Source organism: Sinohyriopsis cumingii, chromosome 15 (genome assembly GCF_028554795.1).
Source record: "Sinohyriopsis cumingii isolate HCF-2022 chromosome 15, ASM2855479v2, whole genome shotgun sequence".
NCBI classification, from domain to species: Eukaryota; Metazoa; Mollusca; class Bivalvia; order Unionida; family Unionidae; genus Sinohyriopsis; species Sinohyriopsis cumingii.
The window spans coordinates 79,964,430-80,108,608 of NC_142975.1; the positions used below are offsets into that span (position 1 = coordinate 79,964,430).

At 35.3% G+C, this 144,179-nt stretch overlaps 2 protein-coding genes and 1 long non-coding RNA gene across 16 annotated transcripts in view; 1 reads left to right on the forward strand and 2 right to left on the reverse strand.

Annotated features, from left to right (window-relative positions):
* Positions 1 to 6,780: 6,780 nt before the first annotated feature.
* On the forward strand, positions 6,781 to 25,938 carry LOC149782148 (uncharacterized). Of its 6 annotated transcripts, none has more exons than XR_016414268.1 (7): positions 6,781 to 7,061; positions 11,184 to 11,258; positions 14,499 to 14,554; positions 21,130 to 21,218; positions 22,599 to 22,778; positions 23,308 to 23,384; positions 24,616 to 25,938. It is a non-coding gene; the product is annotated as an uncharacterized LOC149782148 (long non-coding RNA). The 6 variants fall into 6 exon arrangements; XR_016414265.1 differs by having other exon boundaries at positions 6,784 to 7,061; positions 22,123 to 22,778; positions 23,229 to 23,384; XR_016414266.1 differs by having other exon boundaries at positions 6,784 to 7,061; positions 23,229 to 23,384.
* A 147-nt stretch (positions 25,939 to 26,085) lies between these two features.
* On the reverse strand, positions 26,086 to 87,779 carry LOC149782149 (uncharacterized). 9 transcript variants are annotated; one of them, XR_016414262.1, is made up of 7 exons: positions 87,591 to 87,779; positions 57,545 to 57,579; positions 56,120 to 56,197; positions 39,861 to 40,025; positions 38,759 to 38,947; positions 34,065 to 34,225; positions 26,086 to 26,298 (listed from the first exon to the last, which is right to left on the reverse strand). XR_016414262.1 is itself a non-coding variant. In XM_089933589.1 (5 exons), exons 3-5 carry the CDS (start codon positions 56,163 to 56,165, stop codon positions 31,154 to 31,156), a joined length of 243 nt encoding a protein of 80 aa, XP_089789715.1. In that variant the 5' UTR covers positions 56,166 to 56,197; positions 57,545 to 57,579; positions 87,591 to 87,779; the 3' UTR covers positions 30,442 to 31,153. The 9 variants fall into 9 exon arrangements, 3 of the variants coding, with proteins under 3 accessions (XP_089789714.1, XP_089789715.1, XP_089789713.1); XR_016414260.1 differs by lacking the exon at positions 39,861 to 40,025; XR_016414263.1 differs by having other exon boundaries at positions 34,065 to 34,205; positions 38,759 to 40,025.
* Positions 87,780 to 114,383: 26,604 nt separating this feature from the next.
* LOC149782150 (NACHT and WD repeat domain-containing protein 2-like) overlaps positions 114,384 to 144,179 on the reverse strand; it is a 43,722-nt gene continuing 13,926 nt past the window's right edge. Inside the window, exons 6-10 of the mRNA XM_089933590.1 lie at positions 140,354 to 140,486; positions 136,348 to 136,582; positions 133,923 to 134,082; positions 129,422 to 129,592; positions 114,384 to 128,965 (exon numbers count right to left, since the gene is read on the reverse strand). Coding sequence (XP_089789716.1) covers positions 125,117 to 128,965; positions 129,422 to 129,592; positions 133,923 to 134,082; positions 136,348 to 136,582; positions 140,354 to 140,486 — 4,548 coding nt within the window. The 3' untranslated portion in view covers positions 114,384 to 125,116. The remainder of the gene's footprint in view (positions 128,966 to 129,421; positions 129,593 to 133,922; positions 134,083 to 136,347; positions 136,583 to 140,353; positions 140,487 to 144,179) is intronic.

Sequence of the window (144,179 nt, forward strand, 5' to 3'; positions counted from 1 at the left end):
GCTATATTTGTGGGGAAGTGACATTTGCCAACCAGAAGAAAAGTATCAATTCTCAAGTGAAGAAGGCATATCATCTTTACTTCGGATGCAAGGTTGGTGACCAAGACAAGCCTTGGGCTCCGCATATATGCTGTGCTACATGTACAACACAGCTTTCACAGTGGTTGAATTGCAAAAGGTCATCAATGCCGTTTGCAGTCCCAATGGTGTGGAGAGAGCCAAGCAACCACCTAAATGACTGTTACTTCTGCTTGGTTCCTCCTCTTTCCGGCGGAATAACGAAGCGAAAGAAGTCGAGAATAGTCTACCCAAACATTCCGTCTGCATTGAGACCAGTTCCACATGGTGAGGGACTTCCTATTCCAGAACCTCCAGCAGAATATTCTCTTGATTCATCTGACGAAGACAAAGGTGAGTCGACCTGTTCTTCTCCTGGTCCATCAGCATGCAGTGATCCAGATTTTCACTGTGGTGCATCATCAACCCCACACAGAATAACACAGGAAGAACTAAATGACCTGATTCGTGATTTGGACTTATCAAAGAACAAGGCAGAATTGCTAGGATCAAGACTCCAACAATGGAATCTTCTAGAAGAAGATGTCACAATTACTGCATATCGAAAGCGCCACCAGCAATTGGAGCCTTTCTTCAGAAAGGAAAGTAATCTGATATTCTGTTCCGATATTGAGGGCCTCATGAATGCTTTAAAAATCACTCATGACCCACAAGAATGGAGACTATTTGTGGACTCTTCGAAACTGAGTCTCAAGGCTGTGCTTTTGCACAATGGAAACATTCTTCCATCTATTCCAGTAGCGTATGCTGTCCACATGAAAGAGACATACGATAACTTAAGGCAGCTACTGAATTCCATTGAGTATAACAAGTACAGCTGGCACCTCTGTGGTGATTTGAAGGTAGTTGCCCTTTTAATGGGACTGCAGCAAGGATATACAAAATACATGTGTTTCTTATGCGAGTGGGATAGCCGAGCAAGGGAAATGCACTACATGAGGAAGGAATGGACTCACAGGCAGAATGTAGCCATTGGAGAGAAGAATATCCAACACCCAGCTCTGGTTGAGGCTCAGAAAATCTTGCTACCACCCCTTCACATCAAACTAGGTTTGATGAAGAACTTTGTGAAAGCCATTGACCGGACTTTGCCAGCATTCCGATACCTGCATGAAAAATTCCCTCGACTCAGCGAAGCAAAGATTAAAGAGGGAGTTTTTGTGGGTCCTCAGATTCGAGAGCTTTTCAAAGATGACCAGTTCAACAACTTGCTGGAAGGTGACGCGAAACAAGCATGGAATGCTTTTCGCCTAGTTTCTACAAACTTCCTCGGAAATGTTAGGGCAGAAAACTATAAGGAACTAGTAGAAGACATGTTGATGAAGTATAAGAAACTTGGCTGCAATATGTCTCTAAAGATTCACTTCCTTCATTCCCATTTGGATTTCTTTCCTAGCAACTGTGGTATTGTTAGTGATGAACACGGCGAACGTTTTCATCAAGATATCGCAACAATGGAACAAAGATACCAGGGAAAATGGTCCACTACAATGCTGGCTGACTACTGCTGGACACTCCTCAGAGATGCTCCCGAACAGCTGTACAAGAGACAGGCGAAGAAATCTAAGATGTAGTCAATGACTTGATTTTTTATAGGTAGGCTATTACAGTTGACCTTTTACTATTGGAATGCATTTCGTTATGTAAACATTAATTTCTTGCAGATTACAAAAAATCTAGAGCCAATTTTGCAATTTGACTGTCATATTCGTGTTCAGCACATAAAAATTGATAAGAATTGACTAATTTTATTTCAGTAACATAACTTTTGTAAAAATTTGTTGTCCAGTGTAATTTGTCACAATTCGGCTTTGACCCGATGATCTTTGGATTGATCAGCTTGAAACATCAACGGTAATGTTCCTTTTCGTCTCTTTCTGTTAAATACTAGCGATGTACGAAGTAATATAAAATAGTTACCTGCATTACAATCCACGTATTCCTTCAAATTAAACTTTACATTAATTATATCAGCGCTTAGCGACAAAATGTTGTCAATATCATAACTTTCACCAAGTTCATTTCTGTGAAGAAAAAAAAAATTGGCCAACAATTTTCTTTGAGCCGTTTGTACGGTAAAACTATAAATTGAAATATTTACATTAATCTGATTAATAGGATAAGTAAACAAGAAATATATGCTATGCAGACACACCTGCAAATTCCCACCTAAATCAAGTTTAATTTAGGCCACTTTATCTGTTCTCAGTCTTATCGGCGCTTTTATTTTATAACGAGCAGTAAATTGTCATAGTAACAAAGTCGCGTAAACATGATGTTGTCAATATTATAACTTCTACGCGTGCATTGCTTTGATCTTCGCGGAAAACCTAATTATCATAACATGCCGCGTTCGCAAACCTTCGTTGTTAAACGGAGAGAAAAACATCAGCACAGAAACGTTTTTAATTTAACTACCGTATATACTCGCCTTTAGGTGGACGTTTTTTTTTCACTGAAAATTCAATTTATCACGCAGAGTATTGGTCATGTCATAAACGCGACATACTAACGATTTGATTAATCTAGGATCATTACTGGAAATTCTAGTACGTAGACAAAAAACCTGCAAATTAGACAATGGATACGTTGTCATGCCACTGTTCACAGCCAGAAATGCTTCTACGGTATGTACTATGTTTATCTGTTTTATTGCGTTAATCATCAAGCAATAATTGTATCTGCTATATAAGGATTTTAATAATTTGAAAATATTCTATTAAATATTACTCACCACAAAGTGTAGTGTCCATCAATTTTGTTTGTACTTGGGTGTTTATTAATAAGTATATTTGCTTCCGTTTTCGTGCAAATTCGAATAACCCGTATTTGCGTTATATTTTGTATTTTGTTATATAAACACCCGCTGTCTGTGATGCAATAAAAGCTTAGATTTGAATTTGTTTTTTTGATAGGCCAGATCTATCTATCTATCTATCTATCTATCTATCTAATTTGGCTTGTTCATATACAGACGGATTTTATTTCCAAATTACACCTCTTAGATTACGGTGCTGAGTTATTCAAAATTAAATTATTTAAAGAGGTTTCAATATCGAAGGAAATTTCAAAGGCCAAGATGTTGTTCAATTATTCAAGGTGTCCTTTCTACAATGATCAAACAAAAGCAATCTTAAACCAGCCATGCCCATCCACTACATAAGGAGAAGTAGCATTTACTGATGTACGGAACTTTCAACGTATAAAAAGCAAGCAAATCTCCGAACCTTAGCGCATTGTGGCTTCTTTTAATCTGTACGTTTTGATTTGGAGACGTTTTGACTTGTGGACATTTTGACGAGAGTACCCTTTGACTTGCGAAAGTTTCGACTTTTTAACGTTTTGGCTTGAGTACGTTTTGACTTGGGTACGTTTAAGTTTGGATACTTTTTGACTAGTCTGATAAATCAACCCCCCAAATCTGTGTTGAAACTGATGTACGGTTTGCGGGTCTGATGGCATCTGTTCATTAAAATGTACAATTTTGCTCCATGCAATTCATTCTGGAACAAGTCTGCATACACTTTAGACACATACCAATAATTGGTAAGTTAAATCGAGCGCGAAATTCAAAATGGCCACAGGACAGATTGTTGTGCTCTTCCACGTGGATTAACAAGTCACGAAACATAGGATCTGCTTCGGAAATACAGTCTTCATGTTACCAAAAGAACCCTTCATCTTACGGTAGCTCAACAGCCACAAGAAGTACCGGTAAGTGTATAAAATGTACACCGATGTGTGCAGATACACTTGTCTGGTGATAAGTCCAGCTTTTAATGAATAGGTGACATCAGTCCCTACCCGAAAATCAATATCAACACGTGTGAGGGGCTGATTTATCGGTCTTCTTTTTGACCTGTTTCCGTATTCGCACACTCCTCCGTTTGTTTGTACACTTACAGATTTTAAAAATGAAAACATCGAGGATATAAACAAATGCGTAAACCTTAATCATTTAATTCCATTTCTAACCTAATGGTCGCCAGTGGGTCCCTAACACTGTCAAATGGTCAACTTATTCGCCTTTTAAAATCAAATGGAAGCTCTCGATGTGAACAATAAGACAGACTGCTCACTGATCTTTTCAGAAACGTCCACTTCAGGAAATACTGTCTCGTCTGTGTCCAATATTTGCGATGTCTGATTTTAATATTTCTAAAACAAATTGAACAAATTAAGAGGAGGAAATATTGTATATATGTGTTCAAAGAGATCAAATGCCAAAATTTAAGGAATTCTTGAGATTATCAAAGACGGTGAACTACATCACATTTATTACTTGAAAACAGAGACTCGCCCATGCAAATATAGCGACCGTGTTACTAAGGTAGCGTTCTACAGTTTCGTATTTTGCATAGGGATAGATTTTTAAAGTAAAAGAATTTCCCTGGTTTTCCTCATTGGTTAAACTGTGTCATGTTTACCCCGACCCAGAGTAGCCCAGTTTGAAACATGTATAATCAAGGCAATTCTGACGGGTCATTGTTTGATGTCGAACATTGCTGAAGGCTAGCACTAATCCGTTACGTAAGATTGTTGTGGATAGAATCGACGGACCGGACATTGGAGTTGCGAAGTCACAGACAGCCAATTATCACCTAGGTGTCGAAATGTTTCCAAGATCAAAAGAAATTGCCTGAAGAAGTGGGAGTGTCCTAACTTCTTTCCCCTGCAAACAGACAGACAGGTTGAACTGGCCGCTAAGACGATTGGACAGGGGCACAGCGCCACCCAATCAGAATCGAGATAGGGGGGAGACCTTGATTTGGGTAGAATGATATCCCTGCGTTTTCCGGCAAAAGTTAGTTCGCTGAGAGAAATTACCCAGAGAAGAGGTTAGCGTAACTCCGAATAGCCATTCGTTATTGGCGGGAAAATCTTAGAGCGGGAAGGTCTAAGTACAGAAAGCTTCAAAAGGTCAGTAGATATTTGTTCGGTCTTTGTGGAATGCGACTGCATTTTAATTGTAGGTCGTATGTATACTTTATTATTACTAGAATCGTAGTACGAAGAATTACTTTGTTTTGTTAATATGTTTGCATATTTTGAAGAAATGAGTTGATATTTGTAAAGAATTATATAGCTTGCCAGCCGTCGTAAGAGTTAATATTGTAATTTACTATGTGGGTATTTTATAGTAGACTAACACATGTTCATATGATTATAGATTTTGCCATTGTTGAATATTTGTAATGTACAGACATGCGTCTGATTTTGTCAGATTGTAGTACGATGAGATTACATATATATGTGTATATACTGACGTGACGCAATGTATTGATGTCTGTATAACAATTCGCTGATACTGTGCTATTACGCCATTGTTTACCCTGCAAGAAGTGTGTGGGAATTTCGATGTGTATGCATACGTGGCCGAAACAGTGACAGCTATCTGATGGTTAATTGTCGTTATAGTGTGAGGTGAGGTTCGATAAAACATTTGTTAACGCCTTGTGGTTTTTCACAGGAAGCTTTGAGGGACAGACCAGTTAAAGTTTGGTCCCGTTGTCTCGGATAGAGAGACGGAGGAAAGGAGGGAAGAAGAGGGAGAAGTTGAAGTCTGGGAGCGGAATTGGAGGAGGAGATAATAGAGAGGGAAAGGAGAAGAAAGGAGAAGTTGAAGTTTGGAGCGAAGCTGGAGGAGGAGATAGTAGAGAGGGAAACAGAGACAAAGGAGGAGTTAGAGGAACGGAAAGAAGGAAGAATCAGCGGGAATAGATTAGTAGATGCAAGGACAGGGGGAAAATCGAACTCACACTGTAATCACGGGATGAATTAGGCTGTCACTTGGTCGAGGGAAAGATGAGTGATTGGAAGTTATTGTTTTTAAATTATCACATTTATTAAATTGTTATTGATTGAATTTCATCTTCGTGTTCTCTATAATTTAACCGTCGGCATTGCTGACTGGGGGCTCAGAGCTGTAAATCTACATCATCACTAATTTAACTTTCTAACCTAACGAGCCAGGGTGGAACTTTCAATTTAATTTAATTAAATTATATTGGGAGAACCCCACCCCAATACGACAGAACGTCACAAACTGGTTGTCTAAAAAGATATATATATTGTTACAAGCCAGGGGTCTTTGCTTGACCAAGCGGTGTCAAACCCTGGCGCGATTCCCGCTAGAAGTCATAAGTTTACCCCAAATTTCCAAAGACTTCCATATAACTTCAGTTGTAAATTAGAAAGCCCGATGTATATGTATACACAAATTTTACTCTAATCAATGCAAGACAACAGATCTCACAACCTGCCAAATATCTATCAACCGCACATCTGCATGGTTTCTCTTCGCTGGTTTATATATTAGGTATTGTCAAAAGAACTTGTATTTCCTTTAATTTTAGTGTAAGATTGATGGTTGTAATTTGGATTAAAGAATGTACAGTTTGGCCTTACTTCAGATTCGCTCCTATCAAAACTCCGCTTCGTCATTCTGGAGAGAGACAGAGAGAGAATAATGTTTTTTTTTATACATTATATATATTTGGTAATTTATTCATTGCACTTTCAGAAAATAGTACTGTCTGGTTTAGCAAAATTCGTTTTCCTACTTTCAATAACTGCTTAGGATAGTTCATTTCATACTAATTCAGGCCGGTTTTTGTGAGCACAAGGGAGCAGTCGTTTTAGTCGTATACTGTGATCATGTGAAATTTCCATAAGTAAAAAATGTAATGATATTTCAGCGGCAGTGTAGGAAAGCCCAATAGATACATGCCAACATCCTCTCTATTGTGCATGTTGCAGATGCTAACTTCACCTAAAATCTGTCACTCTCTCCGAAGTTCATAATATCTTCAGAGCTCCCCTGCAGAAACTCTTGCCTGGTTCCCGTGGCATATGTACCTACTTCCCTTATGAGTACGACAGGGGACCAGTCTAGCGAACGCCAAGAACAAGTTGATTGTAGTTTGGATCAGGGGATCAGGGTGACAATCAAGATGAAAATTATAAACTGATGAATGAAATAAGTAAGTTGTATGCACTTTTTTGGGGTATTTTTGATGCCATTTTCATATTGGTACGAGGGTACAAACAAACAGGAAGGTGTGCCAATACTATCATATTACCGTTTTCAGGCTCAGTATCGCAAACCTTTTGGGAAACAAAAAAAAAAAAAAAAAAAACGGAGCACATACGGCGTGCCTCGAAACGGACATGTTAATGACTAGAAATGAACGTAACAGCCCATTTTACATTTTGGTGCGTTTATATTTTATTCCTTTATCAGGATATTAACTCGTACGTAACATAACGTATTATTGCTGTTCACAAAGGGTTAGACTGCATATTGGAACAAGCGGAACAAACGACAATACCGGAACTAAAAAATGATAATATCGGAACAAAGATTAAAAAACAAATTCTACATACTTCTGTAACAAGTTATACCTTTATTTCCATTCATTTCAGTTAATTGTATACTGAGGTTGGTTAGTTTACTCTTTAAAAAAAATATTTTGATATAATTGTGGAACAAGCGAAAATACCGGAACGAAAATAGTTAATACCGGAAAAAATATACATGGACGAGGACTACCTACTAGAACAACAAGTAGATCTCCACTTATTTTTCCTTTTCAGACATTACTGTTAGCAGACTAGTAATGTCAGAAAAAGAAGAAAAAAAGTGGTGATGACCTTGTTGGTATAGACTACCTTCATTCCTCATGCTCTTTGCGCTCCACAATGTTACCAGGTTTGCAGTTATATTCCGAGGGAGGGAGGGAGGGTAACTGACACGTTATAGGACTCTGTTTATCTTTTGACCTTATATGTAGGTGGATATTCTGTGATAGTTGACACGTTATTATAATAGTCCTACCTGTAAGACCTGCCGCTGCATCAGGGTCTTACAGCCTAACTAATGGCGCTGTGTAGTGTGTTTTGATGTCGACTAACATCGTTACGAAAGTAAAATTTTCAGGAATATTTCACACAACTGACAGCTAAAATAATGACGCTTTTCTACAAAGTAAAGTTATAATGTTTTAGTCAGACTTTACTTACTATGATGCCTTTTCTCTAATAAATTCAAATTCTCACAAAAGAAATGGACCCGTTTTCAAGTTTCTTTGACCTACTTTTCAGTTGGCTGGAAAGCGATGAAAGCCGAAAATGCCAAAATCGGATAAAGTTGAAACATTATTTTTTAACGAAACGAATAAAAAATATATTATGCCTATTGGAATTGTAAGCAATGGTTCGTTTCGTTCAAGAAACTTATCCCAAACATCTACCTACACGAACTTACTTCGGCATACCTCGACTACCGTCGCATTGCAGCAAATTCAAATGTATGTCAACAGAACGTGAAAATGCATCCATTTCCTAGTGTCATATTTTCATTCCACCAGGATAAAGACAGCACAGTAGGTATATTAATTGCACATAAATTAGTGGAAAAATGTTGATATAGGCTGCCAAATGTGTGAGATGTTCCTGAAACTTTGATTACTCGTTCCGATGTCAACGACATCTGAACACACTATACAAGGCCGTTATTTGGATAGTAAGACATAGCACCTCAACAAAATCAAAATGTGCTATGTCTTACATGTAGGACTAGTTATTATAATAACAAATCATAGAATATCCACTTACGGTATAGCAATCTTTATTTGGAAAATGAATTACAACAAGAAGCTCCCATTGTGTCATGGTGGATAAAAAAGATAATTGTTTAAACACAAGATTATATTTTATCCGAATCTGAATGTATACAGTGTAGGGCCTTCATAAAATTGCGCTAGAAAGTTGCAGAAATGTTCTGGAGCTATCTTGAAGCTTTCCACTCTTGATGGGTGCACAATACTGTCATTAAGATTATTCCAGTCCACAGTTGTTTTTATGAGGAAAGAATTTGTAAATTATTCTGTACTACAGTGCTCAACCAAGAAACATTATTTTGTCATTTGTTAATTGTTTTTCTACAGTATTTCTAGTTACGAAGTTACTAAAATATTTGGCTTTGATTTGGCGTATGTCTTGTTGGTTTTAGAAATACTTCAGGTGCGAGATCCAGCACTAACCCCTCAGTCACTTTGTAGAGGAATCTCATTTGGATCATTCTTCACCTGTCTTGGAAGGTTGGTGAACCCAGGTCATTTAACACTTAGGTGACGCATCTTGCTTCACTGGTTTTGTAGTCACCAGATAAAAATCTTGAATCCTGGCATTGAACCTTTCTTGACTCTTGTCACTATCCTTTGTGTAATAGAGATCCCAGATGACAACCATACTCCAGCATGGCTCTGACTATACTGCTAGATAGGAAGTTTGTCTGCATGTCTGTGGACAGTGATTGAAGTTTCTTTTTTGAAATGCCAAATTAATGTAAAATATGTCTTATTGGTCGCTTTTGATGTGAGATTCCCACTTGAAGTCTTAAGATAATGTTAGTCCAAGATATGGGTTTTTACTGACTTGTTGTAGATTGTGATCATTAAAGGTGTACAGGTGAGATGATTTTGTTGTTTTACTGGTCATACTCGTAAGGTAGCATTTAGTGGCATTAGAAGTCATACCCGAGAAAATGGTAGGACATAGTTCATACACCACTTGTCCTAAAATGTTAAGACCAAGTCCAACAATGTAAGATATCTACCTTGATATTTATGCTGTCACACCCAGTCTGTTATTAATATATGGCGTATAATCTGATACAGTATCTATTGCACAAAACAAAATACAGTAAAACTTTCATTTTCCATACCCATCAGATTTTGTGCAGATAATTGGTCATCTGGATGCTCTAATTTTGTTGAAAAAGTTGACAGTAACTGAAAAGTGTGTTGGCTAAATGGGTCCATTAATCACAAGTTTGACTGTATGCATGTACATATGTATCAGGAATAATGCAAATATTTCCATTTTGTAGAGATTTGACATGTTTAAGGTAAGGAAAAGTAGAAACACATAAAAATATATAAATATACTTTAATTAAATACTAATCTTAATCATAAGCTTTTACATTGGCATTTTAAACTTATTGGAGATCTGCTTTGACATTCCGTTTTAAAATGATAGCACTGGTGTGTTGGATGATCATTTTATGTGTGTTTTTGTGAACATTTTTTTGTAATAGAGCTTTTATTCAATGCTGACATGAATTACCTAACAACACCTGTGCTGGTAGGTACTTTACTTCGATCACCTATTAAATCACTGTTGATCATTGATTGAGATCCAGTTATGTATGCTTAGTGACATTGGGTGTAACAACAAACTTTCCCTCTTTGTATCTCCATATCTGCCTTGCTTTATCTTAATTACATTTATACTTAATTTACTTAATTTAAAATGGTAATTTGTTATTCATAATGCTATTGCAATTATAATTTGATAATTGTATGCGATTATATTTGATTGTGTTTGTTTCTGAATTCATGTTACTCTCTTCTAATTTGGTGTTGTGATTGGCAGATTTGTTTAATTTATAGAATTTAATTTATGGAAACATGTATAAGTGACAATTTTGGGGAACTTATTGGTAATTTATATGAATGAATAATTTGGATAATTAACATTTTACTGTACAAATGGATAATATTGTAATTTTAGTTCAGATTTGAAGATATTTTGATAGTATTCATTGCAGTCTAAACTAAATTCCTTTCAGTTAGTAATTGTTTTAAATTTTTGTTTACTGGATATGACATTTAATATGCTGAGTTATAGTGTAATTGGAACTAACCATTGCCCCAGTAAAGAAAAGAGTAATGTTTTGATAAGAAAGATTTAGTAGCATATGTTTGTGTTTTACAGTGTTTACAAAATACAAAAAATGTTAGTTCCAAACCAGGGACTAAAATATCCAATTTATTACAGTTGTGTTTAAAGCTCTGGACACAAATATTATCAGTAACACATTTGCAGGTAGATAATATTATTCCAACAAGATTTATTTTAATGTGATGGTACAGGCTGCTTTTCATGACATAATATTTAGTGTAACCGTATAATGCCATACAATAAAAATGACCATTATTTATTGTGTTTCACCATTCTTCGTATCTATTGGGTCCCAGTGATTGATAAGAAGACATGTCATCAATATTTTGTAGTTTTCATATATCATTTTTCATTATAGATGGTAGTTGAAGGCAACATTGATTGTGGCAAGTCAACATTCCTGAAACATTTCAAGAAAACGCACAATGTTGAGGTTTGAATCTTGTACTGAAAAGTCATTGTTAGCACTAAGTTTATGATAATCACACACAGCAGAGCTTAAAGAAAACATTTTTTTAGACACAGGCCCAGGGCTGGTGGCTTAAAAATATCACAAGCTCTGACTTCACAAGCCTGACTCCAATTTCCATATGCCCAAAAGGAAAATCAAAATCAGATCAAAATTGACTTGCATGATTATTTGGATCAAAAAAACTTTCATACAATGTTTTTCTCTAGGTCCTGAGCTCAGCCATTGTCTAATTGATCTAACGATGTCCTTCTTACTCAAGAGATCAACAGCGTTTGTGATCAATAACATCTGAAGCATGTCTTGACTTATTCAGTTTCTGTTTACACTTTTAACATTGTTCATAGGTGCCACTTAATTTGTTTAACCAGTATTTCCTTGCACTAGAGTAAGAATTAGTACAGGACAGCTGAATTATTATTCATTCAACTTTAACTTCAGACACTTAGAACAACACAATAGCAATTGAACAAGAGCATTTAGAAAAATTAAAATAATGCAACTCTGCCAAAGGTCAGCTGATTTTTATAATAAAAGACAAAAGAGCCAATACGACCACATTTGGTCCCTTTCTTTCTTATGATACCTAAAAAAGAATCATCCTCCATTTGGCCTAAACTCTCCAGATTACAACAATAAAGTAACCAATTGACAGCTTGTCATGTATACACACTAGCCTTAAATCCCATTATGTGGCCACACATCATTGCACCAGTTGCAAGAATTGATGGGACAGTTCTGGTACACACTATACTGAGAGTAACAGATTTGTGGTACATACATATCCAAAATGGTATTTTAGACTCACATGTACATGTATGTTGAATCCATACGAGCATTAGCTATTAGTAACCCAGGCAATGTATTACCAATTCATAGGTCAGAGGCTTGGCTTTGTTCACAAAGTTTAGACCTTTTGATAGAAGTATGATAAGTAGAGATCTTTATAATTGTATGGGGCATGCGTGGGGACAAATATTAATAATTTACTAGTCTTCAATTTTCTTGAAAATAAATTTCCACATTTTATCAATGCAATCGAAGATTATGCAGGCAAATTTTAGTTTTTTAATTTGACAAACCTGATGTGCACCTCATTTAGAATACAGGAGGGGCCTGATCTGAAATTTGAAGGGTTCCAGGCGTCAGGCTATTGAATTTTTGAAGCACTGCACAGGCATGGGGCTGATTATTATTGCAATTGTACTCAATTACATTTATGATCTGTAATTGTAATCATCCTTCATTGGCAGTGTAATTGCATAGTGTAATCATGATTACAACTATATAAAATAATCACAAATTATATTCTTAATCGTGTGCTGAAAAATAGCGTTAAACCCTAAAACAACAACAACAACAATACAAGAAATCACAAATTATATTGTTAATAATTGCGAGAATAACAAGTTTCCATAAACAAAAGAACATGAATGTTGACTATTACAATAAGGAATAGGTAAGATTATGTAGACAATATACAAGCTAATTTTTCTTAAAATATACTGTCTTATAATTTTTAAAAATTGTTTGTTTTTCAGTTATACTGTGTATTATATCTGTCCAGAACAAGAGATAACAAGCAGATACAAAGCAATCATAATTGTAATCTTCCGCCTGTAATTGTAATCATAATCGTAATAACGATTTCCAAATAAAGTGTAATTGTAATCAGTGCCAAACAACCTGTAATCTTAATCAAGTACCTGTAATCAACCCCATGCATGGTCACACTGAAGGCCTCGGGCTGGGGGGGGGGGGAATTGCAGTGAATTTTGTTTTGAATAAAATATGCTGAGGATACAGTTCCTTGTGGAATCCAAAGAAACAGTTGACCAAAAACTAAGGACCAAATCTTCAAAAGTGACAGTTCAGAACCAGAAACTAGAGATAATGGAAGTAGCATTCTGTAGCACCATGTGGCACATGTGCCGTATGTTGCCAACCTCTGCTATAGTACAAAGTGCTCACAACATAACATTACATGTAAGATGGCAACTCACCAAAACTCATGAAAAGAAAGTACAATTGGAACAGAGTACTGTTACCTTTTTTAAGATTAGACAAGGTATAACTAAAGTAAATTCACTGATGAAAACAGGAGACAAAAATGACATCAATTTCAATATGGAAGGAGATGAGACTGAAATGCTAATAAAGGAAATGTGTTGCTTGTAATGGTTGCATCAGAATACATCAAATTATTTTCAACAGTCACTTGCCAGATAACCTGTAAACAGTCACTTGCAAAAAAGTTTGAACAATGAAACAAAATAACAAATTTTATATTATTAACATAAAGTTAAGCACCAATATCACATTGATAACTCAGCCAGTCTTCATATGCATGACAGTCTCTGATTTATTGGCTCGGTGTTTTACTAATTCATATGAATATGAAGGAAAATTTTCTTCGAGAAAGAAGAATTAAATAACTTAACACAAAACACACCCCCCCCAAAAAAAAGTGGATATGAAAGCATTTGCCATGTAAATCATCTGTGTGTGTTTGATTTGAATTTTTAATGTAGCTTTAACAATTTTTCAGTCATATCGCTATGATGTCTGCAGTGTGACAGTGAATAGTGATGTCTAGCACTGGGGCATCATGCCACAGACATGTAGCATCAGGACCTAATACTAACCTCTTATTGTTGAGTGCCAAGCAAGGCAGCTGCTAGTACCATTGTTATAAGTCTTTGGTATCACACTGCCAGGGTTTGAATCTGTGACTGCTTGAATCCGATGTGGACACTGGAGCAGTGCCATGTTAATCATAATGCTTAGTCCAAAATATCTTGGGAGTAGGAAAATGTAATTATTCACATTCTTTTTCTGCTGAATGCTTGAAATAATTTAATAACTCACATCATTATATCTTTTTTGCAACCTCATATTACAGTTGGAAAGGCATCAACATTGTCAGAAAATTCTAATGTGTAACTTGAATGATGACATTTATTCAAACATGCAGAAACTTGACCTTTCCATGCCTACGCAGTAGGCCTGCTTGAAGAGCTGATAGCTGCTCCATTGCTTGGTTTGTGATTGTTTAATTGTGTGTTTGTACTGTGTATTTTGTTTAATTTCGTGTGTGTTGTACTGCTTATTTTGACATGATTCATTTTGTAAGACATGCCTTTGTTAATTTAAATTTTCAGTTCTGGAATATACCCTATACATGCATACATATTTCTTTAACAGGTTGTTCCTAGAACCAGTTAATAGATGGAAAGATGTTCATGAAATTCATCAATCTGGTAAGTAAAAAAACAAACAATGTCCTGTCATAGTTAGCATGGGAGAATAGCTGCTTCTCCATTAAGTACATTACCTGATCACATTAATATTAGTGAAAATACTCTTTTCTTATGCTGAATCCAGCTCTCCCTGAAAGATGAGATAAAGTATTTTCATATATATCAAAGACTGGGGGAAGTTTCTTCTAAGTGGCCACCTGTATCATGTATGTTTAATACTTTAGAAGTTTGCTTGCATCTGTGAACAGTTGCTCTGAACAATCCTATGTAATTTATAATCAACTCTGACCATACAGCATTTATTTTCAGTGTATTGTCAGTCAGACATTGACAAAAGGATTTGGCTGCAGCTATAATCATTTTTATCCCAATTTGGCAGCCCTCTGGGCATATGAATGTTGAAGTCAGACACATGGGACTACTTTGCCTGCCTGACTGGCTTACAAGTTGTATATCATTTGCTGTATGCTACCCTAGCTGCAACCAACTGGTCCAGCCATGTGGACAATTAATGTACAGTTTCGGCAGTCTTGAATCTGTCATCTCTGACTGGCAGATAGCATGTTGCTCTACATTTCATACAGCAATGTTGTCTGGTGTCAAGCAGACTTCCTTGGTTGTCCAACCAGCCAACTGGACCAACCATATCCACAATACCTGCACATGGCATCACAATTGGATCAGGCCTGATCCAACTAACAGCCCCGGACTGGATGTACTAGCATATTCGACATAACTATTTTCACATATGGTGATGATTGCAATTTTTCATCTAGCCAAGAAGGTTAAAAGTTACCATGCCTGGATGTGGTAAGCCATATTGCCACTGTGGTCATTAGAGTTGCTCTCCACACAATGATGCATACTTTATGGCTTCTTGTAAACTTGATTTTACTCTGGCGCTGTTCTTTTTTACCTTACAATTTAGTAACCCTGCTTTCACTCCCATTCATTTTACCTCAAACTTGTGCAGGTCAAATCGAGGATGTGAGATAGCAGGTGGCACAGGAATTGACTCTTCAACTCTCCAAGCCCCTAACTTCTCCAGACAGGCTAAGAGAAAACAAGATTTATCTTTCTCAAGCCTCCAACTATCAATAATGTTCCATCCCTCCTGCTTACATGCAACCATCCTGTTTTTGCCAGACTCCATCTTTTCCAATAGACTTTGATCAACTTATTTCCTTTAAACAAATGGGCCATCTATGTCATTTTCCAAGGGGTACTGGATATTGTTCATCCAGCCCCTTCAAATTTTGTCATTACCCTTCATATTAGAGATCCCAGGTGATCCTGCAAAGGAAGACATTTTATGGAAGGAGATAGGGATTTTCTCATAAAGTGGGACATCCCAGGTTTCTATTCAAGACTTTTTCTGATTATGAAATCCGATGGTAAATTGAGTTCTTTCATAGATTTGATCAAACTCAGTTTATTAAAGTTAAAGGTGGAGATGGCAAGGCATGTCTAAGTGCAAACTGACAAATATTTAATCAGTATTGACCTGTGTGAGGGTACACTGAGTGGCCGAATGGTCTAAAGTGATCTCCATTACGGATCACTTCCATCTCACCTCTGCCTGTGTGTGTTTGAGTCTTGGATTCAGCCACTGTGGGTATGTGAGAAAGCTTGCCAGTATCTTCTCGTAGGTCGATGTTTCTTTCCGGGGTTTTCCTGGGTTCTTCTTCCACCAATTATACTGGCCGCCATGTATAGCCTATCATGTGCTGAAAAATGGCGTTAAAACCTACAACAACAACCTGTGTGACTCCAATTTTCGTACATCTATTTATATAGCAAATGCTTTCACTATGGCCACTATTGGTTTGTTTACCCATTTGACACCCATCCATTTGGCCTCAATCTCCACCCCATGGGCCTTCACTCAGATGTTGGATGGCATTAAATCCAGGACATTAAGCTCCACAGCTACAGTGGTGTACCATGACAATATATTGCATAAACAGTCACTACATTTGCTTTTAATATGAACATCATTCATTTCCTTGTTTGTAGTTTGGGTATATAATCAGTGTAGAAAGTCAGATCTTCTCCTTTCTCAGCATTTTGTTAATCTAACTCAGATCAGCCTGGTTCATCTTCCTCCCAAATGTATTGACAGTATTGTTCATGCATTGGAGATGGCATCTGCCAGAACTTTCATTATGGCAATGGAGTACGTTCAACTCTTCAGTTTGCTCACTGCCATGGCAGACCTGTTATACCTCAGTCATTTATATATGTGCCCTGCATAGAAGTCAGTTTAGCATAGTGATGCCCAATCTCTGGCCACTTCAATCACCAAATTACAATCTGGACCTTAATCAAACATTTTCTGCTTCCATGGCAAAACATGGATTAAGTGGCAATTTGGAATACATTTGCAATCCCACAACCATTAATTAAGTCTGTTCAGACTCCAGTTTGTCAGGTTGGGAGTACTCTTGTTGTCAGACTTTAAGATGGTGAGGGCAAGTGGACACTGTAAGAGACAGTTCTTCACATCAGTCTAATGGAAATTAAGGTTGTACAAATGATGTGACCTGTTTTCCTTTCTTTCAAGAAACAGATTATTGTTGATAGGAAACTAACAAATTACTGTCTGCTCTCTCATCTGTTGACCTGTCAAGAGAAGTGAGGAAGCTGGAGAAAACATGTGCCTCATACGCTACCTGAGTCACACGGAGAATGCCAACAATGGATGTCAGAGGCTCTTTTTTCTTGATAAGGCAGGGCAGCAGGACATAACACCATAAGTGCTGGCTGCTTGGCTAAAGGGGTTATTACATCTGCTTGCTCTAATCTCTCACATGTTCCAGTAAGGTTAATGAATAATTCAGTTCATGAAATTTGAGTGATTTTCACAAGACTAGCCTTTGAACTTAATGTCTCAATTCAAGACAATGGAGTCATTTTGGCTGGCACACACCCTGTGTGCTTCTCCAGTTTATATTTACATGACAGCTTTGCAAAGGAAAGAGCTGAATCTTTTGGGCCACTATTAGCTGCCCAGACTCTTACTATGCTCCGTTTATATCAGTACAACCTTAGGCACAGGAATAATCTTGCAACTTTTGAATGATGCAGCAAAAGTGCAGGGTCCAAAGCAATCATCATCACTAATGTATGAATAATCTTCAGTTGTACTGACTTATCATTTGGAGAAGTTCATCCTTTCAGTACAGAAGTCATCATGCTTCTACCGATGATATGGGTACAAGTTGGATGTTCAAACATTTCTCACATTATTACATTTCTTATACTAATCAGTCATGATTGTGTGCCTTTTCTGCATGATATCCAGTGTATTAAAGTATTGAAAAAGAATTGAACCCAAAGGACAGTTTGTTTTGCATTTCAAATACCCAGGAATGTCTATGGAAAAGTCTGATCTCACATTCAGTTTACTCAGAACTTTGAGTGTTTTGTCAAATCTCATACAGATAAAGGGAATATTGGTGTAAATCGCTCATAAATAAACTTGGAAATATAATTTGGAAATGTGTCAGATACCTTTTGATAAACATTATGCCTTGTTTCATTGGATCATTACGTTCTTACTCCCAATACATATTGCCACACCGTGTATGACATTTCTAAGATTTGCTGTTGGTGAGCTCAATGTGTGCTTAGAAAATCAGTCTCCAGTTTTGAAGTGGTGATGGCTGAAAATAAATAGGCAATATTTGATCGCATGTTCTATTTTTTAGGTAATGTTGCTCATTTTCAGACCAATACATGAGACAATCAGCATGGCTTTTCACTGAAAGAATTCTAGTTGGCTCTAAATGAAAATGGTTCCAGCCTAACATCCAATATGGCCGGTATGGTGTCCATCTTAAAAATCTTGTTATCAGTATTCATCCTGAATGGTTTATTATATCTACATGAAAAATTTTCACTAAAAGATTTTTAAATTCTACTTGGTATTGAAAGAGAATTGGGCTGATCAGACCTCCAACATGGCCACCAAATGTTTTTAGACACACTTAAATTGATGGCCATAGCTACATGGAGTTTTCACCAAAAGATTTCCCATTATGTTTTGTTGGTACTTAATGAAAATGATTCTTGTATGATGTTTAACATGGCCAATATGATGGCCATCTTGAAAGTCTTGTTATGACTACTTCTTGTGATATTTGATTGGTCCCAGATAAAAATGGTGCTGAACAGACCTCCATGAAGTTAGTCATGTTAGACATATTGAAAAAATGTTATATCTTCTGGGACAGAATGTTTTACAGGATTTGCATTTTTGATAACAGACTTGTATTGGGAAGGTCCTAAATATAAACTGGTGCAGATCAGACTTCCAAGATGTTGGCCATTGTGGCCATCTTGAAAATCTTGTTATTACCAGTTCTATTTAAGTGATGGTGATATTGTCATTAGGTTGACACTAAATTTCTCCTTGCTGTATTTAGCCAGTTCTAAAGAGAAAGGGTAAATGATATCAGTGTGATCTGCCAACATGGGAGATATTTTGGAAGATCTGCTTCTTCAGAAAGAATGCCTTCCCGACATATAATTAAGAAAAGCTACTTCTTTCTTGTGATATATAGATGTTCATGTATTAAAATGATGTTGATGTGACCTCCAAAATGTCTGTCTTGACATCCATCCTTGAAAATCTTTTTATAGCTACTTCTGGTGAATTCATAACCAACAATGGTTTTTTACTAAAACACTATTCTAAATATGTAGTTTGTTCCATTGAAAATGTCCATCACTGCACAAATACCATTTTAAAAGTCTTATTGCTGCTCCATTTGCATGAATGATGATACTGGTATGGGGTTTTCATTAACATTTCTTGCAGTATAAACCAGGTTTTGAATGAAAATGAAAATGGTACATATCAGATCACCAACTCTGGTGAAAGGGGTTTGAAGAACAGACCTAACTGAGCTTGGGACATGTCAGAGGTCATTGCTTGGAGTTTTGTACCTCATGGAACTTATGAACACAGTAACTCGTCCATATACAAGTTAATTTTTGAGCACGGTTTTGTATTCAATTTGTGCAGCGAAGTGTCAAGTAGAAACAAGATGGTTCAATGTGCAGCTCTAAACTGCATGAATAATAGCAGTTCTGTAACAATCCTAAATTATTTTACTCTTTTTTTTTCTTCTCCATCTTTGAAAAGTAAGAAATTATCTACCAAATGAAATAACATTAAAGAAATGTTTACACTTTTTCATTCAATTTTTCCAACATCAATTTATTATGCACGTTTGATTTTGTATGTAACTGCATCAGATGAATATGAATTTTATCTTCCACACTTACATTCAAGACTGTTTTCCACTCATAAAATAGACCCCTCCTTCCCATTCTACATTCATCTTGTTTGTGTAATGTCGATAATGGAAAAATAAATCACTTATAATTGAAAAATCTGTGTGTTCATATAAACTCGTTAGATTTCTTATAACTACACACACCGGAACACCACGATATAATGTTTTAAACAATTTTTTAAACAAATGTTATGGTTAACTTTCTTGATTGATAAATCTATTATAGTAACATTATTCATTAAGGTGGTAATTACTCTCAAACTCGGACCCGGCTGATTCGGTACAAATCGCTGACTGATTTGGCCCATATATCTGGCTGATTCTCCAAACTTCTAAGCTGATTTGGACCATGTGAAATGTTATTCAGTTTAGTCCAGGATTTAAATGTGACAATTAAATTTGCTTTTAAAGATGATCTTCTCATTATGTCCCAAGTATTTTGAGCAGTTCAAATATGCATTTAAAGTAACAAAATCCCGTTAGTACGCGTGGTCATGGTATTGTTATATAAAATAAAATAACGTAATCATGTCTATTGTGCATCAGCAATTTAGTAGTGAAATATTTTTTAAACTTCTCGTTCAGTTTGAAATAGTTTCTTTTATTGAGAAATAATAAAGTTACGAACACTGACAAAAAAGAAGAAATAAACTAAAAGATGGGTGTAGTACATGATAGCTTTTAGAAACCGTTCCAATTCTGTGCATTAGCCATTATGTTGAACTCAATAGCAACTGGATTTCTTGAGTAGGCATCAATGATGGTTTTTGTTGAGTTCAAGTATCATTCGTCAATGGTTAGCAAATCTCAATAAAAAATTAGATTAAATTGTTCAGTTAGAGAGATGGTACTATTACCCTTTGGATTATTGATGGCACGAATTCAGTCGATTTCGGGTTATAGAGGTCCATGCCATAAAGTCGTCTCAGGATAACTTTAGTTATTAGGTTGGAGCCCTTTCATGTATAAAACTGCAGATGTCACATCATGCTTACACCTGCTCTAATTTTTCCAACTGAAATGCATTTGATGATTTGAAGAACAGTGCAAAAGGGATAGATGCCACTTCTTTTTTCCTTAAGTACAGAAGCGGAGTTGATCAAATGGAAAAGGTGAAAAGCTGTAAATTTTATAGATTTAATAAGTTATTTAGTTGAAGAAAATCAACAATAAATAAAGCCTTAACAACCAGGGCGAGTTCTCCATAATTCATGATCAACAATGCCAGTGTGTACAGTGTCTCAAATGACGTCACACCCACTATTTTTACAGGGGGAGAGAAGCGCATTGTTCTATTCAAGGTGGCCTGGGAGAGATGATCGGTTTTTCATAAATTTCTTCGTAACAAGTAAGAATAAAAGGTAAAAATTTTCAGAAAATGAACCTTATACATATAGCAAAGTATATATGAAGTTGGCACGAATTTCAGTTCTGCATGTTGGTCCCCTTTAATCAGTAGTGGCTTTTAGCATGATAACACACAAGTATGAATTATTTTATATAACTCAGTTTGCAGATGTATCTGAATAATACTTTGAATGATATCACTTCAGTAACTATGCTTCGCTTTTGATTATGTTCCCCAACCACATTATATTAAGAATATTGGCCTGCAACCTTGCGAATCCAGCCCTACTAAAATATAAAAATCTTATTATCCTATTTCAAATAGACAAAGGGCAGTAACTCTAGAACATTACCTCCTCAGCCTGGTGTTGCTAAGTTTTAGCCTCGCCTTTGTACTGAGCAAATGTCATGCAGATCATCCTCTGACAATCCAGCCATTTTTGTGTTCCTGTAGGCCCATCCAACGTTCCTTTTGGATCCTTTGCAACAATATATCAATCTACAGCTGGCTGTATTCATTATTTTACGGTTTCTGCCAGAGCTGAGTGATTTTGTCACTTTTTGGGACTTTGTCTTTTAAGACTTCTGTCCCATCATGCTATCATTGACTGTATACAGGTTCATTAAGAGTTAGCACAGCTTTGACTTTTTTTTTGCTTACTCTGTTCATTAAGGAAGTCTTAAGAGAAAAAATTCTGAAGTGCTGCATGATAACTTATTCTTGGTTTATTTCATGCTGTTTTAATACAATTTTGGTTTATATATTAACTAAACATTGTGCAGAAGTTCATAACATTGCCATATGATTCTGATATGACACTTTTGCTTCTCTGTTAGTTATGACAGTGATTTAGCGACTTTGTAATTTCAATTACATTACTAGTTTCCGCTTTAATTTTAAGTTTTGTGTTCTTTCAGTGGGATATCGTCTTGCCGTCCCAGCATGTGGACATTATCATTGAAATGGTCTAGCCAAATAGTTATACAGGGATTTTACTGATAGATCCATCAATCTAGCAAAGCCATCAGCATCTTACCACCACTGTACCAGAGATTTCAATGAGAAATCTGTCCGTTCAGTCAGGCATTTGGAGCGACCGGTACTGATGATAGCCATACTGTCTTATATATCAGCAGCATCTGGGCCGACCACATTGCCATTCACACCAGCCAGCAGTAAGGCTTTCATTTACTCACTGCCTACCCTCATGGGAGAGCCAGTGATATTGCCTAATACGAACAGCTGGAGTCGTTGATGCCACCCAGCAAGTCTTATGCAGAGCTACAGACGGACCTGGAAGATGACCCAGCACACAGCGAGTGCTATAACATGCTGCCAAATCATTCTTGTTCAGATCCGACTAAGGAAATCTATCAGGTGTTTGTCATTTCAGAATGCCCAGCATGCCCTACTGCTACCCAGTATTACAAAGTCAAGGTGTTGGTTGATTTTGGGAGGAGGAAGATACGCCCTCTACAACAATGGCATCGTACCTAGATGACATCATCCAAAAACACATAAATTCTATCCTACTCCAGGGTAGGAATGACCTCTTCTCTCTGCATCCTATGAGGTAAATACTCCATGTTTATGCCATATATATGTTCATTCAATGTTCATCTTGCCTATAAAATGAACATTCATATAATTTCCTGTTACTTTTCCTCTTTAAACTTGTGTACCGGTTTTTCTTTGAACCAAAATCACGATTTCCTCAATGCGGTGCATCAACAATTCTTTTGTGTAAGTTCTCAAAAGAGTGGATCATTATTTCTGCATGACATCCTGATTTCCCTAGCCAAAATCAGAGTTAGTCTGCCTTTATTAACTGAAGGTAAAGGTTTGTGCATCATCTTTCATGGACATTTGCTAGAGGAAAACCATTTTTACATTTATGTGATCAAAATATTTTAATTCATAAAGTTTGCTGCAGTTAATAGTACAGTTTTTCCTCTAAAAGTTTCATGTTGCCACAGAATATTAAAGGTGTATCAGTATCACTTATTTCTTTTCAATTTTGCAGGTCTCAATTTGCTTGGTAAAATATTAGGATTAATTGGGTCAGTCATACTGATAGAAGCACTACCTTTAATCTAATACAGATACTCCACCTGATCAAAGCACACAAGAGACTGACTTTGATGGACAGATTTAGTTTCTACAAGAGTTGTGTTTTGTGGTATGTATTTGTTGAAAGCCAAGCAGTTGAAATGCTTCCTGTCTAGAACTACATTTTCCACAGTCAGTATTTGTTCTATACCTAAATATTTTACTATCATTTTGTAAACTCCAAAAATCATTAAAGTCATTTGTAGGTGAATGGAAGTTTGAGAGGAAATCTCTTGAGTTACATTGTGTAGAGTATTCTTATGTATGATCAGTTTCAGTAGCCATATACAATTGCATTTATTTGATATGTCACTTTGTAAGCTGTACATGGTCCCACAGCAGGATGTGTTCTAAAATGGCCTAGTGTTTGTTGATTTAACTTTGATTTCTCCAGTTAGAGATTCTTGTGATTACCCCTATCCCCCAACAAACACTACATTTCTACTATTAGTAGCACCACCAGGACAATAATGAAAGGTCATGAACTATATTTTTTATATCAGACTAAAATTACTTCTAAAGCACATTATTTTATTGTGTGGTTTCTTTCTGTTAGCTAGAACAGTTTAGACAATCTTTTCAGTTTTGTCATTGAGAACATAATTTTATATCATTCATTCATGCAATGTGTTACTCCAAAATCTCTTATTGATATTCAAGCAGTATTGTAAAGGAATTTTGAGTCTGTCCTGATGCTGTAAACACATAAAAGAAATGTCTGAGGTTGTATATAATTTTAATTCTTTGCACAAATACAGGCAATCAATACCAAAAATATGAATCTTTTTGATCTCACTTATGTATTTTATATATTTTTAAATATAATATTAAGCAGGTGGATACAGCTATAAATTTGTGCATAAAAACTATTAGTCTCTTTTTATCTTCATCATGTACAAAAAGGGAAGAAACTCTTACCCATTATCTCCCTTACTACTCTGTGGCTACCTTTCAACCAGATGTTTACCAGTGTAAGCTCTTACCCAGTATGATAAACAGTGGCCTGTATTGCCACTTGAAACAGGAGAAATCTTTTCATTTCCACACATCCATCTTGAAAGCTAGCATATTATTACATGTTGGTATCATATTTTATTTTTGGTTAATATAGAAGTGATTTTATTAAAGTTTGTGGACTTCATTTTGCCTCACCTTATACCACATGGTATCACTAGTGCATGTTTTGGGTCAGTTTTTTGTGCACACTGCATATGCATCTATTTATTGTGTAGTGGGTCTTCTTATGATTAAATACTTTCTGGTTGTTATTTCCATTAATTTTTGCCTTTTGGTCATTTCAGTTACACAAATGATGACTAAATGTGCCAAATGCAAGAAATTCAGAGTAGTGAGGATCATGCACCACCTGCACAAAGTATTTGTTGATTCTGTGTGCAGTATATGTGCAGAGTCATTAGAGAGGTTATGGCACATGGTTATGCACCAATAGCTTCAAGAGTAAGGAGAGACAAGTAAAGTCTGGATCAACAGAAATCGACATCATGAGCCTTCACCTTGATATATTGATAGCAAGTGTAAGGGTGGGTGGGTTAGCATGCATCTGTTACACCTAGCCAGCTTCAGTTAGACGAGTATCATGCTTTATATATATATATATATATATATATATAGTTATGTATATTTGTATCATTTGAATGTTTTTTCTCCGTGATTATATGTTATTTATAATCGTATTAAAGTATTTGTCCAAAAACAAGTTCATTTTTATTTTTTTGATCAACATAATACATAGTTAACATTTCTCTTTGAATGTGGATTAAATATTCAGATAATTATCAATAGAGGAAAATATGTTTATTTTGTCTGGGTCTAGTGCATTGGAATTCCATCAAAAGACCTGGTCTGCCTGATGTTTACCACATTCTCTGTTATAATTTTAATGGATTTTATTTGGTTGACAACTTAGAAATTTCTGGAAATGAACTTGTGACCTGCATCCTTGTTTTACTTTTGTGTTTTAGCTTTTTATATAATGTTGTTTACTTGAGAAATTACTTATTTTTATATAAACATTATTGTTGTGTTCAGTATTTTATTTGGTTGGAATTATTTGTTCATATTATTATTTACTTGAATTACAGAGTGGATTATATTATTGTGATTCATCAAAAGACTGTTGACACATCTCCACATCATGGGCCAATACAGGCACATCAACACATTCAGAGTTAAAGGGGGCCCCGAGAGGCCGTGTGGTCTAAAGCGCTCTCCGTTACGGATCATTGCCATCTCACCTCTGTCTGTGTGGGTTCGAGTCTCGGATTCAGCCAATGTGGGTATGTGAGAAAGCTTGCCAGTAGCTTCTCGAGGGTCGGTGGTTCTTTCTGGGGATTTCCCAGGTTCTTCCTCCACCGTTAATACTGGCCGCCATGTATAGCCTATCGTGTGCTGAAAAATGGCGTTAAACAACAACAACAACAACATCAGAGTTAAAGCTTTTTCTTGGGAACACCACTGGAATTTAATTACAACTTCATTCATTAGGACTTGTGATAGAGCATTTTGGACTATTTGGGATTTAATTTACAATACTATAAATTCTATTTTAAATTTGTGCTTTGTATTCATGAGAAATAAATTATTTGTTGAAGTTTAGAAAACTAGTTCGTTATCGCTCTTTTCTGTTGCTAGTTTAAGACCATAGAGTGAACAGTATGAAAGCTTCGGTCTTCCCAGATGATGCTTGAGTTGCAAATGCTAGCCATCCATGCTGTATGTTGCCGCTCCAGCTGTTGACCTGCCAGTCCAGCTGCCTGCACTTTTGTCTAGTGATTGACAGTCTGTCACATCAGCAAGCTGCACTGCATGTCGGCCAGTCATTCCATTTATCCAATCTTTGAATGATCCATCCAACTGGTCTATCTATCTTACATCCAGTGCCATTTGGCTGTCCATTGAGCCAACCATCCTGCTACCAGACATTTCTGTACTCCAACACACCTTCTGACTGCCCTACCAGCCTGCTGTAAAATATCATCCTGAAATATTTGGCCAACATTTTGTATTGATAATTGATTTTAATGCTTATATATAGAGAGTAATTGATTATTGGATTAATTATCCCAGCCCAAATGAATACATAAACCAATGATGATGATAATATGGTGTCATGTTTACACCGACCCAGAGTAGCCCCTGTTTGAAACACGTATAATCAAAGTAATTCTGACAAGCCATTGTTTGATGTTAAACATTGCCGCAGGCTACCACTAATCCATTACATAAGATTGCTGTGGCTAGAAGTGGAGAGCCGGACCTAGGAGTTGCGAAGACGCCAGATAGCCAATTATCACCTAGTTGTGGAAAGTTGCCTGAAGAAGTGGGAGTGTCTTAACTTCTTTTCCCTGCAGACAGACAGACAGGTTGAACTGGCCGCTAAGACGATTGGACAGGGCCACAGCGCCACCCAATCAGAATCGGGATGGGGAGAGACCCTGATTTGGGGTAGAATGATGTCTCCGCGTCTTCCGGCAAGAATTAGTTCGCTAAGAGGAATTACCCAGAGGAGGTTAGCATAACTCCGAATAGCCATTCGTTATTGGTGGGAAAATCGTAGAACAGGAAATTCTAAGTACAGAGAGCTTCAGATAAGGTCAGTGAGCTATTTGTCCGGTCTTTGCGGAATGCAACTGCATTTTAATTGTAGGTCGTATGTATACTTTATTATCACTAGAATTGTAGTGCGAAGAATTACTTTATTTTGTTAATATGTTTGCATGAGTTGATATTTGTAAAGAATTATATAGCTTGCTCATGTGATTATAGATTTTGCCATTGTTGAATATTTGTGTAATGTACAGACATGCATCTGATTGTTGTCAGATTGTAGTACAATAAGATTAAATATATATGTGTATATACTGACGTGACGCAATGTATTGATGTCTGTATGACAATTCGCTGATACCATGTTATTACGCCATTGTTTACCCTGCAAGAAGTGTGTGGGAATTTCGATGTGTACGCATGCATGACAGAAACCGTGATAACCTTATCTGATGATTAATTGTTGATCTAGTGTGAGGGGAGATTCGATAAAGCAGATGTTAACGCCTTGTGGTTTTTCACAGGAAGCTTTGAGGGATAGACCAGTTACAGTTTGATCCCGTAGTCTCAGATAGAGAGACAGAGGAAAGGAGAAGAAAGGAGAGAAGTCAGGAGAAGTTGAAGTCTGGGAACGAAATTGGAGGAGGAGATAGTAGAGAGGGAAATGGAGTCGAAGGAGGTGTTAGAGGAACGGAAAGAAGGAAGGAATTAGCGATAAAGAAATAGATGAGTAGATGCAAGGACATGGGGGAAATCGAACTCACACTGTAAATCACGGGATGAATTAGGCTGTCACTTGGTCGAGGGAAAGACGGGTGATTGAAAGTTATCGGTTTTTTTAAATTATCGAATTTATTAAATTGTTATTGATTGAATTTCATCTTCGTTTTCTCTATAATTTTGCTGTCGGCATTGCTGACTGGGGGCTCAGAGCTGTAAATCTACCTCATCACTAATTTAACTTTCTAACCTCACGAGCCAGGGTGGAACTTTCATCATAATTTAATTAAAATATATTGGAAGAACCCCACCCCAGTGCGTGCAAACGTCACATATACATTTGTAGGCTGGTGTTTGGTTTGCTAAAACCAGTGCTGCATTTTCAATGAGTATTGTACAGTGATCGGTGACTTTATTTATTGGAGTGGTTATAGTGATGTTGCAGTAATTTGACTCTCTGCAGCTACAAAGAACATAAAATAAAATGTACATGTCTCAATTATTGCTCTGAGAAAAAAAATGCAGATTCTCTAGAATTATCCAGTTATATACTACTTTGTTTACATTACAGACATATAGACTGAACCAGTGATTATCTCGTGCCCCTACACAAGTGTATATTGTACAAATTTTGTATTTGAAAAAATACCAAGCCCCACCCAGGTGTTGACATTCGTCTACCCAAGTGCATGTACTTCTGTTTATAGTCAATGCAAAATAACAGCTTCATATGCACAACAGAGCTAATGCTTCAGAAATTCAGTGGTAGGAAAGAAAACCCCAGACAGCATACCAGTGTTAACTGGGTTTGCCTTAGTCAACTTGAACAAAAGTACAGGTACAATTAGTTTTATAATTTGTTCAAAAAGTTAAGTTAGTAGGATGGTCCAATTTTGAATCTTTAGAATTTTTGTTTTGCAAAATATGGAAAAACAGTGCTGTATAGTCTTGCATGATGTAGGATATTGAATTTGCTCGTCATTTTGCTTATTTATTCAAGAAAAAAACTTTTAACATTTCATATTAAGAATGTAGCAATTATGGTAATTGATAGGTGAAAAGTACTCTTGGTTCCTCTGTAATGATGTGTATCAGATAAAGCTTTGGTTCTACACCTTTAATTATTTTCTAGATTGTGAAAGTGATGCTAACATAAGTAGACCATGACATGCATATAGTATTTTCCTTTATTTTATTTTCCAATCGCATTATTATGAATTCCAATTCATCATAACCATTTTAACTTTTCATCATGTATTGCATCAGTTATAAGTAGCTGATGTTTCCTTCCATTTCATCTGTATTTTGGTACAAGCTATTTGTCATTCAAAATTTTTGAATTCATTGTCAGTTGTAAGCTTCTCAGTTGAAATTATTTTCTTCTGCTTTTACTAGACTTTCTACAATGACACTTTTAAAATTTCAATATGTTGTATATTTTCTTGTAGTGTTTCTTGTGGCTTGTTTTTAATATTGTTGGAATCAACAAGTTGCACTGTTTGTGCTTTTCTGTCATTGCTAGTAGAGTCTTTGCAGCTCATAAAACATTAATTTCTCTTAGTCTTTAAGGGTGCTTGCCTTTAACATGTATTGTGAAATTCCATTTTTCTCGGTGTTTGAGATCAATATGGACTCTGTTCAGTCATTAGTATTTATTTTATAATAAAATAGTGAGTGATAAAATAATGAACCCAAACAGTAACTTGTGGTAACTTTATAATCTAGAATAATGTTGGAAAATACATTTTATAGGACAAAAATACTGAATAATACCGACAGGATTTATTTTATTTGTTATCTTGTCAAAGACATTCTCTTTTATGTCGTGATAGATCTACAATATAGAAAGAATTTAATGTCCAAATCACGGTCCCTCCCTTCATTTATATGACTAAACAGTACAGTCTTGTCCATTTTAAGGAAGATCAAATCCTATCCATCCTTGGTGTGTTGCTTCATGCCGTTTGATAGATCACTCGTGTCAGTGAAAGGTTCGCCTATTACAGCTAACAAATCATCTGATCAGTGCCATCACTGGCTAGATGTTGTGACAGCTATACAATGACAGCAATGATGACAGCTTGTCAGCTGGCTTGTCAGAACAGTTATATAATGACAGAAAGGTTCACAGGTTGTCAGTTGCCCTTTGGGAACAGTTATGAAATGACAGCAAGGCTGACAGCTTGTCATCTAGCTTGTCAGCACAGTTATATAATGACAGCAAGGTTGATAGCTTGTCAGTCGCCTTCTGGGAACAGTTATGAAATGACAGCAAGGCTGACAGTTTGTCATCTTGCTTGTCTTTATAGCTGTCATCTCTGTGATTGCAAGTATATAACATACAAACTGCTATTATCATAACTTTACAATTTCTCATTCATTCTTCTGTCAAATTTACAGTCAATACTAAAATTTCAATGAACTTTTAATTGCAGTTTTGCCATTATAAAGACTTGATCTCCACCTAAATTGATATGCAAATAAAAATGAAGAGGTATCTCTAATCTGGCAATCCACTGATTGCTTTTGTGTGGCATCAAATTTTTTGGGTTGATGAGCTGTTAAATGCATACAACTAAAATGACCAATGAACTTAACAATGAGGTTGTATAGGCCAAATGTTGTATAAATCGGTTAACAAGTCAGTCAGCTGATATTGAAAACCCCCTTAAAATTTGAAAACATTTTAGGAGGCAGTTTTCCCCAGAGTAAGTACACTTCAATTTTAATCATATGGACAGTTTTCCCGAGTAATATGTAATGTGTTTGTCACCAATTACAAATTTTTATTTAAGGAACCTTGGAAATGTATAATTATGAGAAGAATTGCAAGCCATCAATAAGAAACAATTTGTTTACTTTATTTAAATATTATATAAGAAAATACGATTTTCATGAAAATCAATACAGTTTGATATATGAAGAGGTTTTATTTATTGTAATTTATTTATTGTAAATATTCTTTGATCACAGCTTTATATTATAAATATTGCATCCATTTTATGTAAGTCTCATTCAAGTTAGAGCTATAACTGATTCAAACTATCAAAGGAACTGAGAAGCAGTAAGGACAATAAACTATCCAAAAAGAAATAAAGAAGAGGCGGTGGAGAATCAAGAAATGTCATGAATAACAAATCAACTTTAAATGGAATGTCACCGTAGGACTGCTTTGATGCAGAGAAGTAGACATTTAACACAAAATGCTATACATTGTAATACAAAAATAAATTTGTATACACTAACATAAATAAAACTCCAACAAAAGTTCTTAAATAATATGAGAAATAGTTTCTATATGTCATTGCTCAATCAATATATGTTAACTCTTCTGACTCTAAAGCTCTAAAAGCAGTGTCAACATTTAGTAATGATACATATTTGCTTCCAACTTTTTCACATTACCATCAGCTAAAACAGGTGGTTTGACAGACACATTTTGTAAACACGAAAAGCAAATGTGAAACTGTACATCCATGTATACATCTCGCAGCAACTGAGATCAGCAGAAGTGATATCAACCTTTCTGGCCGAACTCATCTGCACCATATATTAACATTCTGCAACTCCAAAACTTGAATCTTCTCTCCACCTGGTATGAGAAGTGGCTGAAATAATAAATAGAAACAAACAGATAATAGCTGACAGGAGCATGTAGATTAAAACTTGAAACGATTCTTAGTCAGTGGTTATGTGAGAAAGTGTCTCTCTTGGAACTGGCACAAACCAGTTGGAACCTTCAATGTGACAAGGCTACAACTTACATTCTACACTGGGTTACCTCCCCTGCTCTTGTTGTTTTGGGTTTAACGCCATTTCTGAGCGAAAGATAGGCTAAACATGTTGGCCAATATCAAAGGTTAAGGAAGAGCCCGGGTATACTACAAGAAGAGCTATTGATCCATGGGAAGCTACTGGCAAGCAGTCTCATATACCCACACTGGCTGAGCCTGAGAATGAAACCAGAGTGGAGAAAGACTAGTTGGCAGCAATCTGTAATACAATTAAATACATTTGGGGCAAACAAAACGCCCAAACCCACCTAAATTCATCCAAATCCACCACAAAGTCAACCCAAATCCATGATAACAGTAAAGTAAGTGAATATTATGTTACTCATCAATAAGTCTTTACAAAATTTATTTACTTTATTTAAATATTATATATAAGAAAATACGATTTTCATGAAAATCGATGCAAGTCTCAGGTCAGTTCATATACAGTTTGATTTTTGAAAAGGTTTTATTTATTGTAATTTATTATAGACCTATTGCAGAAAAAAGAGAACAATTTTACATTAAAGATACAAATAAAAGCTTACTATCGATTTTTGTATACAGTATCCTCATGAGACTTTCCCTGAGGTATTCAGATTAATTCCTTGTACAACTGGTGGCTCTAATATTGACTGCCACATCACCAACCCCTCTTTTTACATTTTTTTTTGACAGAAAGGTGCTATTTTGAATAATTTCCTGTGACAAGGTGGCTAAAAGAATCATTATATGTGTGCTGTATCCATGATAGAAGTTCACTAGTACTGTAACACATTAGGATACATTTTATCACCCCTCAACCATCTTGATTTTTATAAATTTACCTCTGCAGCAGACATATGTGAATACGTAAGACAAATCGGCTTGTTATGCACTTGATCTCCAGTGCTAGTCTGATAGTGACAAGCATTTACCAAACAAGCCAACACATTTTCAAGCCTATCTCAATGAAAAAGTAAACCACATTACAGATTTAACTTCTGTGTGAATTTATAAATGCTGGGTTTGTGATAATTAGGTTCATGCCTTCTACCTTAAAGATTAGAATTGATATACAAGTCTGATTAAAGGAAAAGCTTCTCAATATCAAAACCTTGGGCAACTTTAAATAAAACGCAACCTCAACATGTGTAAAATTTACAATCATTTGTTTCCTATGATGTGCTGCAGAGACATGCTAGAGCAACAACTATCGGACACCCTAATACTTCATTTTTGTATTCTTTCCCATTTGAAACCTATTATTTTCTTATAACATGCCAGTTTCATCATTTTTCATAGCTAATATACTCTGTAGTATTAGTGCATGATGATATCAATGGTATCTCAGCAACAATATTACAACTGTTCATCAAATCTCAAAATGTAGATGATAAAATGATGTTAAAGAAGCCAAGCTGATTGTTCTGTAAGACAATTGCAAAATATGCATGCTGACTACTTGACACATTATGAACTATTCACAGCATATACTAACTGACCAGCACTCTCATGCTGATTTTATGAAGAAAGTCATGGTACAAGAGAGAAATCAGATTTACGTTATAAGGGAGGCAACTCCTCAGGTAACCCCAAATATATGGATCAATGTTTTAAATTTAACCACGTCATCTGGGAAACTTAAACAATGAAATTCTATAACCAAACTACCTGCTTATAAAAGTATGTATGGAATATGTATTATTAGAAAACTAAGTAGATCACCTTTGCATTTTCACATTGGCCGTCTCATGCTGTTGCTAAAGTAGCTACGATGTCGTAGCCGCAACTTGATTTTGTTGTGGTTGAGACTACGAACTGATCCCATATCAGGTAATGGAGCAAAAAATATCATCACTAAAGTCAGAAAAACAAACAGCATAGAAATCAACTACATAAGTATAATCATGCCGTGAAAGAAGTTTGGCTTATTTTGAATTTATTAAGCCCTTATACGATAAAATAAATTGGCATGGTTACTCTAACCTTGTACTGTACGCCATGACAGATAACGCGAGACTCTCGCCGTGACCCCTTTTCTACGTAAGGCTTGCCATACCATATTTTGGATATTCTACGCTATATTATTATCAATCAAGTGCGAATAATCGCTTCTTGGTGAATTTCAAAGTTGCCGATAAACCGTATTTACTTTTAATGCGCAGAATTTCTGACCCAAACGGCGCCAAATTTTTACTACGATTTGTTTACATTTCCAAATAAGGCGTCAATGTCCTTATATGGCACACAAACAAACGAGGCTGAGAAAGAAGTAATCATTATTTGAAATAATATGGAGGACGATCTAAACAAAAATATCGGCTAAAAAAGGTAAACGCGATTTTTCAACTATTTCTACAATGATTTTCGATATTTCCGGTATTAAATAAGAGGACTACCCAATTTATTGGATTATATGCAAGGAATATGTTTAAAGTGTTATTATTAGACTAAGAGAGCGCCGGGTGTGAATCACACCCGGCTTGCTCCATTAACACGTATATGCTCATGTTAGTACCCTGTCCACGAGGTACGAGTAAGGGTACTAATATTAGTACTATTGCTAAAGCTGCTACTATTTTGAAAAAATTATGTTGCTAGAGACTGTAGCCTGACTACAATCAAATCAAAAGGAGCTTGAATGGCATACGAAAAATCAGGGAAGGAGAAAAAGTTTATATAAGGTACACCCATTTCACACAACTCACCAAAACTCCAATGAAGCAGATGGAGATCCATATATTCATGTGAAAGCTCCACAGCAACTAATGTGGCTGATTCCAGGGAAATATGTGATGTTCTTGCTGGCAATATCAGTGCGGCAGGTATGCTACCATACAGATTGAGGGCTACAGCAAACAAGAAAACTCTGAAATTGTGTTATATGTCATTATAGCTTAAATTTATGTAAATAAGATGAAATCTATGCATTGGAACATTGCATCATGAGGAGATAAGAAGGTAAAAGCATTAAATTAAAGCTATATCTCTTAAATATGTAAAATATACAAAATAAATACTTCAAAGAAATCACCTTGTATAAAAGTATGTCCTTTTAGTTCAATAGATGAATTGATCAGAAACAATACCTGTTAACTATGACAGTGCTGAATTAAATGCCTTCCTCTACCATGATTAAGTATTATAAAATCATAGGAAGTGTGCATTTGGAATACCTTACTATGACAGATTCAAAACATGTAAACAATAAGGAAATGATCTATGGCACAGCCAATCACATTCGACAAGTCTGAGTTCGGTAAAGGCTTCTCAATTTAAAGACTTGAGGCAATTCTAAATAAAACGCAACCTCTACATATGTCAAATTCACAATCATTTGTTTCTGATCATGTCATGCATTTCTCAATGAACCAGAGCCATGATAGAGCAACAGCTATCAGCCACCTTATTTCACCATTTTTTACCCATCTGAAACCTATAAATTTCCTACATAAAATGTCAGTGTCATTATTTTTCATAGCTAATATGCCCTGTTGTGTTTGAGCATGGTGATATCAATGATATATCAAAGCAACAGTAGTACAACTGTTCATCAAATCTCAAAATGTAGAGAATACAAATATGTCAACGTTAGCCAAGCTCAATCCCTTGTAAAATAACTGGAGAATGTGCATGGTGAGTAGTTAACAAGATATGAACAATGCACAGCATATACTAACTGACCAGAAATCTCTCACTGATTTTTTTGAAGAAAGTCATATATATGGTATAACAAAGAAATCGGAGGTAAATTAAAAGGAATACAACTGCTCAGGCAACCCCAAATATATGAATGAATGATTGCACACTGAACCTCATCATTTCGAAACTTAAACAACGAAGTTATATAACCAAACTCACCCCGTCAGCTCGGAAAAAGTATGTATGGAAAATGTATTATAAAAATACTAAGTAGGTCACCTTTGTATCATCTTTACATTGACCAGTTCGTAGTGATGATGTAGCTGCTGCTCTTTAGAAGAAAATTGGTTTGCTAGTGATTGTTGCCTACCTACCAAAACATCCAGAGGAAACATAATCATGCAAAAGAAAACTAATTGGCAAGGTGAAAATCACAATTTTAGAAGGGATATCAATTTCGCACAACTCATCAAAATTCAGATGAACCAGATGGAGATACAGTTATTCCTGTGAAAGATCCTAAGCAAATAGTGTGGCGGATATCTTCCATACAAACTAAGGCCTTCAGCACGAAAAAATACCCTGAACTTGTTAAGTATTGGTCATGGTAAGTTAAACTTCAGTAAAGAAGATAAAATATATGCAATAGAACATTACTCCATGAGTAGATAAGAAAGCAAGAGCGTAAAGATTAAAACCATCATCATTAAATTAGGAAATTATACAAAGTGTGTACTGTTGATATCAATAAACAGACTATGTAAGTTAAATAATTAAATCAAACTAACTTGTATAAAACTTATAAGGTATTTTATGTATATTACAAGAATGGATCAGAAGCAATACCTGTCAGTTTTGACAATGCCGAGTTTAATCCCTTCTTCTACCATGAATAAGTAATATGCACTCTACATAACGTGTGTCTTTGGAATATGGTAATATGCCAGAATCAAGACATGGTTTATGGCATTGCCAATTAAATTTGACAATATTGAAAAAAATAGCATCGGTTCTTAAGAATTTATATACTAGTCTGAGTACAGGAAAAGCTTGTCAATATCAAACCTTTGAGCAGTTCTAAATAAATCGAGATGAGTAAAATTCACAATCCTTTGTTTCCTATGAAGTACTATATTTGTCAATGAACGAAAGCCATGATTGAGCAACAGATATGAAACACCATCTTACTTCATTTTTTTCTCTCCCCACTGAAACCTATAATTTCCTCATAACATGTCAGTTTCATCATTTGTCATAGCTACTGTACCCTGTAGTGTTAGTGCATGTTGATATCAGTGATATCTCACAGCAGAAAGGTTACAACTGTTCATCGAATCTCAAAATGTACAGAATAAAAAGATGTAAAGGAAGCCAAGCTGATTCTCTTGTAACAAAACTGGTAATTTTGCATGATACGTACTTAAAAGTAGAAAGTAAAATCTGTGGTACAACAGAGAAATCGGAGGTACATTATAAGGAAGACAACTCCTCAGGTAAACCCAAATATACGGACCAACAATAGTAAACTGAGCCTTCTCATTTGGGACACGTAAACACATGAAATTCTACAACTATACATCCCCATCAGCTCATATACAGTATGGAAGACTAAAGTACGTCACCGTTGCATCATTTTTACATTGGTCAGTTCATATTATTGCTGAAGCTGCTACTGTTTAGAGAAATGTGATTTGCTAGTGAACGTAGTCTCCCTACCATCAAGTCAAGAGGAAAGAGATAATCATGCCAACAAAAAACAAAACTGGGCAAGGAGGAAATCACAATTTGAGAAAGAACATCCAAAATCCAATGAAGCTGATGGATGTACACCTTTTCCTGTGAAAGCGCCACAGAAAGTAGTGTGGCTGATACCAGGGAAATCTATGATGTCGTTCTGGCTGGCAATATCACTGAGTAACTTGTTCTACCGTACAAACTAAGGCCTAGAACCCCCCCCCCCCCAAAAAAAAAAAAAACCAAAAAAAAAAAAAAAAAACCTGAACTTGTTATATATTGCTTATAATTGCTTAAACCTATGTAAATAAGATGGAATATATGCATTGGAACATTACACCATGAGCAGATAAGAACGAAACGTATTAAAATGAAGTCATTATTAAATTAGGAAATTATACAAAGTATTTACAGTACATGTCAATAAACAGATTATGTAAGTTAAATACTTCAATCAAACCAACTTGTATAAAACTTGTAAGGTATTTTTTGTTCATTACAAGAATGGATCAGAAGCAATACCTGTCAGCTTTGACAGTGCCGAGTTTAATCCCTTCTTCTACCATGAAAACGTGCTATGCACTCTACATAAAATATGTCTTTGGAATATCGTAATATGCCAGAATCAAGAAATGGAGGCAATAAGGAAATGATTTATGGCACAGTCAATTACATTTCCCTTGACTGAAAAACTTACATCAGTTCTTAATTATTTATATACTAGTCTGAGGAAAGGAAAAGCTTCTCAATTTCAAAACTTTGGGCTATTCTTAATAAAATACAACCTCAGCTTGTATACAATTCACAACCAGTTGTTTCCTTTCATGTTCTGTATTTGTCAATGAGCCAGCGCCATGATAGACCAACAGCTATCAGACACCTTTTCATACTTCGTTTTTCGTTTTTCATACTGTAACCTATACTTTCCTTAGAACCTGTCAGTTTCATCATTTGTCATAGCTATTATACCCTGTAATGTTTGTGCATGACATCAGTGATATCTCACAGGAAAGTTATTACAACTGTTCATCAAATCTCAAAATGAAAAGAATAAAAAGATGTAAAAGAAGCCAAGCTGATTCTTTTGCAAAACAACTGAAAAATGTGCATGCTAAGTAATTACCACAATATGAACATTGCACAGCATATACAAACTGACCAACACTCTCTTACTGCTTTTTTGAAGAAGGTCAAATCTATGGTACAACAGAAATCTGAGGCACATTATATGAGAGGCAACTACTCAGGTAACCCCAAATATATGAACCATTGTTTGTAAACTGAATCAAATCAATTGGTAAATTTGAAAAATGAACTTTTATACCCACACTCACCCCATCCGCTCATAAAAAATGCATATTTGTTTTTGCGGAGTTTGATAGCATTTTTAACATATTAATTCCGATATTGTGCCACGCAAACAGAAGAAAGTAATGTATTTCCTAAGGAGACGTCGAGGCAAATGAGCAGGCATGGATGGGTATCGTACCTGTGACACGTGACTTAAGAGCCTTATGGTCATTCATTATCTACAAAGGTAGTGTTCGTGATGAAAACGGATGAATGGTATATCTGACACTTATCGGTGCGAGTATATATATACATCAAGTAGAGTTGTTGGAGATGTATTATCAAGTATGTGAGCAGAATAGGAACTATTCTATTTCCTTCTAATATTGAATCTGACCATACATATGTAATAAGAAAAATGAACATGACCAAGACCACTTTCTTTTACGTACCATGAAACCTACATCGTATTTGTCCAGACATTGTCGCCTAAAATAACTAGGCAGCATCCGTTTATGGTGACAATGCTTTAACACGATGATCTTCCATAATAGAAATATAACAAGTATGGTTTATCTAACTTATGACACCAAGAGTTTGTTAAAATGTTTGGTTTTTCATACACCCGTTAAGCAAAAACTTTCTAACATGACACTGAAATGACACAATATGACTATTTCGATCCACGGTCAAATGTTCAAATATACCTTTCCATAGTCATGATGTAAAATGTTACCTTCATTAATGTCCTATCTTTTAAATATATTGTTGCTTCTAAACCACCATTTGTTTGAAAGTTAATATTTCCATTTTTAAATTTTCTTCATCGCCTTTGGCAGTAGGTCATTTCTTCACTTTCAAAAAGTCCCATGTGGAGTTTACTAATATTCCATTACACCAGACCATTTTGTTGTGGAAAGGTGTTCTACAAAAGAATATAAATTCATAAAGTTTGTTTCATTTCAGTTGCGACTGGCAAATACATCATAATTTAACTCAGTTATATTTCGAAATAATCTTAGTTTAATAACATAATTTTGTTTCAATAAAGAAAGCTTGCAAACATTTATGTCCAACATTTATAGGTCTGCGATTTGTATATGATATAAACATTGGTGGGTACAAGCTTGGAATTGTCGTCAGCTGAAGAATTTATCAAACGTTCACATCACAACGTTGGTAGTAATCTGATTTTGTCATACCCTTGGCACAGAATAATCTCTATTTTATTATTTGTCTTGAGTAAAAATTGAGCCATGATTTAACTGAGGCATGAATGTTTAGGTCCGAACTGTATAACTTTGTATGGAAATCTTAAATCGGCTGATATCTCATGGTGTAGCTATCGATTTTGCCTGCTTATGAATATAAATAGCGAAACGGATATTAAATTATTTCTGGAGTTTCTACAATGTTTAAGGCATAAGTATCATTTGTCATTTTGATCAACATCATTATATTCTTCGAGAGAAGAAATTCTTTGATAGTGGCTGCAGTGAACACGGCTCCAGTAAACATGAGCTGAACATAACTATTATTGATGGTTTAATTTGAGATAAAAACAATAGGTTCCCATCAATCTTTAGGAACGAAAACGTACACTAATTCATACTTTCTTTAGTCCAAATTTGTATAAATTTTTTCATGCAATATTGAAATCGTGTGTTAGTTCCAACTGACTGGTCACACCAACAATAACACATTTCAAATTCCCCATAGAAATTGAATCAGCCACCTGACTTACAGGAACAATAGAGAGTATTTCAATGTAAAAACAAACCATAAAAGTCATCCTGTAATGGATAGATACAGCTGCAAATAGGTTTTGTTTTACTCACCATTGGTGTTGGTCTCTCTCGTGAGAACCCGAGTCATGTCTTTGAGGTAAATTAACGAAGTAGTATACAGTAACCCTGGTCACCTTTGCATAATGCATTGGAATGTCATACTAATGATATCACCACCAGTTTGCTGGAGAACATTCAGGGTATTCCACCTTGTTCCTAGTACCAGTCCAGACAAAGAAAGTTGAGTGGCAATGTACTAAGTTAAAATAAGTAAGTAATCTTATTCATGATGGATTACAATTTAGGAATATTTCAAGATATCAATGCAGTCACTGTTAGATCATGAACGAAATGAGAGATTGGGACACGAAACATTCTAAATAAAGCTAGATATTTGGACATGTGAGGCATACAACCATGATCATTTTGGACAATGGTAACTCAGATGATCTGTTTGTGCATTTCTGGTAAATTATTAAGAGGGTCAGTTAGAAATTACTAGGTAGAATGATTGTATAGAAAGTGACATCAGCCTATGCTACAATTTCTCAAAGTGCTGCATAAATAGATATTACCTGTAGGTGAGCTAATTCATGATAGAAGTAAAAATCTGGGTCCTTTCCAGTGTACAAGGCCAATTAGGTTTCTGACAGATCGACCATAGATTGAATTAGTGAATTAAAATGGGCTATCAGCTGACAATGCTTTGCCATACTCTTTGAATATATGTCTCAAACATAAAATGCAATAAAATGAAATGCTTGTTGTTTTATTCTAAGGTCATTTTGATCTAATTTCGTACAATCAAATTAATAATACTTGAGCAAGGTACATTTGGTTATTTTATTGACCTATATTATTTTTTTACATTATTCATTATCTGACTGTTCATTGGTCAAACTGAGTGGAATGTACTATACACCCCCGTGTCTGTCATCCATTAATTGCCACGTGATTGTAAACAATGATGATAGATTGTATAAGCAGCTATGGCTTACTCGTATAGTCCACTACAATAAGCAAATATATTAACTAATTGAAACCATCAATAACTGTAGGAACGACCTACAGGTATATAATCAATTACAATACTGTTTTCGTATGCTATAATAAATGCCATAATTTTAAGAAGTAAGTTTTAAATGATACCCATGGAAACCACAAATCTTTATGCTTTAAACATATTGTGTCAAGCTGAAGGAATATGCACAAGTGTATATAATTACAAATAGCAAGTCACAAATGCGTGAATATATACATTATCATTAATATGTATCTGCTGCAAGTAAATGTTAGACTAATACGCTAACAACAATGCTTTAACCTTGATATAGCCGCCACTATTAAGTCGTCCTTTATTGTGTATTGGAGGGTGATAATTTCCAGGACGATTGGCTTATGATAACGTTTATAGGCCTGTGTAAGATAAAAAAAATATATTGGTATGTTTGCAAAACATTTCCTAAATTCCAGATTTTGCAAGATTCTAGCGTAGTTCACACACCAAAACAACCTTTATATTCAAGAGCAAAATACATAGGAGGGTCAAAGCTATTTGATCAACTTTTCTATGGTGGAATCCTTCAACTCTTTAGGTAGATGTATGCAATATCTTAAAACGTGTTTATTTGTTTAAGGATGTGTACGCATTATCTGTAAATTGTCTGATTCTATGCAGAAAAAGCGTCCGTGTATTACAGATTATGTTGATCCACTTTCTTTCTATATGCAGCACATTTTGCAACGTATACATATTGGCTCAAGATTAATGCTTTAAAATCACGTTTATTTAATCTTCAAGTTTTAAAATTTTATATATCTTTAAGAATGTTGCAGCTGAAACCGAGTGCAAATGGGGACAATGCATTTTGTGATTGGCCTGTTGCATTGTTTATTTTAACTGTTTCACTACGCAAGACTTGCTTAATTTTAAATAACCTTAAGTGAAAACGATAAAATGTGTAGCACCAAAAATTGAATTAGTTACATGAAATATATATCTCACAAGTGAGAGAAGATAAGGTCATGCAATATCATTCCGAAACAAAACTCATTCTAATTTTCCCATACAAATATAGTAACCTGTAATTACCTACTAATGTTGGAACTTGTGTTCATATTTTCTGCACTGGTATGGCAACTATTTTGACATTCATTTTTTTTTTTTAAAATTAGTTTGTTTAGCAAAACCTCCTTTGTTGCCGACTGAGATCCTCGTACCATAGTGAGACAAGAGAATGGCAGAAAATGAGCAGTTAATGATGATTCTATGTTACGATCGGTAGAAACTAGCTCCGTCTTTATCAATGCATAAATATTACATGCAAGATAGGTACTTCACAAACTGGATCAAATATTATATCCCTAAAAGATACGGTATTTTTCAAACGAAATATTTCAATAACAGGTTAATATGACTGGATACTGATATTCTTAATAACCCTATATTTTACGTTAATATTTAGAATGAGGTAGTATGCAGAGGTGGGGTATGAAGAGTATGTCGTTTTGAATGTGTATGTGTTGTGATCACTCATTTCAATACGGCGGTGAAAGAGAAAGTCTCCTATTATGCATGGCTTAGAGGTACTGAAGCATTCGCTTTCACCATTTCAGTAGATCTCATTTCTCTTGAAACATTGGCTATTTTATCAAAGCAAGCATATCAAATGAAAATTAATATATTCCTTATTGTCTTTTTGGCATGTTTTCATTCAGATGATCCGTTGTCAAATTATGTATTGTTTGAGGCACTTCACAGTTGTCTACTTCTAAATGTGATACTATTTATACATCTGCTACAGTACAGGTTGTTTTTAAAGCAACACTTATAGCATATATAAAACCAATGTGTATAGGAACATTTTGTAAAATCTTAACGCTTTACTTAAATGTGTAAACGTTTTGTTGTGGGAATGATTGCGTCAATAGCTAAAAGAATACATTTGATGGTAATATAAAAAATAGTTTTGATTTAGTTTTTACTTAGTTTGCTTGTTGTAAGTTATCTTGATTGGTGCTAATAATTGGAAAACAAAAAGCAATTTAAGTTACAGGAGAAGGTCTTATATTCAATTTTAATCATTCTTATCATTGCTTGCAAGTAACGATAAGTCAAATAAGTCAAACTTCAAGACTGTCCTAACTGGTGGTCACATTCACCACACAGTTAAGCAAACCTATGCTATAGAAGTAATTTGAGTCTTAAATAACAACAACAGCATATAACATTTCTTTATTGTTCTGCTAGTTCTAAAACAAAGCAGAAAAAGTCAGCGAGTCAGGAAGTTAGTCACCAATATCTAGTTAAATATAAGATAAACGTTTTGTCAAACAAACATTACTCCATGTTGGAACATTAACATATTAATGTATGGGACCGTACTAAACTTAGGGTATGACACATCAAATAAATCCAGAAATAAATTGCCACTTAAATGGATCATACATATTTAAATATTATTGAATCTTTCTTCTATAACTGGCATCACTTACAACGGACATTAATGATTAATGGAGTTTACAAAGTGGTGTTAAATACAAGACAAATATTAACATTGGACAATTTATTTGACGAGAGGATGCTTGACTTCTGATATGTACATGACACAAAACACAACCCTTTCTGAAGTCTGTCAGTCAGTGTCAGTCTGTTGTATACATAGATCAGGATGCGTATCCGCGTGGTTCAAGTAGGTGCTCTCTCAGCATGACAGGTCAATGAATACTAATATTTTACCATGAACAACGAGATATTCGAAACGAAACAAAAATGAAGCAAGTTATATTGATGAACCAATTTCTCTATAGCTAATACCATCAACATTTCTGAATCAAGTAGAATATTTCAGTTTCATGAATGTGAACATATTTTCCTTGTTATTAAAGTCCATTATAGATAAAGCAAGTCCATTTCCCTTCAGTTTGCTAAAGGGAGAGTAACTCTGATTTGGCTTGGTCAATAGGGATGTCGATAGGACAGACTGTCCTGTTATTTCGACAACTTTCAGTCAAAGTAAGTGTTAATGAACTCTGTCAAGGAAATCAGTTATGGGTTAAAATAACCACTGGTATACAAGTTCATAAAACATAGTAACGTGAAATCACATGCAAATTTGCTTCATTTTACATGAATGATAAACCCTGAAAAAGCAAAATTCATACATTTGATATAAACACAACAAAATATTTACCTCATAGGATAAATTTAGTCCACCATCACGTGCAAATCATTCTCCGCTTATTTTACAACTTTTCCCGCTTTTCTAATAATTGACCCAAGAATTTTAAGAAAGGTGCATAACATTGATATGATTGTTATTATGGAATAGATTTAATATATAAATCTTTGATGTAAGCATTACAATGTGGTTATTCAGATGAAAAATAAATCGATGTGCTTAAACCTGTATTGCTCCCCCATCCCCGAAAAATAACACCCTGAACATGCCATATGTAACATTATATGCAAGACTACCCACTTGGTGGCATTCACTTTTCAGTAGGCATATATATGATTTCTCTAAAGTGTATATGCTCCTGTGGTGTTAAATAGCTTGAGGATACGTTATTCAATACGTTTAATTAGTAAATAGTAATATTTATCAAAATAAAGAATATATATTATTATCATAATAATATTCCCATATCTTAAGGTAAATCTCAAAGCATGTTCCTTTGGTTGGGTAGTCCGGGCTTTCCCTGTGCAGATAGGTCAATTACGCCAAAGCATTGTTGATTTTTCTTTGTCATGATACTATGTTGATCGTTACATGTTTAATAATAGTGGTATAATACAATTGTTGTATCGAACAATTATGTCTTCTTAGTGTATGCGATGTCGCATGAAAACTCGTACTGCAAATTCAACGCGGACTCAAACATGTAATGGTCGATATACGATCTAGGGAAGTTGAGTTCAATGTGGAACAAACACGTTCATGTTTGTCGGACTTTTCTGCTCCATCGGCCAAATACTTGCGCCAGAAAAGGTATCTCTTGCATCGTTTGATTTAAGAACACCTAATGAATTTCATCGAGTTGATCTTGTGAATTCCTGCACCTGATCAGGTACAAGGACGACAAAATGATGTATGCACATACAAGTGCGGATTAAATATTATGGATGTAGCAAGCAGATACAACTTATGCATTTGTAACTCTGCTTTCGAGTTCTTACAACTCTGCGATCGAGTACATATTTTGGACTCAGTCCCACATATTGTTCTAATGGATTGCCACTACATTTGTTTTTAAACAGTGTTGTTGGTGTTTCTAACCAGCGAATTATCTTTTAGATAATCACTTGTGTCAAATTCGTTTACGAGTATGTCCGATGCAATATCCTCATATATATCGTCAGTGGTGGTATGAATTAAATGTGAATTGATATTTGTTTAAAACATATTGACATGATCCTGGTTAAATGGTTTGGTCTAGAACTAATACACGGGCAGCTTTGACAAATTCAACACTAATGCTCCAACAAAGATGTTCCATGCCAACTTTAGCGTGACATATTTGCTTGGTACAGCTACGAGTCCGCCATGAAATAACCAGGGAGACTGAAATGTTTGGTCCGCTATCAGCCTTCAAAGCTTCTTGTTCATTTTCGCGGTTTAGGTCGATACGCATACGTTTGGGGGGTGGGGGGCGTTATTGCATTTCCGAACACAACATTGTTGATGTGTTTAAAGAATTTTTTTAAGTGGTTTCTCAGAAGTACCGCATAGTTTCTATTAGTTCTCAGATTCGCAAACAGTTAGATGAAATGGGGCAACATAACTTCTCAATCATTTAGCATTGATACCGAGACATCCATGACTCCGGTACAGTCATTTTTTTCTGGTGATATTTGGTTGTAGTTGTGATGGAGGTGGATGTTTTTTCCGGATACTCCAGATCAAATTCATACAATGTCAGATTTTGCTGTTATTATCGTACACACACAGATGTCTGATTTCATTTTTTATAGTATCAAATTGCTCAAGCCGAAGAACATGCATGGGCTGCGTCATTGCCTTTGTTTAAAGATTGTTGGTGTAGAGATACGTGATCTAACATGGCTGTGTCAAAAAACATCTAAAAGAATCTGTTAACGCAACATATCGGTGAGCCGATGCAAATAATGATCATCTCCAAGGCTAATGACAGCCAAACGGGGACCATATAGAGTTTGCAGATTCATAGCAGTTGGCGGAAATACCTTCGCGTTACAGTGATGAATGGAATGACTCAATCGGTGGTAACTGAGTTTCAGAAAATATGTTCTAATCGGTCATGTAATCGTAGGGATATATTCCTGTACGGGTGAGAAAACCAAATACTCCATCGTTGGGACCACTGCATGGACTAGTAATTTTGAATCGAAGATTTCTTACGAGTTTATCCAGACTGGAATTGGGAAACTACAGCAACTCAATAAATATAAGTGGCCCAATCAAATCTACATTTCTTTTTCAGTCGTCTTTGGAATTACGCTTTTACTTACATTATTGGTTGGCCATCATATTTTATGACGCTCTGTTACAATTTGTGTTTTATTTGGAGAAATGTGCAGTCTTAGATTGCATGGGTTGTGTGCAGCTCTTTTGTACGCGCCATTGACTTGGCACTGAACAGGGACTCTAATATCAGTGAAACTGAAAAGGCCATTTCAGATCCAACAATGAGTAACCTCAGTAAACCCACGAATGTTATAATTGGTCATTATCATATCTGCGAACCAAAAGAGCTCTTGTTGGTTACATTTCGCAGTACCTTCACGACATTTAAGAAAGACTTCAACTGAGTTCAGGCCAAGGTTCAACAATTGTAGCTCAGTTGCTCCATCAGCAACATGTGGTGTCCTTGAATGACGGTCGCTTGTGGTGTCAAAAAGCGGAACATTCAAACATTCAAATTCCGAGTAGATAGCATAAGGTACGTTCTTTTTACGATTCACCACTATGAATTTTAAAACACTCTTACCAAGTTCTGGCATGATTGTACGATGTGATGTTTAACTGATTGCTCGACAGCTATAGTAACGGTCGTTCAGCAACTGTTGCGTGGTAAATATATGCAGTCAACTTCTGCATTAAAATATTGTCCCTTCATATTTGCTGTGTCGGTGAAGCAACCGGAACAGGTTCTTTAACCAGCTGTATTGACATCGCGACTCATATCACTCGGCAACAACAGATCAATCTGGGTCAGCCCATGCGAATTTTTATTTTGTAAAAATCCATGTTCCAAGTGAACACATTAACGGTGATACTGGGGTTAAGTTCTTAAATATCTTTGAGCTTTACTTTAGTAAGGAGCACAGGAAAATCTGTGTCACCAAGACTGTGTTTATCCAAAGGTATTTCCGCGGCTGCTATATGTTATCACTCTCAGTATGTAGCGCGGACGCGATCACCCATTTTAAACATTCATTGTCATTTTCTCCACGTATATCACCGATCGAAGCGGAAGATACTTTGGTGATTGTATGTAACCTCATTCTCGGAATGGAATGTTTGGAAACTTGCACTTGAAATTCTATGTACCTGTCAAGAGTCCATCCTGAACCTGCATTGGTACATTTTGTTAATGTCTCAAGAATATTTTAATGTCATTGCCGGTTTCATCTCTGATAGCATTGTTGATTTTACGGTTTACGATGCAAAGTGGACCACCATAAATACACGGTGTTGTAATTTACGATTAAAATGCATATTCAAACGTCTCCCACGAAAAACATCTGGTTTAACTCATGATGTACCATAGCGTTGTAACACTGATATAATTTCAGGAATAATTTTTGATACACGTTTTCTATCGTCTTTGCTTTACGTGTACGCATTTGGAATAATCGCATGACAAATTTCGAATTCACAATGACGCTTCTGTAACAAACTCAGACCCTTGATTTCGTTGATGACCTTACTTGACAACCTCAGCAGCGATAGCGGCTCAGATACGTAGGCAGTTTTGTTCCCCTAGACTATGCCTGTAATTATCGCCCGCTCGGCTCGTGGAATAATGTTTAAGCGTGCTCTCTCACGGCCATACAATTTGCAACTCTCAGACCTAATACCGCAAGCATCGTCAATGTGCTTGCAGTTGTTGGTATTCATAGATCACGCTCACGCGCGAATTGTTTTAGTAGCTGAGCTGTTAATTTTGCTGTCAAAACCACATGTATTTCAGCAGGGAATGTGGTCGAGGTTCAGCTACTGGTCTTAAAATATTCTGTATCTTTTCTTTTCGAATATCACTTGGCATTTGTATCCCATGACGTCGTAAAATGAACCTCACCTGATTGTTGGATTATTGTTATATAGGTGAAATGATTGTCTCATTGAACATCCAATCAACAACTGTTTTAAGGTACCGCATACACTGAGTGTGTATATCAATTGTTATGTTATAATGCTAAAACCATCACTGTAACTCAATTTATCATTGATGATCTCCATTGATAATACACGTACTAGATTCGCTAATTACATCATCATCAGATTATTCCCTTGCTTCATCTTCCATAGTGAATGGGATCATCAAATTAAGCGCATTCGGCGCTCTCATTCGTTTTCTGCACAATGTCATATGATGACATTTTATGTTTTTCACATAAGATTCACTCCTCAATAGGTCTTGCCCTTCCAAGATAATTCATAAATCGATTAATACATAAGGATGACACGGATGCGTATTTTAAACAATCATGCAAAATTTTTAGGGCCTCTCTGACAAAGATGAGTAATGCATTTAAACGAAACAGTGATCAAATCTTTTTCTGAAATGTTAGAAACGTTCCGTTTTTTTTAAATATAATCTCATAACTGGAGACGTTCATAAACAATCTCTGCCACCGTCAAAAAACAGAAAATAAAATATAGCAACGTAAGTATTTCCAGTCAAATATTTTATGCTTATTAAAATAGTGATCAATAATCATGTTCCTCGAGTAAATGCAAATAAAAGAAATCTTATCATATGTAGTTTAGTCACATCAATTATATATTGCAACGCCAATGCGCACATTCAAGAAATCATTAAAGTAAACACATACTTAAATACAAGCAGGCTATGGAGTTTTTACTACGAAACAAATGATTAATGTAAACTTTGTTTACAGCCTATACTTGAGTACACCAGTAAACTATGGATTGTATTCGTAACAAATCATTAAATTAAACAGATGCGGCTCACCTACGACTCACCTTAACAAATCAATATCCATCCAAATATCCACCACAGCAACTGACTGTTACTCGCTGCATTACAAGTGGCAACGTGTTAATGTGGCTGTGCTGGTTTATTGCTGACGTGATTGTCTTAGAATTGCCTTATAATGCATTCAATGACTTTTGACGATCAGGCTAATAGTAGTAAAAAATGGGATATAAACGAAATTGGCATATCTCAGCTGTCAAAACGTATATGCCCTATTAAGATTATTATTTGTAATTGAATATCAGTCACGTTCAGTTAGGATGGGGTTTAATTAGTAAAGGTCAGAGCGATACCTTAAGGATGTAGGGGAAGTTATTTCAAAAAACGAAATAGCTAAACTAGACATATATGCTTTCTTCTTAGTCAATTGCTTTTTATCATCTTTTTGGTATATCAATTGAAGCTGCAATATATATGGCACAATTATTTAACAACTAATTTAAATAGCATTCTTTTGGAAACTGTATGTATGTATGTATGTATGTATGTATGCATGTATGTATGTGTATGTATGTATGTATGTATGTATGGATGGATGGATGGATAGATGGGTGTGTGGGTCGAATGATGGATGGATGGATGGATGGAGGGATGCATTCATGCATGCATGCATGTATGAATGAATGCATTTATAAATGTATGAATGTATTTTGAGATTATTGCTATGTACAAATATTGGACTTTTGTTTAAGGAATATGGACTTCATAACACGTTGTGACACAATATCTTAAGGATTTTAGCTTTTAATCCTTATGTTATAATTTATCTCCTTTTTAAACAATGTTAAGAACGTTTCCATGTGTGTTGGTTCTTGTAGGAGACAATGTTTATGTTTGTTCAAAATGGTTTTTCATCTCACAGTTTGAAAGATTTTACCAAAATGAACTTTTATATTTCAGAACTGAATTTTGTTTCAATTGACACTATGTAATCATGATTGTACTAACTTGCCATTAAACATTGTCTATAGATACATGCACAGCTGAATTGCTTTTTTATTTTGCAGATGGTTGTTTCCATGAACTTGGACTGCTGAAATGGTGGGTGGGGGTAAAGAAACCGTCGAGGAAGGGGACTTATTCAATTTTGCCAACTCTCTAGGAAGAAGAAGCCGATTCAACCAATGACTGGCCACGTGGATATGAGTCCGAAGGAACAAAACTGATTACTGAGGTAACCGACTCGGATATCATGCTGGAAAATACTCAGTCCCTATATCAACTTCCGGAATTCTAAACTGATCAGATGAGGGAACTCGACATGTTTTGGCCTTTGGATACACCAATCATGTGCAATTACTAAACTGAATAACACAATATTCACGTAAAAATCGTTAAACCTCAACTTGCGATGTACAAGAATGTACATGCATGTGCAGATGATAATACAATATGCTAATTATTTTCTACCGTAATGATGGCTCTACGCAAGGTTGCGTATTCAGACATATTCTGTTATTTTGTATAATAACTCCGAGAAAAACACCTTAATATCATTTTGTTTACACGGAAATGTAATATTACTGTTCTATTTTATGATGCAAATGTTGCTAATTGTGCTGCTTATAAATTTGACTTATTATCGAAGACATTCTGTGAATATAGTGGAATGTGTTATAATTATAAAAAAGCTAAATTATTTTTTTTCTCACAAAAATAGGTGTAAGAGGTTGCATTATAAAAGCAAACAGGTTCAAACAGTATATGAATATAAATCCATTAGAGAACAATTCACTCCAAAGTTCATTTGGAAAAAACAACAAATGAAGAACTTGTAATTCAAACAACAAAACCTCCATACACATTGACAAGTGTTGAAACTAAATCGTGCAACTTTTACCACAACAAAATGTGAAAGATATCGAGTCAGGCGTTAGCAAATTTAATTGATACACTTTCGATACAGATGAAGTTATTATTGTTTTTCAAAAAATGAATGCTATGAAATGTACTTTTCCTCAACTTCAAGCAATGATATTTTTAGATAATACTGGCGTGCCTTTAATATATTCTAAAATATCCTTTGTCTGATTTCACAATAATTCCAAATTAATGTTTTAGTCCAAGAAAATTATTGAGGAGTTTGGAATTCCACTGAATAATAATTTGAATAAATAAATACATATAAATCAAACTTTTAACACAGCAAAAAGACAGATTGTAGGTGAGATGTCAATCATACTAATGGGTATTTTTTCCAGCAGTAGAAAAAGCTAAGACTCAATATCAGGGCCAGTATGTAGGTCAGTTTCTATCAAAAACATTTAAAGTTGCCAACATAGTTAGGAATTTCCAAATGAAAAGCCAATATCATAGCTCCGGCTTAGGATACACTTGTTTACCTCCATCGATAATGATTCTCATGCATGTTAGGTGACAGAAAGAAGATATAAGATGAATATAATTTCATTTAAGAATGCTACTTTATTCCGATCTTAGAACCATAATCATATCAAGAAGTTAATTTAGCAAATATATGCCATGTGCGAAAGTCTTGTTTTCTTTCATAGAGTTTAAAAAACCAGTTGTAATATCTTAACTTGTACAATATGCCTTATCAGCATTTCATCAATATGTTTAGCATTTCACAAAAACCAAGTGTAAATACAACTATACACTAAGCATGTATATTAACATAAGTAAGCAAATTCATGACGGAAATAACATTTTTGCATATTAGTTTTTCAGTTGGTTAGAGGCCGCTATGTGACTGACATCAAATATAGATACAATTAGATGCTATATCCTCCAATGAATACGAAATTCTCATCACCCCAAACCTATACTGTTTGTTGAAGATTTATGGTATATTTGTAAGCGTGTCAATTTACAATTATTATTATTATTATCAGTAGTAGTATTAGTAGTAGTATGTGTTAGTGTTGTTGATGTTGATGCTATTGTAGTATTTAATATTACTTAAAACAGAGAGGTTTATTTGCATTTGACATCAGCTTATGCTATTTTGCTGCACTCGGTCAATCAATATCTCAACCCAAATTAATGACAAAAGAAGAATGCATATTGTGTTACTTTTATTTCATTTTGCGATTTTCCTACATTCAAGTAAACAAGACCTGGGAGGATAAATTGCGTCTCTTGGATTATATTTATTATGCACATTTGTCATTCTCTGACAGATGAAAATGACTTGATAGACAGATTGGGATGCATGTTACAGGCTTCATATCCATCCTGTGATTTAGCATCTCGTAACTATTCTTATAAGCTGAATGTGCAGGTATGACTTACTGTTAAGCATGAATATTAACTTCTTGGAGAAATAATAAATGATTTGATTGACTTTCTCGCACAATATCGATTAAAAATGTCCCATTTTTCTTACTTCGAAGATTCACATTGATTTTCAAAGATATTTTTCTGAATGAATCTAAAACCTTTTACCATTTATAATTATATATTTCGTAGTTATAAAAGCAGAACGATAATAACACCAACCCCACAGAGACCGTAATGTGAATAATTTAGCAAATATTTAACAATGCAAATTTGCAAACAAACTTTTTAACTTAAATTTTAAACAAATTAAAATTTCTACTTTTTCATATTATAATTCATTGTTTAAAGTCAGTATATATAAAATATCAAACTTTTGCAACTCTATCTGAATTAATATATATATATATATATATATATATATATATATATATATATATATATATATATATATAACATTCCAATTTAAAGTGTTTGTTAGTTAAGACGCTGATAGGACTGAAGAGACATTTTATCCTTACTTAGCCTATACATTTGCTTGGAGGTACTAAACGTTCCAGTGTCAAAATCCTAAAACTGTAGACCAATTGTCGTGGTTTTCTTTGTTGCCCCGAACCTCGAATTTAATTTCCCAACGAAACATGGTACACGTATGATGACCCACCTCCACCCACGGCTTCGTTTTCTTATAGTGTTTCACTCCTAGATATTAACACAGCTACTAGTATTTGATAAATCACGGTTAATACTAAAATCTGGCACTTAAATGTTAGCTTTTACGTGTGTTTGTTTTATTGTTATTTAAACCTTTTGAAACAAGAATTAGGAATCATTATACATTGTTTCAATGAACTCGTTCGATAAGGTATCCGATAGCTGTAATTTTACACTCACTGCCTTCAATCGATATCTGAGGTAAGTAAGGATATAGAGAAAACAGGGAAAAAGTATAAGGTATTTAAACAATAGTAATACTGAAAAATGAAAGAAAACAATGCAAAATAACAGCTGATGAAACATAAATGTAATACTTATTTCAAATCGATCCATCATTCGAATACAGCTTTGGTTGAAACATTTAAATCCATCTAAAATCACATTTCATTTTAGTCATGCATTTTTAATCCAAAAGAACAACAATCCTGTAAAATACTATAACTATTTTAGTAAACACTATTATTGATGAAACACTATGTATATACACTAATTACAGCAGAGTATTAAATCTCACACTTCACAGATGTTTGGACAAGGCCACTGTATCAATATCATGTCAATCAAATCTCATGGTACTCATAAATGCTGCTCAGGTAAATAGTCCCCAAATTGCTGAACTAAACAAGTCCAGCTTTCTCAAAACCAATAAAACATTAGGTCCGATCTTTCACTCATTTTCGCATGAATTTACTTGATTAATGAAGTTGCAAGATTTACAAATAATGTGCACTGATCGTCACCAGTAATATCTTTTTCCGTCCATGGCCTGTTTACCATACCACTCGTGGAAGTGTGACCAGAATTCTTCTTTAATAACCGATTGGCCTATTTGTGTGGACTGCATCGGCTTCCTTTGACGTTGAGCATTCAAACGAAAATATGGCGAAAGTGATTAATCTTGACGGGTGTTTTATTTGTGCTCGTAAAGATGAAATTATTGATTTAATGTTGTTGGCTGCGTCGCAAACACGGTGTAAGTACTGAACTTTCCAGGTCTTTAAATTGTGAATCTACAGGTGGTAGTACTGCTTTGTTTTATTCTTTTGTATTCTTTAGTTTGGGTAATTGTAGAGGTTAAACCATGAAATTAAGTACCTACTAATATGCAAATTTTGAGAGGCGAAACCACAAATTTAAGTACCCAAGAAAATGCCTTATTTTACAAAACCACGAAAATTGAGCCCAATGAAAATAAATGATACTACAGTAAGTCATATGTTAATCGAACGTATATGTCGCACGATACTTTTCAATAGGCCAGTCTAATGATCTGCGTATGATAAAGTAACAACTCCGCACATGCATATGCTATCATAATAACCTTTAATGCGCTGAAAAGTATGTACAAATTAACATTATCAGCACTTCATACAATACAAGGACTATACCAATTAAGAACATATAACTCAAAGTAGATGTTACTGGTACGAATCAGTCTCTCAAAAGAACAAAGCAGTGAGAGTTCTATGTTCACAAAAGAACACCTTGTTCTAAACAAAGAATAATAACTGTCCACACAGGCCGGAATTATAATAATCGTCCGCATATTACATTGAAGTACACCAATGCAACATAACAAAATGCTTATATACACAGGGCTAAATGTTGTTTGCCCACAGAGGATAGACTCATTCATTCACACAGGGAATACTACACATTCACAAGACTCTTTCTCTAGCTCCACCTAGAAGAAAGGTTTGTTTCTTAATGTGGGTTTCATATCTTACTTTCATGTCTGGTTCATTCTGATGATATGGTACCATTAAGACTGTCAGGATGAAGACAGGTGAAATCCTAATACACTGACGACTAAGGTAGAAAGCCACAATTAGCGCCTTATTCATCCCCACATGGCCCAATTATTAATTAAATGAAGTTTGTACGGCTTTAACATCTTGTAACGTTGATGAACAATGCACATTTATGCAAGAAAAACATTATTTGCACATTTCTTGCTAACCCTCTCTCAAAGAATTCGTGCATTAAAGCACACCATGTACTGTATACCCACTACAACATAAAAGGCTTGTAAAACTAGTTGCTTAACACTGAATTGTTATTTATATTTATATTTTTGTAACTTCTCGTAAATGATTTTATTTAATTTTCGTACATTTTATTCATGGTTGTAAACTGTATAGAATAGCTATGGTTATAAATGTGTGTACGTGATCTGGCTCTGTATGAGCGAGAATTGCATAGGATCTAAAAATATATATTTTTGTATGTGTTGATAATTATTAATAATAATCTTAATAATAAGACGTGAAATTAAAATACGAAATGAAATGGAGGTAAGAACACTTGAGTTTCATTTGCAAAAAGAAGAAATAGAGAAACAAATACAAATGTAATTGCAGAAGGAAGAATGAACGACAAATTCAAAAAAGAATAAAAAAGAAATAGGAATGGACATGAAATTACAAATATAAAATGACTAAAAAGAAATCGAAGTGTAAAACAAAAATGCAAATTCGTTGAAAGTCCCACATACTAAAATGTCCTTGGCGAAATAGAGAACTTTTTTACTTCACCGTTCTTGTCAGGACATCTGTGTTTCGGGCAGCAATTGTTCCACATCTGGATTCTTCAAACATGAATGGTTGTGAAACTAAATTTGATTATAACAACGTGCCCAGGAATAAAAATTATGGCATAGTTTGAAAGGTTCATAAAGAAAGTTTACAAATGCGTGTTTAAGATCCGGGCTTCCTTGAAAACCCAAAACGTCTGATCCCCGCGGGTTCATTACAATTGTTTTTGGCAAATACTTGTTGATGCCAATAATTTGTAAAGTTATGAGGTATATCATATAATTGGAGCAAGGAAAGTGTGTGTGTGTGTGTGTGTGCACAATGTTTTTAAAATGCCACCATATAGAGGCTGAAGCTTTATCTAAAAAGTTTCAATAAAATAGCAATACCTAATAATACAATTGCTGCTCAATATCAATAATTATTAACCATTATTTTGCAGTTGCATTAATCCCCAAAGCACACTAATTAGCACATATCTAACTAAATATAATTACAGTAATAACATGGACAAGTAACAATGGCACCAAAAGCAAATGGATGCAAAAATGTATTTGAAAAGAAATTGTATCAAACAAATTGTCATGGATTAATTAAAATGTTCAGTTTTCTACATACCTTCTTCTCTAACCAGACAGCTTGTAAGGAGACAGAGATCATCCATTGTATATGTTTCCCGTTCAGTAGAGTGAAACACTAATGGAAATGAAAACAAAACAATTATAATTCCAACAAATATATAATGCGTGTGTTCGGTGGTACAAAAATCCTTCAATTGCTATAAATTTCAAGGTCTTATGCAGACTTCTTTCTATATCAGTGTGATAATAATTTAAGATCATTTCACCTAACATTCAGTAAACAGTAATATGATATTTTTCTTAATACCTGTATTTCAAAATGCAGTTGGCAGTGTAAGAACTTTAAAAGATTTCAATACTGTACACTAAATGTAAAATCATCTTTAATGAAATGAGACCAATTATAGAGACTATGGGAACATAATGTTAACAAATGGATTACTCTTCAATCAAAATGTAGATAGCAGAATTATTACTACATAGGTTTTCATATTTGAATAAAATTTCGAAGATAATCTGATAAATTCCATATGGATCAGTCATTCTGAGAACTTAAATGGTATCTGAAGACATTTTCGATTATACAGTAGTCCGCCTCTTACATGGACACTCATTCTGCGTCAGAAAAGTGGCTGTATAAGAGACGTGGTCCTTACATACAAGGGACTTTAATGCATTTAATATCTTCATTTCGAAGTAAACTTAAGTATCAAAATGGTCTAGCTGTCTTAAGAATATACTTATTTCAACAAAACATGCATTAATAGCTGTTAATTCTTAAGCATGATATGCAAGTGGAATAATGTTTGCATGTACATTTCAAAACCATTCCAAACCACCATATAGATCTTGGTGTAAACATCAATTACATTTAGAAACATTCTCTTTTCCTTTACTCCATTTTATCACTACTGCTTAATAATCATACCTGGTACAGTATTGTTTATTTTAGTGTTTCCTACATCAAAATGTTTCATGATTACTGTTTATATGATGAAATGTTCAAATTTATTCCTATGTTGCTAATTGTACCGTACCAAAACTGAATCATACAGATGCAACATTTGTAGAGTAGATCATATTACTTTCTTATAAAGGAAGTGATAAATGCAGTGTCACATGATTTTTTGGTCTTTATATGGAACCCCGTTTTGTTCAAGGTAAATTTCACTTCTTGTATGAATCAATAAAATCTATACATAGTCTAAGCTAACGATGTTATGATCTGACAATTTATGTCCAGCTGTATTCATCAAAGAGAAAATCTCAATGGCTGTGAAAAACCATACATTCTATCAAAACATTCATGTAAACGGCTGCGTTACTAGATAATATATGATAAACTTATTTAATAATAACCGTTACCGGAACATGTTATAATGTAGTTTAGTCAACACTTCTTTCATTAATGAGAATTTGACATTGGTAAAAAGACATCAGTAGCTATAATAGGTTTACTTACCTTACTTTATGAATTAAGTATTGGTTCTGGACACACTGAAACAAAATTTGACTGCATGTGAGGTATACATTGTGCCTAAAATGCCGATTACATGCTACATAAGATGGGTACATTTGTATACAAAATATGCAATGCTGAGAAAACTGGCCCTGTCGAGGAGGTGGCCGATGGTGATGGTGAGTAACGTATATGGGGGTGGGAACCACTGTATTTCTCATTTCACGTATGATCATAATAATAATTATTAATTTATGAGCATAATAATTTATACGTCTAGCACATAATCTAGAGTTACAAAAGTATTTATTTAAAGCACAATACCGTTAAGCTTTTTAGTTGCTTCAACTTCAATAGGCTTTTCACAGGCCTCCACCAATTTACTTTGCATCAATCTAACTTCTATAAGAGTGGTGCACAACCCCCTGCCCGCAGGTCAGATCCGGCCTGCGAAGGTTTTCTGTCCAGCCATCATGGCATAGTAAAAGAACACAGAAATCTGGCCCGTGAACAGTAATTATATTAAAGAAATTAGTGTTTACTTTAAATGACCATCCTTGGCCAGGTTAGTTCTAGTAGTTCTAGTGTTATATTACATATAGCTCAAGACGAAATGTAGGCTTCAAGACAACAAACACTTGGTGTTAATATCAATTAAGCCAACGGACAAACTCTTATACATTCACACGCATGTGTTTTGATCAATGATTGACCATTATCGACTATTACTGCACGATTTACACACGTTACCCTTTAATGATCAAAACATATAAACATGTGTTTCAAAACTTAAACTTATGTAAATAGCAATCTGAATTTTAAGAATAGACTCGGTAACATAAATGTTTTAACTGCCACATGTACATAATGTTCTTGTTAAAAATCAGTTTGGAGCTGTAAGTGAACCTGTCTTTGGGAAATAAGCTAACATCGCTGTTCTGGGAAGTGCAATTTATTAGACTGTCTCTCTTTGTAAACCATGGAGCAAATACAATTCATAGACATATTACGTTAGTAAAGATTTAGCTTTAAAATGCTATCATGCAGGTCGCAAATATACGTGACACTGCTATTTTCTGAATGCTATAAGTTCAAAGTTGCATGAATAGAAAAACAACAAAGCAAATACGTTTTAACCGATGTAAAAAGTTTCATCAAGTACAAAGACAAATACTAAAACCTTATATTTGTAATCCTATAAATGGGCTGTCGTAACGAAGCTATAAAGTGAGTGGTTACATTACGAAAAAACTTATTTCTAAATATAGAAGCACTTTGCATGTCAGCTACGTCAATTCAGTTGAAATAAGGGTTTAGTTCATTCATATACTGACTTTAATTCTTCAGTGCTCTGTCTATGAACAGTGACAGTAAAGTTTTATCGGCAGCAAAGAAATTAGGACGAATAGTATGATATGAAAGACGAGTCCATTTTCTCTAATGTAAATGGTACATGGATTGTTTCAAACAAGTTTATAAATATGTTCAAATGCCATGAACATTCACACAGTAAAATGAACACAATTCTTGGTTAAGAGTAGTTGATTAGCATTTGTACTAATTTGCAATTACAATACTGTAATCTAGTATAGATTGTCCTGGTCTCTTGTTAAGTCATATTGCCAAATTACACTGAATATGATAATTATGATAGTTTTTAAACAGGCACCAAATTTGTTTATAATACATGTATAGATAAAACTTAGAAAATGTTCTACTTGAAAATAAAGTATTGCTTAAGACCAATGTTAACTGCAAATATGCGTACTGGGAAATAGATGGCATAATTCAAAAACGAGAATGAAACACACACACACACACACAAACACACACACAAACACACACACATAAAAATATCGCATGTCTCGCTTTGCTCCCACTTCTTCCTGTTTAGCTCTTCTATCCAAAAGGAAAAGTCACTTCTCCCTACAAGTCTAGCTTGTCCTCTGTGAAACATGATTGATTAACAATCTATGTTAAATATTGTCTTTCGTTTTTTGTTCTTTTCTTTTTTTTAGATTCTGTTTTAAATTTTCTTTTTCCTTCTAATATTTGTATTAATGGGATTGATGTTGTTTTTTTTGCAAGCGTCCATGCATCATATTTTGTTGATATCGTATCCAAATACTAGCTAAAATTCATCAGAGTATTAGTGAGGAGTGTCGGTGCCAGGTGGGTCTATATTGACTGCAATTTGGAGTTTGCATTTCGCACTTGATATAGCGAAATCACATGACACAATTTTGCAAAACGTAAAGTTTTCTGATTTATTAGATGGTTTTACAAATTTAAACAAGCTGGCACAATTGTTCTTTCAATTCTGTTTGCTTTTCTCTCTTAGAGAATTTTTTTATCTTCTATTTCCCTTTATGACATGATTATAGTTGATGTGATGTGATGTGATGTGATTTTGATTTTTAACGTAGCTTTAACAATTTTTCAGTCATATCGCTACGATGTCTGCAATGTGGCAGTTTATAGTGATGTCTAGCACTGGGGCATCATGCCGCAGACATGTAGCATGATGTCCCACCCAGTCACATTATCCTGACACCAGGCCGACCAGTCCTAAAACTAGCCTCTTAATGCTGAACGCCAAGCGAAGCAGCTGTTAGTACCATTTTTTAAGTCTCTGGTATGACTCGGCCGGGGATCGAACCCACGACCTCCCCCATCCGAGGCGGACGCTCTAACCACTAGGCCACCGGAGCGGTTGATTAATGGTTGAATGTTATCAAATGTGATCACAGAATTCTGACGCTCTATTCTACTTTTCTCAGGCGTTTGTTATCGCTTCAGAATCGCAAGAGCACTGAAAAACTACACATATCTATTCAGAAGACAGTAACGTACCAATGCATAACTCTCGAACGACCATCGCATGTTTTATAGTACCGATAAGGTGATTTTATGTTGTCAGATATTTAATTATTTTTTTTTAAATCTTGATTGGGTAATAATCCATTGTATTCTTTTTTTTACATATGGTCTTTGTTCTAAAATGTGGCGTAGGAAATACCTAGATGCCGATTTTTTAAAACTTATTTCTTCGAAAAAAATTGATCACCCATAGGAATGGTATTTGACGTTAAATGTTAAATAGTCATGATATGTTTAAGTATATTGCTATCCAACATCATGAACAGATTATTAAACGTGATGTATATATCTTCAATAAAGTAAAGATCAGCCTCGCAAATAACTTTCTTTTTTGTTATTTTGGAATTCATATTTAATAATCATCATAGATTGTACATGGTTCGATACAAGATTCCTTTAAATCCACTAATTAGTTATGAGATATATAAATCTTACCTGGACTGTCTTAATGGAGTTTCCTTTCTTCTTCATTATGTCTGAGGGCATCCATTTTTAATCAAGCAGATAATATTTGTGATATAAGTCCAGGCCGTTTTCCCATGCCTTGCTTTGGTATTATTTTAATTAATTATATATCTATAATGAGAGTCATATTTATTTTAAAATTACATGCAAACGTTATAGTTTCATTATGCAAATTAGTAATGTTCCTTGCTTTCTCTTCATGAAGATTTGATGTATCTTTTCGAGGGCCGTATTTATTAATTAAAGCCATATTGAATAATAATAGGTAATATCAGTTTATTATCCCAATTATCACGATTACTTCTACGCACATTGAATTCAGAATTATCTTTTAATAAAATAACAGCATCTCTAGCGTTTTTATTGAATTTTAACTAAAACAAATTCATATCCAGTGTGGATCTGGTTTTTCTTTCTCAAATTCCCAACAAAAGTGCTTATCTTGAAGAAAATAGACAGACAATTGCTTGCTTTGAAATAAATGAGAAGATATTATTTTGCTTGGGTCCCCTGGTTCCTGACAATTTATTATACACTTGGTGATACCTGCCAGTTTTCTACTTCAAGAGGTATTCATTGTGATGAAAGCTCAAATGCCAGGTCTAAAATGTGCATAGACTCAGTCAGACAAAGTAAGAGAAAGCTGTATATTAGTAATAGATAATAACAGCTTCCATTTACATTGTGCTCTTTCCATATCGTCATATTTAGTAAATGTTAGTAAATATTTCATATCACAGTCATAGAAAATAATATCACAGAAACCCTCTTAACAATTCAGTTACGAAATCATACACAGATAAAATATTATCACCCAATCCTTCCTTAACATAATTCTGCTAACAGGTAGATCCAGTGAAAATGTCATACAGATCCTCCTTAACAGAATTCTGTTAACAAGCATACCCAGATAAAATAGTAACACACTATTGTAACCTAAATAAATTCAATTATTAGACACACCCAGATAAAGGATTATCACATTATCACTTCTTTACATATTTTCGCAGTACAGAACTAAAGTAATGATAGTATATATATCTTATCGACGACCCTTTACCATTATATATGAAACTAAATCTGCGGGAGTAACGCTGGCCTTCAATAATTACTGTTACTAGATATACCAAGATAAAGGGTTATCAGTGTATCCTTTTCCTTGAATACTATTGTTTTTTGCGGGTGGGTGTCATTTTACAGCAGAGCAATACACGAAGGTTATTTAGTCCTGAGTCAATGGAAGCGACGTGCCTTGCTCGAGGACACACCACACTAGCTGACCTATGCTAGTTTGATGGTAGGATTCAAACCAACGGCCTTTACTTCAAGAATTCGACATGTTCACCACCGTGCCATCGAGCCTCCACTATACAATACAGAACTAAAGTAAGTAACGGTTTATTTCTCAGATAAATACATATTACAGGCAGACCAGATCGCTCCGATGGCTTACGTAGTTAGAGCGTCCGCCTCAGATGCGGGAGGTCACGGGTTCGAACCCAGTCCGAGTCATACCAAAAGCATAATAATGGTATTAGCTGCTGCGTCGCTTGGTGCTCAGCATTAAGAGGTTAGTTTTGGAACTGATCAGATTAGCTTTTGGATAATGTGACTGGGTGGGACATGATATCATATGTCTGCGGCCCGATTCCTTATTGCTAAACATCACTATGAACTGCCACTATATACATCATAGCGACATGACTAAAAGTGTTAAAAGCACGTTAAAAATCCTAATCAATGACACACATACACAAACAGGTTGACTCAGAGAAAATAATATCTTACAATCCATCTTACAAAACTTTCCTATAATGTATTCTATTAGTCAGATGGAGAGATTGATATAGGTGTTGCAAATATCCCAGGTTTTTATCGGGGGGATGGATGGAAAGGGGGGGGGGTTAAAAGACCTGGAACAACAAAATTCAGCACTAAAGTACACTAGTGTTAACTAGAATTTAATCACGTCTTATTAAATCATAACATATTTCTTAGTCTTCTTTTTCACTTATATTTAAATTGATCATGCAGATTAATGGTTCAATCCATTAAGAAAACAGGATAAATCCAAGCCCTGCACCGATATATTCAAAATCATAAAGTTTGCTCTTGTTTCTGGGGATTTTTGTGTCTACTCACATCTTGAACACTTACATACTACCAACTTTTGAATAGTATGCCCTGCAGCAAAGTGGAGTATGCACACTTACAATCCTTATAACCAAAAGAGTATATTTCCCTTTTATCCCTAGATGTGCTCGCAAACTCGTCGCTTCCACCACATCAATAATAATTAAAGCTAGAAACGTTAAAATGATATATTTATTTATGCTTGCAAATCATGATTTTAAGAACATTGTTTTATTCAATTTTGTAATAAATACCCCCTAGTAACCTTAAAATCAGTAACATAGATCACATAAATCTCTGACAAACTCACTTTTGATAGTGATGTGTGAGAACTTTATTTTCATCCACATAATTTGAAACCAAATAGTACATATGTATCGTTCTACTATAATTACCAAGTTAACAAAGATGATAAGCACTGCTTTCGGGAGCTCAATAATCATTATGTCGATTGATCTAAAAATGAAACTCCATCTGACTGATCATTAGTGATGAGTGCCTTTTGTATACAAGTGCACCTGCCCAAAGAAATCCCTAAAGTTATTATTATGATTTGAGTGCCCCTCTTGGTCATTATGCCTTTATTTTGGCCATATGATTTTACATGAACACAGCAGAAACTACAAATTGTAATCATTTATAACTCTTGTTAGAATTACCAAGAATGCCTTATTGTAATAATAATTAGCAGTAAATATTTCAACACAGTTGCAAGGTTATGTCCTCTAGTAACAAACTTACAGTTTCTCATCACAATTTTCCTTCCTTTTTTAATTTGTTCTTTATCATCATCTTTCATCTATTTTAAATTACAAATATAACTTCAGCAGACTACTTTAATAAATCTTGGTAATAAGAAATAATTTGTTTGATCAATTTCTTAATGTATTGTAATAGTCTTAATATTTGTTTCTCCAGTACGTTTAAGCCACGTTTTTAAGAAATGTATATGTTGAACCCTTTAAAGTTGCCACTTCATAAAGTTCAATTTGCTAATCTCAAAATGTAAGTGGCATTAATATCTATCGGTATGTTATGTAAATACATGCATATGATTATTTCAGTGGTACTTTTATACGTTAAAAGTATATTATTGAAATATTGAAAATTTCATAAAATGTTTTAATCGATTTAAAAATAGTCAACTAAGCTTAACCAAATGGTTCCAATTTTCAATTGGAGTCTCTTTAATGTAAAGAGATCATAAAGGGAATATAACTTTGAAAGAATAAATAATATTGAAATACGAAAGCATAGTTTTGAAATCAAAGTAATCCGTTGATAGTTGATCTAGTGTTCCTTGTTATTACAGTGCTAAATACTGACTTGATTTCATGATCAGAGAGCTAATGCCAAATAGCCATTAGCTAAATCAGTCACTCATTTGGAGTCCAATTATAATGCATTCAAACTCTCCAACAATCTACAGAACATCAAGCCCTCCGCTATTTCACCCTTCTGGTGCATAAGTTTCAATAACAACACTTATAACGGAGAGCTAAATACTTACAGCCATATTCCTCAGATAATCATAAATTATTTGACCAGTTTAGAAATAAATACTGATCGGTTCTTATTAGTTATAAATATTATCATCACACGAATTGAATGTGATCCATATAACATGTTTATCACTGCGACTAGAAATATTTTATTTGCCCCATTATTTACATGGGAATTCAGCACTGCAAACATGTTTGTTTTTTTAAAGAATAAAGCCACCAACATTGATTTTAAAACAAAAGGTTTGCTAAATAATCAGTAGAGTATTATAATAAATCCGACAGGTCATTCAAAAATGGATTAAAGAAGACAACTAGTGTTTCTCATTGTTTAGAAATAATAAATATTGCTGTTCCCATCCTTATTTCGTGATCTGAAACAAGAACTACATGACATGGAAATTGCAAACACTAACTTGAGTAAAACATGAGTTTTCCCAATAACGCGTATGTCTGACAAACATATATTTACCAATTAAATCAGTTTAGCATTATGATTTGCAGTCACGTAGCCAATGCAATGTTACCTATAATAGTAACATTCCCTGTGAAGTATACCATCTCTAGTTGACTAACACGTTAACTGAATATTTGATCAATTGATAACTATATGGTAACATGATATTGATAGAAATGAGAATTAACAATGATGGGATGAACATATTTGTTCAGTGAAGAAGAGAAGGATGATGCTAATGTTCATGTTACGACTCTATTGTCATAAATTCAGTAACAGAAGAAGGCGAAAACTAACACGTTTGTAATACTCAGCAAATACTTTATTTACCTAGAATAGAACGTGACAATGCTTTGATATGTTAATAGTCACAACAATATAATAAAAAATGACCTTTTCTAAATCTACTATATATAAAAATTATTTCAATTGATCGTGTTAGGGCTATGTATTGACCACGGCGGAACATTAACATGGTGGTAAGGGTGATATAAACGTTGATGTAATTTTGACATTTTGGCCCGTTTGGGGATGAAAGAACAAATTTATTTTCTGTGGACTTTAATGTTCATGTTTAAGAAATTAAACCTGTTTTATTCACTACATGGCCTGATACACAACACACGCACTTCACCAGTGAAGCAAGTTCATACTTTCTTAAAAGTAAAACAAAATTGGGCTTCTGGCAAAGCTCTAATGCAAATGTCCGTAAAGCAGGGTATTAATTAAATCTACATGAACAGTCTGTTTCGGATTTGATAGGCACATGATAATTTATGATGCAGGAAAAAACTAAGTCGTGTATGATAGCAGACAGGATACAAGTAGAAGTTGCGAAAACAATTCTATAAAGGTTCAAAAGGATTATTTTACAGGAAATGGTCTGATCACAATATATTAAATACGGTAGTTCCATCCATTAATTTAAGGTTGGTACATTGCACAAATATTAATTAGTGTTCTGATCCATACAGCAATTTATTGACATTTTAATAGGAGTGGATAAATAAAAAGATGGCGAAATTGACAAATTCGGTCCTTATTACAGCTCAGTGATGGTCGTAAATAGGTAATGATCACTAACATACATTGTTAAAATCAAACATACCCGCATACAACCAAAATGAACTAGAGATAGTGGAGTTAGATGACACACATAAAAGTGCCCTTTCCTTTTTACATCTAGCCCTTCAAACATAATGAAGGAGTAAAAGGGGAGTTAACTAATAGTAACTAGCATGTATATTTACCATCATCAACCATAAACATACAAACTGGTGTAATGCCATTTTAGAATCACTAGATATTTAATATATAATACTCACACACTTAGGGGGCGCCATCTTACAAATGGCAAGATAGAAACGTGGTTGAGACCTTTCTCAATTAAAAAATAGGTGTAAATATTGAACTATGGCGGGCTAGAATTGGCAGGTGTGTACAGCCAAGAAAGGTGGGTGAAAAAGAGAATGCATGTGTTTAGGATAGGAACATCATGTATTTATGTTACTTTAAAGTTTTCGCTTATCAGGGTAGGGAACCCTACATTTGCCCAGCAATCAACTTTATCAAAGGATATTAACGAAGTTCTGACAAGCATTCGAGCAGAAATGAAAACCATGAACAAAAGTTACACTGAACTCCACCAGAAAGTTAATGATCTTTTCCATGATTTAATGCACGAAAATAAGGAACTTTGAGAAGAAAAAAATTAAATCAGGGAAATAGATGGACACAGCTCAGGCACAATCTAAACGAAATAATCAAATTGTCCATGGTTTGTCTGGTACAGCTAACGATAGATGGGATGAATGTGAGAAGAAACTCTAAACCGTTTTACAGGACATCTTCATATCGACGACGCGAGAGTTATTCCATTCGTGAGGGCACATGGATGTGGTCCAAATACCAAGGCTCTTAGAGTTATTCACTGATTATAACCAAGTTTACTATATGTAAGGACAGAGACCGTATACTACAAACGGTACAAAAAGCAATCAACAAACAGCAGATACCGTGTGACAGACGATTACTCAGCGTACTGGAGACGAAGAGGAAATTTCTCTGAGTTTACTACGAAATAAAAGAAAAGGGACCGATTTGCAACAATCAAATATAATAAACGGATTATCGAAGGGCATTTGTACATTTATGACTTTGAGAAAGAGGACGTTTGTTCAGTTGGCACGGAGCGAACATTACAGCAGAGAAACTAACCAGCACTATGCGTAGGGTGAATCAACCCGAATGATGAGATATTCGTGTAGCAAATGTAACCAGTGAGGAATAGGATTAGGGAGCAGGTCAAGGCCACAATAATGTAAACAATGACAATACTTTATGCAGAATACGCATTTCTTTTTCGAAGGACTTAAAAAACACAAATATTGCTTTGAATTTGTTTCTTATTTTAAGCAATTCGTCATAACAGCTTTCTCGAGACGTGTTGCGATGCACGAAAGGTTTCATACTTTTTGAGGAAAAAAGCTTTTAGTTCTGTGCATAAAAAAAAATATCATTGGTTGGAACTCGGGTGTAAATGTATTTCTAAGACGAATCTAGTAGACGGTATAGTGTCAAGAATATGCAGTGATATACAATAATATTTATAAAATAGTTTCAGTCAAGTAGCATTGAACCATAATATTAGATAATTTCTACCAGGAAATACGTTTAAAATATCACAAATTGAGAAAATAAATTTCGATATGAATTTTAATAAAAAATATATTTTCAAAGTAGATTTATGTGTAATATTGAATTCTCATGGAAATGATACTAAGAAGCGTAGTAGCTTGTGTCTTGAAATATGCATTGTTTTGTCCAAGTGTTGTGAAGCAGGATACCTCACAGTGAGTTTTGAGTTGAATGGTAATATGCCTGTTCAAATGTATCTACATGAATAATCTGAAGAAATAATGACAAAAAAACATGTTCAAGCTTTACTGTCTCAAGGAGGTCGCATTCATTACATAGATCCAGGACGATTTATCAAGACATAGGATTACTTATATTAAAACGATTATATATATATATATATATATATATATATATATATATATATATATATATATATATATATATATATATATATATCAGTGAAAGTCATTTTATTTTCAAATTATCTGATACTATTACTTTTGATGTATGCTAATTAGTATTGTTATTTTCAGTCTCTTCACAGACTTTTTTGCTGCATCTTTGCTTAGGCCCCATTTTATGATCCTGAATACTAATAGTTAACACCGCTCCGGTAGCTTAGTGGTTAGAGCGTCCGCCTTGGATGCGGGAGGTCTTGGGTTCAGTCCCCGGCTGAGTCATACCGAAGACTTACAAAAATGGTACTAACAGCTGCCTCGTTTGGCTTTCAGCATTAAGAGGCTAGTGTTAGGACTGGTCTGCCTGGTGTCAGGATAATGTGACTGGGTGGGAAATCATGCTACATGTCTGCGGGATGATGCCCCAGTGCTAGACATCACTATAAACTGTCACAATGCAGACATCGTAGCGATATGACTGAGAAAAAAAACCGTTAAAGTTACGTTAAAAATCTAAATCACAACCACAAACAACTAATAGTTAAAATAGCCTTATTACCAGATTATCACTTTTAGTTTTAATAAAGTAACAACATCTCTAGCGTTTGATCCTTTATCGTGCTTATCATACTCTTTTTTTCTTTCAAAGTCGAAACAATACTGCTTATCTTGAAGAAACTGTACATACTATTGCTTTCTTTTCTTAGAGTCCCCTGGTCCCTAACAATTTATTGTACAAGTGTTGATGCTTTCGAGTTTGCTACTTCAAAATGATCGTTAATGCGATTAAAGCTCATGGCAAATGCTGGATCTAATATGTGCAGAGATTCTATTACACAAGATAAAAGCTGTAGATCAATTAATAGATAATTATGTAGTTTCAATAGTGACCTTGTATGTAAGTTTATATACAAACTTCAGATAAGTACGAAATGAATATAAAACAAGAAACAGGCATACCTAACTATTAAAGTCACATATTGCAAATACTGGCAACGTCGTTTGCTTACAACATGATCATTATTGAAATTAATGGCTTAATCATATTGGCATATTGAAAATGTATATTATTTCTTAATGCCAGAAAAGTCAAGGTACAGCAAAGTTGAACCAGTTTGATTTCAATAAGGTAAATAACTATATATCATGCATGTATACAAATGTTTACACGTATTAAAACCTCAAATTGCTACTTTAATTAATTCACGCGTGAGAAAGGATATTATATCCTACAATCTCCTTATGTATATTTTAGTAAATTCCATCTAGTGAGTCTAACATGTAGGAGTATATAATTTGTGAGCTTTTGTTTTTTCTTTGTATTTTGTGTCATGCATTTGTAAGCTATTTATCTTTGGCTCAACATTTTGGGGTAACAAACTGAATTTGTGCCTTACACACACACACACACACACACACACACACACACACACACACACACATATATATATATATATATATATATATATATATATATATATATATATATATATATATATATATATATATATATATATATATATGGGGGGTGTCGGTATGTAGATAGATGTGAAATGAAAAGAAGAGATTGTTGTACAACTACGAGAACTGAAGAAGATGAACCATTTGGACATAAATTATAAAATAGCTGAATTATTTGATGGATGCATGAATAGAAATATGAACATATAAGTAGACAGAAACATAACGTGTCAGACAGATAAATAGCTAGATACCTGTTCTTGGAAAGAGAAGGAATTTAAATCTTATGAACCTGTAGTTGATGTGGTAAGGCACAAAATGAAAGAAAGAGTGAATGTTCTAAAGAATGAAAATGAAAGATGAAGAACAAAGTGTGACGGAATTAATTATGTTACGGAGGAAAAATAGAAACAGAATGAAAGTTGGCTAGTAATTTAAAGAGCAATATGTAAAATAAACAACGGTATCTAAAGAATGAGACTTTGAGAAACTTTTGATACGTTAAAGCCTATTGGTAATGCACAACTCAGAAGACGTTGGTGGTGATTCTACCCTGTGAATAAATCGCTAAACATTATGATATTAGTGATGTCCAATTTCTTTCGGTTAAATATATAGTAACATTTAACAGTGAATGTGTGAAAGAATAGCTTATAATTAATAAAATTTCATAATTATTGTGTTCACAAACGTCGCTTCTGTGTACAGCAATATGGAATCTTTATGTATTGAAAAATTAAGGTCACTGACACTTATGGTTAATCCATATGGCGGCGAGAAGAAGTGGATTTTGTATGATACTTGGGATATTTTCTGCACATAATATTGACCAATAATACTAATGTGGTGAGCATGAACATCATTGATAGTAGTTTTTAAATATTAATACGGAGGCTTATTTTATCCATTAGCAGCATTTTATTATAGAGAATATGATACAATTGTACACGCATTTTGGTAATAATAATAATGACTCAATTTTCAGTATAAAACATTAAGATATTCCCAAAATGAACAGGTTAGGGTTAGGTGTATAAATTTAAATCTTGTTGACCATAATTGTTCATTTAGTTGTCTATATTTTATTAATCAATGAATATTGAATTTAAACTCTAACTGTTTTCATTCTATCCTTGTAATAACTGTACAAAATGTAAGAATTGGGTCTAATAACTTCACTATAATTTAAACGGCTTGAAGTGTGACGAGGTAAAATATTTTAGACTGTGTAAATAATACACCAAACAATATCACAGGAGCAAACAGCTTAATGGCTTTGCATAGTGAGCCATCAACTTAAATTTCGAGAATTACACACATTACAACATACAACAAACATCGTGCACTGTATTCAATCCTACCCATCTTAACTTGCATCTTAAACTACAGTATGAAAACAATTTAGATGACTGTTTTCAATATATATATATATATATATATATATATATATATATATATATATATATGGGGGTGTTTGTCCCTGTATGCTGTTGGAGGTAATTTATATATATAGTGGATGACAGTTACTAGGTCAACTAGCTCGAAGCCATATACACCATTGTTTGGCACATGACATTTCGTGTAATTATCATAAAGCGATATTTAAATATAACATTGTTGTTTCTTGCGCATCACTTTGACATGCATTATTTGAATATTATACCACCAGACCTACTGATTTCAAAAACACCCCTTGTGTATGCAAATGATATTCGGTATATCGACAATAACTAATTTACCAAAGTTTCATGGAAAATAATAGCATTAACTATTTTTTCACAAACACGAGAAATGTTACTAAATCACTACTAACATCTATATAACTAGCTGTACAAATAAAAGTCATCCATTTCCTTACACGAGACCTAACTGACATATCGTACATTCTATTATAGATAAGCACATGTATATATACATAGATACATGTTATATTCACCTTTACACAATACTTGTTTCAAATTGAAAATTAGTGACAATTGGAACATCCAATAAACCTGATCCACGAACTTTTTTCAAACGTATACAACTGTGTAAATTTTGCATGATCCGTTTGTTATTTTTTTAAAATGTGTCTTTTTTTAAAATGAAACGATATTTTTGTTTGTGGGGTGTGCCTACTCGAGCATTAGCCGAAGCACATACCACAATAAAAATAAATCTCAATCTTAGAAGAAAATTTAACATCTGAGGCTTCTTTAGGATGATTAATGCCAGAAACTTTGTATTATATTTATGTGGTATTAATAACGAAGGACTGATAATTACTGAAGTCTTAAACTTCGGCGGATTAATACGGGACTACACGCAGTGAAGGTATGAAACTATAAGGAAGCAAATGAGTCATTTCATATTATGCATATCGAGAATGTTTAGGAATTGTATTTGCTGTTAACAGTAGTGACCACAACTGTACTTTATTTATGGAACGTTTGATAGCCACTGGCATACAGGTATGCAGGTAATGTGACTTTCAGTCATGGGACTGGGTTGACTAGAAGACCAAAATGGCAGCCTCATTCATATGACATGGTAATGTTTATCAAATGCATTGTACGCTTAGCTCACAGTATATAATAAATGTAATAGTTCGATATTATTTCAATGCCATGATCTGTTGCGAGTAAACTGCAATATCAACTGGCCTATTTAAGCTCTTTTAACTACCTTGTTCGCAGACAGATTGATACTTTGAACCATTGGTATATAAATCGATCAGTTTAGAGATATAGTGAGAAAACCGAAACTAGACGAACCTTGCTAATCACTGATATAGTTGCACAAAGAAAAATAGACAGGGAAAGACCGAAAAATTAAAAAATAAGCGAAGTTAGAGAGAAAAAAGACACGTTCAGAGAGGAATATTAGTGCAAAATACAAATGGCGAGAGAGAGAAAAAGATTCGAACATTTTTTCTTTTGGTGGGTTTAACATTTGAACGGCATTTTAAACAAAATGGTTGCCTATATCATACTGACAAATTGAGAGCTCAGTGCCTTCTGCAAGGACATACCAAAGGAGCTTATTCATGATTGCCTATAAGAATATCAAATCTTTGGATTAATTTTCCGCACTATACAAACTAAACTACTGCGTCTCTAATATGGAAATTAGATTTTCAGAAATGTAACCACTCTTGCCAGTTTTTCTCTGATTTGTTTGCCGTATAATTTCTAAATTTCCAATATAGTAATCACTTATGTGTCCCAACTCATGCTGTTTGTTTCTCTTTCCTTCCCTCTCTATCTCTCTCTCTCTCACACAAATACACACGCGCGCGCGCACGCACACACGCACATATATACTATCCAACTTAAATTTATATCCCTTAAGATTTCATATGCTCAAACTTCCAATCATTGCTTTATTCGTTTACTTGTTCAAGAGTTGAAACAAGATATGTCTCATTAAACAAACTACAACAAAAACATTATTCCTTCAGTTTAGCTTGATATAAAATATATATATCTTTTATTGGCCCAGAAAATTACACTGATGAAAGGGTTGCAGTATTGGATTCACCCGTGTACAAAACTTTGTATGATATTATAACTGTCTAAGCAAATAAACCAAGCTTTGGAACATTATGTCGTGTTCTTGTCCAAGTTAGGAGAGAGAGATTGAAAGAGAGAGAGATTATGTGCTACGAGGTTCAATATGAAATTATATTAATATTCCTTTCTGTTAAAAAAATGGTCCAATCATCAACTGGACGAATATATTGTTTTCCTGCTCAGCGTTATAGCTTCTCTTTGAGTCGTTTCTCTGCATATAGCTTGCTGCATCGAAACACACTTATGTAAGTTATTCACTTTTAAAATCCTTATAACTGCACTATGCTTCTTGCTAAAATATGACACCTGGTGATGGAGATTAGAATACATGCATATACATGCATGAATGAAGATCTTTATATGCACCAATAATAAAAGGTTTAATATCTATCTGCCTCTTGCCTGTTGAATATAACACATACAATCTTTCCTTTAGATAAATTATAATTTTGTTTATGAACATATTTAATAGTAACCGATGAGACAAAATCGGCCCAAATCATCTGAATTATATATATTACATGTACTAAGAAGATGGCACATGGGTTCAAGGAACTACCTACAGCACAATATGTATTAACTATTATGCAAAATTTAAATATCATTGTATTCCTCGTGATAATTCGATGTAACATCTTTTCTGTGTTCATGAGCCTTCCCCTATATTGTAACCATATTTATGGATCTAACAAGGTATATACATAAAAGTGTGAAACCAAACCCTTTAAAAATATAGTTGTAAAACTATTTGAACAATAAATTTTGTTTTCTGCCATATATTTATAAATTTTTATTACTGTCTCACACGATATATAATCTTTTATTTCTATATGGTATCTCGTCTTATAATATCAATATTTATATTATTTGAAAGTTCATTTAACTTTATAGACTCTGTTTTCCGGATTTATATCAAAGTTATTACATTGTTCATTGCGAAATTTTATTTTCAGTTGCTCTCTTTGACCCGTCATCCCTAATTAACACAGGCATCAGTTTGCTAATATAAATTATATTTGTCAAGGATGCAGCAATACTATGAAACGTTTATCAATCCATTTTGCTCTTGAACTGATTATAACCCTTTCATGATTTTCTCCTATGTTTCATAACTCTTCCTGCTTCCTGCTAAGTTTCTGAAAGTATCTAACCTTTCAAACACTTTGTCTTGTAATGTACCATAGTCCTAAATTAGGCATAAGAAATCGTTTTAAGCATCATATCTAATAATAATGATTTAAATAATAAATGATTATTTCTTGCAAATGGTATCTGACCTTCAACATGTTAATTCTGAAATATGTTTCCAGCATATTATTCCACAAATAATGTACATATTGTTTAACTAGATCTGTGACTTCTAAGTCTTTACAAGGTCCTCTTGGTACTTGTTTGGAATTCAAATTGAACAATCACAAGAGAATGATCTGTTCTGCACCCATGTTTGATTAAAGCCACATCACGTCCATTAATATATGTTCTGATACACAAATATTAACTGATTTGTTTCAATTACCTCCAAATATCAGTTCTGTCAAATTCATGACATAGATACGGGACGTTTTTCTCTTGCCTTGGAATTATTGAAACGCAAACAAATATACTGGTAGAATCATATATATTCGATTTCATTGTAAGATTAAAATTACCTGCCAAAAATTAAATTTTCTTTATGATGATTAAATGTGTCTTTTAATATAACTTCATAGACATTAGATATATCATAGTTTGGGTCTTATTTATTTATTATATTAATTTAGCGATCCTAAATATTAATATCTAAACTATAGTGTTATTGGAGTGAATGTGACCACTAATTATTATTTCGTACAATAACAATACCTATAGCAATAGATGTATATCAACTAACTAAATCATATCATCATGTTGACCTATCACATTTGTCTAAATTGCAACAAAATGTTTATCTTGCAAAATGTATATACAGCCGTGTTTTCTTCAAATAAATTCGAACATCCATTAGCGTCCACAAATCAATTTATTATACAGCTCCAGTTGGCTACTACAAGAGGGTCTTGATTGTGTATGCTAGGTATAATATATGCTGAAATTCTGTTTTGAAAGGTAAGTTGTTGTTGGTGTTGTTGTTGTAAGGCTTAACGCCATTTATCAGCACAAGATAGGCTATACATGGCGGCCAGTATTAATGGTGGAGGAAGAACCCGGAAAACCCCCGGAAAGAACCACCGACCCACCAGAAGCTACTGGCAAGCTTTCTCACATAACCACATTAGCCGAATCCGAGACTCGAACCGACGCAGACAGAGGTGAGATAGCAGTGAAACGTAACGGTGAGCGCTTTAGACCACTTGGCAACTCGGGGCCCCTAAAAGGTAAGTAAAGCTGTAGCGAAGTACCAGATATATTTGAAGCATCAAAAGTGACCTTCTATATAAATCTATACATAAATTTCAGATCATTAAAGATATCAACACCAAGCAGAAAGCCAATGACAAACAAGAAATTGCTAAAAGACATACCCATCCCTTCAGTTAACATGTTGCAATTGTCTTCTGCCTAAAATACGAAAACCATTGCAATTTATGGCTACGTCCGATAGACCTGTTTATAATGTGCATAATTCTTGAATTCCCAAATGCCATGGAATGTATCCCTCTAACTGAGAAACGAGGGAATTTCCATAATATTGTTGTTATTAAAGTAGTCACTAGCAGACTTTGTGGAACGCATGAAGTCACTACCTTTGGAGCACTCCCGAAAACGAACGGACTCAAACAGAATGCAGCACCATTTAATTCGAAGTAAAGTATTCGAACGTCTTTCGAAGCTAACATCTTGATTATTTAAAAAAATGGTTAACGTCAGATATAGTTTTAACACATCATTTCAAAGAGCTTTTTAACAAATCATTTCCTTCTTTCCAAACTTTAATTTAGTTGGTAGAAGAGTGAAATTTATGAAAGAAAGCTGCATTAGGGCTTTACTATCTAGCCAGTCAAGGTAAACCTGAGTGAAAAAATTTGTGTGGACTAAGGGAAATAACTCCAAGAGTACCTACGTACAGGTATATTCCAATGTATGATATTTTAAGATATTAAAGCCTCAAACACAGCACAGCATCAAAATATGCTTCAAGGATTGGATTGGGCCCTGTTTAAAACTGAACAGTATGTTGGCTTGTCCAGAGCAGATTTTATCCTGACTGTAGATGCATCAATTCAACAAGGAAAGATGTAGCTACTTTGTAAATATTTTAAATGAGTAATTGCATTGTAATCCATCAAATAGAAAAATCGTCTTTGTTCTTTCTGCTGTGCTTTTTAAATTTTGCACTTTTTGAAGTTTTTCTGTTTTTTGTGATGGTGAGGCTCCTTTTTATTTTATTTATCTTATTTTAAAATATACAAATATAAATGTTAATATAAATATAAGAATGTTAATTTGTCATATAACTTATTCGTTTCTAAACCAGCGAACATATATATTTCTAGAAGGATTGTTTTCATATTATATTCAACTTGATTTTGCTCAACTTGTTTTTGCTACTCATTAAAACATAGATGTTTGAAATGGTGTGGCCTTTCAAATAAAGGACCAAATATTGATGTAGACCATCACTGATGCTTCAGTAACAACTGCCATGTGGCACAAACACACACACACACACACACACACACACATAATTAGAGCGATCATTGTATGCACGTCTATTGTTTGCTTTTATTCACGCTTCTGTCGAAAACAACAACTTCTGTTGTGATACTCTATTGGTGTATTAAATTTGCTATGGAAGTTTTAGCATCTTCATGTATTTGGCATTTCACCCTTAGTAAGAGCTCGTTCTTTGTCTCAAAACACCCGATGCTTTCTTTCTATATATATCACGCCTAATATGTGTGCATACTGTCTCGCAATAATACCTTAAAATCATTTTCTACTATCGAATATTAAAATACGGAGAATGCTTTGTCTGTATCAAGTTAGTCAGATGTTGACAAACCTATGGCACCGTTGAAACTGAGGGCATATGGGACGGAATGAATGACTGTTTCGGCTTGTTGTAAATGTTTCTTTCAACTATTTCTCTATTGCAGACCTGTATACCACTGAAAATTCATTCCCTTATATGAGAGATGTATCTCAAGCGTGGATAAAACATTTTGAGAGCAGCTTGTTTACAACTTCGTAAATGTTTCCAAATAAATTTCAAATGTAATTACTGATGTCAAAAATGTTGATCGTATTTTCTACAATTGTAAAACTACTATTGTGATTTTAATTTTTAATTTATTTTTATATCTAGAATATGCTATTGGCTGAGTGCAATCTCTAACACTGGCGAACGCGAGCATGACCGAAAATAACAAGGTAGTTATAACTTTAAGTTACTATCAAATACCTAAGCAGAAGTATGCAAATAATGTACTTTAACTGTAATTTCAGCCTGATATATAAAATACAATCAGTTGTAAACTTTCATTAGTGTTTTTCTGCTGCTAACAGCAAAAGCAAAGGGATAGTATTGCTAATTAAGAGAGAACAGAGTTTAATCAACAAGCATTACTCCAAGTTGGAAGATTAATATACTGTTGTGTGGGACACTAGTAAGCTTATAGAGTGGCACATCAACAAAATCTAATAATAAATGGCCACTTAAATTGGCCATATACATATAATAGTCTATATCATCTAACAGATGATTTTCTTTCTAGACTCCTTTTCACCTAAACTGACTTCAACGATTCCTGAAATTTACAAAATGATTGTACATACTAAGATAAGATTCATTACAAATAATAACAATGGAAGGTTCAGTTCTTTGTATGAAGCATTTCAAATGATTGACTTCTAATTACGTACATAGAAGAAAACATAACTCTAGCTAAGTTTAGCCTGTCCATCAAAGTCAGTATCTTGTGCAGTTAAATCAGGATGAATATCTGAATAAGATTTATGCTTTTACTTCTATCACTATGACTGATAAGTTCATCTAAATATTTGGTTATGCAAAGTAACATGAATGTTCATTTCACCGGACTGCTAAACAATGATGGTATATAAATCCATCGAATTCTCTAAAGCGTATATAATCTTGTGATTTTCAAATACTTTGAAGAATGTGTGCCGATATGTAATGCAATGTGTTTGAGTGTCTGTACTGAAATAGACAAAAATCATTAAAATAAGAGAGCAGACCTTGACACTTACAAAAAAGCAAGCAAATACATAATAACAAGATTATGTTCGAAAATATATTAAGCTAAAATCAAATCTTTACTTTCGTCTGCTTTAAATAGTTCTAACTACAGGGTGAAACAGGCGGTAACCTCAGCTGGTGGGTGTTAGATTTATCTGTTCTGGTATTTACAACCTTTCAGCAACATTTCCTCATCTATTGTGCGTTTGTCAGCGTTAGTGTTTGAAAATAAATTTGGGTGTTGGATTGTAAGTATGAGTTTTAGTGACCATACTCTACTTTCTTTCTTCCGTTTGTGTGTTTATATGTGTGAGTGTTCGTAAATACTATATGTGTGGGTCTGTTAAAATAGATGCTATTCCTCATAACACTGTCACATACTTTATATCCTCCTTACCAATGAGCTTTTAAGTGCGCGCCCGTGTGTGATGCGAGTGTGTGAGTGTGTTTGTGTGTGTGTGTGTGTGTGTGTGTGTGTGTATGATAATCTTGAAAGAAACAATTCGCATTAAAAGCCAACATTTGCGAAACCATAGAACGGAACAAAAATATACTGTTATGGTATCTCTTGCCCAAACAACTGCTATGTGTGGTCAGACACACGAGAAGCAAAATAGACTGTCTTGTCAGACATGAAGCACTTTTAGAGATGGTGTTATAAACAAGCATATAGTTGCCGGCTTTTAGACTTGGCTGTTCACTAAGGGTTAGTAATGACCAGTATGAATATGTCTTGATCAATAACATAGTGTCATGGTCAGCAAAATCTTTGTATTAGTAATCACCACATATTCCCTGCCTTCCTTCATCTCTTTGTTTGTATACATCGCTGTTTGTCTTTAAACATTGTGTTGGTGACTTTACCTATAACCAACCTTTCCCCATCCATTTGTTTATATGTATGGTGCTTGTCTTTACAATATATGTTAGTGACAATTTCCTATCCCCCACTCCCTTCACCATTTTGCTTAAATAGTGTAATTTAGATTACAAACATAAGTCATTGTTTATAATAACGCCTATTCTGTTTCGTTACTTCGTCCTATGTTTCAATACTTATTGTCAGCCATGCTTTGCTCAGTTCAAAGATAAGGACCTCTTTTTTAAAATGATCGCCATAGCTTAAAAAATGATGTTTGTCATTTAGAACTGGTTATGACCAGTCGAAATAGGCCCTGGTCAAAGTGGCGATGTTCAGTCAAGAATGGTGTTGGTTAGACAGAATAGGCCCTTGCCAACTATAATAGGTATTAGATAGTCAGCGTGGATCCTTGTCTGCTACTAGATGTGTCTTATGTAATGACAAACTCCCACTGTGTCATCTATAATGTTAAATACCCCATATAATTCCATTAATGTTAAATTACCCTATTACACCACCATTGCGTAGTTTTGGTCGGTCTTGTAGGGATCCATACCTGTCAGAAACCGCTGATGTTATATTATTGTATGACATTATAGTCGCCTAAAGAATGTGTTACCCATATTGCCGTAAAGAACCGTTAAAGTTACATTAGGCAGGATTCTATAAGGGCGCAGGAAATGTTTATTCCGTTAGGTCTTCATAGGGTCCAAAACCCGCTAATGTTAAAGTCTCATACATTCCCATCGATCCCAAAGCTGTTAAATACCTAAATAAAGTGGCCCATAATATTAAATCTCCATATAGCCATATAATAACTCGAGTTAGGCCAGTGTGGGTATGTGAGCAAGTAGCTTCCCGTGGGTCGTGGTTCTTTCCAGTGGTTTCATGGGTTCTTCGTCTACCAGTTATGCTGGCCGCCATGTAGCCTATCTTGCTTTCAGAAATGACGTTAAAATTTCCCCACCCCACCCTTCCCTCGAAAAAAGAAACAAAATCCCGACAAAGAAACAGTGAATGTTTCATTAATATTCTGAAATGTTCAGGTTTGAATGATACACATATTTTAGTTGCTGACAAGTGTCACAGTGTTGTATATCCTTCTTCATGTATTGGTAAAGTATCTGAGCGTTGATGATGAACGAATCTGTATCTGTTATGAATATCGTCAACTTTGGTTTCAGTAACTAATAATAGAGTCAACACATCTGCAGCTTACTCATCTCGAACACATCGTATCTCTCTGTAATCAGCTAAATCTGATCCAGATCGAACACAGTTTGACCCTGATTTGTTTCCTGATTGCTACCATTGTCTCGCGAATACAAAATTGTTCATCAGATTGAGAATATCAGCTCCAAGTCATTTACTGGCTTTAACCCGAAACTCTAATCCTTTTCAGAAACACTCAGTTATGATTATTTTATAACCAGATTCATACAAGTTCTTTCATGTAAGTGTTTGAGTTACAAACCTTAAGCCTTTTTCTCAAGGAAGGGGTGGAGTGGGGTTATGTGCAATAAAAGCGATTTGCCATAATAATCCGTATGTCAAATTAAGTTTAAATTGTTCCTGAATAGATCATATTCTTCCGGAATCTTTTATTAAGAAAGTCGCAATTGAGTGTCATGTCTTGCAGTGTATTCTATTAACTCAGATAACAATTATTTTATAACAATATCCACATTTTACACACCAATCACAATCTGTTAGAATGCTATTACATTTGAAAAAGTCCAAAATACACCTTAGACATTGTTATTACTCTATGGTCATAAACTAATTAACAGAAAAGAACAAAACCCAACAACTTTTGTAAAATTCAACAAATAATGTATGTCCCTAGAGTACAAAGTGAACATTTTAAAAGACCTAACAGTATTGTGAATTAAAAAAAAATAGCCCTACATGTTCTATCACTAGTCCAAATATATGATGTTCCATTTCAATTCCAGTGATATTCCAAATAAGTCCCGATATTCAATGTATTGATGTTCCTGTAGACTCCAATAGGATAATGCATCAACGGCCTGGAATGTGGTGATGTGTTAACAGTCGTTTGATATAGCACAATAATATAATCAAATGTGTCCTTGTCTGTGTTTATTATAATTCTAAATTGATGTTCTTGTCTCAGAATATTATTGAACACTGTATAATTCTGGTGACTTATACTTTCAATACATAAATCCACCCAAAGTAAAAGGTTTACTTCAAAATCACATAGAAATATATATTTATGTATTATGTTGTTTATAAACTAAATGCTACTGATCAGGTACACAACGAACTTGATTTTGGACAAGGTGAGGTATAGAATATATATATATATATATATATATATATATATATATATATATATATATATATATATATATATATATATATATATATATATAATATACAATCATTAAGAAAAGTCCACAAATAATGCAAATTAAATATACATAATAGCATGTAGTTGAAGTTGTTTTAAAAGTTGAAATGGTGTGTAAAATCTAAATTGTGATACAGCGTAATGTTAATAAGCTTGTTCATAAAAGTGCATGAAAAAAATGTAAACTAATGCCTTGAGTAAAATTTTGAAAGCACTATTTCAATAACCGTTTTTACATTTGTTAACGACCTATGATATTGCATTGATCATCCCTACCCAAATTCGATTTTGAAAACAAAAATATGTTGTATCGAGAATTTGTAGGATCTTTCTGCAAAATGTTCGATTCTATAGTTTCGTGATTGATCCATTTTGTGGGCAAAATGTGTTTTCAACTCATTTTAACGATTTCTGGAAACTTAATGAAAACTAAGTCATTGGTTGCAAGCTGCCAAATTGTCTCATCATCCTGGCACACAGTCATGAAAATTTCCTTATACGTGTTCAAGAGTGATTATTTAATGTAATGTTTCATTGATATCTAGATTATTTATCAGTTTGTTTTAATTATTATTGGGTAATTACTGATGATTGCTAGTTTCAAGAGGGAAATAGATTGTTGCTCGTCAATTGATGATGCATGTTTTAAACATGTCTTTACATTTTAAAACTCCTAATTCAGAGAATGTTACTATTATAACGTGTTTCATAATTTGAAATAAAAGATGCTATTGCAATAATATTATACTGCTCGGTTTATTCTTGTGAATGAAAACAGATTTTTGTTTACTCCGGTATTAGAGCAAGTTTATAACAAAATGTTTTGTTTCGTCAATATTCCAGGCAAGGGATGAAGCGATGAACGTGGACCCTCACGGAGAGGTAAGTATCTGTGTTGTTTGACACCAATACTTTATACTCGTAATATGACCAGAATAATGGTATGTGCAGTATAGATAAACACAAAGTACTAGAACCATGACCCACACCTTGGAAACTAGACATATTGGGATGGACTGTTGATCTTGGCAGGGGTAAAATGGGGGCAATTTTAGAGATGGGATATTAAGAGATGCTTAGTAACTTCCAATGACATGTACATCACATGTAAGTACTTCATCCAGACAAAGTAACAGGAATCCTAACAATGCTAAGAAGCCATGCTGTTTCTAAAATCCACCAATTATTGAGCTTAGGTCTTTACCTGCAGTTCTTGAATACATTAATTTATAAAGTATTACTCATGATCTCATTGATCTTGTAATGCTCTAATCTGTATTTAGGTAGTAAAATGCGGTTCTAAGTCGATGCTTAATATTCAGAGCATTCAAATGTCCTTAAAAATATATATGTCCCACTTCCCATATCTATTTCCAACTTTATAACGGACGAAAGTAAGTGAGACAATGATGCTTGTATACATTACGTTTCTGGCGTATCACTATCATACGGAATATACTAATTGTATGGTGTCCGTACTAAAAAGATGAAAATAACGAATTGCAACTAGCCAAAAGCTCTTTAAGATAAACGTTTATCTTATCATTCGGTAGGATAGTTACTAAATATAAGCTAAATGAATCACAAAATCATTAAATATGTCATGTCTAGTCAACATATGTAAGTCATATTGTTAGTGTAAAAGGTTCTTATGCGGATATATGCGAATTGACGTAACTGGGCCAATATGTGGATATTTGTGAATTCAAATGTTTGGGGCATTTTGATGAAGTGTGGAAATTTATTATTACCGGAAATTTACGAAACTTTGATTAGTTAATAAAGGGCCATATGGTAGTTAAGATTACTGATCAGTTTGTGGTCCGCAAGCCTTAACCCAACCTCCAACCCTCCGAAACACATAATAACATATCTGGGTTGCACCATTGGGAATTTTACATAGATAGGTGGGTAGAGAGACCCATGAGAACTTTGTACAGATTGTTAATGACCAACGCTTACTCTGACTGACCCAAACCTATTATTACTTACCAGTATCTATTCTGAATGACCAGCACAGAGCTTGATAGACTGCAATTATTTGTGTTAGTGGCCATAACATAGCCCTTGTCTCGCACATTCATTTTGTTTTCATGTGTGGGTGTCTATTATTGTGAATGACCAATCCAAATCCCCTATCTTCTCCCGTCCATGTTGTTTCTGATGATGGGTCTCGAATTGTAATTGTATCTAGTACCTATTTAGTTTCTTCCTTAAATCGTTTTGTGTTTGTCAGCGTTGGCGTTGGACGGTAAACCATGGTGTTGGTTTGTAATGTGTGTTAGTGACCATCAAATAACCATACGTTCACTCAACTGTTTCTTTGTCTCTCTGCGGGAGTGTTAGTTGTTAAGAACGTTTGAGTCTATTAGAATATATGTCAGTCATGATAACTCTACGAAATGTTTTACCTCCTACTTACACATGAGTATGACAAAAGGTTTTCGAAAGTGTCTGAGGAAACTGCGTGAAGACGTAATACCTGAAAACAATATTGAATTTTGCAAGGACACGTTGTTTATAAAGCAATGATTACACATATATAAGGAATTTTACACAATTTAACATTACGTGTTATATAATATACATTTTGCAGGGTTATAACATTTTTCCTTTTATGTTTTACCTTGTACTAAATTATAAATTGCTTGGAAGAGATGAAGTCGGTACAATTTTGCCGGAGAAAACATAATGTATACATGCCAGAAAATCCGACCTTACGTCTTTCTCATTTCGTGCAAATATTCCATTATGGCCAAATTAAATTCAGATATTTCATTGCATGCAGGTTTCAGTTACTTTCGGCAATTCAATTTCATACATCTTTGTCCTATTTTACAATCTTAAAACACTTGTTTGAAGATGATCAAATTGTATTTTTGGCAATAATCCAACTCCCGTAATAGAACTTTCAGAAATTACGTTCCATAGACAAACTTTATCTATTTCTGGTCAAATGCGGGACCTCGCAGGATTTATCCCGGGCCGAGGTATACCAAAGACTTTTTAATAAAATCTTAGCAGCTACCTCGCTTCACGATCATGGTCAGCATTGTGCTATAGATAACGTAACTGGGTGTGACATGATGATACATGTCTACGGCATAATCCCCCAATAAACTGCCACACTGCAGAAATCATAGCGTAATGACTAAAATTGTTAAAACTACTTTAAAAATCAACCCAAATCACACACAAACACGATTTCTGCTACCATTACTGACTCATGATAAGAAAGGTTACGAGATAAACAGAAACATGTTCTTGGGTGTTTTGACTGAAACGCACAAGTACAACGCTCCCTAGAAAGTAGAGAAATTGTCAAGGAAATACGGTTTATATAACACAGTTTAAACAGGTATAAAGAAATGTATACGTGTTATCGTCATGCATGCTGGTCTGGATTACATTTGGCCATTTATTTTCTTATATCGTGGCCTATATTACGCTCCTAAACTACTTGTTTGAAGATCAAATTGTAGATTTGGCAATAATCGATCCCACATAATAGAAGTTTCAGAAATCATGTTCCATAGACGAACTTTATCCGGTAAAATGCGGGAAGACGTGGGTTCTATCCCTGGCCGAGTTATACCGAAGACTTATAAAAATGATTTTAGCAGCTACCTCCCTTGGCGCTCATTGTCAATATTGTGCTATGGATAATGTAACTGGGCGAGACATGATGCTACATATCTACGGCATAATCCCACAATTCCAGCCATCACACAATAAACTGCCACACTGCGGCAATCATAGCTTGGAGACACAAATTGTTAAAACTTCCTAAAAAATCCAAATCACACACAAACACTATTTCAGCTAACATTACTGACTCATGAAAAGAAAACTTCCGAGACAAATAGAGACATGATCTTGCGCGCTTTGATTGAAACGCACAAGTACAACGCACCTTAGAAATTACAGGAATTTGCAAGGAAATACGGTTTTACAACAATGTTTAAACATGTATAAGGATACATATATATGTATGTGTGTGTTTGTGTGTGTGTGTGTGTGTGTGTGTGTGTAAACGAGGGTTACCCCATTTCTCTTCTATATTTTTTGTACTTAATTGTCAACTGCTTGGAAAGATGCAGTCGGGAATTTTTTTTAAAGAACCCATAACGTATTGATACCAGATAAAAGAAAATCCTTAGTGGGAAACAATCGCCAAAAGTAATTGATCTCTTTCATACGTAACACTTTGAGCTTTAAAAAGCAATATACTCTCATGTTGCATTTCAAAACACGTTGTACCAGCTGAGACTTTGAAAGTTTTGCATACATTAAAACACTAAGTGCTGGGTTACAGAGCCTGTGTCTGAATTCCGTTTTTTTTTTTGTTAACAATAATGTACAATCGCTCACAGTCAGCATTAGAATGGTAAAGAACCAATATTATTTTCATGACCTGACAAAGTGAAAATTTATATCTACCAGTTATTGAGTATTTTAGCTGGGAAATACGATGAAAAATATAAACTCTGTCCGCATGAAGTACGTTGTCAAGTAAATACCAACTTGGTAATTTATTAGTTCTCCTTCTAATTAATCAGCAGCCTTTACTGCAGCATGGTGCATAATATGACAGACAACCTGATATGTACGATGATAGCGACATTTTTCAAAATATAGAATGCAACTCCTTTATGAATTCTAGTCATCATACAGTATCATCTGAAAAACCCCATGCAGTTCTGCCAACTTATGCTTATTTAAAGCATTATCAAGCAAATAAAAAAATGTTTTCTTCAGTGGGATCTACGGTTAATTCTTTTAATCAAAGAAGATCACTATGACTTCGCCCTTATCGTTGTCAAAGTCTCTTAGACAGACTGGTTCTAACTCTTTGTCATGATCACTACTCCTGTCTGTTGCATAACTAAATGGTCCATTTGACATGACTTCTGCTATTTTAAGTGAAGTATCTTCTGCTAAACACCTAACAATATTAGATGATTTTGTTCTTGCACATCCATATTTTCTGCATTTTTGGAATCAGGAATTATCCGTTTGACCAACGGACCAATGTAGTCTTCTACCGCTAGGGATAGTCCGTGTTCTATTAAGAACATGGTAGATAACGCATCTGCATTTATACAATTCGTGTCCACAATTTAGTTCTGCTCTAAATAAGAAATTACGTATTGGAGTTAGCAAAACGTTTTAATTCAATGTTTCTTTGTTTTATCACCATGACCAATATTTAGATCCTTTCCACGAAGCCTGCTAGGGGCAAGAAGCTGCCCTATATTGAAACGCTGTATTGCGTAATTCATGTATTCATCTCTGAATCGGGCTTTCGTCTTTCCTAATCCATATGTGAAATTATTTTAAAACACACGCATTGCCTAGAATAAATCTGACTTGACTTTTAGCGCTAAATATCCACAGACTGGTTTTGTACTAAATATGAATTAAAACAAAGAATCTGCGATCAAAGATTAAAAGTTAGAAAACCGGTATGTTTTCTCCTAACTAAGCCATTCAACTGCTATAAATAGAAACGGAGGTAATACATTGAAAGTAGAAACCTGCATGTTTCTTAGAAATAGGGCAATTGCTATAAAAATAACATAATACTTTTAGGAAAGTGCATGCAAGTATTCATACAAGCGTACTCTTATGTCTTAGTTACAAGAAGCCGTCTGTTCTAGGATATGATATGTGAGATTAATGTGATGTTAATAAGAATGAGAAAACAAATTAATTTTTGGGAGGGGGATATACACAAAAAAAAAACGCGTAACCCGAAAACAGTTACGTGTAAGGCATAATTTAGTGAGAGAAAAAAACGTAATGGTTACGCCAAAAGCGTAATGTTTAGCGTGTATGTAACCGGCATCCATCGCCTTGCCTGCACACACACACACACACACACACACACCAGAGCATATTTCATCACAACTAAGCACACATCAGCACAAATGATGCGACTGAATCAGTGTTGTATGCATTCGTGTGTAGCATACACACTCGCATAACTACCTAGTAATTAATTCTCATCTATCTACAAAGTCATTCCAGATTCCTATGAAAGAAATCAAGGTGTATAGGATTAAGTATAGAGAATTATAAATATACATCAGACAGAACGGAATGTGCTCTCGCTTGATTATATAAAACATAACATGTTCATACCAGAAAAAGAATCATCCGTCTGCACGTCTTCCTTATTGCACATAAAACTTCAAATGTGTAGAAAATGAACAAGCCTCAGTGGGTAGTAATCGACAAAAGTAATATATATCCATCATGCTGAAAATTTACAAACCCATAGCTTTGTTTAGATCTCTAGATTACTGTTTTCAATCGATTTTCCTATCTTGTTGTTTAATTTTACTATATTGACCACTTGTTCACGTGTGTGATAAATCTCCACGTATCTAATCAATATGTTTTGGCAAAAATCCAACCGTCATGATATAAGCTTCAGAACGTATGTACCATAGACAAACTGTAACTAATTTCTACTACCATTACTCGCTCATGAAAATAAATCGTACGAGAAAACGAAAGGTTACCATATTATTACAATATGATCTTAAGTGTTTTGGCTGAAACGCACAAGCATACTGAATCATTTAGAAGATTTACAATTTTGCAGGGATGATACAACAACGTTTAAATATGTATAAAGAATTTTCCATCTCGTACGTTTATGTGTTTTGTATATCCATTTTACAGGATTATAACATCCTTTCTCTTTCATACTTAACTTTTACTAAGTTGTAAAATATTTGGATGAGTTGATGTTGGTAAATTTTGAGAAAATAATTTTTCATTATAACGGGAGAAAGCTCGGTGTATACATACGACTGAAACGAGAAATTCGACAGAACGTATTTGCGTTGCGCAGAATTACATTTGTATGTACAAATGTGATATAGATATAGCCCGTTAGGGACAGATGACAAAAGTAATTGATATGTTTCATTCAAACAAATCTCGTCACATATCTGTAGGAGCATGTATATAGGCCTGGATTACTTCAGAAAATTTCTTTCTTATCTCGTTTTTGTATATTTTAACACTCAAACACCTGTATGAATAAGTACTTGCACCTTGTTTCATTTGTTTTGGCAATATTCCAACCGTCATTATAGAAACTTCATAAATTATCTTGCCTACGCCAGCTCTGTAATTTCTGATACCGTTATTTACCGAAGAAGATAAATGTTAAAGATCTAAATATAGAGATTACGTTAGCTTTAGTAGACTATGTTCTAAATGCGAATTGTTCAGGTCACTACAATATACATGCATACATTTTGTACATTTTCAATTCATATTAATAGGTACAACATTAGGAATAAATAAATCAATCGAATATTTTATTTAGATTTTTGGACATAAAATGCATCCTAAATTACATTTTCTAAATCAAATAAAATAAATTGGAGATATTTAAGAAAGAGATATCACATGGGTAAAATAAACATACACAGCCTACATGAACTGATAAACTGAGACATGGGTCAGTTCAGTCATAAATGGGAAGCTCAAGTCATTATACTTGATATTTCATTTTTGTTATGATTAAATTGCAAACTTTAATGTGTAAAATGCAATACATGTATTTAATGGAACATCTTCAGTGTTAGGCCGATATTTTTAACACAGTATATATGACCAGAATAAAGGAATATATGTTTTAATAGTGATTTTGAACACACCAGCAAAAGTATAACATGAATCTCTCTCTCTCTCTCTCTCTCTCTCTCGTTATCTCCGACAGTATTATCAAAGTGGACTGTGTATCATTTTCCGTCTTTGAGTCATGACCATTCATCAGAACCTCTATTCCTCTCCCCCATGACTTGGCAAGTAAGCCAAACACAATACACAAGCCATGGATGATTAATCATCCACGACAGTGACACAACTTATATACATTATTGAGGCCTAAACGGTATTATTTATTACACAGCGATTCTTGTGTTTCGAAACATAATTGCTCTATGTAAGTGCCCATTATATGAGATCAGTAGTGCAGTTTCGATCAAAAATCATACTTGATAATTGGTGCCGATATAATCACATCTCAGACTGCTAGATTACTTGTTACATTTAAGAATGGCTGTGCTGTATAATGCTAAACAAATCAGATTGACTAAATAAATTATGTTAAAATAGTTTATTGATAGCTCTAGAAATGGCATGAAACTACAAAATGATTGGGATATGGCATGTGTAGAAGTGAAACTTTGATTGCTGTATCGTTTGGGTGTATCATATAAAATTACCAAAGAAGCACAAACGATTCTACATGCGTTTGCAGACACACAATATAATATAATGATAAAATGAGTAACTTGGGAATGACCTTAACATTGGAACGGAATAACTAGGGCATACATAGGAAAAGAAGAAACAATTATATAATATGGTGCAAGAAAAGGTTGAGTCTCTGACAACATTGCTCACTACGCTTGAAGTGTCTGAAACATTTGATGATTGTAACAAATTTTCTAGCTGTAGTGATGAAGACGTCCAAGAGCAGGCCAATTAGATATGTGTGTCTGGGGTATTATATAGAAATGGAATCTGAAAAGCTTTAGAAAATGATATATCACAATGCAGAAGTCATGCAGCTCAAGCATAAGAGAAATTTACTAATGGATGTTGTCTAACATAAATCACCCAAAAGCTTTTATGAAATTCACAAGACGTTTGACATTATTGGGTATATTCAATAGTTTGATAAAATGAATGTTTGTATTGTACTCAGTAATGGGTCATTTTAATTTATTTACGCTGGCTTCTTCATGAAATGTATTGTACACTGTATTAGCTTTTGCAAAGGGTTTGAGCTATGAGAACCCTGAAGCAGGAATATTTAATTATTTGATCAGTGCTGATTTACAATTTCGTTCATTGCTGGCGAGCACCGCGGGCTTTTGTACAAAATACCTCTGGAAACTTATAATATGATAAAACAGGAAAAACAACAGTGTCTAAACCGTATTCGGTGCACTTTATTAATATAATAAGCTCCTTTACATTGGGACGCGACACATGCAAAGGCGTCAGCTTTGGACAACATTAACTCTTTTTCAGAAAATGCCAAATGTGGTATTGAGGTCAAATTACGTGATCAAGTATGTCGGCAACATGACTCTGTTCGTGAATATTACAAGGAGCGTAATCATCTTTGGTTGCACGTGCATATACAGAAATAAACGAAATAATAGATAGGATCAAACAAATTTCAGCTTCTGATCCTTGTAAAGTACAAACATAAAACACACAAGTTATTGATGGATTTCTTAATTAAAGAAGTCATTCAGTTAAATAAGCATATTTTCAGAGCTTCAGCTAGAGCAAATCACACTACTGCAAGGAATAAAAAACACCAAGTTGCATGATATGCATATTCACACTCAATCCACCACCGGTCACCAATTTACCATCTACTGTTAATACAAAAGCTTCGGTACAATAACTGAAACAATTTTCATGTGTGCTTCATAAACACATACCAAAGGTGCAAGAGAGGCTGACATATTTGAGATAGCAGAAAACGCTTTTGAACAAAACCATCGCTGTATTGGGAATGAAATCTAACGTCCTCGTATTAAGGAAAAAAAACGTCTTGCATCTGCTATTGCTACGGAAGCAGCAATCACGTGTACCTGCATTCTAATTCACAAGCGTAATGGTGTATTAGAAAATCAAGTGGCAATTATTCCACCCACATACAAACCGGGCAAAGACGCTCTACAACTGTTAAGAAGTATGATTCCTGGAGTCTTATCTGTGTTGCACAATATTGGTCACTCTGGACTTGAAGCAGATATTGCCCTTAATGTACATCTGGTTATGCCGCTAAGTCGCGACAAGGATTTAAAACAACTACTCGGTTGACTCACAGCATTGCACGCAAAATATTGATCAGTCATTGATGAAATTGATAAAGGAATAGAAAAGATTCTTGAGATGTTGGAGATACACCAAGGCAGGACTCTCAAAAGATTTGCCCATATCGAGGTATATATATTTCCATACCAGTAGTTTTGTGGGACGTGTTACATAACAACACAAGAGTGGCTTCCGCCATGGTCAGTGATAAACGCAAATAATCTTGACAAAAATATTTTGAATGGGCGATTTTGTCAGCGTTATATTCTGCTAGTGACAATACAAAACTGCAATGAAAATATTGGCAGCACTTGGTTGAACTCAAACCTTGGTAATACTGAATTTCCCGTGTATGTTAATAAGGCCATATTGGATAAATTTGAAATATCTAACCCTTGTAAGGCTGTTAATGTGTTCAATTACGACAAAGGCATTGATCCGATTGCACTCTCAACCACATAAACAACATCGACGAATTCGTATTGACTTGTTGCTGCTGAGCGAAAAAAAATAATCAGAGTCGATATCGCACGACTGATTTATGAGAAATCGTGCTTTTGTTCTTAACCAACTCAGCAAGCATCACTGCAGGAAATATATATGCAGAGGTCACTCTATTCAGCAACAGTCGCGATTATGCCTCGCGATAATATTCGTGAGGTTTACGCAGCCATTCATTGCTGGATCTGTGAAGAAGCTTTCCATCGATGATAAAGTCCTTGATCTCTACCACATCACTTACACGTACAGAGGTGTTGCACATAACGCATGCAATCTACAGTTGATAATTTTCCCAACCATAAGAAAACTCCGAGTAGTGTTTTATACCTGCATGGGTATGATCGCCACTTAATAATAATAATGCAAATAGTTACCAATGCATCAAACTCATCAGTTAGCCTAATCCGAATCAACATGGACAATATAAGACGTGTAGTCTCTAACAAATACAGCTCATCGATTCATTACAGTTTATGAATTAGTCCTTGGACACGTTAGCGAACAATTTAGCGGCAGAAAACTTCGCAATCGCTCGTCGACACTATCCAACCAACACGTACCTGCTAAGAAGAAAAGGTGTGTATCCATACGTGTACATGAGTACATGGGACAAGTTTGCTGAAACTCAGTTGCCGACGATCGAACCGTGCTACAAGTTTGTGTATCACGAAGGCCTAATAGAAAAAGAATACGAATACGCAAACACTATCACGATCTGTATATGCGTACTGATGTTTTGGTGCTCCCTGGTGTGTTTGAGAAATTTCGTACACACATGCACATGTACCTCCTCTGTCCTGCACACTACTTCACGTTGAGTTGAATTCCTCATTGACCATCATCTATTTATTGAACGATCTCTTCGTGGCGGGATTGCTATGGTGAGTCACATATGTGCGAGCGCAAACAGCCCAAACGTGGACGGGTATGACCCAACCGCATCCAACAATTAGGTGATATATCTAGATCCAAATAACCATTATGGTACCCAATGTTGCAACTGCTGTTGCAAATTAGTGTCGATACAATTTCATTCACGAATATGTGTCTATTCAGAGCTACTTGCAGCGACACAAAACAGTCTGAACACGATTCGGTCTCTACAGAGGATATTAGTACTCTACAGAGGATAGTATAATTAGCGTGACTGAGGTTTAGATTGTGATGGTAGAAATGGAAACTTACCAACCAATCAGAACACAAATAAGGAATCGTCCACGGGTTGCGCATTGTGCTTCGCTTGCTTGTAAAATCAAAGGGAATCGAGGCTGTGGTGACTAGTCAGGAACCAAACTGAGAAAAAGCCAGAACTACACTTTGATACTGTAATAAAGTTGGAGTATGCACATTTGGTTATAACGCCCCGTTTTAAGGAAATAATCACACAATAATTACTTGTGTGATTATTGGAATTCGGCGCAATGGAAATATCCTTAGCCCGAAATAATTAGCCTGTTACTAGGAACAAACCTCAAGGAGTGAAGTGTTTTTGAATTCTGGTCAAACGCGAATGAGTGACCCTGGAAAACCAAAGTCCCTGTTAAAATTTAGTGTTGAACAATGGCGGTGTCACTGCAGTGGCAATATTTATGGTAGGAAACCGGTAAATTACACAAAGTAATAAATAAGAAGGTACTCGGCGGATACCGTTTATGTCGCCATGGTGGCAAATGTGGTGCAGTTATATTGGCGAAATGTGCCTGGAAAGCATACATTGACTGGCTTAAGGTGGCGGAGTTAAAATAGTTCCCAGTGTTAGGGGATACTCGTATAGTTTCTAAGGCGTGAACGGCTGGATGTACGGAAACCTGATGAAGAGAAGCCATGCAGATGTGTGGTTGATATATATATATGGCAGGTTTTTTATATGTGGTCTTGCATTGATTAGAGTAAAAGTTGTATATAAAGCGGACACGTCGGGCTTTCTACTTTGCAACTGAAGTTGTATGGACGTCTTTGGAAATTTGGGGTAAACTTATGACTTCTAGCGAGAATCGCGCCAGGGTTTGACACCAAAAAACAAACAACATTCATATTGTCTTAAAGCTGACAAAAACAAGTACTTTTTTACTCCCACTTTAACAACACCTTCAAAAGTATGCGATAAACTATTACGCGTTACGTTTAGTGCTGGTAATAGCAGATAATAACATGCGGTGAGGCAATCCTGTATTTATACATAGATGGATGGATTGATGGATGGATGAATGAATAGATGGATGGATGGATGGATGGATGGATGGACGGATGGATGGATAGTTGGATGGATGGATGGATGGATGAATGATGGTTGGACGAATTGCAACACAAAACCCCAGAAAACAACGAAAGAAAGAAATGAACAACCAACAAAACAAACGAAAACCCAAGACAAAGCTCCATAAAATAAGTGCGACCATTCGTACCTTTCCGTAATAGGCGAGCAACATTTATCATCTAAATCGCATTTGTAGAATCAAGTGTTCTTCTGAAGGCCAATACGAATTATTATAATTGGGCCTATATGGGAAGGTGTCAAAATTGAGCAATATGGCGCAATAGGAGTATGGGAATTCAACACAGTTTTACTTTTATCAAGATTACTGGACAACTTATGGCTCATAATGGAATTTAACGTAAACACCGGTTAGGCCAGTATATGTCCTATGGGAGGAAACAGCATGACTGGGCAGTCACAAAACGGTATTGTACCCCACATGAATAAGTTAGAGTAGGTATGGTCAGTCGGAATAGGCGTTGGTCAGTCAGACTGAAGCTTGTCAGTCAAAATTAGTGTTAATAAGTCAGAATAGATTCTTGCTGATCAGAATAGGTCTTAGACATTCAATGTGGGTGCGGGTATGTTTTTTGGAGTGTCATATCTAATGTCTTCTAAAATATTAAATTATTGTTCCATCCAAGTTAAATTTCCGTAGGACCCCATACTAGCGTAGTTATGTTCAATTTTTGTAGGGCCCCCGAACCGGTTCCAAACCGCTAATGTTAAATTCTTGTAGGGCCCAATAGTGACCTAATAATGGTATTTCCCATATTGGCCCGAAAAGCCGTTAACGATATATTCCGTACGATTCCATAGTGCCACCGCAAACGTTTATTCATGTTTGTCCCTACATAGTCCCAAATCAATAAAGTTAAATTTCATCTCCGTAAATCACCAAAAGATGTTAAACTTCCATATATCCACATGTTGGCCAATAATATTAAATTTCCGTATGTGCATATAGTGGCACATACCATTAAACACCCAACTTCATACCGGCCAATAATGTTGATTCAATTGCTGTCATGGCCCCTTAACTCTCGCGTTCTCTCTAAAAGATTTTCTTTGGTGGTACACCTTCAAGAAGTGTCTTAATCGAGTAGAAACAAGGGTGAATAATTTAGGTCTAGGGGTCGTATTTTAAATGATAGACTTGTCCGCAAATGTAGTAAAGCAATGAAATACAGTGATTTCTGCAAGCTATGATAATAGTTTAGTACACAGAGCAAACGTTGAAAAAAATAGATCATAACAATATGATGGTTATTAGTGTTAGACTTAGGAAAACACTCCCTAAACAGAACTTTCTGTTCTGCATAAAGTAAAACAAAAGGTAAAATATGAAAACCATATCTTGAAACCAAATATCAGTTTGGTCAGTTTCGACAGTAATATTGAAAAACGTAACCTAAAATCTTATTTGCTTTCCAGCTGACAAAATTGTGAAAAATGTTACTGAGACTGCATTATGTAAAAAAGCAGTTTCTTAGCGAGAATGTATTTGAAACAGTGTGTGATTGTGTGATTGTGTGTGTGTGTGTGTCTGTGTGTGTGTGTGTGTGATTGTGTGTGTGTGTGTGTGTGTGTGATTGTATGATTGTGTGTGTGTGTGTGTGTGTGTGTGAGTGCGGCAGGTATGTATAATGTCCAAAATAATGAGATCATGTCTTTGGTAGAATTCATTCCAAATATGATAACTTTCTTGACGGATGAAACTCAGCTTTGTAGAATTAAGCATGTGGGAAATCAATTCGATGCATGCATTTTGTCGGGACGAATATCGTATTACTATGTCACAGTTACTCAGACAATTTGCACATCTTATCAACAACACAATTGCAAGCAATACTTTAGAAAAAGTAATGATTTTTAGATAAAGACATATTGCAAAATTTTCAAATATCGTGATATTCGGTCGGCATTTAAACGCAGTATATCAAAACCAAATATTAGAACATTAGACAAGTGAACTATCAAAGAACACAACTGTTAACAAACAGAACTCTATCAGGAAGAAGACAAAAGAAATTATAGAAGTGGAGGCAGGAAAAACGCCATAATGCAAGTAGGGAGATTGCTGTTAATTTCAATTAGCCGTAGCAAAAGAAATTATGGAAAACTAAAAGAAAGAGCTGGATTCAAATTTTGAGTCATACATCTCGTATAATTAGAAATATGGTGATGATGGGACGTAAAGCCAATAGTTAAGAAGAGGCAATACGTAGACAGAAGAGGAAGATAAGCAGAAAGAAATATATATTAATAGGCAAGAATGGAAAGTTCATCGGCAGCGGTTTATATTTTACTGCTTATTTTTTTCTTTAACTGATAGATACAACTTGAGATTAAAAACATAGAATTATTTTCCTTTGACATTACAGCAAATATATAATAGAATATTTTGTTATGAAATTGTCTCAGGCTGTGACTTTTAAACTTACTTATGTTTTTCCTACTTTACCATATAGGCGCAAAGTGGGGAGATGAACGTAGACCCTCCAGTTCGTTCTGAGGGGATTTGTCCATTCCAAGACGATAACGGAGAGGTTTGTGTCTGTGCTCTTAGATATTTGGCAAAATTGTATTTAAACAGTAATGATTACTATGTTCGTTGACATTGATGTATATAAAGTAGATACTAGTTTCCGAGAAATTAATGCAGTGCCTTCTTAATACTTATGTTTGACAGCAACATGTCAGTGCGGCTCAAACAAGGATAAAATGGACATAAAGCAATCAGTTACACCTTTATGAGTGACTGCATTTTATTTTTTCGTATCTTTATTAGGACTAGCTGTAAAAGGTATGGCATATTGATTTACCAACCAATTGTATGCGATATCTTTGATTGAGAACATTGTCGTTTATCTCGTCGCATACTGTTGGAGACCATATATATACTGGCGTTTAGTAGCTTGATCCACACCTTGGTAAGCAGACATGGCAGGATGCGTTTCTGGATCTGGCAGGGAAGAAATAGGAGGATTTATAGAAATGAGATATTGTCTTTATATATATTAGGGTACAGGCAAAACTTACGCTTTTTTGGAATGCTTAGCATCCCAAAGATTTTAAAGACTTACTTTTGTTTACTTTTACATTCAGTATATATTCCTTACTTGACTCTATATAGCCTCGATTGCGCTGGCATGTAAATAATTCTTATACATTGACACATGCCAACCTTCCTACCTCTCTGCCTGGTCTCGTTTTCAGGGAAATGGATCTCAAATCCCTGGGCCATTGAATTTGGGAGGAACAGAACCAATTGCTGAGGAGATTAGTTCCCATGTTCCTAGCAGGCTGGAAAATACATGCCCAGTTTCCAGTCTGATTGGAAACACAGTCCCCATCTGAGAGAATTCCTTATCCGGAACATGGATTTTAAGAACACATGCCATTGACGGAACATATTGTTCAGAGAACTTTTTTGTTATGGTCACGGCAGGCTTTGAGATAAACGAGTATTGTTATATGCTGAAAACATGAGATATAAATAGCAGGACATCTAAAACTGTTATAGAAAGTTTTCATATAAGGTATTAAATGAAGCATTAAGAAAAACAAAAAGTACCATTAGGTGCTAGAGTGAAACAATTATTTTACGAAAAGGTGTTACATTAACTGTTACAACCAATGCAAAGTATATTACACTACCACCTGTTGCTCTGCTTAAAGAAAATGTTTGTAACAGCTTTAACAGAGGCGTAGGAAGAACAAGTGATGAGGTTTTCCATCAGGAGTAATTCTATGTTTCATGCTCCTCAAAACTTCTATGTATGTTTGTGATTCCCTCATTTATTTTAATAGCATAATAACGTTGCTTTTAATTTTTTCTTCTGTAATACCACTTATTCCTATTAATATTAATTTTACGCAATCATCGAAACCCTGTAATGTTACCTTTCGTTTCTCTATTTGTAATTTTGTATGTGTCTTAAACCTGTTATTTTCTTTTTTTAAATATTAAATGAAATTGACCGTTCATAGATAAATACATTGGACGTTTATTTATTATATCCACATTTACATGTATTCTACTCACTCTTGGATTGTTTCTTTCTACAACTGATTGTACCATTACTTTCGTAGTTTAATTTTAATTATTATTTGATCTTAAATGAATTTCATACGAAATACCTTTTCATAATCTGTGTAAATACGCATTATAATAGATATATTTTATTTCTAGTGTACAAACTCTTGTCAGATCAACTAGTTTTGTGGTAATTTAGTTCTAACTGTTTGCAATAGAAGGATCTATGGATGGATTCAGTGTGTTCATGATAAAAGTTTTATCCAGAAAATATGCTTACATTATAGTCTTGTTGTTGTCTCATTTTTACTACAGCTTAAGAGTTGTTTAAATGTTCTCGTGATTTTATCAATATTTTTTTAAATTTGAGTTATATTCAAACCTATTTAAAACCTAGCAATCTTTTATATGTACAGTTTTTGTTGTTTACTTACAATGGTACTGGACGTAGTTTTGTTTAAGATTGTGTAGTGAAAATAAATTCACCTCTTGCATGTTTAACTCCATCAAGTGATAATTGTATCGTTTTTACCTACATTTTGTAACATTCTATACACTTTGTATTTATATAAAACTCATTTTAATGATCTTAATATTACTATCTATATACGGAGCTTTCTCAACTATACGTATGCCATAATGTAGTTAGGTGGTTTCTTGTCGGTTAAGAGCGTCATCACGTATAGTAGTGTAGTGGGACACCTAGCCTCAAGGGGACTTACGGTGTATCCACTCTGGCCTCAGTGGGAATTTAACATGGGGAATTTTAACATAGATGAGACTATATGGCCTCAAGGGGAATTGAACATAGATGGGACTGTCCAGCCTCAAGGGAAATTGAACATGGATGGGCTTGTATAGGGTCAAGACAAATTGCACATGGATATGCTCGTATAGGGACAATGGGAATTGAACATGGAAGATTGATATAACACAGACAAGAGACAAACACTGATACCACATTTTTAAAACAAAATTGAGGCTAGAAAGTCATGTCTTTTCTAGACCAATGAGGGGCCCTAAAAAGGCCTTTGGATTCTTCTTCTATTTCCTCCACTTCTTCCGCCATCTCCTAACCATTCCCACTATTCCTGTCTTCTTCTTCTTTTCAGACTCTGGCATCTAGTCAGGGTGGCCTATCATGCAAAACTTGTCTTAAATCTTGATCCAGTTCTTATTTCTTTGGTCAAAGTCCAATTTCTTCTTTATATTGTTTTGTTCCTTTCTTTCTTTTGACCATTTTTCCTTAATCTTCTTCACCTCTACCTCCATCACTTGTCTCATTATTTCTTATCCTTTGTTCAGCCTGTCCAGACCCCTCTTCACATAAGACAAATCGGTCCCATACAACATATATTCCATAAAGCACCTGACTTGGTTCACATTGTCGAGTGCTTGCTTTAAGCTTCCCACTGTGACATAGGGGGATTAATCAAGCCTCTCAACCTACTTTCCCCCTCTTATATCATCCCTTCTACCATCTCTTTGGCTGCTTTTAGACTATTAGCATAGTCCAGACACTCTTGTATCTTCCATTCTCTCACTGTCCTTTCCATGACGTAGCTAGCATCCAATATCCAATAATAGATATTTATCAAATTATTGAATAACTCCGTCACGGCCACCATCTTCGTTTTCTTTATTCCGTAGATGGCGGGAACGATGGACGCTTAATATTTTATATCTAAAGCACGGACGTGAAGGAAAATATCCCCTTTTTTCTCTTCTCATATTATTTACTATCCATACAGAGGTGAGGACACAAATAACTAACCAAAATATAATATCCACACACGAGGAAGAAGCCAAAACTCAAACCCAAATCTACTATTCTCACACACGCGAAGAAGCAAAACAAACTCTTACTTTGCTATCCACAAATCCCATTATATATTATGCACGCACGCCAAGAAGCAGAAACAAACCCATCATGTACTATCCACAAAGGTGGAGATGCCAAATCAAACCCCAAATTCTACCATCCGCACACGCCAAGAAGCAGAAACAAACCCACCATTTACTATCCACACACGCAGAGGTGCCAAATCGAACCCCCAAATCTACCATCCACACACGCCAAGAAACAGAAACAAACCCACCATTTACTATCCACAGACACAGAGATGCCAAATTAAACCCCAACATTTACCATCCACACACAGGATAAGCTAAAAACATAACCATAATCTACTATGCACACAAGCAGAGATGCCAAATCAAACCGCAAAATATACCATCCACAAACGCCAAGAAGCAGACAAAAACCAACCATTTACTATCCACACACGCAGATATGTCAAATCTTACCCTAGCATTTACCATCCACACACGGGAGAAGCTAAAAACATAACCATAATCTGCTACCCACTCTTGTGGCTTGATGGTTAGCCTCAGCACCCCAATCTTGAGCGACAGCAGCTCTTGGTATCGGCTGTGGTTGTTCCTGACGCTATTGTTGTGGTTGTGGTTCGGCTACTGGCTGTGATGCAGCCATTGCCTGTGGAGGTTCCCTCACCATAGGCTTCACCTCACAACTTATTCTCATGATTGGGTGAGGTCCGATCCCTCTCTTCTTTTCCTCCACTTCTTTCATTTTGCTCTCTTCCTCCTCCTCTTCTATCCTGGCCTTTTCCACAATAGCCTCCGCTGCCAGCTCGTGCCAAATCTTACATTACCTATATGATTATCGAAAAACGTGCAGATCTAAAAGAAACACTCACTCACTTTTTTCTACTAATAATTAATTATTCAACATTTTTTTTATTACTAGCGTAGGAAACGAAGGACTTAAAGTTAGACTTTCTAACCAAGATAAAGAAATCATGTGCTTATAGACGCACTTCTATTTTATTTTCTAACTGACTAACATAGCCTAAGCAATGAAATGATTATTTCTTTTCGAGAGTATGGGATAGCCCTGAAAAGGGATGTTTTTTGTGTGAACGAAGTGATGGCAATCTTTTAGGGTCTAAGATTGTGGCCTTGTCTGGTGACAGACCTTCTCACAGGATAAGGTCTGCTTCTTCGGAAAGAGAAGGATAACTATTTGATGTCGACACAGCAGTCGAAAAAACCTCTGTTTGGTTCCTGTTGCTGCTGTCTCTCTGTTCTCTTTGTTGTTTCTGAAGTCTGTACTACTCCGTCCATTCTTCTTTTTCCCTGTTTATTTCCTCTCTGAAGAGCTCTTTCATCAGGTCTTCAGTGACTTTTAACATTCTGACAATCTCTGTCATCTTCAGGCTTCGGTATCAGACTTTGTCTGATACTATGCAAATTCACGTAGGCTTCCTTCAACTTCGCTAATCTTCAGCACATCTTCGTAGGTGGATGAGTCGACCATGGTTAGTCAGACTGGTGACTATCCCGCTTTTATGGTAAAGGCGCGGACGCGAAGGATAACATCCTACACGATTTCGAGTCGGAACGCTAAAATAGTGTGATGTGAGGGATAGGGAGAAGTCAAAGAGCACGGTTCATGATACCCATAGCAAAAAGGAAACGGCAAACGCATTTCTGTCTTCAAAGCACAACATGTTTTTATTCCAATAAACTACCTTTAACACAAGTTAACAAAGTTTTACCAATTAACCATTCAATTCAACTAACAAACATTTTATCAATTAACTATCCATTTTGAACAAGGTTGACAACGTTATGAATGAAATTGAGATTTCCACCCTTGAAAGTCATTGAGTCATTGATGTACACTACGTTTCCTAGCTAAAAGACAAACATAACCATAATGATCTATGTAAAGAGGGATAGCAGTCTTCCATGGCGTCTAATAGCCCAAAATGACTTCTCTCAAACTGTTTATTTCTAGGATATTATAGAATTCGGCATACAGGAGGACGTTCACCGTCTGGGGTACAGGTTCTGCAAACTGAAGTTCCACACGCAGTTGACCAGATTTTATAGGGTAGAAATGTCCCTCGTCACTGCCTTGGTCTGGAGTGAAATTAAAAGTCTCCTGCATAATCGTCGTACGAAATGCCTTGACTGGTGTTGGTCCCTAACTGTCCGGTGGCTTCGTACAGGGACAAGTACGATCTCAAGTAATTCCTGTCACCAAATTTAAGTTCGAAAGGTCGGGTACACAAGGCCTTGCCATCGCGACTGACCTCGATTTTGGAGACTCTGTAGTGCTTAAACAGGAATGGAGTTTGATCGTAGACTCCGTTGAGTGCTGCATTGCTCACGACTGAACGTTTGGGTAACTGTCCTTGGAACAGATGATCTACGATCTTGGATCGGAGTCCAGCAGGAATAGTGAAAGTTTTCACCTCCACAAGTCGTATCGGATACTTGGCGTTCGTTCTGCTCAAAGTGTGACTTATGTCGTTTCCCACTTTAGGTAACACTTCCACACGTCGCACGTAGAGTCTGGCTTTTTGAATGATAGTTTTGTACTCGGCAGCATGGGTCATCAAATGGAATGCGGTACTGCTACGATTCAGTCTCAGGCGGATATCCACACCATTCCGCAAATATACTCGTGCAACAACATGTCCAATGCAAACGATCAATCAGTTCTAAACTTCGTCCTTGCATGATTTTCTTTCTACGGTCGTTAAAACCAACATTGTGAGGATCGTCATCTGCTGTCAGGGCTGTCGTTAAAAGTGTTCTCCCCTGCTGTATCAGCTTTCCATACCACGCATGCATCAAGATAAGTGTTCTTGCTCTCTTTTCCGTAAGTCAAGAGATTTTCCAGATACGCTCGGTTACATTAAGTATCCATGCTACTGCTAACCAGTTTGTTATTCAAATACAAATCCACTTCACTGAACAAGGAATGCATGAAATTGTTGACTGGAGCTACTCCAGCATCGGTTCCTGGAGCGGTGTCGTCCGTTTTGATCGCTTTGACTTTCAGGTGCAAGTAACTGCTATCTTGCATCGTCGTCATGTTGCGTGGCATGGCAAACAGATCCAGTTCCAGCTTGGAAAAGGCGCAAAACTCTTGGTGCATCATTTCTGTTTCTAATATTTAATAATCAAAAACGTCTAAGTCTCGAACAGTTCTTCTTTTCTTTGTCTTTCTATCTTTAGAACTGCGAGGACTGGCGAAAGGGTGTTTTCTTCGTCGTCTTTTTCTGCCCTCTCCTTCGTCAGAGAAGCAGGAATGTCTGACTTGGTAGCGTTCAGGATATTTATACGAGTTTGTCGTTGGCACAAAATGTCTTTACCCGTTTGCATCAAGATATTTTTCCCTGCCCTCAAGAATGCTTCTTTTGGATTTTGTTTGTCAATGATGACATTTTGGAGAAATTCTTTGCCTTGTGTCAATGTCGCATCGTTCAAGGCATGCAATTCTGGTATCATCATCAGTTTCAATACGGAGCCACCGACAGAACGGCTGATTTTAACATATCCCCTAAACCATGTCCTCGCTGTCGAGCTACGCCTCGGTACACCGGATACATGACTTACAGTTCGTTAGAGAATCGTTTTCGAAAATGGAGTTTCATCGTGACTTTTCCTTTGGAGAATAGAATATTTTGTCCCCGATATCCTTTTATAGCAATGTTGACAGTGTCAAAATACGACTTACAGACGGGCAAATGATGAGGATGTACAAACTCGCGGTGTACTTGATAGGTTTTTGCACCTTCCTGGTCATTGACCATGGTACTATCCACTTTGAAAAGAATGACACGCAGTAACGGTACGGAGGTGTATCCCACCACGTTATACTTCACCACATCGGAGTACACAAAGATCAAATTCAGTTTTACCGGGTTTCCAAAATCTCTCTAAAAATCGATATTACTGTTGATCTTGGGGCTCAAATTGTTTGCGATTATTTGTGCATCCCCCCCCCCCAAAAAAAAAAATAAAAAAAAAATGCAAAGAAGCTACCATTCAACCTGAGGACAATATGTCCGTATCCTGAAATTTGATCACGAGACGATGAGCCACTTTATGGAACTCAATCTTCACACTTATTTTGACTCTGTTCAGGGCTATGCCAAAGGCTAACTCGAACCTGTCCGCAATAGTGTTCACCAGATGTTCACTACTATAATAAATCCCTGAAGGAATTTTCACTGTGTAGATACTGAATCATGGATTGCTGGCTAGTATTGTGTCCCCTAAAAATCCGATTTTATTTATTTCTTCTTGCAATTGGGCATTCGGGATTTCCACCTGGAAAGTGTTTTGCTTTTCGGTGAAGCTTTTGATTTGTGTCGGGTGAATGATCTCTACCAAAGCATATTTCCAATGGGCTTCGTGATCCAATTGGATGGGGGGCCCCGAGTGGCCGAGTGGTCTAAAACGCTCTTCGTTACGGATCACTGCCATCTTACCTCTGTTTGCGGCGGTTCGAGTCAGGCATGTGAGAAAGCTTGCCAGTAGCTTCTCGTGGGTCGGTGGTTCTTTCCGGGGTTTTCCGGGTTCTTCCTCCACCATTAATACTGGCCGCCATGTATAGCCTATCGTGCTGAAAAATGGCGTTAAACCCCACAACAACAACAACAACATCTAATTGGATGGCCTCAGGTAATTTGGGGAAACACCTCCATGGACCTGTCCAGTTAGGTAAGGTTAAGTAAAATTGGTTGTTATTGTTCATAATTCCAGAGGTCTGTGACTGTCCGAGGGGTTTCTGGAAGTCAGAGGCGTGTCTTCGCCCAAAATTGGGTTGTTGTTGTTGTTGGAGTGGTGACTTACACTGGACGCAAGATTCCGGTTGTTGCTGTACGAGGAGAATTTCATGGATGGATTGGGAAGCAGGTAACCGACGAAACTGTTCAATAAAATGGTCCACAATTGTTAGACTCCTTGTTGCAAACTCAAATTGACAATGACTGCACCGATGACACAATATACCACAAAGATTTGGCAGAAAAAGACGATTTGCGTTTTAGGCACAATTCTTCACACCACGCCTAAAAGGGTTGTTTCTTTAAATCCCACGAATGCCCCAACACTATCAAGGAATATCAAACCATATATATCATGAACAACAAGCAAATCATGTATCATGCGGCGAAAAAACTAACCCCCAGTAATAAAAATCACCACCATATCATGACCCCAAACAAACCAGCAACTGAAGCAACCACAGCCTAAACACCCAACCAGCCAAGGTCAAACAAGATCAAAAAAGATTAAATAAACAAGATACATTCTTAATCAAATCCCACAAAGACTCACAACTCCACCCCGAAGAATCAGATAATACTAACACCAAAAACAAGTCACTGTCAAACCCGACAATAGAAAAGTTACTCATAGAGATCAAAACCGAACTTATCAACAACCACCACTCCATCGTGGATAAAATAGCACAGATAATAAGCGAAATCGAATAAAATTTAAAGTTAACATCATAACCCTCAACACAAAACAATCAGTACATGACCACCCCAATAATGGATTATACAACAAACCACATTATAATATGGCAATGGAATACTAGAGGGCTAATAAGTAATATCAGTGAACTCAAAGCCAAATTACAAAACTTATAACACAAACCAGACATTATATGCATTCAAGAAACGAAAATAACAAGTAGAACCAAATAAATACCCAAACTCCCAGGATACGCCCCAGGTCACTTCAAAAATCGAACCACGGGACAAGGAGGTGGGGGTTTTGCTATCTATATAGCAGATAACATCACGAATGTAACAACAATGACCATAACACCAACCCCAGGTAGCAACGAAGCATTCGAAATTCAGTCCCTCATAATTCATACAGGCAAGGGTCAAATACAAATATTCAACATTTATGACCCAGAGGGAACATCAAGAACAGCCAACTTAATTACTTACAAACAAATAAATGATCACAAACGAGTAGATCAGATCGTAATCTGTGGAGATTTCAATGCCCATAACGAGGGGGGGGGGGCAGTGTGACGGACAAAAGAGGCAAATTGATTGAAGAATGGACCGCAGAATCTAACTTAACCATTTTAAATGACTGTACAAAACACGCCTCAACCCAGAAAACGGTCTCATGTCCGCCATCGACCTCACCATTTGCTCGCCATCAATAACTCGGGTGGCGGACTGGAGAGTGGATCAAACTGACCCCTTGGGCAGTGACCACTTTCCAGTAATAGTCATCCTGCAGATGACGGTCCAGTACAACTCGCTAAAAAGAACCCCTAGATGGATATATTCAAAAGCAGATTGGACCACATTTAATGAAACACTAAGCAAAGTAGACACCAAAAACCTAGAAAATGATAATATTAATAAATATTACGAAAACCTGATTGATGCCATACTAAAAGGCAGCCACCACCAACATACCCAAAACCAGTGGTAACCCAAATAAACAAGCAGTCCCATGGTGGAATGATGAATGCAAACAAGCCATCACCGATAAGAAAAAAGCCCTCAATAAATTCAAACGCACTAAAAACTCTATTGATTTCACTATATAGAAACAAAAGGAGAAAAACCTTAAAAACATAATTAAACAGGCAACGGAATCAACTTGGCATAATTACTGCACGAATATCAATATCACAACTAGTACCAAACAAGTCTGGGATAAGATTAGATCAATTAGAGGGAAGATAACTAACACCACCCCCAAAATAGCTGGATCCATTACTAATAAAGAAAAAGCTGACCGACTAGCTCAGCGTTTCTCAGATACGAGTAGCAACACCAACCACACCCCAGCATTTCAATTGCATAGGGACAAGGTAGAAAGAACCCATAGTAATCTCTTTAAAGACCTCGGTCCCAAAGTCTCGAACCTAAATAAAGACATTACAACTTACGAATGGGACCTAGCATTTAAAACCAAAAACGAAACTAGCCCAGGGGAAGATCAAATAGGATACACAATATACAAAAATATCTCAAATAACATTAAACAAACAATTATTAAATTACTAAACCAAATATGGACCTCAGGCAAACTACCCGATAAATGGAAGCACATAATAGTAATTCCAATACCCAAACAAGGAAAAGACCCTAACGATATTAGCTCCTACAGACCCAATTCCCTAACAAGCAACATTTGTTAGATCATGGAAACCATAGTCACCAACCGACTCAAACACCACCTAGAGAGTAATAATTTAATCTCCGATAATCAATGCGGATTTAGAAACAAAAGATCCACCACGGGTCAACTAATACGATTGGAAACCGCAATCAAATTAGCGTTCAACTCCAAACGCAAAGCTGATAGGAATTTAATTGCAGTATTTATTGACCTCGAAAAGGCATTCGACCTTATATGGACAAAAGGCTTATTAGCCAAACTCAACCACTACGCCATCACAGGTCGAATGTTTAAATTCATTGAAAACTTCCTCGCTGACCGTAAAATATCAACCAGAGTCGGCGACACCTACTCTGAACCAAACACACTTGAAAACGGTACACCACAAAGGAGCGTACTCAGTCCAACCCTTTTCAACATCATGATTAATGACTTGGACACCAACTTAACATCAAAACTACTTGAACTCTCACAATTTGCTGATGATAGTGGATTATGGAGAGCAGGAAACCCCTCCAACCACAAAGTAATCAGCGATATTCAAACAAGTTTAAACAAAAAAGGGAAATGGGCTGATAAATGGGGTTTCAAATTATCCCATGAAAAAACCATAGCAGTATTATTCACCACCAAACGAAAAATACAAAATCAATTTCCAAAACTCACCATCCAAAATCAAGAAATTAAATTCGTAAAAGTAGCATGATTTTTAGGAATGCATTATGACTCCAAGCTAAACTCGGGACACCACATAAACGAACTAGTCAAAAGGTACAATAGAGACCTTAACCTCCTTACAAACCTTAAAGGAACCACCTGGGGATCCAATCAAGAAACCTTACTAGCATTATATAAATCGTTAATTAGATCTAACCTAGATTACGGATGCCAAATTTACAACTCGGCACCCCAAAATAACCTCAAGAAACTAGATAGCATAAAAAGAAAGGCCCTAATTATTTGCACTGGAGCACTACCATCCGCATCACTAGCGGAGCTTCAAATCTTAACTGGAGAACTGCCGCTCCACCTTAGAAGACAAGAACTTACCCTCAGATATGCAGCCAGGCTAACAACACACCCCGACACACACCCCACCCGGCTAGCTATAAATAAATGCAACATACCTTTTAGAACTAAATTAACAAAAAAACATACCAGCAGGGAAATTAGTCCATCAATTAGTTGAACAACGTCCTATAGACAACCTCCAAGCAGAAATTGCAAATCACTATGACAAAGAACCATGGATAAATATCAACCCCTCAGTTAACACCCTCATTACGAAATATGAAATCAAAAATGAACAGGAACTCAAACTAAACTCACTCTGTACAGAAGAAATCAACTCAAAATATTGCAACTACATTAAGATTTACACTGATGGATCCAAAATAACAGAACCACCAAGAACAGCAGCAGCTTACGTAATCCCCGAACTTAACATTAACGTAGGACGAAGATTACCTAACCTCTGATTACACATCTGAATTCTGGGCCATACTTGAAGCACTCAATTGGATCAAAGAGAACAAAATACCCCAAGCGGTAATAATAAGTGACTCGCTAAGCGTCATAAGCTCAATACTTAATAACAACACCAAATCAAGAGCAAACTATCTTAGGCAAACCAATTTATTGTTAAAAAAAACTGAACAATAATAAATTACAAGTAGAATTTATGTGGATACCATCCCATATTAACATACCAGATAACGATATGGCAGATATAACAGCTAAACAAAAACTAAACGAAACCACTCACAACAACCTAGATTATAGCATATGCGAACTCAATAGCATATATAAAACCCTCATTGACAATAAATGGCAGGAATTATGGAACACAAGCACTCAAGGCAGGAAACTAAAAACCATCATTAAAGAAGTCTGTAGAAATATGAAACCACCCAAAACAAAAGGCAATGAACAAACATTCATAAATAGAATACTCACGGGCAAAACCAAGCTGGCTAACAGCTTCGGACAGTACATAGGACCACAACCACATAACCCTAACTGCTACCACTGCAAGGTCCCAGAAGACATAGAGCATATTTTTAACAACTGCCACACACATGATAAAGAAAGGGCTAAGTTTAAAGTTAAACAGCATAATATTGGATCCCCTGCAACATACCCAGAATTCTTGATGAACACAAACCCCAATATTAATCTAACATTCGAAAATCTCATAAGTTTTATATACGAATCCAATCTAATCAAACTAAATCTATGAAAGTAAATCAAAGACCAGTCAAAAATATTACAAATCACTGTTTGGGAATTATGACGGCCTGCTAGGTCTATTGGGTTCACATACTCACACAGCCGTTCATAGCCCGAATAATAAAAACCAGTTAAGGACGAATCTAATCAAAAAAACAATTTTTCTAATATAAAAAAAATCACTTTGGGAATTATGGCGGCCTGCTAGGTCTCGTGGGTTCACAGATTGACACAGACGTCCCTAGCCCGAATAATAAAAACCAGTTAAGGACGAATATTACAAAATCACTGTTTGGGAATTATGACGGCCTGCTAGGTCTCATGGGTTCACGGACTGACACAGCCGTTCATAGCCCGAATAATAAAAACCAATTAAGGCCACAAAAAATTAAAATAGGTAAATAGGAATTAATTAAAACAGGACTACATAATAACATACAAACAAGCATAGAACAGTAAGATAAGGAATCAAAATAAATAAGGAATCCAAGACGGAAAAAAGAAGAAAAAATATAAACAAAAAAAAGAAAAACAAAATATTTATTAAAAAAATATTTTTTTTTATTTTTTTTTATCTATACTGCCTTCCTGATCTACTCTTAACCGTCTCCTTGTCTCTTAAACAACATCGGGCATGAAAATTAACACCTCTATGAACTCACTCACGGAGCGAAAGCAGACCCAGTTACCACGTGACTCTAGTATTGTGACTCTACAAGAGAACAAACTACAACAGTCTACCTCTCACACAACTACAACACAAAGGGCCGGGATTGAGAATAAGACTGTCCATACCAATACGGACCAAGATCCGTTAGTAACTCAACAATAACTGGCTGAAATTTTAAATCAAGCTTCCCCAGCTATTTCTACTAACATATTCAGCCAAATCCAGGCAATGTTGGCCGACGATCCCGAAGAATTTGAAACTTCCACGCTGGCAGCGGCCCTGGAAGTATCATCATCCAGCGGTGATGAAGCTGAGGAACCTGCACTACCTAAACAGAGTGGAAAAAAGGAAGGCTCTATCTACCGGAATATGGGATTGGGAAAGGCAATTGATGATATCAAAAAAGCGGGCCACTTCGTCAGTGCAATCCAACACATTAATTGGCGCTCTCTTGGTACACAGAAACCACGACCAGCACAATGGCATAATGGAGTCAGAATTTTGAGCCAATTTTATTATGAAGCTTACTCAGAGGTCTCCTTACGCCAGCTGACCGAGGCGGCTAAATACATCGCTAAACTTCATGGTTATGCCTTTCCTAAGGAAATTAACGAAGAAAGCAAACAGCCCAGCTATGCAGGGAATCAGAGGACAGACGGGGAACGTTTGTCTAAAAACAAACGCCTTTCTTAGGGCTACTAAAATTACCTGTAATTGCCTATAAATATCTATTAGGGATCCATTTTGGCTTGGAATCCCTCCTAGATCAACTAATCTTACATCTGAATTGATCTGTTTTGGTACCGCCGTTTAAATTCTCACATTTACTCTTTTTACCATGCGTTACTCAATTGCTATAAGTCGTTTAGACTTGACCGATTGGTTTTTAATTTCAATAAGTATGTACACTATGTACACTAAATTCAAACTTGTTCGGAAAATTTATTCAAAATGTATAAGTCTTATGATTTGATTAATTGCAGAGGTGGCTAACACATTATTGGTATATTTTGTCCAATAGTAAAACTGGACATGATTTGGAATAAGTACGGGCTGGCGTTTTGGGGAGTACGTGACATCCGTGGCTGGCTTTCCGAGTACTTTTTGTATGAGTGTAGAGTAGTGTGAATATAAACACTCAATCCTTTACTGATGGTATTGTGTGTGTGTGTGTGTGTGTGTGAGTGTGTTTCTATGAGCTCACGTACGTTTGTGTGAATAGTAGATTATTGAGGTTTGTAAGCGCTCACGTACGTTTGTGTTGATTATAGATTATTGGGGTTTGTAAGCGCACACGTTCGTTTGCGTGGATAGTAGATTATTAGGGTTTGTAAGCACTCACGTACGTTTGTATGAATAGTATATTTTGGGTTTTGTGGATAGTATGGTAAGGGCTTGTTTTCACTTCTTAGCGTATGCGGATAGTATATTTGTGTTTTTGTTGTTTTTTTGTTTGTTTTTTTTGTTCCCGTGTGTGGATATTTTGGGTTTGGTTTTGCTTTTCGCGTGTTATTTATGGATATTATATTTTGGCTATTTTATTGCTCCTTCGCCTGTATGGATAGTACATAATATGTGAAGTGAGTGTAGAGGGTGTTTTCCTTCACGTCCGTGATTGACAAATATAAAGTCAAAGAGCCGAATGCTTTCACATTATATTTGACAAGCACAGACGTGAAGGAAAATATCCCCTACACTCACTTCAAGCCATTGATTCATTCCATTCAATTCCAGCAAGACGGCGTCGAACAGTCAACATCGCGGATCACTCTCTCCTGCTGTTCGCATGGCGGCTATGAAGTATGCCACGAAGAAAGGCGATATGATGAGCCATCAACCATACAGGGACTAGCTGTTTGCCCTGAGCAGTAAGGAAGTTAGCAAGAATACCCAAAGAAATGACAGAAGAATAACTGGAGCGCTGACCGCCATTCGACAGGGAAAGAGGAAAGGAGCGACAAAAGCGTGCTGCACATGGGCCATAACCAACCAACAAAATAAGAAAGTGGGTATGGCAAATATCCATGTGCGAGCCGCTCGCAGAAACCATCCTACTTAACTCGTCGGGTACCAGATGGAAAAAAGAGCCGGGGCCTACATGGTGGACATGATAATTCTAAAAGTCGTCACGGCTGGGAAAAATGGCGGACTCTTAGAAGGGGACACGTGGTGAAATACTACACGGGCTCGCTAATGGAGGAAACACGCCCGACTGAATACCAGCGAATTCCCGTCCAGTCTAGCTCCGATATTTCTTATTGAGAAAAGACTGAGCACTAGCCTTTAGAGTAAGCACCTACACAAAAGCTTTACTGCATCGAGATACTTTCGAGCTGCCTGGTCGATTTATTCTTGGTTCTCATTTTGGCTAGTGAACCTATTTGAAAATATCTTTACCACGAACCTAATTTGATTTATTTGGCTACCACCATCACACTTTTACATCCATTTCTTAATTATGCGTGATGCAAACTATTTATAAGTCATTTTAACTTAACTGATTGGTATTAAATTAGTTAAATATATGTACACTCAATTCCAACTTGTTCGGAATCATTTTCAAAATTTTATAACTAATTTGATTTGGTCAATTGCACAGGTGGCTTACACATTATTGGTATTGCCTTGTCCATTTATACAACTGGACTCGATTTGAAATAAGGTACGGACGTTTTGGGGAGTGCACGACATCCATGGCTGGCTTTCCGAGCACCTTTAGTCCTTGCCTAGCTCGGACTTGTCGGGATATGGAACTATTTCCACCCGTCAACAAACCAGGTGGCCTAATCGCAGCAGACGTTGCATACTGCTTGGGTTGACACCTGGTGCGTTCAATCACAGCCTGAACTTTAATCTGTAACATGAGTGCGTGTGTTACTATTCCCACTCATGTAACAAGCCTTTCATTCAGGTTGTTAGGGGCTCTACATAGTCATACAGCCTGATGGCTTAAATTTATAAGTGTTCTATGAACACATAAATCCCTGAGAGATGTGGCTCTTCTTCCTTCCCCCAGGAGGAATTAAAAAGCCAGCAGTGATGGCATAAACCAGTGATACATGCTCCACGTGAGCGAAAATCACTGTAATTCAACATCATCATCGTTCGCGCCATTCTACACAGAATAAAGGAAGATGAGCATAGAGCTATTTAACGAGGTAAAGGACAGTTTGTACTGGATGATAGATGCAGCCTATGTGGTGGAAAGGATAGAGAAGCAATGGAGGTACCCAGTTACCAAGGACTTTGTGACAAGTCAAGTGACCAGTCAAAACGTTGCCAGGGATCAGGTTGAGGGCATGACTGAAGAGGAAGTTAAAAAGTTAAGAGGTTTAATTCAAACTGAGTATGTGAAAGTTGGTAGCTTGAAAGAAGCCCTAGACATTGTCATGAAAGTCAGGTGTTTCTTGGAAGATATACTGCAATGGACAGAGTGGTCTTTTGTAAAATGGGAACTGGAACAGATAAATAAAGCAGAGGAACTGAAAAGGAATGTGTTGACAGAAAACATAAAGAAAAAGAAGGAGTTTGAAAGAGTAAACAACAACTGGATGAAAGTACAGGAGAAATTCAGAGCCATAGGTTATCCTGACTGGATGCCTGAAAATGAAAAGAAGAAGAAAAAAGGAATATTTGGAAAAGTCAGGAGCTGGTGGAAGAAGTGGAGCAAATGGAAAAAGAAGCAGAAGAACCCAGGGCCACTCATATGCCTCAAAAAGAATTGCTTTCTTGCCTCAATTATTTAAATGTTGTATAAGTGTTTGTCTATTGTCTGTGTTATCTAAATCTAAGTCCTATGGAGGTCAGTCCGGTGCACACCTGTTCCTACCCTTGTTGCAACATTGTTACCAATCACCCCTACTGTGACGTCAGATGCTATACAAACTCCACTTTCCCTCGTCCATCGACAAGTCCAATATTCCCCATGTTCGATTCCCTTTGTCCCTATACATCTTGTTCCTATATTGTCACAGGGGGTCTGTAATGTATTTTCCCCAAGTTAAATTCCCATTTGTGCCCTATATTGCCCCAGAGTGTTTTTCCTTCTTTGTTCTCCTTTGCCCTATACATTTTTGCTCTACCTTGTCCCAGGGTGTTTTTCCTTCTTTGTTCTCATAACCCCATGTTAAATTCTCCTTTGCCCTATGGTACAACTCACTTTTTTTCCTTATATGTTCTCATTTGCCCTACGGAACAACCCCCAGGTTAAATTCCCCTTTGCCCTATGGTACAACCCCCTGATTTTCCTTATATGTTCTCCATATGCCCTATAGTATCCCACTTCACTACCTGTAATATATAATATTATCATCACAAATCCTTGATATAACGCACACCATCCTATTCCCCACCCCCATCCCACCCACGTACATGTGTAAACTTAAAAATACAAAAGCCTTTATATTTTATTTGCCTGAAATTTCATTACAATGAACGACAGATATGTCTTAGGAAAAACATGGACAAACAACGTGTTTCATCTTATGTTTAAAATGCCAATGCATTATACAAAGAAGCATCCCTTAATAACGACATGTTACCTCTAACACACGTTTCCCAGTTTTTTAATGATCGCGTTCATTGCTTCACGTTTTCGAATTCCAAAATGCAGGTTACCAAACAGACAAATACCTTGTGATTATTGTAATGCCCGTTTGCATTCTATTATTTTCTCCCTACCAATTTTATTTTGTATTCACTGTATTACAATGGATAATCATGTTGAGTTTAGATATTAACTAAACATTTTCGTTCTCTCAGATATATGGACAAAAGTAAATGTCGATACCAACAGTAAAAAGCAAACACAACGGCATAATTGAACGGTGTTAACATTTCATCACATATAAAAGAAATGAAATAAACTGAAATTTGAATTTTCACAGCATGTAAACATTAATTGCTGTGATGTTAATAGAAACATGTCGATTAAGCTAACATATACGGATATGGTATCTGCCAGTTAAAAAATAAGTAGAAAATTATTTGTGAAAGTATGAATGCATGGAACTTAAAATTGTTACAAGACGGTAAGGAGACCCTACCCGGACTGAGTGGTCCAAAGCGTTACTTCAACCAATCACTGTCATCTCACCTTAAAGTTTGTTCTTGTCTATCTTTTGTAATTTTTTCCTTTTACCAAAACATGTTGCATAGTGATTGCGATCATGAAGCGAACATTTATAGTACAATAGAATCTACACCATGGTCGAAATTTGAAACCACCATTTCTTGTTTTCTTTTGATGATTTTCTGATATATGAGTTTCAAAAGTTTTAAAATCATATTTGGTAGAGAAGGTGAGAAATTCCTACAGCAACTAAAAATTTATTGTTGATATTCCTCAAAGAAAGCAATACGACACACAATGCAAGAACAATCCCTTACAAAAGGGGAAGATACTTGTTTTTGTGGAAAATATTTCCATGCACCGCATAGAGAACCGCCTTCTCTGAACACAATGGTCAGTATAGGGCACTTAGTAATTATTAAATATTGATAACAAACCTGTTTACTTGTAACTAACAGTTATAGCCACCTAAACTCTCGTATACTCTTATGTTCATCTGTTTCTAGTTTGTTGCTAATATTTTATATCTAATTAGTACTGTGAGTTCTATACTCTTATAAGACTATATTTGCACTAGGTTCTCCTAGTCTGTGCCTATTTGATGTAATATAATTAGACTTTATAACCTTACCTGCATATTGGATCACTAATTAATATTTTCTTTCGTGGAAGTATGTCACGTATTGCTATTACTAGTGGAATGAAATGCTACATGGAAATCTTCTTGTGGAATAGCAGGTGGACTGATGAATGAACCACTCTGATATGGCGCTGTTTGACAACGTCTGAAGAACACAGACATGATACAACACATTTCTAGTTGTTACAGTCTGTGCATTAGCTCTAGAGTTTGAATTTTCAATTTTCATCGTGATGTGTACAGTCTGTATGCTGGAACAGTGCTTTTTGTCATATTTCTTTCTACACAGCATCGCAAGTTTTATTCCATCTGTAGCTCAGTAAATTTTCAGGTCAGCATCATTAAATGTAGCTAAGTTATTTAATTCCTTTCACATGAAGTATGTAAAACTAATTAGGCACATTTTGCTCCATTTAATGGCACTGGCCTAAAAGTTTGCTGAGTCAAGCATGTAGATGGGATAAAATTCACCTTACTGTGTCACAAGAACTATATATAGTTCATAGCATAATACCAAATAACTCGACTTAATGTGTGTGTGTCTATCAAAATGTTCCATATGGTGTGTTCTCAAAGTTGGAGAGACCGTAAAATGCTAGACAGATATTTTTGTGTTATGAATATGTTGTTTGATTTTATAGCATCACCATCAGGCACATCAGAAATGGTTTCTTCTTTCTAAAAGTAGCTCCTAGCGTGAGGACACCATGACTGTGATGACCCGACTGAGACAACCAGACTTAGATAGAAAAGTGAGGTTAGCAAAACAGCTAGATTTCTGTCGCATGGGTGAGAAAATTGAGTACATGTCATGGCATATCAGCTGGTAGAACGTCCATCTTGTAATCAGTGATCGGAGATATAATATTCATCCACGGCAGTATAGGTGAGGTTCCTTGTGTCTTTGGGAAGGGTCATTAGTTTCGATTCCTTGGTTTCATATATCCAATAAAGTGTCAATGTGCCATAAAATTCTAAGACAAAAAATTTGTATTTATAGACGTTGATTTACTTAACCTTATAATGTCACCCATTCACTGAGTTATATGAAACCTTTTACATATTGTGACTTTTCAATAATGTTCCTATATAGTTAATAAATAATGCAAACACCAATTAGCTATACAAGCTGTTCCATACTTTCTGCTTAAAAGTCAAGATGATTTATGTATCCCAGGAACATGATCAAAATGTCATGTGGTATATTTTTGGGAAATAGATTTATATAAATATTAATACTGGGAGAATTCTGAAGTGCTTCCTCACCCCCAAGAAAGCATATTTATGTACATACTGTTCTGTGAAAAACTTGCAAAAGGAGGAAATAGGCTAGGCAAGACACTTTATTCCAGTTGATGGATTGGTTGTCCGTGCTGTCACCTTTCAGTAAAGACTGAACACATTGTAACTAACAATGGCAGCTGACCAATGCTTTCGCTGGCTAGGTGTGAGTATTATGTACCACAGCAAGGCTGAACGTTTCTGGCCTTGCATGTCAGAGCAGCTCAAACATCTTCCCGATTGTCACTATATAACATACAATTTCAAAATTAACATTACCAGTACTTGAAAATGTATCATCCACTTTGTGTGTATTTTTGAGTATCTTCTGCAATAACATTGTACATTTGATGGAAACGTATTTCTCTAAATTGATATCCTAATGAAGAAATGGATTGGTCATCTCTAAGGTCTAGTGATCCATCAACTGCCATGGCAAGATTAAATATGGTAATGTCATGTTAAAGGCAGTCAATCGAACATTCAACTAATGTAACAAAAACACCATAAATTGGTTGTTTAATCTAAATGTTTTATAAATGGTTTAACAAGTCTGTCCACTTAATTTAGATGAACATCTGCATATTCAAAGTCATACTCTGTAGATGCATATACTTGTAATATGCCACATAGGTTGAAACTAGTTTTGGATGCAAAAAGTAAGAAAATCAAGCATAACATTGTAATTATTATAGATTACAAAGTTCGCCTTTACAAACTCATTCTTGAACTGTTTTCTCATTTCGATTAACAAAAATATATTCCAGTTTATTTTCTATACATTTCACTAGTATACACATAGAAAGAGTGACAGACAGACAGGTCCATATGAATTAAAAACACGAATTAGAATTGCATCACACCCCGACCAACCCAAAAATATTTTATATTGTCAGCAAAATATTCCCTGCAATAATTTTTTGCTCCATTTGGAAAACTAAACACCATTACCAACATTTGAAGAAAAATTGAAAAAATGATGGCTGGTTCCAAACACTGGTTTATTCTAAATCAAATATCACTGTTGATGGATAGTAAATGACAGGAATAAAGCAAGTGTAAAAAATCTGCAGTAAACTGACAATTGAAACTAAGGTGAATTAACCTCTGATAAATCTGATGTTGAAGAACAAAGCTATAACAATCAGAATGACATACCTAAAATTATAAAATCCATAATTTAGCAAACAAATTAACTTTGTTAAAAAAATATCATCCAGCAAGTACACTTGTCAAATAATACAGAGGTAGATATCTAAAATAAATACAGTGCTACCTTGATTTTCCACCACTTTCTTTTGTCCCAATGATCCTTAAGTATTCCTGCAAAAATCTGATTTTCTGCCATTATTATATAATTTATTGAACAATATAAATGGATGAAAAACCAAGTTAAAGTACATACTCACTTATAAGTCAAGCCAAACTGCAAACAACAAAGACCACGATCTCTGATAGCATTAATCACCTGCAGATTAGAGTCTATATTGTTTGTTCTACTGATTATGTGATTGCAGTACTGGGTCCTTGCAGTTGGACAAGTCTTATAAGCAAGAATATATGGTAGCAGCCGTATGCACATATCAAGAAGAAATCTGGATTATAAGATTCCAATTTATTTTTTAAAGTTAGAAAAGAATAATACAAGGATGTATGTAAATGAAAGTAAGTCGTAACACCTGTAAAGGTATACCTATGGTACATGCATATTTTGAGCAGAATAAGATAAAAAACAGTATAAAAAACATATTGCCTCGATGTGGCCAATAAAAAAATTAAACACAGGTCACAAACAGCTTCATTTGTTGTAAAAGTGTGGCAGTAAAAGAGACATACATCTTCATAAGTTTCATGATTCGAGTATGATCTTTTCATGAGCAGTGCGAGAGAAGTAGAGCTCAGAAACAAAATTTAACCCAAGTCAGTGCATTATAAACAGTGGGCGATAGTGACATACTACTGAAATGTTTAATGTGACCCTATTCTGTGAAGCATAAATTGTGTTCCATAATGATATAATACTAAACAAATAGGAAGCAGAGCTCATCATGGTATATCCCTCACCATGTTTCATGATTGCTGAGTTGATAGTTTGTATACATCATAAAAAGTACACGTGGGCACAAGTAAATGCAAAAACTTAACCCGAGCCAGCAAAATGTGAAATATACTTGTAGGTTACCATGACCTATTTTAGCTAGAGTATAGTACTAAGAAAGATGTAAACAATCATAAAGTTGCATAATTCAAGCAAATAGAACCAAAGGTGGTGAAGAGTGAAATATGGGACACAGTGATCTACTTTTAAGATGTGGGTCAAGATGCATCCTCTCATTTAGTTTCTTGATTCCAGGTAAATCATTATTATACAAGAGAAAACAAAATAAATTTTAAAAAATAATCCCCATTGTAGTTTCAAGTTAAACATAAAAACTAAAATATGTCAGAATGTACGGACAGGGAACACAACTTAGCCAAAGTCAGTAAAACATGAAATAATTAAGTGACTAACTTTTGTGATGGAATGTGTAGTACTCATCAAGATGCATCCACTCGCCAATTTCCAAGATTAAGGGAACATGAGTATTTATGGAGTATCCAAAATACCTGGGCTAAATGCAAAAACTTAACAAAGAATCTACAATTAATATACATGTAAAAATTCTGCCCCCTCAACCTGTTACACTCCAAACTGATGCATATGACCTGAGAAAAAAGAATATGAGATTCAGTGATGGTGTGCTTCAACTAAGAGGTGACCTAATAAGGTAATCATAAATACAACTGGTCTTATCTGGGTTTATAACAATGCAATATATTTGAAAAGGAAAAATAATTTTTCAGGCTTCATTTCATTGACATCAACTGCCCACCCTTAAAAAACACACAGACAAAATATATGTCTTGGGGTGGTAAGTTATGTGTGGCCTTTCAAGCAAACCATCATATTTTTTAGCTAAAGTCCAAAGAATCTGTAGGAATGAAGGATTTTCTTTTTCTTCTTCGTGCTCTTGTTTATTTAGACCAATCTTAGAGGTAAACTTGGTAATGTGTATCTACACCCATCAGGGTGTAAATTATGTATGGTAATCACTACTCACACCCAACAGGGTGAAAATTATATTCAGTAATGGTCAATTGCACCTTTCAGGATAAAAATGTATGTACAGTAATTAGTACTTACAAACAATAGGGTGAAAATTACGTATCAGTACTCACACCCAACTGGGTGGCACTTACATACAACAATGGGTAATCACACCTTATATGGTGAAAATTATGTATCAGTACTCACACCCAACTGGATGACACTTATATACAACAATGCGTAATCACACCTTATGGAGTGAAAATTATGTATGGTTAATGTGACCATATATGCTTTACAAAATCTGTTAATTTATACTCATGGGCACTGAAGAGATATACACTTGAACATTTAAGTAAAAAGCTAAAGGCTGGTGATGCTGGCGACAACCTGGTGTACCATTTCATGAAGTTTGTGGCAACTTTTCCAACTTTTGGGGCAACGAAGGTAACATTTTCATGGGGCACCATTTCATCCACTGTAATCTTGTGGTAGCCCTGCTCAGGCACAATTCATTACACCATCAGTTTCATTATGATATTTTTACTGTAATAAAATTCTTGCATAGCTAAAAAAATATATTTCCAAAGGAGAACTATCCAATTAGTCTGTAGCTCTTGTTCAAATCTGTCAATATTCAATAAGATTTTTGAGGAATTTTAGCATATATATATATATATATATATATATATATATATATATATATATATATATATATATATATATATATATATGACCTTTAGCAGCTGTTAATATTCACTCAGCAGGAAGGGGGGAAAGGCTGATGGAAGGTAAATATAAAATTATACTGCATAGAAATTCAACCCTTCCCATTCCATAATAATAATAATAAATAATAACACTGAAAGAGGTATTCACTTTCAAATTCAAGATAAAAATCTAAATGCAGGTTTTCTTACATGGAAATGTGAAAATTGGCTTCAGAAAAAACAATAAATACAGCAACAATAAATTAAGGCAATGCTACTCTAATCCAACCATGCAATGCTACACTAATCCAACCATGTAATGCTACACTAATCCAACCATGCAATGCTACACTAATCCAACCATGCACAATCCCACCAAAATTCTGAATAAATACTACATTGAAGTAAAGGCTAAAAACTATGAAAATGACAACTATGCACATACAAAAATGCTATAATTAACATCAAATTCCCGCTAGACCTATGTCACAACATTGGCATTTGCCAATTACGTAATGAGAAGTGGAGATGTAGGTATCTGATGCATGGATTTCAGATATAAAGTATATTTGCTATTGATTTTTATGAAGGTAATAATTAAGTCAATGAGATCAAAGCGACACACTTTATCATTAAGAATTTAAAAAGGTTGCATCAGGTGGATTTCATAGTGATAGCTATATGGGCTGACTTAAGTCTTGGGTAATAAGAATAACTATAAAGCATGAGACATAGGTTACAGTGAACTAATTTTACAAGCTTGCATAGCCTTTTAAGACCTGGATCATTTGTCAAGTCAGATGAGTAAATGAAGACATTTTGCTTACATACAATCAGGAAATGAACAGGAACATGAGCAACATCTATATTACTGGAAAATCATGCAGATGATTATATATATATATATATATATATATATATATATATATATATATATATATATATAATATGGACTTAGTATAATGCCTAATCTTACAGGCTTTAAGTGCTTTAAATCAGAGAACACATAAAAACATGTATGACGACAATATTAAAAAATAATATAAAATTACAAAACAAAACAACAATGCAGGTTTGCTGGATTAGTTGGGTTCTTTTTATCAAATGGAGATTTATCTTATTAGCAAACAAAGATGGAGGGTTAGGAGCAGAAGCAGATACTGAGAGATGGCAAATGATGCAAGTTCTTGAGATGCCAATGAAAAGTGTAGAATACTATCAGGTCTATTAAAAAATGCAATCTAAAATGTGATCATGTTTATGGGTGGGTCGGTGAATTGATTTTCAGGGCAATCAAAGTGGGGTTTGAAATCTCCAAGACTAAGAATAATCAGGTAGTCACCTATTTAATTTCCATACTACAGGAGGTCTGGAAACCACTGCAGAAAGAGAGATTCAGCAAGCTTGTTCTTGCAACTAGGAGGATGACAGTACAGACAGAAAACAAAAATGGGCTGACTAGGGTTTTGGACTAGTTTAAACGATGTGTGTTCAAAACTGAAAGTTGCAGTGTAGTTACGACAGTGAATTATATAATTCTTTGTGATGACAGCAATTCTGATTCTGCAGGAGTGGCACAGGAATGACTTGATGGAGTAACTAGAGGGTGATAAATTACACATTTTGGCTCATCACCTGCCAACTGACATTCAAGTAATGATGAATGCAGTTCCAGGTTGTTATGTCTAGTTCACAATGTAGTATCAAGAGCCAAGGAGTTTTTAGTTAATGCAATTAATGATGGCCCATCAAAGCATAAACCGGTTGACTAGCAATTATAAAATAATGAAATCATGTTCAAAACAAAAAACGGTTGTAGTACATTTGGGGCAAAAACAATGAGAAAAAGTCAAACAGTTCCTCCTCCCTACCAAAAAAACACAAGAAAATGAAGATACATACTTCAACAGAACAGCCAATGTGTGACAATGTGATGTGATGTGATTTGGATTTTTTAACGTAGCTTTAACAATTTTTCAGTCATATCGCTACAATGTCTGCAATGTGGCAGTTTATAGTGATGTCTAGCACTGGGGCATCATGTCGCAGACATGCAGCATGATGTCCCACCCAGTCACATTATCCTGACACCAGGCCGACCAGTCCTAACACTAACCTCTTAATGCTGAACGCCAAGTAAGGCAGCTGTTAGTACCGTTTTTGTAAGTCTTTGGCATGACTCGTCTGGGGATCGAACCCACGACCCCCTGCATCCGAGGCGGACGCTCTAATCACTAGGCCACCGGAGCAGTCGCCAATGTGTGACAAAGCCACTAATGTAAAGAACAGTCAACAAATACACATGATTAAAAAAAGGGCACAAAAATCCCATCTGAGAGTAGCTGCCTAATGCCTGTTAAGTTATGGCAGCCATTTTGAATTATATATATATATTCATACACATACAAACAAGAACAGCAGATAAGGGATTAAGGAGCCAACATACAATATGCAAACTGTCCAAAACTAATATCATGCAAATGCTGTAATGCTGTTTCCCTCCAACTTGTGTTGGCAGTGGGATACAAAACATACTGTGCAGTATGTTTGCAAGCAGCAAATATATATATATATATATATATATATATATATATATACATGCACAGACTGCATCAATACGTGATGAGAAAGAACATAATTAAGGTAGACATAACACACATTATTGCATCTTTTGAACATGATTGTTATTGCATTCACAATATTTTTATTTAAATGTTCTGAATTATACAACAGTACTGTGAGAATGCCTGTTGTATTATGAAAATGAAAATCAATGGCAACCAAATGAAGTGAGGTTTGAAAACACTTTGGATTAAAAATATACTAATTAAAAATGGAATTCCAATAAATAAAACTAGATTCAATATAAACATTTTTTTTTAAACAAAGGGAAAAACCTTCTGGGTATATAAAAATATTTTGCACCACTTTCCCTTAAACCTGAACAAATATTAAAGTACAAAATGATAACTGTCTTCCATTCAAAACAGCTGGCACGCATGAAAGCATGTTTAATGTATAGCTTTGATCTCCATAATGCATAGCGTTTAAGAGTTATTCAGAGACAATCAGGTCATATATATATATATATATATATATATATATATATATATATATATATTCTGCCTGCAAAAGAGTAAACAATGTGAAAGCAATAGCTAAAAGTCATTAAAAAACAAAAAAATACTCTTTCCCCCAAAATGGTTTATAAAATTATTAGTAGCCTGAATTTTGTAAACGTATTTATTAAAAAACAAACAAGTAAACATCCATTTACCAAACATTGAACAATAAAAGAGATTTATGGGCCAAATTATGGTATAATTAATTTATTCCATGTGGGTCCCATACATGTTTTATATGTGTTCCAATATCAATAGGGTATAGGGATGCAGAGGTAGAAATTCATGTAACTTGTACCATAACACAATCACTCAACAGACCCACACTGAAAGATTTCTCAAATCTCACATAATTATTTTCTTTTATAATCCACAACTTGATAGAAATCGTCCAGGAACACTTACTAACTAAAACTAACCCCAAACCAAGATAATACCATATGCATTGTATATATATCCATCCTACCTCCCTTGCATTACCTGTATTACCTAGAACCTAACTGCGGTATATGAGGTTAAATCTCCATTTACACTTTAAAAATTTGCTGAATCCCACTGTTATCATTATCCTTATATAGTCCGAAATTAACTGATTTTCAGCTTGAAGACAGATTTCATATTTATACAAACAGAGAACATAAATGTCATTCTGAAAAAAAATCAGACTTGCAAATAAATTCAAATACAGAGAAAGAGAACATGTTTCTTCCTGGACTGGAATATCTGGTTTATGCCTCCTCTTTAATTTCTGCTCAAATGGAGAGATTTTAATTAAAAACAAAGACATGTGCATGCATACATACATATATACATACATACATACATCCATACATATATACATATATACATATATACATGCATACATACATACATACATATCTAATCATTACAAACACTAATGGTAGTTTTCATACAATACTAATTTGTTTTTTCTGTGCTATATTCTTATTGTTGTTCCTTCCTTCATCATTTCAGTCAGTTTTCATGAAATGTTGCTCCGTTTATCTTAATCCTTTCGGTAAATTTGATTATCATTTTAGAAAAGGTATTAAAAGTCAACAATCAAAATTGCTACTGGTCGTTCAGATCAATTCAGTTCTTTGATATATTTCAAACCATAGGAAAAACTTAGTGTTCTTATCCTTCCAATCTCACTATCTTTCTTTTCTTTTAGACCAGTTTATTTCTAGACCCAGAAAACCATCCTTTTGGCTTATAATACAGTGCAAGCAATAAATTTACGTTCTGTTTCATCTGAGAATTGTGTACTTTTCATCTGGTCATCTTTCTTTCTTTCCTTCTTGTCATTCCAAGACAGGTAACGTTTTACCTTCTGGACCTGTACTTTGGACCTATTAAGGATGTCCATTATGGTATTTGTTAAGTACTGTTCAGTTGCATCCACAAGCTGTACGACCATAATGCGACCATCTTCACATCCAATGAGGATAACATTCTGCGGTGTGATTGACAGATTCATTGGGATGCTGTGAATTGGACAAATGCCGACAATTTGTCCCAATTCAATACTGCCAAGTTTCAGCATATGACCCTCTGGATGGACCCAAATGGCAAACTTCTCATCTGCTGATACTTTAGGAACCGTCAAACATCCTGATTCCTCCTTTTGACATAACTCTTCTGAATCAAAATGATGAGATTTCACACCATTCTTGAGGTCATACACCCACCTGTAATGATCAATACCATACCTCCCTATATTACCAAATTTCAGCTTGCCATCTGGAATCATATTACTCGTGAAAGTAATTTTGCCCTTTTCTAAGTCAAACACTATGAGTTTCCATTTCTGTTCTTCTGTATCTTTCTCTTGTCTTTTACTCTTTTGCACAGCTATTATCAATTTCTCACCCTGTACCACTGGCTGAGTTGATTTTGGAAGCATATCTGGGAGATCATATGCTAGAGATGCACTCTGTGTTTTGTATACTTTAACAGCAATGTCAGCATCATCCTCTCCTTTGATGAATTCTGTTGACAGTACAATATATTTATCCTTGTCTGCAAAAAATGCCTCTGTGATGCAGAACCTGCCAACATGAATTTCTCTTATGAAATCACCACTTGGTACAGAGTAGATGTTCAGAGTTACCACTTTGGTGATGTCATTTTCCACAATAATCAACACATTTTTGCTGTCAAAACTTAAAGCATAATGTTTTACCTGTAACCCTGAGAGAGGAAGCTCAGATTCCATCTCACCAGACTCCATATTCCACATCTTAATACAATTTTCTGCATCATAGTTTCTCAACACAGCATAATTCCCATCAGATGTTACTGTGGGCTCCATGACAGAATAATTTCGGGACACAATGTACCGCACTTTTCCAGACGGCACATCAACTGAGATGAATTCATTTCCTGAGCTGCTACATACAAAGGCAGATGTCCCTGACACGGCCACTGACACATATTTAGCAGATCCATCCACAGACAGGGGTCTGTAGGAGTCAGCCTCTTTGACCACACTGGACAGATTCCATATCATGATAGCATTGTTGTTCCTAAACATGCAGATGATGAACTGTCCATCTGGAGAAAGCATGACCCTCTCCAATAGGGTTTTCATTGGCTGCAATATCTGAAGGAGCTTGCCTGTAACTACACTCCATATCAGTATGTATTCCTCATATGTGGCGACCAGATATTGGAGATCTGGAGTCAAAACTCCTTGAAAATTAAGCACTTTTCTGTCTGGTTTCATTGACTGAGGTATTGTAAACATCATATTCTGTTTGTTTTTCTTTGTATCCCATAAAATGAGTTTGTCAGTTGTAATGAGCAGACATTTATCACCATAAGGTCTTGCCAACTGGAGTTCGGATTCTTTTGGGATATATATTTTAGAAACAGTTTTCCCAAATTTAGATGACTTTGGGTCAAAGTCTATAACATGCACTTCAGGAGATCCACTAATTAAAACACATCCCACTGGAGTACTTTCTCCCATGAACAGGGCTTTAGGTATCTGTTCAGGTGAAATCTGATGAAGAAGCACAAAAGATTCCAAACTGTGAATTAAGTAAATGTTTGACTGCCTTTTATGATAAAGTACCATTTCTCCATTTCCCAACACTACCACTTGGTCTGCAATGACTTTGAATTCTTGCAGAAGCTTGCCTGAAAATCTATCATAGACATCAGCTGCCTGACCCAAGACTGTGATGAGGATCAGTTTGGAAGTGACGTCAAGTTTGAGGTCATCAATAAAGCCTACAGCTGGGTAGATTTTATCCATGATAAGGGAGGAGTCAATATTACCAGACTTTAAGTCCATAATGAAAATGGGGTTGCTTTGTTTCTGATATGTGGTGCCAACTATGACATTCTCTGATCCAATTCCTTTGTTCATAACATTCAGTCTTTCACCATTTGGAGTAGACATCTTTGTATATTTTCCCATTTCTCCCGACGTAAGATCCCAAGTTATCACCTCATTGTGGACAGTCAATGTTACCAGACTTTTGGAACTATCAGAGATAATCACCTGCATTGAATTAACTGGAATTGTAGGATGCTCAATAGAGCAAATAAGAGAATCACTTGGGATTGTGTAACATGGCTGATAGGGTACCAAGCGGGTTGTTCTGACAGATGCAGACAAACTGTCCTTCAAAAATTCCATTTCTACCAAACTTTTCATACCTGACTGCACAGCCAACAATCTTCCAGACATCTCAGCTGCAAGTGTTTGTGGAAATCTTTTCAGTGTTGACTGTGCTGCTTTCAAAGCCTTATGAACTGGACTTTTATTTTCTTCATAACTAATGTAGTCTAAGAGAACACTGCTTACAGATGTTGCATCCAACTTTGTCTTCAGCCAACTGTAGTTAAAGAGGCATTTGCCGTACAAGTCATTCCTCCTTCCAGCCATGTACAGGTGATATGGAAGTCTATTCAGTTTTCTTTTGTTGTATCGTGTTGGAATCTTCCCCGTTCCCTGCTGAAAGATGAGAGGTTGGGTTGCAACTTTTCTGTCTGCTTCACTTTCTGCTTCTTCAAGTCCTAATCTTATCATCTGTAAAGGGCTATAGGTGAATGGTTTCTTCACCCCATGCCAAATCCCAAGATAATAATCGGCCATCAAAGAATGGATTTCCTTTAAGAAATCTGCATTCCTCATGTATCTTGTCTCTGAAGCCTCAAAAAACTGTCGGTGGTACCAGAAGAAGGTCCTCATTTCATCCACTTCCTTGTCTACCAAGTACTGAGATATATCATGTCTGATCCGTACCCAGAGGATAGGTGGGATCCTTCTAAAAGGTGGAATATGAAGTTGAAAGACAGCATTCAAGACAACATCATCCAAGGAAAGAAGATCTTCCAGCTCTACCTCACTGATCCCAATTCTAGAAGCTGTCACATAGGCCATGGCCCTGGATACTAGGACTTGCCCATGTTTCTTCTCCAGTTGGTACAACAGCTCCTCTATACTCTTTTGAACTGTTGATGCCAACCTGCACTCAGATAAAGGTGTGTAGGACTTCCAGGCCAAGACTTGGTCAAATATCAATTTGACAAAAAGTGGAAGGGAACATAGTTTGAATATATCCTCGACAATGTAGAACTGCTCTGATGTCAGTGTTCTGTTCTTTATTTTTAGCCATGATTTCAAGACATCTGTACTAAGCTGAGCTGAGAAAACAGGGACAGTTATGAAGCTCTTTGACAGAAATACTAACTTAAGTATACCGATAATGTCTCTTGCTTCAGTGTATGTTGAAAGGATCATGTGCACATTTTTGGGTAATTTACGAGGAAGCCAGTTCAACCTGTGAGCTTTATGCTCTGCTGACAGTTGGTCTAATGAATCCAAAAGAATCACAAGAGGGTTTGAGGCAGTGGCACACTCCAGGAGCTGAAGAAAATAGCTTTTCATACCTTCTAAATCAACTGGAATAAGCTTCCTATCTTTGTTGTAGCATATGGAAATCTGCTCACTGAGGCTGCGTAGGAGTTTCCATAGGTTACTGCTGTCAGGAGATGTGCCCAGAAACCTGAGGACAACAACTGCATTTCTGTGGTAAATCAGTGGGACCTGTGAAAGATTAAGTCACCGATTTAGTTGAAAAATATTTCAGCATATTATTTGCTCCAATGGCTGTAAGTGAAAATAAAGCTTGTTTAAAGTAAATAATCACGAATTAAAGCTGTTGACATGAAAATAATATTTATTATTATAAAATTCAAAGTACATTAACCCTACTAATAATTCAGCAATATTAATGTACTAATTCTCATAAAAACTTGTGATCACTTTAATCTTTTTGGCAAAGTTTTCAAACGAATTCTCAGAGCTATAAATACGCTTATTAATTTTGAATGGAGATAACTGGCAAAAATACTTTAAGATTTTTTTTTCTTCTTCTCTTTATGCATCAAGACTCGTTAAAATTTCAGCTGGATACTGATAACTATCATACAAAATTCTTACTATATATTTGGCAAGTGCAAAGTGCAAAATATCAAATATGAACTTCTTTAAAAAAATTACCTGTTTGGCAACCTGAGCTATAATGGAGGTCTTCCCACAGCCAGATTGACCATTCAACACTAGAGGTTCTGAATTTTCATTAGTCAGGTATTTCTCTACAGAGTCCAAGATGTCCTCTCTCCCATGGAACATAGCACACCTGTCAACTGCCATAGTGGCATGCTGCAACACCTGAGCAGTTGAAGAGAAAATCAGATGCATTAGGTTTTTTTCACTGGTACCATTGATGAATATAACCAATTAGATGTAATTATGCCCTGGATTTAACCAATCAGCTTTAACTGCTCACTGGATTTAATCAATCAGCTGTAACTGCTCACTGGATTTAACCAAACAGATGTAATTGTTTGTTCTGGGACTCATAATAGCACAGGTGGCAAGTGTCAAATTTATAATCTAAGAGTTACAGATTCAATATCAGCATGGCTCAGCTACCGCAATGTTATTTGGAAAATTGTCGTTGTTTTTGTAGGGTTTAATGCCATTTTTCAGCACATGATAGGCTATACATAGCAGCCAGTATTAATGGTGGAGGAAGAACCCGTGAAAACCCCAGAAAGAACCACCAACCCACGAGAAGCTACTGGCAAGCTTTTTCACATTCCCACATTGGCTGAATCCGAGACTCGAACCCATGCAGACAGAGGTGAGATGGCTGTGATCCGTAACGGAAAGCGCTTTAGACCACTTGGCCACTCGGGGCCCCATTATTTGGAAAAGGCACTTAGCTTATATTTTTTCAGTATGATATAGTCTATGATGTGCTCAAAGTGCCATTAAAAAAACAATTAACAAAAGCAGTTGTTTTTGCATTTGATGAGATAATTTAATTCTCATACTGTCACCCATTCAAAGATTATGTTAAAATTGTTGTCTACTTTACTTTGTTATAATAATCTTGCAAAATTTCAAACATCATACTTTCAGCTTAACAATCAAGAAGAAAACATTATGAATCTCAAATGGCTACATCTGCTAAATTCATCATCTAGACTAATGTTGGGAAGTAAATTTTCAGAAGATATTAACCCTTTACCTCATACAAGCGTCTTTGGACGCCTCTACTCCATTCGCATGGAAGCGCCTTTTGACGCCTATGCAAGATTCGCATAGAAGCGCCTTTTGACGCCTGCTGTAAACATCAGCCATTTTGAGATAGTTTTCGTAGCGCCACCTTCGGGGAAAACCCCCCTATTACATACTACATTCATTTCTGTGAATGACAATTACGTCAGATCACGTGGTCGCTATTCATGCACTGGTCGATATCTGCTATTTAAAGTAACTGGGTCGTAATCTCCACTCTCCAAAATGGCAGCCGCGGATTTCATTCAGTACGTACGAAGTTTTCACGATTAGAATAACAACCACGAAAGATTCAATAAATTAGGTAAAGGCTCTGATATTAATGTAGGCAGCAATTAGTTTTTATAAATTATCAAATTCAGATGACTTAGTGATATAGACGCACACGAAAACCTTGTAAATTTCGAGTATCGGAAATGGCAACTACGGTTGGTCACGCGGCCTCACTGACATGACGGTGAACGGGTTCTCTCAAGATTTCGAAGCACATAAAAAAATTCTTCTGTGGAAAATAATTACAAAGCTGTAACAATCGGACATTACTCTTAAATTTTTCCACATATAATATATGTGTACCAAAAATGTAAAATGGTTAAAATTGTTGTTAAACGTAACACTAAATTGCTTAACAGTTCACAGGCAGGATTTCATTCAGTACTTACGAAGTTTTCACGAGTAGAATCTCAACCACGAAAGATTCAATAACTTTGGTAAAGGCTATGATATTTATGTAAGCAGCAATTAGTTTTTATTGATTATCAAATTCAGATGACTTGGTGATGTAGACGCAGACGAAAAACGTGTAAATTTCGAGTATGGAAAATGGCAGCTACGGTCGGTCACGCGGCCTCATTGACATCACGGTGAATGAGTTCTCTCTCGATTTTAAAGCACATTAAATATTCTTCTGTGAAAAATAATTACACAGCTATAAGAATCGGACTTTACTCTTCAATTTTTCCATATATAATAGATGTCTACCTTAAACGTAAAATGGTTAAAACTGCTGTTAAACGTAACACCACTACATTGCTTAACTATTCACAGGCATGCCTATGCGGATGCGGTCTGCTAGGTAACAGGTGTTCTATTTATAGCGTGCTGCACTTTATCACTATGCTCTATGAGGTAAAGGGTTAATACCAGCAAGATTATTTTCTTTGGAATCTATCTAAGAAATACTTCTTACGTAATGGTATATTTACAGCTTGTATGGAAGTAAATATCCCTTTTGCTCTCACTCTCTCCTTCATTTATATAACAAAACAGTACAGGCTTGTCTAATGGAAGTAATTCAGATCCTATCCAGGTCAGCTGCCATGATGTGTCACTGGACGATTCACTCTGTGCCATTTGATAGACTACTGACTCAACCCTCATATCATGCAAGGTTTATGTTACATATAACAAATCATCTGATGATCAGTGCTTTCTCTGGCTAGGTGTCAAAAATACAGGATTTGAACTTCCATTAGACAAGACTGTGGTGTTTTGTTATATCAATGAAGGCAGTAGTGAGGGTGAAAAGGGTATTTACTTCCAACGAAGTTGTCACTTGGAATATCAGTTCAGTTTTATATGATAGCAAGGCTGACAAAAAGTTGTCAATTGACAGTTACATACTGACAGCAAGGCTGACAAAAAGTTGTCAATTGACAGTTACATACTGACAGCAAGACTGACAAAAAGTTATCAATTGACAGTTACATACTGACAGCAAGGCTGACAAAAAGTTATCAATTGACTTGTCTGAACAGTTACATACTGACAACAAGGCTGACAACTTGTCATTTGGCATGGGTAATAGCCATGTCATCTTTGTGATTGAAAATATATAACATACAAACTGTCATTATCGTAACTTTAAAATTCCTCTTCCACTCTTCAATGTAATTTTGAGTACATACTCTTATTTCTATGTACTTGTATTGGTAGCTTTTGCCATTCTAAAGACTTAATTTCCACCTAAATTGATATGTGGTGAAAAGGTAGTAATATTCCTAATGGTGATCCAGTGATTGCCTTGTAATGACTTAAACTTTCAATTCTTGATGTGCTATGCGTAAAACCAAACAACTAATGAATCGAGCAAACAATTACCATAAATGGAGTACTATATATGGTATCTGTCCACTTAATTTGGAAGTCATTTAAAATTTAAAGGTTTTTCTCAGACAGCTTTCCTCAGAGTACACTTAAATGTTAATTAAATGGCATGTTTTTAAGACATGTGGAATGATTTTGTCCCCAATTTTCAATCTACATCAAAAGAACCATGGAAATATATATTATGTGAAGAATTCTTAAGCCATCAAATAAGAATGAAAACATTCTTAGTTTGTTTGATCACAGCTTTATATTATACAATATCATATCCTTTTTATTTTAGTCTCTGTTTCAGTTAGATGCATAACTGATTCAATGGATCAAGGTGACTCAGAAGTAGTTGGGGCTACAAAAATGAAGAGGAAGAGAATCAAGGAGTATCAAAAGCAACAAATCGACTCAAAATAGATGGTAGTAAGACTGCTGTGTTATGAGCTAGAAAGAGGAACAATATAAATTCTCAGGGAGAAAAAAAAATACCATACACTGACACATAAAAAACACAACAAAAGTTCAACTTTTAAGCAAAAGAGCATTATGAATAACTGCTCTATCAATATAAGGTATCTGTCTTCCACATCTAAAAAAACAATAGACAACAGCTGACAAATGGCCAAAAGCTGACAACGGCAAAATATGTGGCAATATCATTGGAAAACAACTTACAATGACAAACTATATGATGCTATCAGTGGAAACAACTGACAATGGCAAAATATGTGTCAATATCAGTGGAAAACAACTAACAATGACAAAATATAAGACAATATCGTGGAAAACAGCTGACAGTGGCAAAATATATGACAATATCAGTAGAAAACAGCAGACAATGGCATAATATATGACAATATCAGTGGAAACAGCTGACAATGGCAAAATATAAGACAATATAAGTAGAAAACAGCTGACAATGGCAAAATATGTCAATATCAGTGGAACAATTGTAAGACTTTGTGAATCATAACTGATATAAAGTTCCCCAAGCATGAATGAATGGAACCAATCAAAATATGTTTTATGAACATATCAACCTTATTTAACAACCAAAATGTTGAAATGTATCTGATTTCCATGTTTACATGAAATATATGATTTTAATATGTCGATCTGGGCAAATAAATACTGTCAATTGTGGCAGTAAATTTAACTCATTTGAGGCAGTGGCTTCTAATTAAGTGTAATAACTTGTAACTTGAGTGGTATTCTATCAATTATTTTAATTAATAACATCATAGCATAGGTTAAATGGAAGTTAAACATCATGAATGCAATTAAACCTGAATAAGAATTCCTGCACTTATGAAAATACCTCTATATATACTTCATCCTGATTCAGGCGGTGTTCCCTCTGTACAGCTTTGTCAATCAGGTTCACCACACTGTCATAGAAAGTTGCAGCGAATGACTCAAAGTAAGTCTTATGGTCCTCTCTGTTTATGCCATCTTTATTGCTCCACTTCACCTGTGTTCTGTAAAATGAAAGTAATTATGCATATCTGCATGTATCTATCTCTATATATATACATGTATGTATAAATATTAAAATGCATCTATCTACTGATTATCCAAAAGCGGGAAAAGCCCTTGCTTGGCAGCCATGGTTTGGCGTAATGTGGTTTGGATTTCTAACATAACTTTAAAAAAAAATTCAATTATATCGCTACAATGTCTGCAGTGTGGCAGTTTAAAGTGATGTCTAGCACTGGGGCATCATGATGCAGACATGTAGCACAAATGTCCCACCCAGCCACATTATTTCCGACACCAGGCTGACCAGTCCTATCACGAACCTCTTAATGCTGAACGCCAAGCGAGGCAGCTGTTAGTGCAAGTTTTATAAGTCTTTGGTATGACTCGGCCTGGGATGGAACCACGACCTCCCGCATCCAAGGCAGACGCTCTAACCACTGGGCCACCGGAACGGTTGCCATGGTTTGGTTGATCAAGTAAGATTTTCTATAACTGCTCAAACTTTGGCATGAAACATGACGGGAAAAAATGGATTGTTTGAGAAGTGAACTTTTACTGAATTCATAAATCCATGAAGCTTCAAAATTTATTTATACATACTGAATGACTGGCAGCAATGAAGGCCATACATGTATAAAATAAAGCTTCATGACTTTAAAAATCCAGTAAAATATGGCATTATGTTCTTATAAATGCACAGCATGTAAAACTGTACTGACATGTCTTGAAATAAGTAACAAAACTGTTTAACCATAGTTTGCAGCTGTTGTCAAAGTGGTGAAGAATGGCATATAAGTACATACTTGTTCATTTGTTTTTTGTGAACCAATAATTTCAGGTTTCTGCATCACATGATGCAATTTTAACAAACCTAAATGCTTGTTACAAAGACATGGTAATATATGTACTTAACGTGCAATTTCCATGAAATTTTTGTTCTTGGAAAGTACAAAATATAGGAATCTTTTCTGCCTTGCTATCAGCATGATTCTAGATATCTTGTCTCATTTTTAAATCTAATTAAAACTCGTTTTCTCTCATTTTATAATAGTGTACTGTGTCATTTAAGTAAATATCAGGACATTAAAGATTAATTACTTTTATTTTATGCTAGGTTGAGAATTAACTGGATTTTATGAGAGAAATAATTGTGATCTTTCACTGGAGTGAGAAAATATAATTTTTGACACGTCATCAAATGACATGGATAACATTATAACCATGAACTTATTCTTAGATTATGGAGATGAGCGGTAAACAGGGCTGTCTCCAATTAAAAATGACACGTTCAAATCCAAGAAGGTACACTTTTATTTTTTTCTTACCATGCTATTTTACTTTGAACTGGGAAGGATATCAAGTGGAAATTTCTGTATATCACATCCTAAAAGTAATCATACTCATTAAAGTACAGAAATGTAACAAGAACAGCTTGTGAAACATCAAGCAACAAGGTCAGGACAAAACACATCTGTAATCCATACCTGCCATCTTTCTAGAGTTCTCATATACATTCATACATATATATATATATATATATATATATATATATATATATATAAGAGAGAGATTTAATTACCTGAAAACAGTCTTCTGACATTTTACTAAATAAGAAAATTACCACAAGACAACAGCAACTGTAGAATCTCAAGAAGTCACTTTATCAACAACACTCAGTTTCCTATTTATTTCAACAATTGAGCAGTCTGAAAGTGTGATTGCTGAAATAAATCCTGTCAAAATATAGTATCTCCGGTAATGTATCCTGCCTAGATCGGCAATTGCTAACATACTACCAGTGAAAATATAAAACTTGTGTTTTCTGAGTAACTGCTACATTTTACTTACCATAAACAATCAAAAGCTTAATGTAAATCAGTAACTAGAAATGTCATCATGCATTATAAATGTCACACCACCATGACTGAAAACAGAAGGACAATGATAAAACAGATCTCCTACCACAGTGCCTGAAACCAACTAAAACATAAAACCCAACCAATGTGTGATGGTCATACAGAAAGATAAGGGTAACACTGCATTATCATTGGTGGGGAATCAAACAACATGTTTTTTAAATCCAGAAGGACATCACTGCTTGATAATGCTGAATTATTAAACAATCTGCATAAATGCTATTACTCCTTCCTCCTCCATCTTCAGCCTCCATTTCTAAATTAACACATTTTGCTGTAATAGCTGGACACAGAGTTTTGACAAGCTCCAAGGAAACAATATGACTGAAACAAAAAGAAGGCATTTACTTTGTGATATTGAAATCCTCCAACTTATGAATGACTTTCTCATCTCTCAGACTGGACAGGATCTGCTGTGACTCTTCATCCACTTTATTCTGCTGAATCATGTCAATAAAGCGCCAAGCTTTCTGATGGTGCAGATTCTGTTCAAGATCCTCAATGATTCTGACAAAGCACAAACAGTGCTCTGCTGGGTCTCCTGGAAAATTCAGAATCCCATGGAAGATCTCATCTTCTGTGACTGAAATGTCAGATGTAGAAAATGTCAAAGGTTAGAGTGTTACTACAATAAAATATAATATATTAAAAATACTGAGGCAAAGCCAAACAGCTCCTTATATTGTAATGTGCACATGCTGATGAGAAACACTCTATAATCTTTGATCTTCATATATTTACATGAGTATAAATTTTCCTAGTGTTGTGGAAAAATAAACTTTCACAGTACTTAAATTAGTAGTTGGCAAAGGGGGTCCCTACTGTCATTACGGATTATTATTTGAGCGATTAGAAAGTTCATAGTTTGCAGAAAAATCAATGAAGTCAGTCCAAGGAATAAAAGTGAACTGACAGTACCAGTGTATATATAGATTAATCAAGGAATAATGTCTTACTGGTGTAACAAGCTATTTGGCAAATTTTTTAATCATATTGGAAAGTAAAATTGCTTCCAAACTGTCTTGGGAATGGTGCTGTATCTAATAATATCTTTCCTCAAATGTCTTCAAAAATGGATGAAGAAAGCTTTTACACAGATATGATATTTTTATACCACTTTCTTCCACTAATAATAAAGACAACCTGCATTCCACTCATCATATAATGTTCATTGCTTCCATAACATACAATTTTGGCAACTGAAAATGGGAGCCATAAGTTAGTGTTAGCATTCTGGAGTGATCTCCCATCAATATTCATATGCTACTATCGTCATAAATAAATGATCCTTCAAAAGAAAATAGAACTCATAAAACTAAATAAAATGTTCAACAGACATTACTGAAATAGTTACTGGCCAGAAATCAGCTGAGTGATGGCAGCCTGCACACTTCAGCAAGGAAAACCAATTGACAACACGGAGGCAGTTTTGACATCATAATGGCCTTTGCCCTCTGAGGGTCAATACTGTTCGTATTAATGGGATGGAAATTTATAAAAAATTTAAAACCGTTATCAAAGAAACCCTTTCCATTCCTGAAGCCATTTGCATCAATACAGGTTCAGATGCAGCACCAGGTACAATTTGTTATGACATTCGAAGCCATATATAATGGTTAAACTGGCCTACATATTGAGACCTGATACATTTTACAGCCATCAGGCGATGAATCATCTCCTTATAGGTAAAGCTGTCAATGGGTACCCACCCGTTCATAATAACCCGGGAAATAAAATTAGCTACAGGATACCCAATCAGTTCATTAAAACTGTTTTATAAAAATGTTTCTCTGAGTTCAGATCAATGATTATATCTGGCAATGTAAGGAGCAAGTGAGATGCAAAATACTAAGTACAGTTCAAGGCTCATGTCATGTGACAGTGGTACATTGTAGACCTCAATCTACTGATCTTCATATCTTTGATGCATGCGACAATTTGGCTATGTACTTAAACAGTTTTCTTATTTTCTATTTATAGTAAATGTATGTGATATGTTTCGTAGAAAACAGATGGGTTTCTTGAACTTGAAACCTTGTGTCACAGATTAATTATAGTCTGATACACAGTTATAGAGCAGACCAGTCTATATTGTAAAAACATGGTGCCAAATATTATCAAGTGAAGTGGACTTTATTGATGTGACTTGTGGATATTTATGACTGAAAAATGTTTGAGGAGAGGGATTTTGTTAAATTGATGAACATGTTGCATCAGGAAAAGGACAAATCATTAGCACTTTACGAATTCTGAAAGAGGAATTCTACAGTAATATAATACATCATTCAGAATTTATGAAATTGACTTTACGACCTTTGAGTGACATCTAAACATGTGATGTAGATTAATTAAAGCAAATGTTGTGTATAAATAATCTATCATTCTGTTTTGTGTCAGTATTTTCATACTAATCCACACTGATTTAGCCAATTTGTGATAAGAATTTTAATTAACTACAGATCCAGGTAAGTAGGAGAAATAAATGTACATTTTTCGTAGTTTTTTTTTGTAATTATGGCATATAATATATAGATCACACTTTTTATGCTCAGACTGTGCTTTTTTGTCACTTATGTAAGTAATAATTATGCTTATACCTCTCAGTGGGTTGACATATATGAACTTAAAACAAAGCAGTTCATGTTCACATTTAATATAATTTCCCATCTGATCAGGCGCCCGGGTAACCAAACATTAGGATCATCGGGTACCCAGTTGACTTTTTCTAAACTTTTGACATGTCTAGTTATAGGTGTTTTATACAGGCCATGTGCTAATCCTATAACGATTTCATCTATCTTTAATATTTCTTACATATGAGAACACTGGGGATCAGTGTTTTATGATCTTGTTAATGGCAAAAAACCATTAATATATTGCACTATGCTAATCTGGAACTTGTTTATTCTAGACTGAAACTAATTTATATCTTGCCTAAACTGTTTTATTAAAACAAACTTTTGTACACATTCTATTTGTAATACACATACGCAGACAAGTTTTATGAAGATATCTTAACATGTTATGGACATACGAACTGCACATTAAAATGTGTTGGATGAATAAACATGCTCACTCCTGGCTGCCATATTGGATGTAAGATAGCATCATTTTCATTTTGGACAAACTAGTTACTATTAAAAGACTTTTTCAGAAAAGCCTATGCCAATATGGCCATCCATTCAATGGAATTAGTGACAAGGTTTTCAAATATGTTCAAGAAAATATCAGAAGAGGTCTATTGGTGAAAACTGAATGTGATCACAACCATGAATTCTAGAAGAAAAAGGATGACGTTTTCAATACAGCTACCATGATGTCAATACAGGTTGTCAAATCAAAATCATTTTCATTCAGGACAAATTTGAAAGCATTAAAAGTCTTCTGGTGAAAACCACATATCAATATGACTTACATTTTGGAGGAGTAACAAACAAGAACATTTTAAAGATATATGAGGTCATATCAGAACCATTTTAATCCAGGACAAATGAGATATCATAATTATTTTTCTGGTGAGTACCCAAAGCAGATAAGACTTTCCATTTAGGAGGAGTGGAAATACCAAGGTTTTCAAGAAGACACCATGGTGGACATACTAGATATCAAAACAACATTTTGATTTACAGCCAATCAATGTAAAACAATCTTTTGCTTCAACACCATAATGTTAACTTGAATTTCCATGTAGCAATAAGATTTTTCATGATGGTCACTCTGGCAGCCGTACTGGACATCAGATTGGCATGATCCTTTTCTAATATATACTGGACTTTACGTGAAGTCAAGATTTTCAAGATGACAATCGTGGTACCATAAAAGATATCAGATCAACACCATTTTATTTTAGGGCCAACTAGGTCTCATAAAATGTTTATAGTGAAAAGCCCATACTAATTTGACCATCAATTCAGGAGAAGTAACTCTAACAAGATTTCAAACTGGCTGCTGTGGTGGACATCAACATCTGAGCATCAACATCTTCATTTAGGACCAACTAGATTTCAGAATGAATGTGTGTGTAGAAGTTTCATGGCAAACCTCCAAGTAGCTTAGGAGGAGTGGTGAGAGAAAAAAAAACTTGTGCTAATGGAGAGACAGATTTGGATGTCAGATGATGGACAGTGGACAACAAGGCATCCCATAAGCTGGTCTGATCTATCAACAGCAGAGCTAATTATACCCGTAGTAACTCATCAAAAGTAGAATAGACTTTAAATTGTTATGTCCAATAAATAGAAAGATCATAATCTAAATGACCATAATCTGGAAGTCCTGGACTCTCAATAAAAATACACTCACCATACTACATTAAGACATGGTCATGTTTTAACAATTAGTAAATGAAACTTACCAGACATGAAGTACTTGTGCATGACATCCTCTGTGATAAGACCTTTGTCAAAACACTTCTGGCTTGCAAATTTTAGGCTGTCTCTCAGTTCTTTGTAGTTTTTGTCCCAGTGCTGCTGTGCTTCTTCATTCCCCTGAAGTGAACAAAAGATGTACATTAAACAAAACACAGAGATTTTCTCCTACAAATTGCATGACCATTATATTATCACTGGGTATTAGACTGGATATGACTTGAAGAAATATGTGATTGCTACATGAATGATTAGAATGTCACTTGCTGCCTCAGGTATAAGACCCCTGTTGAACTCTGGATTAGATTTAAAGCAAGATGTGATTCCACTACATTCTCATTATGATTTCAATTCTTGCCTCATGGTATCAAGCAACTATTTATCTCTGGAATTGAAGGTCTTTCTGTCAGGATGTGACTGCACTACATGTCTCATTTTCACACAAAATTTAAAAAAATAAATATTTGCAAGATTACTGTTCAAAATTCAAAAAGATCACAATAAATGTGGCATTGAAAAACAAAACACTCAGCAGCATGCTATTCAATAAGAGCAATCTAGGATATTCAACCATGCAAATTTTATGACTCTCAACACTTCAGTAAGTACTGTAATGATGTACTGTTAGAGAGTATTGTTTCCAATTTTTCCTATCCATTCCTGTCAAAAAACTCTATTTTTGGACCGAAAATTTATTCAGTCTTTGGCACACAAAAAATGCTAGACTTTCATATTTTGTTTGCTCAGATCTTTATTTAAAAATTAAAATACCTTCTCCATCCTTTCATCAACAGTCAGGATTAATTAATTTTTATTTTACTACCACAGGATTACAAAAGTTATGTTAACTACAAGAGCGTGACACTGAAGAAACAGTAGCTTTAATTAGCATCCCTGTACTAATGTATCCAATCGATGGTTTTGGTTATTATCCCTGTGATAGTGTACTGTATCCATGGTTTCAGTTAGTATCCCTGTAATAGTGTATTCAATTCATGGATAGTCTCTGTGTGATACTGTATGCAATCCATGGTTATTATCCCTGTGATAGTGTACTCTATCCATGGTTTCAGTTGGTATCCCTGTGATAGTGTATTCAATTCATGGATAGTCTTTGTGTGATACAGTATGCAATCCATGGTTAATATCCATGTGATAATGTATTGAATCCATGTTTTAAATTAGTATCCCTGTGATAGCATATTCAATCTAGGGTTAGTATCCCTAAGAAAGTCTATTCAATCCATGGTTATTATCCATGTCATAGTGTCTTCAATCCATGGTTAGTAATGATGTGATAGTGTATTCAATCCATGGTTAGTAATGATGTGATAGTGTATTCAATGCATGGTTTCAGCATCTGTCAGAACAAGAAATGAAGCTGGCATATATATTTATTCAGGCACATGAACATTGTATTTGTCAATATTTACAATCATCAATACTGAGGGATGACTGATACAAACTAAGTGGTTATTTTGTTTTTCTTTGACATGGAAATCCTGTGCTTCTCAGAATTTATACTCATATCAAGTCTGATGACAGTCCAATCAGCAGTGTCACAAAAACTCATCTAAACATGCAAAGTCTACATAATCACTGAGCATAAGAAATAGGTCACAGTGAGCTAAATTTTGTATTATGATGTACTATTCTTCAGTTTATACAGTCAACAGCATCCCAGAATGCTCAAAGTAAAAACATGAGTATACAGTGACTTTTTGCATACTCATGTGCAGTACTCTTTTGTATGAATGCAATGTCCAACTTTCACAAGTCAAAATGTCACTGAAACACAAATATAAGTCACAATGACCTACTTTAGGCATGACTGTGTATTAGTCCTAACACTGCAAGCACAAACAAAACTTAAAACTACTGCAGTGACAACTTTATCAGAGATATCAACTTACACTAACACAACTGCCAATCATTTTGACACAACAGAATAAGCTCCCTTGAACTTCATACAGGCAATAGGGGTAAAAACTGGAAGTTAATTTAAGATTGGTGTATTACTTCAAGTTCCCAGATTTCTTTCACCTCATACACAACAAACATAAGCCTGGAATTTTATTTTTCTATTATTTATATGTTTTTAAAATCATCATCTTTTTTGCATTGTTCTAATTTGTTCCTCAAACATAAACAATGTTTCAATATAAACATAAAATAAGATGAAGAATACTGATGGCCTGTGGTGATACACTGAGTTCATAAATATTGTAAGAAACCATATCTGAATAGTGTTATCATAATCTGGATTTTGGATTATGTCCCCAACACATCAGGGATGATGGTCTGATGTTTCTGCATGAAACTGAAACCATCTTATATAATGAAACTGACAGGGATCTTGTGATCTCATATATACACATTTCTTGCCCTCCCTAACATCAATGACAGGGAAGCTGTTCACATCTATTGCTTGTTCTGGAATAGAATGAAGACTACTGGCAGGAAACCAAATAACATCTGACATACATTCAATCACAGACAACATCATCTCACAATGTTTCAGTATTGCAAATATGAGGCCCGATCCTCATATAAATACATATGCAAAAATTTGTGGGAGCTTTGTCTAAATATGTTGACTTGTTCTAAAAAAAAGTAGCATGGAGATTTCTCTGCAATCTTCAGCCATATTTTGATGACATATCAGTATCATCTGTAAAAAAAACAATTGAAGAGAGGATGCTTTAAATCAAATTTGATCAAATTTTATCAAGTTCTTTTGATAAGAAATTACATTAAGGTTTGTTCTACATAAAGAAATAACCACTATGTTTGACTGCAGTTCTGTATCAATTATTAAATTTTAATGACTTTCATACAAAAGATCCATCTGTTAAATGTGATCAAATTAATGTTGGTGATAAATGTTTTTTCTTTTTCTATATTTTGCAATAAACATGCATGCTGGATGCAGATTGGTATAATTTTTGCAAAATGAAAAGTTTTAAATAAAAATTCTTCGTCTAATTTTGTTGTATTGTTGTTGACCACTGTCTTGAAGTCATTGCAGGGTTTTTGCTATTTTTTGTTTAGGCAGCCATACTTAATAGTGAACAGTATTACTGCATGAACTTGAATGGCCTTCATGCCAGGCTGTGTATTATTAAATACGGTCTAAGTTTGTGAAGAGATTATCTTCCCAAGTAATGGCAGAAATATAAAATGGAAGAAAGGCATCATTTATATAACTTGAAAGGCTTTCATGCCAGGAAATCTTGTGTGAACATTTTCAAATACTGTCCAGCTGTTTTGGAGGAAAAGACATTTTAGCTTTAACTATTTTTAGAAACTCTGGGTAGCCATACTGGATGGACCATTAGCACCATTTGCATAGCCGGCAACCCTCCAGGCATGCAATCAGTGAAAATAGGGATAAAAATTAGTGAATTTTGACCTGAATTCGTGAAGCGATCTTCAAATCCGGGAAAATTTGTCAGAACAAATATTTAGCATGGTCTCCAGCTGATAAAGGTAGATTGTGTTCAACAACAAAAACTCACAATGGTTCAGCTTTGGTAGCTTGCAGGCCTACTGTCGATGGCTTAAAATATTCCAGAGCTGAAATCTGCTGCGAGTTCTTAATTTTACCAACCTCTATGTGCTTTTTGCTACCAATGTGCTTCCTCACATCATCTCTGCCACCATGCCCAATGCTAAAATTTGTGGCACACTGCATGCAAAAAGCATGATGTATATCGGTGTTTAATGGCTGAATACACAGACACTTTTTGGTATATTCCAAAAACTAAACTTCATGTTTTGTGCAATACATTTGTTTTTCCTTGGTGGTGAATA

Bases quoted from the DNA above. Each gene is read 5' to 3' on its own strand.
- LOC149782149 (XM_089933587.1), bottom strand. From the start codon at position 87,633: ATGTGCAATAAGGAAGACGTGCAGACGGATGATTCTTTTTCTG. The intron at 34,206-56,119 runs GTATGTAGAAAA...TGTTTGCTGTAG, and splicing joins CTGTCTGGTTAGAGAAGAAG to CCCTCAATCTGTATGGTAGC. The intron at 31,210-34,064 runs GTGAGTTGTGTG...TTATTATTTCAG, and splicing joins TCTGCTTCATTGGAGTTTTG to CCACTTCTCATACCAGGTGG.